We start from the raw sequence: 144,179 nt of genomic DNA on the forward strand, positions 1-144,179 counted from the left end.
AGTCCCCGAGGCAACCGAACATGTCGGTATGGCAATTCAATCAACAAGATGATCATGCGAACCGATTAATGCCAATTGGGACGATGACGTTGGCTTGCCGAAGTGACCGCGCAACGCAGTCTAAGTCGATCACCTACACACGTAAAATAGTGCGGTCCAAAACAAATAATGTAAATATATAAATAATCCTTGCGTAATTGCTTTTCACAAAAATAATTTATTTAAAGATATGTGGCCTGGCGCCAAAGTCAATGTCGATGCAGGACGTCGGCATGATGCGGTAAAGGCGTGGCAAAGCCGAATTCATAGGTTGGTCCGACCTCCGGATGCGACGTTTGCCGAACTATGTACGGAAAATGACTGAACCACCACGCGACCGCCGCTAATACGGCCATGATTTGATAGACCTGTGTACAGATGATGGAACAAACCAGAGTAATAATTCCTTGGAAAAGATAAACCCAAACAAACCAAAATTGATAGGATTAATAGCACCTGGTTTATTTGTTGTAGTAGTCCGAAGAAAGGTTACCCCCAAAATTGGGACTCGATCCGCACACCAATTGCCTGATGGGTGATGAAACGACGGCATTGCGATGTTGGCAAAGATTGTCTCGCCGAGGCAAAGCCCCCGGTCCATCTAACGTAATGAAGCTGGTCGGCTAGTGACGCCGAAGTCTCCGGAGTAGGTTGACGAAGAAATAGCGGAGCCCCCGGTCCAGTCGAGGTGTTGAAGTAGGTCGGCGTGATGGACATCGGCTTGAAGAAGAAACAGTGCGGCCATGCCGATGTAGGTCGTAGCTCGTGACATGGTCAATGCCGGCTTGATGAAGTGATCGTGCGGCGATGCCGGTGTGCCCGCTCCGTGTAGTCCGTGGGGCGGCGATGTTGGTGATGATTTATCCTTCGCAATGCCGAACTCTTGTTCGGCTCGTAGAGATGATGATCCGAAGAAGTTGAGCTCGGCTCAACAAAGCGACGACGTGCCTAGCGCAGGTCGGCAGCCGTAGAGCAACGTTGTCGGGCTGGTTTGACACCGGTGCAATGGTGAAGATCATATTGGAAAAGACTTTAAACTTAGAGGGATGTGTTTGGGAACAAAACACAATACCTCATACAAAACTTTCTTCAAAAAGGATGTCCGAAATCCCGTTCATAAAAAGATGAACTCGGGTCGGATTCGTTCTCACGCAGAAAACCGATCTGAAAAGTGATGCACTAATCGGAAGGTTTCCGGAGTTTGGACGGTCGGATCGAGCTGAAATTTTGAGGGGTGGTAGATATGGGAATTCCGCAGAAGATGAACAGTTGGATCTTCCGAAGGACCTCCGAGCTGGGCTCTGGTGATCACGCCCTAAACTCATCCAGATTCCCGTCCAGATTTGACAGGACTCCGGTATATCATAGATTGCCAAAGATTCCTCCATTGAAACTCGACGAAATTTTCCAGGGTTGTTTTAGAATCAATTCCGCACAATTCCACCGAAGCAATCGTTAAAATGACACTCAAGGAGGCGGTGGCGTCGGATACAAGTTTGCTGTCCAGAAAGACAACACGGTCGCCCGAGGGCAATGTTGACGTTGAGCCCCTGAGCTCCATGGATGATTTCTCCATGATCTTGATAGAGATCGGAGTTGATGTTGACGAAGGCCCTCATCCGAACATGACGATTGGAGGTAGAGCGCAGTCCTCGGTCAAGCCAAGGTAACCAGTCGAGCCGGCGACGAAGATGCCGACGTCGCAGTTGATCTGCAATCGAGCCATTGATTCTTTGCCGATCACACATCGAAACTCTCAATAAAAGCACCAATGTCGGTGTCAAAACCGGCAGATCTCGGGTAGGGGGTCCTGAACTTTGCGTCTAAGGTCGATAGTAACAAGAGACAAGGGACACGATGTTTACCCAGGTTCGGGCGCTCTCTATGGAGGTAATACCCTACGTCCTGCTTGATTGATATTGTTGAATACGAGTATTACAAGAGTTGATCTACCACGAGATCGTAATGACTAGACCCTAGAGGTCTAGCTTGTATGGCTATGATAATAATCTATCGACTAGCCTGGCCTTGGCTTATATAATGCACCAGAGGCCTAGGATAACAAGAGTTCTAGCCGAATACATTGGTGGAGAGGAGTCCTCGTCTTGATCACCAAGTCTTGTGGAATACTCCAGGCAAGGCCAAGAAGACCATCAAGAACAAATACCCACTTCCCAACATCAACGAGCTGTTCGAACAACTCAAAGGTGCCCAAGTATTCTCCAAGCTTGATCTCTGTATGGGTTATCATCAGATTTGAATCCGTGAGCAAGATATTCCCAAGACGGCTTTCAGGACAAGCTATGGTTCATATGAATACATTGTCATGTCTTTTGGCCTCGTCAACGCTCCTACGACTTTCTCTCGCATGATGAACTTCATCTTCAACGCCTACACCAATGACTTCATTTTGGTCTATCTCGACGACATTCTGGTTTTCTCCAAGAACAAGGAAGATCATGCCAAGCACTTGTGTTTGGTACTCGATAAGCTCAGGGAACATCAGTTCTACACCAAGTTCTCCAAGTGTGAATTTTGGCTCGATGAGGTTCTTTATCTTGGTCATATCATCTCTGCCAAGGGCATTGCCGTGAATCCTGAGAAGGTATCTGCAATTGTGAATTGGGAACCTCCTCAGAACGTGAAGCAACTCCGTAGCTTCCTCGGTCTCGCAAGCTATTGCCGAAGATTCATTGAAAACTTTTCTAAGATCGCGAAGCCTCTCTCTAATCTTCTCCAGAAGCACGTCAAGTACATTTGGTCTCCGGAGTGTGACATTGCTTTCAACACTTTGAAAGAGAAATTGATCACTGCTCCAGTTCTGACTCCGCCTGATGAATCCAAGCCGTACGAGGTCTTTTGTGATGCCTCTCTCCAAGGTCTTGGCACAGTATTGATGCAAGAGAAGAAAGTTGTTGCTTACACCTCTCGCCAGTTGAAGCCTAATGAGAAGAACTACCCCACTCATGATCTCGAGTTGGCGGCAGTTGTGCATGCTCTTTTGACTTGGAGACATCTTCTATTGGGAAGAAAAGTGGACATTTTCACTGATCACAAGAGTCTCAAGTACATCCTCACTCAGCCTAATCTCAACCTCAGGCAAACTTGATGGGTCGAAATGATTGAAGAGTATAATCCGAGTATCGAGTATTCTCCAGGCAAGGCCAATGTGATTGCTGACGCATTAAGCAGAAAGGCTTATTGCAACAATCTGATTCTTAAACCTTATCAACCCGAGCTTTGTGAAGCTTTCCGCAAACTTAATCTGCAAGTTGTTCCTCAAGGTTTCCTCGCCAACCTTCAAGTCTCTCCTACCTTGGAAGACCAGATTCGCCAAGTCCAGCTTCTTGATGCTATGGTGAAAAAGGTGAAGATTGGGATTGCCAAGAGTCAACCCAAGTACAAGTGCTACCGCCTTGATGACAAGGATACTCTCTTCTTCGAGGATCGTATTGTTGTACCCAAAGGTGACCTCCGTAAAGTGATCTTGAATGAGGCTCACAATTCTCTCCTCTCCATCCACCCTGGGAGCACGAAGATGTATCAGGACCTCAAGCAGACTTATTGGTGGACTCGAATGAAGCACGAGATCGCTCAATTCGTGAATGAATGTGATGTCTGCAGAAGAGTGAAGGCAGAACAACAAAGGCCAGCGGGTCTCCTCCAACCTCTTGCCATTCCAGAATGGAAGTTTGACCACATTGAAATGGACTTCATGACTGGGTTTCCGAAGTCCAAGCGTGGCAATGATGCTATATTCATTGTCATCGACAAACTCACCAAAGTGGCTCACTTTCTGCCTATCAAAGAGTCGATCACTGCAGCTCAATTGGCGGAACTCTATACCTCTCGAATTGTCTCTCTCCACGGTATTCCACAGGTGATCTCTTCAGACCGTGGCAGCATCTTTACATCCAAGTTTTGGGATTCTTTTCAGAAGGCCATGGGCACCAACATCCGCTTCAGCAGAGCTTTCCATCCTCAAACTAGCGGTCAAGTCGAGCGTGTCAACCAGATTCTTGAAGATATGCTCAGGGCTTGTGTGATCTCCTTCGGCATGAAGTGGGAGGATTGTCTTCCTTATGCTGAATTTTCCTACAACAACAGTTTTCAAGCAAGTTCGGGCAAGGCCCCATTTGAAATTCTGTATGGCAGGAAGTGCCGTACCCCTCTCAACTGGTCTGAAACCGGTGAACGTCAGCTTTTGGGTAATGACTTAATCACAGAGGTAGAGGAGATGTGTAAAGTCATTCGAGATAACCTCAAAGCAGCCCAATCCCGCCAGAAGAGCTACTATGATAGTAAGCACCGTGATTTGGCTTTCGAGATCGGAGATCATGTTTACCTCCGCGTCTCTCCTATGAAAGGTACTCGTCGCTTCGGTATCAGAGGGAAGCTTGCCCCTAGGTACGTGGGACCTTTCAAGATTGTCAGCAAGAGAGGCGACCTCGCCTATCAACTCGAGCTTCCTTCAAACTTTGCAAATGTTCATGACGTGTTCCATATCTCTCAGCTTCGAAAGTGCTTTAAGACTCCTGACCGCACAGTCAACTTCGAGGACATTATGCTCCAAGAAGATCTCTCTTATCGTGAGCACCCAGTTGCTATTCTTGAAGAGGCTGAACGCAAGACTCGCAATAAGTCAATCAAATTTATCAAAGTCAAGTGGTCACACCATTCCGACCGTGAAGCTACCTGGGAACGCGAGGATCACCTCTGTTCTGAGTACCCGGCGTTCTTTCAGTCCTAGATCTCGGAACGAGATCCTTTCGTAGTGGTGGAGTGTTGTAACACCCCGGATGTAAATTTCCCAATTTGTACTCCAACTCTTGCCGTTTCGGCGTTAAGTTATTTTATTTTCTCGGGCTCGGGTTCTTGTCTGCGTGTGTTGTTGTCGTTGTCATGCATCTCATATCATGTCATCATGTGCATTGCATTTGCATACGTGTTCGTCTCATGCATTCGAGCATTTTCCCCGTTGTCCGTTTTGCATTCCGGCGCTTCGTTCTCCTCCGATGGTCATTTCTACCTTTCTTTCGTGTGTGGGGTTTAAACATTTCCGGATTGGACCGAGACTTGCCAAGCGGCCTTGTTTTACTACCGGTAGACCGCCTGTCAAGTTTCGTATCATTTGGACTTCGTTTGATACTCCAACGGTTAACCGAGGGACCGAAAAGGCCTCGTGTGTGTTGCAGCCCAGCACCCCTCCAATTTGGTCCAAAACCCACCTAAACCTGATCCATCATCTAGAGCGCTCGATCACGATCGCGTGGCCGAAAACCGCACCTCATTTGGACTCTCCTAGCTCCCTCTATGCCTATATATAGTCTCCCCCGAAAATTCCGGATCAAATCCACCCTAACCTAGCCCCCTTCGTCTCTCCGCGCGTCGGACGTGTCCGGATGCGCCGGACATCGCCGCCGCCCCAACCGGGAGCTGCCATGTGGCACCCCCGGACCACATCGTCGCCCGCACCCGCCGAGGCCCGCGGGGCCCGTCCCCGGCCCTCCCGGCCCGACTCCCGGGCCGCGCAGCCGCCCGCGCTGCGCCGCCCCTCGCCTCGCCGTCCGGCGCCGCCGCGCCGCCATGGCGCCATCGCTCGTCGCCTCGCCGTGCGCCAGCGCCGCCGCACGAGCCCGAGCTCCGGCTCCGCCGCTCGGTCGCGCCCTCCTCCGCCGCCCCGCGGCTAGCTCCGGCCGGATCCGATGAGATCCGGCCCGAGGACCTCTACTCCGGCGCCCCACCTCTACTCCGGCGAACTCCGGCCAGATCCGCCGCCGCTTTGAAAACCGTGCGAAACCCCGATTTTTCAAGTTTCAAGTGCCTATGTTCATCGTGCCGTAACTTTGCATCCGTAACTCCGTTTTTGGCATATAACATATCAAAATGTTCATATCAGAGAGTACATCATTTCATTCCATTGCATCATTTTCATTTGAGTTCATCTTGATGCCTGAAATGCTATTAGAAGAGGGCTACTTGAGTTATTTGTCAGATCTGCTACTCCAATTAGATATTTGTCATTTTTGCCATGATTACTGTGTGCATGATATGCCCCTGAGCTCTACATATGTTTTGTTAAGGGTTTTGTCATCTTTCCAGAGGTGCAACCCATGTATTTTTGTGATGTGTGTGGTGACTAGCACAAGCTTGCAAAGTGGTGCACTTGGTAATTCTGATTTCAGGGACTTAGCATTTCCACTAAGTCCTTGAGCTGCTTATCTCATATGGCCATATGTTCATGTTGTTTCCAAGCAATCCGTGCCTCTTTTGAGGATGATCAGTAAGGATGTTTTGTTAATCTTGTAGTGCTCTATCCATCCATGTCTTTGTTTGCAATTATGGAGCACCCTAGCTTGAGTCAATCGAGCTCTACTTTTGCTACTTTGTGAATCTGGGCAGATTGTCAACTTGTTTGCAATTTTCCCGTTGATGTTGTAGTTGATCCGTGCATGCTATGCTATTGTTCTTGCCATGTCTAGCTTACATTTTGTGTATTCTTGACGGATGCATGCTTATCTTATCATGACTTGCTCCGTAGTGAGTGCATCGAGCTCGTAAACATGCCTACTTGAGTTATATTTCAGCATGTGCCAATTTTCACGACTTATCATGACTTGCTCCGTAGTGAGTGCATCGAGCTCGTAAACATGCCTACTTGAGTTATATTTCAGCATGTGCCAGTTTTCACTAAGTCTGAAAACTGATTATGTTTTTTCTATGTTCACATGCTTGCAATTGTATTTTCTGATCCTTTTTGGCTCAAGGTCACTAAGGGACTTTTGTTAAGCTCTTTGAGTAGCTCCAGGCCATGCTTTACTTTGCCATGTTCAGGTCCTGTAGCATGTAGTTTTGTTGCTCTGAGAGTGCTATCTGATCTGAAATTCCAGACAAGTGTTGATTTCACCAAGTCTGAGATCTGTTTGCCATATGCATTTTTGCCATGCTTGCTTGAACCTGTTAATGGATGAATTGGCCGTAGCTCAGTGCTGGACTTTTGTTTAGCATCATGAATTCATCCCTACCATGTATTTTGTTGTCTTGTTTGGGTGCTGTAGCATGTTCATCTCATTGCATTTAGATGGCTACTTGCTGTAAATCACAGACCGGTGCCATATTTGAATCGCTTGCCATTTCCAAACCATAACTCCGATTCCGGCGTTCTTTATATCGTTTTCAAGCGATTTCATCTCATCTTTCCAGTGGCACGCTTGGATTTCCAAGTTGAGGCCAGGTTCTTGCATTTCCTATCATATCTTGCATATGCATCCCGCATCGCATCCCGCATAGCATATCATCTTTGCATCATTTTGTTCGAGTTTGCACGTGGTTGATTGTGTCCTTGTTGCTTGTTTGTCTTGTTTGGGTAGAGCCGGGAGAGGAGTTCGCTAACGAGGAGCCCGTTGAGTTTTCTTTCGAGGATCCAGTGAACTCTGACAACTGTGCAGGCAAGATGATCATACCCTCGAAATCACTACTATCTTTGCTATGCTAGATTGCTCGCTCTTTTGCTATGCCAATGCTACGATGCCTACCACTTGCTTTCAAGCCTCCCAAATTGCCATGTCAAAACCTCTAACCCACCAGGTCCTAGCAAACCGTTGATTGGCTATGTTACCGCTTTGCTCAGCCCCTCTTATAGCGTTGCTAGTTGCAGGTGAAGATTGGAGGCCGTTCCTTGTTGGAACACTTATTTACTTGTTGGGATATCATTATATTGCCATGTTATCTTAATGCATCTACATACTTGGTAAAGGGTGGAAGGCTCGGCCTCTCGCCTAGTGTTTTGTTCCACTCTTGCCGCCCTAGATTCCGTCATATCGGTGTTATGTTCCCGGATTTTGCGTCCCTTACGCGGTTGGGTTATAATGGGAACCCCTTGATAGTTCGCCTTGATTAAAGCTTTTCCAGCAATGCCCAACCTTGGTTTTACCATTTGCTACCTAGACTCTTTTTCCCTTGGGTTTCCGGAGCCCGAGGGTCATCTTATTTAACCCCCCCGGGCCAGTGCTCCTCTGAGTGTTGGTCCAACCTAGAGCCCCTTGCAGCGCCACCTCGGGGAAACTCGAGGGTTGGTTTTAGTTGTACGGATTGCTTATCCGATTGTGCCCTGAGAAAGAGATATGTGCAGCTCCTATCGGGATTTGTCGGCACATTTAGGCGGTGTTGCTGGTCTTGTTTTAACCTGTCGAAGTGTCTTGAAGAACCGAGATACCGAGTCTGATCGGAACGTCTTGGGAGGAGGTCTATTCCTTCGTTGACCGTGAGAGCTTGTCATGGGCTAAGTTGGGACTCCCCTGCAGGGATTTGAACTTTCGAAAGCCGTGCCCGCGGTTATGGGTAGATGGGAGTTTGTTAATGTCCGGTTGTAGATAACTTGAACCTTAATTTAACTAAAATGAATCAACTGAGTGTGTTACCGTGATGGCCTCTTCTCGGCGGAGTCCGGGAGGTGGACACGGTGTTGGAGTATTGCTTGTGCAGGTTGTCCTCTAGTTTCTCGCGCGTGCTTTGCCTCCTCTTCTCGCTCTCTTTTGCGAACAGGATAGCCACCATATTTGCTAGTCGCTTGCTGCAGCTCCACATATTTACCTTGCCTTACCTATAAGCTTAAATAGTCTTGATCGCGAGGGTGCGCGATTGCTGAGTCCCTGTGGCTCACAGATTACTATTACACCAGCTGCAGGGCCCGACGATTCCACTCTAGGTGACGCGATTGAGCTCAAGTGGGAGTTCGATGAAGACTCTCAACGTTACGATGTTTCCTTTCCTGATGATCAGTAGTGGTGCCCAGTTGGGGGTGATCGGGACCGTGTCGCATGTTGGGTTATCTTTTATTTTGGCGCCGTAGTCGGGCCATGAGTGTTTGGATGATGTAATGTTATTTATGTACTTGATTGACGTGGCGAGTGTAAGCCAACTATGTTATCTCCCCTTTTATTATCTATATTACATGGGATGTTGTGAAGATTGCCTAACTTGCGACATATGCCTTCAATGCGATTATGCCTCTAAGTCGTGCCCCGACACGTGGGAGATATAGTCGCATCGAGGGTGTTACAGTGTGTCCATGTACCCTCGTAGACTGAATGCGGAAGCATTAGCACAACGCGGTTGATGTAGTCGTACGTCTTCACGATCCGACCTATCCAAGTACCGAACGCATGGCACCTTCGAGTTCTGCACACGTTCAACTCGATGACGTCCCGCGAGCTCCGATCCAGCAAAGCTTCACTGGAGAGTTTCATCAGCACGACAGCATGGTGACGGTGATGATGATGCTACCGACGCAGGGCTTCGCCTAAGCACCGCTACGATATGATCGAGGTGGATTATGGTGGAGGGGGGCACCACACACGGCTAAGAGATCAATGATCAATTGTTGTGTCTATGGGGTGCCCCTGCCCCGTATATAAAGGAGCAAGGGGGAGGAGGCGGCCGACCAGGGAGAGGCGCGCCAAGGGGGAGTCCTACTCCCACTAGGAATAAGACTCCTCCTTTTCCTAGTAGGAGTAGGAGAGGGGGAAGGAAAGGGAGAGGAGGAGAAGGAAAGAGGGGGTCGGCCCCCCTTACCCTAAACCAATTCAGTTTGGGCCTTGGGGGGGCGCCCCACACTCCCCTTGCTGCCCTCTATTTCCACTAAGGCCCATGTAGGCCCATTAAGCCCCCGAAGAGGGTTCCGCTAACCCCCGATACTCTGTTATATGTCCGAAACCTTCCAGAACCTTTCCGATGTCCGAACATAGTCGTCCAATATATCGATCTTTATGTCGACCATTTCGAGACTCCTCGTCATGTCCATGATCATATCCGGGACTCCGAACTACCTTCGGTACATCAAAACACAAAAACTCATAATACCGATCGTCACCGAACTTTAAGCGTGCGGACCCTACGGGTTCGAGAACTATGTAGACATTACCGAGACACATCTCCGGTCAATAACCAATAGCGGAACCTGGATGTTCATATTGGCTCCCACATATTCTGTGAAGATTTTTATCGGTCAAACCGCATAACAACATACGTTGTTCCCTTTGTCATCCGTATGTTACTTGCCCGAGATTCGATCGTCGGTATCTCAATACCTAGTTCAATCTCGTTACTGGTAAATCCCTTTACTCGTTCCGTAATACATCATCCCACAACTAAATCATTAGTTACAATGCTTGCAAGGCTTATAGTGATGTGCATTACCGAGTGGGCCCAGAGATACCTCTCCGACAATCGGAGTGACAAATCCTAATCTAGAAATACGCCAACTCAACAAGTACCTTCGGAGACACATGTAGAGCACCTTTATAATCACCCAGTTACGTTGTGACGTTTGGTAGCACACAAAGTGTTCCTCCGGTAAACGGGAGTTGCATAATCTCATATTCATAGGAACATGTATAAGTCATGAATAAAGCAATAGCAACATACTAAACGATCACGTGCTAAGCTAACAGAATGGGTCAAGTCAATCACATCATTCTCCTAATGATGTGATCTCGTTAATCAAATGACAACTCACGTCTATGGATAGGAAACATAACCATCTTTGATCAACGAGCTAGTCAAGTAGAGGCATACTAGTGACACTCTGTTTGTCTATGTATTCACACATGTATCATGTTTTCGGTTAATACAATTCTAGCATGAATAATAAACATTTATCATGATATAAGGAAATAAATAATAACTTTATTATTGCCTCTAGGGCATATTTCCTTCAATTAGGCCCTACCCCGACGACGCCCGACAGCGCGTTCGGGTCAGGCCCGGGGGCTTCTGTCGGTGCAACAAACCCTAGGTATGTTGCCCAGACTGTTGATAACCCACAAGTATAGGGGATCGCAACAGTTTTCGATAAGTAAGATTGTCGAACCCAACGAGGAGCTAAAGGCAGAACACATATTCCGACAAGTTCTATCGAGCACCGATACAACTCTACGCACGCTTGATGTTCGCTTTACCTAGAACAAGTTTGAAACTAGAAGTACTTTGTAGGTGTTTTTGGATAGGTTGGCAAGATAATAAAGAGCACGTAAATAAAAAGTAGGGGCTGTTTAGATAAAGAAACAATTAAGTAAATATAGCGAGTGTGGAAAAGTGGTGGTAGGAGTTGTGAAATTGCCCCTAAGCAATTGACTACTTTACTAGACCGATAGCAAGTATTATGTGGGAGAGGCCACTGCTAGCATGTCATCCCTGACTTGGAATTCCATGCACTTATGATTGGAACTATTAGCAAGCATCCGCAACTACTAATGTTCATTAAGGTAAAACCCAACCATAGCATTAAGATATATTGGTCCCCCTTCAATCCCGTATGCATCAATTTCTATGCTAGGTTGAAGCTTCTGTCACTCTTTCCCTCCAATACATAGTCCTATCAACATACAACTAACCCTAGGGTGTGATCCACGCGCGCACTCATATGATGGGCACCAAAGGACAACAACATAACCACAAGCAAATTAAATCAATCATAGCAATTCATCAACCACCGATAGGACAACGAAAATCTACTCAGACATCATAGGATGGCAACACATCATTGGATAATAATATGAAGCATAAAGCACCATGCTCAAGTAGAGGGTACAACGGGCTGCGGGAGAGTGGACCGCTGTAGATAGAGGGGGGAAGGTGATGGAAATGTTGGTGAAGATGGCGGAGGTGTTGGTGTAGATCGCGGTGATGATGATGATGGCCACGGCAGCGTTCCGGCGCCACCGGAAGAGAAGGGGAGAGGGGGCCCCTTCGTCTTCTTCTTCCTTGACCTCCTCCCTAGATGGGAGAAGGGTTTCCCCTCTGGTCCTTGGCCTCCATGGCATGGGAGGGGCGAGAGCCCCTCCGAGATTGGATATGTCTCTCTGTCTCTCTCTGTTTATGCGTTCTCCTATGCTGCCCTTTCACCGTTTCGTATATATATGGAGATCCGTAACTCCGATTGGACCGAAACCTTCACCGTGATTTTTTACCAAAAATTAGCTTTCTTGCGGCCGAAGAAGGGCATCAACCGCCTTACAGGTGGCCCACGAGGGTCAGGGGCGCGCCCAGGGGGGCAGGCGTGCCCCCTGCCTCGTGGCCACCTCGGGCACCGTGTCGCATGGATTTTTCTTCCAGAATTCTCCAAATATTCCAAAAATATTCTCCGTCCGTTTTTATCCCGTTTGGATTCCGTTTGATATGGATATTCTGTGAAACATAAAACATGCAACAAACAGGAACTTGCACTGGGCACTGGATCAGGAACTTGCACTGGGCACTGGATCAGGAACTTGCACTGGGCACTGGATCAGTATGTTAGTCCCAAAAATAATATAAAATATTGCCAAAAGTATATGAAAGTTGTAGAATATTGGCATGGAACAATAAAAAAATTATAGATACGACGTAGACGTATTAATTGTGCACAGGCACGGGAACAAGATTAGAGCACCAGCCCAAGTCATAGTTCAAGGGACTAAGAGATTCGAAGGACCGACATACAGATCAGAGGGACCAGGATCAAGCCAGAGAAGCAATATGCCATCAAGAGAGAGGCCTCCCTTGGCGGGCAGGCGAGCCTGGAAAAGGGCGAGGCCATGCACAGAAGGAGATAACCAAGGCGCCCCGGCAGGGCCTCCCGGGACTCGCGGAGACGAGACCACCTCACCCACCACGACCCACGTCGTCGATCAGTGCGGTGTCAAGCCGCATAGTGACTAAGTGACAGCCATTTGCCACATGGCAGCCTCTCTCTACAGGAAAAACCCACAGATGACACCCGTCCTATGACGTGTCAAACAAGCAGGCATGGAGCTGGCAAGATGGCCTAGCAAGCCTTGCCGGGCAACCAACGATGTGACGTTGAGCGGTGCATTTAATGCGCCCTGTTAGCCCACAGAGTTAGGTATGATAGCTCTGTTTGCTATCCTATCAGTGCATAATGACTACTTTGCCATTATGGTGACCCCTTGATCTATAAAAGGAGGCCCATGGCAACCATAGACAGGGTTATGAGGTCAGATAACTGACACCCCCATACGCGCATAGCCACCCCCGCCCCGAGGCAACCCTTGCTGGGCAAGTGTACAGCGCTCCACCACCACCTTTCCACCATCAATCCACCAAAGCAAGAGTAGGGTTTTACGCCTCACGGCGGCCTGAACCTAGGTAAAAACTGCCCATGTGATCTCTGCCGTGCTGCCCCACGCTCGTCTGCCCTTTGTGCAACGCGACGTCCCCCTGCCAAACCAGCAAGGGGCCTTCTGGTCCCATAGGTGGCCGTGGTTTCCCGCGACATTATGTCAACACCTCGGGTGTACAACTCTGCCAGTACGACCATGTTAATATTGTTGATGACATTCCAGTAACCACCGATGGACGAGAACTTTGCCTATTGGTCCGCCTCGTTCCTGCGAGCAGGAAAATGGTTCTCTCCGTCCCTCACCCTTGGTACCAACATTGTTGCCAACATAACTGATAGGCTATCCTCTGACCTGCCTTGCTATCATGACTGTGCAAGATGTCAGTGCTCTTCCTACTTTTAACCGACATGGTGGGCCCATAACCCATAGTTCGACAAGATCTAAACCCGACTATCCTATGCATCCATATTTCTAAGGTTATTCCACCCGCTTGGCTTCGTATGAGATTCATGAGCCACCTTCCTAGTGATCTATTCTAGTATCAGACGCAATGTTTTTCTTCGTTGCTCTGAACCCTTCCCACACTCTGTTTCAGGCATCAAATGATTGTCTATCCACTTGAAACTCCTTATTGTACCTGCTTACTTACTCTTGATGTTTTTCTTAAGTTTCAATTCAAGAGATACTTTCGGCCACATTCCCTGAGCTATCTACCAGATAATTAATCAACCTTGTAAGGTCTGTTCTTCCAAATCTACCCCTCATGCTTTCGTAAGTACGATGAAGATCCCAAAGAAAGGATGATGACTTCATCATGATGACCTAGAGCAGAGACATAAATACATAAACGGAAAGGATCAACTACTTCGGGAAGAGAAACCAAGACTGAGAAGATCCATTAGAATTTCGTAACCAGAACCTTCCCCCTTACTCCACCTCTTAAATCTCACGACGAGATTTCTTGTAGTGGAGGAGATTTGTAACACCCCTAGTGCCATACTACAGTGACCTCACACTAATGGTGCCATGTCATCAAGTTTGACTAAGCAAAATTGCCACTTGATAAAAATCAAATCCAAATTCCATTTGAAATACAAGTCAAATATTTACTTCATCTATCATGCAAGAAAAATAGTTCATAATATTGCAAATATTCACTGAGTAATTGTCATGGAGAAACCAACATTTTATAAAGTGATTAAATTACTTAACCTAATTAAAATAGTGCCCAAAACAACATTTAAATCCTTTTCTAATTTATGAAAAATCCAAACTAATTCAAGTCACTCCCGAACTTTTTGTGGCAGTGAGGCATATTGCATACTGATTTTCGGGACCAGGAACACATTTTACAAAAATGGTTTATTACTAAAAGAAAATACAAAACAGAAAAGAAAGTAAACAGAAAAATAGAAGAGAAAAGAATAGAAAAGGAAAAGGAAAAAAGAAAACCCATACCCTCCCCTGGCCCTTAGGCCATAGTACAGGCTGAGGTGGCCCAGCCCACCTCACCTCATCTCACTACAGAGGATACGGGAGGGCATGCCGGCCATCACTACTAGGGAAAACCTTATACACAGAACATAGCAGTAGCGCGGGATAAAAACGCACGCTGGTGCTAATTAGCAGCAACACGGTATTTAAAACCGCGCTACAGATACAGTTATAGCAGTAGCGCGCCGAGTACAAAAGCGCTACTACTAAAATTCCCACAGCTTAGACGATAGGCTACACATAGTAGTAGCGATCTATGTGGAACCGCGCTACCGCTACTTTTTTTGTAGCAGCGCGTTTACGAACAAAGGCGCTACTGCTAATGAAAATAAAATTAAATGGAAAGCAAATAAAAAAGAGAAGGAATAGCAGTAGCGCTTGTAAGGAAACGCGCTATAGCTACCGTAGCAGCAGCACACTTCCTGGAACGCGCTACTGCTACTTTTAACTTAACCGCACGGTTCGTTCTTTCCCCACGACCACTTCCCCCAAATCCCTACTCCTCTGCTGTCCCTGCCCTGCATCGCTGTCGGCCACCGCGCGCGACCCGTCGCTCTCCGCACACCTTCGACGCCGCCCCCGCCCCCGACCGCGACCTCGACGCCGCCCCCGTCCCCGACCTCGACACCCCCCTACATCGCCGCCCTCCGCCGTGCGCCCGCCGCCCCGACCCCGTCCCCAACATCGACGCCGCGTGCCCCTCTCCCTAACTCCGCCGGCGCCAGAGGTGAGCATGCCCTCCTCCTCCTCCCCTACCTCTGCCTATCTAGGGTACTTAGGGTTAAATTTCAGAGTTCATCTTATTAGTTAGGGTTCATCAAATTAGATGCTAATTATGGCAGTAGTTGTTAAGTAGAATTAGTTTTAGAGTTCATCGAATTAGTTAGGATTGAATTTTAGAGTTCATCAAATTAGTCAGGATTAAATTTTAGTAAGTGTTTACTAGAATTAGTAAGAAAATTAATATAACTAGTTGAACTAGTTTATTTTTAGTAAAAACTAGTTTATTTTTAGTAAGTAAATTAATAAACTAGTTGAACTACTTTAGTTGTAGTTGAAGTAGTTTAGTAAGTAAATTAATAAACTAGTTGAACTAGTTGAATTAATAGAACTAATGTATTTTTAGTAAGATAATTAATATAACTAGTTGAACTACTTTATTTTTAGAAAGAACTAGTTTTTTTCTATTTGTAGTAAGTTTATATTTAGTAAGAACTAGTTGAATTAATAAAACTAGTTGAACATGTCATATTTGGTAAAATAGGATATGTGGTTGCCCAAGTGGCCGTTCATGTTCAGTTTACACCTCCGAGTGGCCTATGTTTTGCCGGAGTGTTGATTAATTTCCGTTCCGGGAAATTTCAGGCGCTCGATATGTCCTTTTTTAGCAAAGGTCATGCTGGATTTTTCCGTGAATTCTAGCATGACTTGTGCTAGAATATGTAGGAAATATCGAGTGGCTTGGATTTTCTTGAAAAATAATGATCTAATTTAGGTTTTTAGTACATATATTTAATTGTACAAGTTTAATCTTTGAATTATGAATGTAGGAAATGTCGTACTCGGACAACGACAGTCTCCCGGGGGAGTGCAGCTGGTGCCACGACGATCGAGGTATGTGCGACATGTTCGTTGAGCTGGACGAAGATCGGTGCTTCAACATTAAGCTCGAGGAGACCTTCGATGTTGAAACGGTACGCAACAACGACAAGTGTTTTTTTGTAATTAAGCATGACTTCAACTATTTCAACGTCTAATTTTCATCTTTTACAGTTCGACTAGCTTATCCCATGCCATGCAAGACGCTATGTCTTGGAGAGGATGGCTTTTGAAGACCATGAAAATTTTCAAACAAAGAAAATACACCTAAGGACCCATCATGATATCGATTTTGAAGTAAATCTGTACAATTCTCAGAGCGCAACCCATTTTGGTTGCCAAAATTGGGAAGCACTTTGCAAAATGTATGGTTTTTATGAGGGTATGATTGTCACCATGGATCTTGGTGATCCTGACGTCGAGCAAGACAATATGGACATTTTGGTCCTTGTTGACACGCTTCCGATTCTACCGCAATGTAAGTTTCTCAAACATAGTTATTAACTAATTTATATTGTTTATTTCAAAATAGTTGACAGCTTATTTCCATTGACAACTTATTTTGAATCTTCAAAGAATGTGCAGAAGATGGTAGACAAAACCCACTACACTGATGGCTCCGAATTAACTTATAAGGAGAAAAGTCATCTGATTGCTTATTGTACTTATCTTGAGAATTACAATACCTAGTATCGAACTCATCCAAATTATGGTGAATACGTGCCACTAGTGCACGTGTTGAACCACGATAACTTCTATGGAGATACCCTGGTAAGATTTTTTACTATTACGACATCCGTGCATCTTTTGCATACTTCTAAAACTAGTACATCATTGCTAACTACGAAGTTATTACTATGTTTTTCAACAGAAAATCCCGATGGATTGTGTGCGTCATCTGATGTATCAGAATGGTCACCTTGCAGTTCTGAACATACAGCTAGGTTAATCTAAGGAGCTCACCTGTGCATATCAGATTTCTAAAACCGGTGAACACATGCTAATCAAAGAATGTAAAAAATGTTTGGACATTCGCAAGGAGGTTCTTGGAAGTAACACTAAGCGAAAGGCAAGAATTGGAGACAGGATAATCTCCATTCTCCATAATGGAGAGTCAGGGGCTATCTTCTTTTTTGCTATTTTACCTTAGAGAATATAGTAGGTCCTAAGAGAATGTAGTAGGTCCTATGAGGTACAATATGTTTATTATGTGATACAATGTGTTAGAGTTGATGATGAGGAGTACTTATGATTACGACTAGTGACCAATTTGCTATGTGATGTCTCATTGATGAAAACGATGATCTTGAGGAGGTGTTATATGACAATGATGTATTATGATGATAAGTTGTTAATGATATGATGATGATATTTATTATATCATTGGGTGAAAGAACCGCAGATTAGTTTCAAGTGGATGTCCATCCACTTGAAACTAGTCCACGGTTCTTTCACCCCGTGATGTAATAACTCATTATGATGTAAAAACAATTTCTAAATTCCTGTTGTATGAAAACTTGTGTAAAGGTGTACGAATACAACATGAAATAAAAAAGAAATAAAATACGAAATAATAGTAGCAGCGTGGGCAGGGAGAAGCGCTACTACTAATTACCAGTAGCGCTCCTCCGGGAAGTCGCTACTACTAAGTCGATTTAGTAGTAGCGTGGTTGGAGGCATGCTACTGCTATACGTTAGCTGTAGCGCCTTATCAGTAGCGCATCGTCCAACGCTACTGATAGGCCTAAAACCCGCGCTGCTGCTAGGCTTTTCTCTAGTAGTGCATGGCCGCGCCAGGCCGTGCGTGGCGCCATCCCCGCGCCCCCTGGCCGCCTACTAGTCGCCGTCTGTGACCCCTCTAATGCCTGGATGAACCATAGCGCCCCAGATCCCTTCTCCTCCCTTGATTTCTTCCTCCCCGCACAAGCCGAGCATGGCCATCGCTGTCGTGGTTTTGTCACGACAGATGTCCTAGTGTGAGGACTTAGTCGTGATGCTAACGCAACTGGGTGATTAGCTTGTCGGGGTTGAGAGGAATCAAGAGACACGAGTTACCCAGGTTCGTCCCCTCATGATCAAGGTAATAGCCCAATTCCTGCTTGTTTGCTTATTGCTTGGGGATCAATTACAAGGGAGCAGACCTAGCTATTCATCGATTGTACCCTATCCCTATCTTCCTCTAGGACTCGCCTTTATATAGAGGTCGAGACCCAGGGCTTACAAGAGTCCGGGTCGTACTACGATCCGTGACTTATCATGTTTCTAACTTGTCTCCTAAGTAAGGAAACTCCTGGCGACTTGGAGTTTGGGGCTACAAGCCGTTGTCTTCAGATGTCAGGCCATAAGTTGGCCCACTCTATGAGCCACCCAGTTGGTCTTGCACCTGGGCGCCTCAGCCCGTCTTGAGTCTTGCTCCTTAGCCGCCACCTGGATAACCCGACCCAATATGGCAGGTTATATCGCGGGGTTATATCCCCTACATTAGCCACCATATTGATATGAATGTTCATTCATATCAATCTCCTTCAACCTGGCGGCTTATCTTGTGACAGCCTGGTTTTTGCCCCCTCTTCTTTTTCTGATTTTTGATTTGCCTTTTTATTTGAATTTGGGTTTTTGGATCATTTCAGTCAGACTTAAACCCTTGGGCATACCCATGATTTTCACCCAAGTGGCTCACCTCTCCCCCAAGCCATCATTTCTTCTCTGGTTAATCCCAAAATAATCATAGGAATATTTTTATTAAATGAAAAATATTCATTTCCTCCTCTAAAACCCTAATCAGCAACATATGCTCCAAAGCAACCCCCATTTTCTTTGCCCACAAAAATATGAGAAAATTCCCAAATATTTTTTTAACCCTAGGACACCTTCCTGAGCAAAAAAATTGCATCATTTTTTGGAATATTATTGCTACAAAAAATCTTTTATGTTCTGGTCAAAAAAGTCAGTTTCTACAACAAGTACCATTTTCCTTGATCCAACGAGGCTGATTTTTCTTGAGCATCATTACCTTCGTAAGAAACTGCGAACCACCAAAAATCAGCCCTAAACTCTCTCTTGTGTGATCTTAGTAAACCCCACAAGTTACTGACCAGAAACTTACCATGAAGAAACCGACTCCCACAGCGCACCTGTGATCAACACGAACCCGTGGAGTGGCTTAGCTCATCAAGGACAAAACGCCAGACATGAATTTATGGCAAGTCGTGGCCCTATGCCAGAGTTCGCGCGGTGACCACGCGTGTGCACGATGCCAATGTGCTAGTCGATGCGCTCTGGATGCCGCCGCGTGCTCTGTTCATCACGTGCTCGCTTCCTCGATTGCCGCACCTTGCCAAAGCGCGCCACCATCGCCATATTGACCCACTTAACTCCGACATGGCACTCGCCAACGCCGGAGCTCGCCGCAGTGAGCACGGGCATGGCGCGGCCAAGCCAATCATGCGCCCGTGCCCCTGTGCTTGTCGCTGCCCGCCTACAGTCCCCGCGTGATCCCCGACGCCTTCTCCCCCTCTCACTGACGCCATTCGTCGCCGGGCGCCACTCTAGAGAGCTCCAACAAAGCTCTCGATCCCCGCCTCGGCCTCACCTATAAATAGATCCCCCAAGCTCGTTTCTCTCCACACACGCTCTCAACACACCTCCACAACTCCGTAGGATGCCAGAGCCTGGCCGGGCAGGCCTTTGGCCGCCGCCTGATGTAGCTATGTACCTAGGGTAGGGTCATAGGCCTGACCTAAACACCCTCCCTTAGGACATCACCCTAAAACCAGAAGCATTCAAGAGATAGCATCATCCACACGACCAGAAGCATTCCACTCGGAAGACCCGAAGACACTCGACCGCAAGAATTATCACTTGACAGATAGAAGATCTAAGGTCACTCTACACAGCAACGATCGTGCGTTTACTCCATAGACTTAATAATCATTTATGTCACTTTATTACTGGTGTTACCTGTAACGCCATCTCTTTATGTACCTTAAACCCCTTGTAACATGGGCTGGCTGGGGTCTGAGCGCGCTCTATATAAGCTACCCCCCTCCACTGGCACAAGGGTTCGCACCCCCTGTAACACACACACACCCACACACACACACACACATAATCCAGTCGACCACCTCTGGGCACCGAGAGGTAGGGCTGTTACTTCCACCGCGAAGGGCCTGAACTCGTAAAACTCGTGTGTACAACTTTGCCATAGCTAGGATCTTGCCTCCTCATACCTACCCCCATTCTACTGTCAGCCTTAGATCCAGGACAGTTGGCGCCCACCGTGGGGCCGGTGTCTTAGCGACCTTTTGGTGGAGTTGCGATTTTTTCCGATTCTCATCATCATGGTTTCCACCGGTGGACAGGCTGAGGGCCGCGAGATCCGTCTCGGCGCGCTCGTTTTCATGGCCGATGACTCCGCTTGGCTCCAGGAAGCTCCACTCGACGTCAAGGCACTCCCCGTCCGCGGGGCGACACACTTTCGCGCGTGCGTCCTTCTCCGGCAGCCGTCGACCCAGTATCGGTCGGCTCCTATGGTGTCCTCGCCCCCTGCTGTTCGTCGGCGCAAGCGTTCCGGTCGATCGCGGCTCCAGCGGTGGGTGAGACACGCGGTGGCCCGTCAGTCGGCCACCCCACAAGTCACGGCAATCGAGCCCGACGAAACTTTCTATGGCCTGTTTGACTGGCTCCGTCGAGACCGCATCCGAGTGCGACAATAGCGATCCCGCGGCAGAAATCTTGATGGTCAACGGACCACGCAGTCCTCTAGGCTTCCCCCGCGACGACGGTGGTGATGGCGGCGGCGATCCGTCGCGCATTCACGAGGAATACCGCCCCGAGCCCCTTTCTCCGCAGAAGAGGGAAGAGCTTCGGCGCTGCAATATGGATGCGCTTCACACTCCTAACGTTGGAGAAACCCCCGAGGCCCGGGCCTTGGAGGAGGCACGCCTGGCCAACTTGGCTGAGCGCACTCGACTGGAGAACCTTCAGCATGCTCTCGACGAGCGTGCTCGATAGCGGATCCCTCCAGTCGACGACAGCTTTTTTCGCCTCAAACTCAGGTATACCGCACTCTGATTCAAAATCTCACAGCTGCAGCCCGAATAGCAGAGTGAATTCAGCCTTCCCAGTCGGAAGCTGGCAGAGGTTTGATGCAGATCCGAGCCTTGCTCCGAGCAGCCAGAGAGCAGAACACGATAGTGTCTCAGTTGCGGAATAGGATTCATAGCAGGTCTGTGATGGCAGATATAGTTCAGTCAGCCCACAACCCAAGATCTCCTCCACAGCGTGAAGGACGTGGGCAGAGCCAAGATCATTACATAAACCACGAGCAATATGATCACTGACTCAGCCACGATGACCGTCGTCGAGTGCCCACGCCTCCTCCAAGGAGTGGGTCGTATGTGCCTTGGCAGCATGATGACAGACGCCCCCACAGCGGCGGGCGAAGAGTACCAGTCAACCCAAGGGAGCCGGGCTTTGATGCGAGATCTATTCTCGTTCAAGTTCTGGTTGACAGGAACAGAGCACACAGAGAAGGCCATGACCGAGATTACCCGATTGGCAGCAGAGTGCACGTTTCAGGTCCCGAGTGTTCCAGCAGAGCCATCAGGGCCGCAGTGATTCCTCCCAACTTCAGGTTGCCGACTGGAGTCAACAATTTTACTGGTGAGTCTAAGCCTGACACTTGGCTTGAACACTAACGAGTGGCTGTACAAATTGGTGGCAGCAATGATGAAGTGGCCATGAAGCACCTTCCTCTGATGTTGGAAGGCTCGGCCAGAGCATGGTTGACTCAGTTAGCACCCTACAGTATATTCAGTTGGGAAGAACTCGCCCGAGTGTTTGTTAGGACTTTTGAAGGTACATGCAAATGACCAACGGGGTTGACAGAATTGCAGCATTGTGTGCAAAAACCGAATGAAACCCTGAGAGACTATATCCAGAGATGGATCACGTTGCACCATACAGTGGAGAATGTGTCAGATCACCAAGCAGTTTGTGCCTTCAAAGAAGGCGTTAAGTATCGAGAGTTGAATCTAAAATTCGGTCGGACAGGGGATATGTCCCTGACTCGGATGATGGAGATTGCCACCAAATACGCTAACGGCAAAGAAGAAGACCGACTCTGGAGTGGCAAGCACAAAATAGTCGCCTAGGACACCGGTGGAGGTACTTCCAATCGGAAACATAAGCGTAAGGCCGAGCCAGCTGCTCCTGGTGAGGCTTTAGTTGTGGCTCAAGGAAAGTTCAAGGGGAAGCCCAAAGGGCCCTGGAACCCCAAGAAAGTGAAAGATCAAGTCGAAAATGATGTGTTGGATTTACCATGCCACATTCACACCAAGAAAGATGAAGACGGTAATCTGATTTACCCTAAACACACCACTCGACAGTGTCAACTCCTGATCCAGCAGTTCCGAGAGAAACAACCCAATGAGAAGGAAAAGGAGTTGGACAAGGATGAGGATAAGGAAGAAGATGACGATGGTTTTCCCAACGTCAATTTCACTCTGATGATTTTTGCCGATGTGGAGAGCAAAAGTCGACTGAAAGTTATCAATAGAGAAGTAAACATGGTTGCTCCGGCAACACCCAGATATTTGAATTGGTCTCAGACTGCCATCACATTCGACCAGTCTAATCACCCAACGCGTATAGCCACCCCTGGGAGGCAAGCGTTGGTGGTCGACCCAGTTGTTGAAGGCACTCGACTGACCAAAGTGCTAATGGATGGTGGTTGTGGCTTGAATATCCTTTATGCTGAAACCTTGAAGGGAATGGGCATTCCGATGTCCAAGCTTAGTGAAAGCAATATGAGTTTCCATGGCGTTATACCTGGCAAGAAGGCTAAATCACTCGGCCAGATCACCCTTGATGTGGTTTTCAGTGATTCCAAGAATTACCGCAAGGAAAAGTTGACATTTGAAGTAGTGGATTTCCAGAGTGCTTACCATGCTATTCTGGGTAGGCCTTCCTATGCATGTTTCATGGCTCGACCATGTTACGTGTACCTCAAATTGAAAATGCCTGGTCCCAGAGGAGTGATCACTATCACTGGCAGTCGGCAGAAGGCAGAAGAGTGCTCCCAGAAGGGCTCAAAAATCGTCGATGCACAAATGGCAGCAGTCAAAATGCAAGAGTACCGAAAAATGCATATCCGAGTGATTTGCTGCGCTCCAAGAAGCCTGCCACAGATTCTGCATTTCAGTCATCCGGTGAAACCAAGCCGATTCATATTCACCCGACCGATCCTAATGCTACTCCTACTCATATCTCAACATCACTCGACAGCAAATAGGAAGAAGCGCTCATCCAGTTCCTCCATGAGAACTAGGACATCCTTGCATGGAAACCTTCTGACATGCTGGGTATACCCAGGGGACTAACTGAGCATCATTTGCGAGTCGACCCGAAAGTAAAACCAGTCAAGGAACATCTTCAACGATCCGCCGTACAGAAGAGAAAATCAATTGGTGAGGAAGTGGCTCGGCTCCTGGCAGCTGAGTTCATCCTAGAGGTTTACCACTCCGAGTGGCTCGCCAATGTTGTCATGGTCCCTAAGAAGGACGACTCACTTCACATGTGCATTGACTTCAAGCATATCAATCGGGCCTGCCCAAAGATCATTTTCCTCTCCCCGCATCGACCAGATTGTTGACTCGACTGTGGGGTGTGAGCGTTTGTCTTTTCTAGACGCCTATTTTGGGTACCATCAGATCTGACTGTATGGACCCGATGAGATAAAAACAACTTTCATCACTCCATTCGGGTGTTTTTGTTATGTCACCATGCCATTCGGTCTCAAGAACGCTGGAGCCACATTCATGAGGATGATTCAGAAGTGTCTTCTCACTCAAATCAGTCAGAATGTGGAAGCATACATGGATGACATTGTGGTCAAGTCGCGTAAAGGTTCCGACCTGCTGGCTGACCTTGCTGAAACCTTTGCCAACCTGAGAAGGTATGATATCAAGCTTAACCCATCAAAGTGCACATTCGGAGTTCCTGGCGGAAAGTTACTCGGCTTCCTCGTTTATGAATGAGGGATCGACACGAACCTAGAGAAAGTTGGTGCCATACTCCGGATGAAGCGCCCTATGCGTGTGCATGATGTCCAGAAGCTTACTGGTTTTTTGGCCGCCCTGAGTCGATTCATTTCTCGCCTCGGTGAAAAGGCATTGCCTCTTTACCGACTGATGAAGAAATCTGACAAGTTCGAGTGGACTCCTGAAGCTGATGCAGCGTTTGCAGAACTCAAAGCCCTGCTTTCCACCCAGCCGGTGCTCGCTGCCCCAATCAGCAAAGAGCCTTTACTGGTTTATATTGCAGCCACTGGACAAGTTGTCAGTATAGTACTCACGGTCGAGCGGGAAGAAGAAGGAAAAGCCTATAAAGTTCAGTGCCCAGTATACTATGTTTCTGAAGTTCTGACTCCATCCAAGCAAATATATCCACATTATCAGAAGCTTGTTTATGGGATTTACATGACCACGAAGAAGGTTGCACACTATTTTTCTGATCACTCCATTACAGTCGGCAGCGACGCACCATTGTTAGAAATTCTGAACAATAGAGATGCAACTGGTCGAGTGGCAAAGTGGGTGATTGAACTCCTTCCCTTGGATATCAAGTTTGAGGCAAAGAAAGCTATCAAGTCCCAAGCAATAGCAGATTTCCTCGCCGAGTGGGTCGAACAACAACTGCCGACTCAGATTCACTCGGAGCATTGGACCATGTTCTTTGATGGATCCAAGATGTTGAATGGTTCTGGTGCTGGGGTGGTATTGGTATCCCCCCGAGGCGACAAACTCGGCTATGTTCTTTAGATTTATTTTGACTCCTCCAACAATGAAGCGGAATATGAAGCACTTCTGTATGGGTTGCGTATGGCCATTTCACTCGGCGTCCGTCGCCTCATGGTCTACGGCGACTCGGATTTAGTGGTTAATCACGTAATGAAGGAGTGGGACGTCAGAAGCCCGGCTATGACTGGCTACTGTAATGCAGTGAGAAAGTTAGAGAAGAAGTTTGAAGGGTTAGAGCTCCATCACATACCCCAGCTGAAAAATCAAGCAACTGATGATTTGCAGAGATAGGTTCCAAGAGGGAAGCCATTCCCAGCAATGTGTTTTTGGAACATATTCATACACCTTCAGTTCAGGAAGATTCTTTCACTGAAGAGCCCCCACAACCAAAGAGCACCACTGATTCGATTGAAGTCGAAGTCCCGGCCGTGGCCGACTTGATCATGGAGGTTTTGGTCATCACTCCTGACTGGACAGTGCCGTACATCGTGTACATTCTTATGAAGGAACTCCCAGAGGACAAAGAAGAGGCCTGACAAATCGTCCGTCGATCCAAAGCCTTTACTGTGATAAGAGGACAACTGTTCAGAGAAAGTGTAACCGGAGTCCGCCAGAAATGCATAACACCAGAAGAAGGTCGAGCGATCCTCAATGACATCCACTCGGGGACCTGTGGTCACCATGTGTCCTCTCGGACCATTGTGGCCAAAGCATTCCGAGTGGGATTTTATTGGCCACGAGCAAATGAGATGGCAAAATAAATAGTCGACATATGTGAAGGTTGGCGGTTTTACTCCAACATGTCTCACAAGCCTGCATCAGCCCTGAAGACCATTCCACTCGTCTGGCCCTTCATTGTTTGGGATTTAGACATGGTTGGACCTCTGAGAACGGGTAGGAGCGGCTTCACTCATGTGCTTGTGGCAGTCGACAAGTTCACCAAATGGATTGAAGCCAAGCCTATTAAAAATCTTGAAGCTGGTACTGCTGTCAGCTTCATCAGAGAGTTAACATTCAGATGTGGTGTTCCGCACAACATCATCACTGACAATGGGTCAAACTTCGATTCTGATGAGTTCAGAGCCTTATGCGCTTCCCAAGGCACTTGAGTCGACTATGCTTAAGTCGCCCATCCCACTACAAAAAAAATACACTTCCGTGATGATACGTGTTTGTCACAGTAGGTCACGTTTTCTGTCATGCATGTACATCCATGACAAATTCATGATAGAATCAAGATAGTCATACCTGTGCTGTCGTAGAAGTGTTCCATGACATTACCAAAATTGTCATCATGGAAGTGTCCACTTCCATGACGATAAATCGCGCGTCACAGAAGTGCTTTCGTCAAGGGTGACCGACACGTGGCATCCACCGTAACGGAACACCGTTAAGTTATCGGGTCCGGTTTTGGATCCGATAACCCGTTAATAGCCCGGACCAATGGGGATTTTCCATGTGTAAAATTCTGATTGGCTGACAGAAACACGTGTGAGCTCTGTGTTGGCACAGGTGTCACTCATCTAATGGGCGAGATGCGCCTATGATATGTCGACATGTGGACCGGCCCAAAAGTGGCCCATAAAGTTTAAATGGGCCGGCCCAACTAAAGGCCCACAAGATTTTGCGGTCCATAATGGGCCAGCCCAGCAAAAGGCCCATGAGATTTTGTGTATCATAATGGGCCGGCCTAGCTAAAGGCCCGCGAGATTTTGCGGGCCATAATGGGCCGGCCCAGCTAAAGGCCCGGGAAATTTTGCGGACCATAATGGGTCGGCCCAGCTAAAGGCCCAACATTCTCAGTTAAGGCCCGTACGACTAGTGTGAAATCGGTCCGTCAACGGCCTTTCCTAAACTTGTCATCATCGCGGCCCATGGTCACTTCTGGCCCGTTAACAGTCCGCTAAGTGTATGGGCCGAATTACGGCCCGGTGTATTTCTGGCCTGTTAAAGGTCCTGCTTTATTTGGGCCCATTTATAGGCCATTGAAACTTTCGGCCCATAAACAACCATGAAGGATTTGGGTCCTATTCGGCCATGTCTGACATTCGGCCTGTAAGAGGCCCACTATAGATTTGGGCCACTTTCGGCCTGTTGTGATTTTCGGCCTGTTAACGTCGGACGAAATCCATGGGCCATATGTGGCCCAACGTTACATCGGGCCCATTAACGGCCCATATAAAAATGACGATAATCTAGCCCGACCGAACTTCCGGCCTGTTAAAGGCCCGTGTATTAGGTCGGCGCATTTATGGCCCGTCCGAATTTTGGCCTGTGAAAGATCCGCATCGTAAATAGGCCCAATCTCACTTTCGGTCTTTTAAAGGCCCATGTTTTTATGGGCTCGAGATATTTACACTTGTAAACGGCCTATTGTTACTGAGGGCCCAAATTATGTTTAGGCCTGTTAAAGGCCCACTATGGGCACAGGCCTACCAGAAAAATACAAAATCTTATGTTGATTTAGGCCCAGATATTTTTAGTGGGCTACATGCAAATTTCGGCCCATAATCGTTTTTAGCCCAATTGGAATGGGCCCGACGAATGTTGGCATGTTGGGCTCCTACGAAGCTTTCAGCTGAATACATTACTAAGAGAAACCAACACTATACAAAAATAGCATCGTAATTATTGCAGCCTTTGGCAGCATCATAAATGTTGTATCACAACAAAAGGCATGTTGGCATAAAGTTTACAGTCCTTGCAGATAAAAGCACCATCAGATGTATAGAAGCACATATCATTTGACCTGAGTGCTAATGTTTCAGGCTGTAGAATCTGATGGAGCAGCACGATCTTCACCTTTTTCCCGCCATTGCTCTTGAACAACGAAGCGAATGTTTGATAGTCTGGTTTCAAAACCATTCATATCTTGACGACATTTGTCAACCACTATTCTTGTTTCCAAAATGACGTCCATTAGGGATTGGACTTGTGTCTGGAGCACAGATATATCACTCTATCTAGCAGGAAGATTTTGTTCATTAGGCGATTTGGACGAGGTTACCTTGACAACCAACCCAGAATTACGCAGGAAGGTGTTTTTTGCACTATTAGTGGAGAGATACTAACGCACTGCAGCAAGAGGTGACATTGTGCCTGTGGTAGCCTCGTCACCTTCAGGTGGTTGTGGTTATTCAATCATTTTTTCCATAGCTTCCTGAAAGTTTGAACTTGTAGATTAGTGTACCAGATACATTACTAATGAGACAAAAACAAACAAAGTAGGTTACATGTTTATACATAACTTATTTTGGTGAACTACTATAGTACATTAGCATGTATTGTAGTGCCAACTACATAATAAAATCACTTTCGAAACATATGTCCATGTAGCATGCCTACTGTATTGTCTATTTCCTCACATTCGTTGACATCTAAGGATAAAGAGACATGGTTTAAAGTAGGATGAACATAGTATGACACCATTCATATCATGGGCAAACAGATATAAAACAAACAGGCTATTTTATCATTGTGTGCGCACGTGAACATAACAACTAGAATACAGATCAAGACCAAAAGAATATCCTTCTTCTCTTTTAAACCATGTAAGGTGAAATGATACGTTAAGACAACTGTGTATAAAAGTGAACAAAGTAACTGACATTGGCTGCAAACCAAGTAGTTCAATGAACACATCACAGTACCAATCAGTTCAAAGGCAGGAGGAGTGAGGACTTACAACAGCGGCTTGAACTGGTGTGCTCATGCCCTTCATCTTGCTGGTGTGGCAATCCTTGAAGATTTGCACTGCATTCGGTTCAAGTTCTTTTTGGTCCGCACAGGCTTTCCTCTGTATTTGGAACAAGTCAATATAGATACGATAATATGGCACAGAAAAAAGAAGGAAGTAGCAGCTATTTACAAGAGCCTCGCAGTGTGCAATATAGCTACGAGATCCTGTTGTCTGTTGGAATTTCACTTTAGAATGGTTGGTCTTGTTCTTCAAACAGTTAGCCTAGAAGAAGATACACTTGTAAGGCACATACATAAATACAAGTTCAATATGTGGTCTGATCAAATACATATAGCCTACCTAATACTTTGGATCAGACCAGTGTTTAACGAGGGATGTCCAGTCTTCATCTGTAATATATTCCACTGGAGATGTTTGGGCGATTTCATTGTTAGCCTTGCCTTCAAAGTGAGATTTTCTAAGCTGGTACCGATACTGTCACAGAGCAGACTGAAAAACATGAGTTCATGCTTGTTTAGTTGCATCATCTTTCGGATCCAACTTGAACCTCATCTGTTGAAAAAAGAATGTGAGTCTTATTAGGAGGAAGCTAGAAAGTATGGGACAAAGCAAGACAATATTACTAATTGCGATGAATAACATTACTTACGGATAAATGGTCAAGGAAGGTGTTAAACTGGGTATTGTCTTTCTCATTCCTGTACTGCATCCACGTTGGGAGGATACATGCATGACACCTAACGGCAACGACTGCCTCTGATACTAACTTGGATGACTCTGTAGCATCACGTGGCCTTTTTAAACCTACCTCAAAATGGATCTCCATTCTTCCTCCTTTATATTTTGTTAATTTGTCAAGCATTATCCCTGATGTCTGTTTCCGCTTGCATCGTGGTGCTAGTTCAACAACGAATATGGAAAGTGTTAGTGTACATCAAACTGTGAGAGTACATATAAAGGAGCATGCAACTGCAACTTGACTCAGTCAGGTACCGTCTTGGTGTTGATGCTCATGAGGTTCATCTGATCTTGCCAAGTCCTGTTGTGTCAGCAGTGCTTCGGAAGTAGTGTTAGGTGTGAAGGCAGCTTGGGAACTGGCCAGTTCCGGAGCAAACGAACAAGTAACTCATTGAGATGCTGGTACAGTTGAAGCGGATGCCGTAGCTAGTGGAGCAGGTGATACTGTGTTTGTAGATTTAGCCGGTGGACTTGGACCTTCTACTGCACTATAAGTACCAGCAGAATCTAGACGACAGATCCTTTTCTGTTTCACCCGACGAGTAACACCACTCCCTACTATATTATTTTCCTTGCTCTTTTTTGACTTTGCCATGTCAAGCCGTACCCACAACACAAAAGAATAAAATCGCTTTTCAGAACTCATTGATGCATGATACAGACAAGCAATACTTTGATGTAAGACAACCGTATGAGGATGGAATATGTAAGAAAAACAGGACGGCATGACATATTCACAGCTACGATGTGTAAACTAAGCAGAAGGATTTTCAAGAAAATAGAAGTAATGCAAGCTAGACACCATATGAAAGATGCAACCAATATTACTCTGCCAAGTTAAAAGTGTCTTGTCATAAGTGGCAATTCGAAAAATTAGTAGCAGTACAATGTAGAAATCAATGCAAGATGCAACCACTATCAAACTGCCATGTTAAAAGTGTCCAATCATGAGTGACTGATGCGGGATACACAACATCAGTACTTTGATGTAAGAACATGGTATGATAGATAGATGAAGTGTATTCTAGACACAGAACGCCATGTCATATGCACATGTATAACGTATGAACTCAGCAGGTGCAATTTAATCAAAATAGAAGAAATACAGGCTAGACAACATATGCAACATGAAACCAATTATCACACTATCAACTTAGATCAAGCACCTGCGATGGTGGAGTACGGGAGATGAACTCATCATGTAGACTTGGGACTTCAACTTCATTAGCAGTAGTAGTGGCAAATCTAGAGAGTCTCTGTTTGCGTCGGTGCGGAGGACCACCAACATCCCCTAACTTACTCTTTTCCTTCCTATTTTTTGATATTGCCTTATGAAGTCAAAACCACAAGAAGATGAATAAAATTAGCTCTGCATAACTGGTTGATGCATGATACAGACGAACACTACTTTGATGTAAGGCAAGCGCAGGATATGAGGATGGAATATATACAAAAAAGGCAATGTTTCATATTCACACGTACGATAGGAGGATGGAATATGTATGAAAAAACAGTAAGCGGAAGGCATTTCAACAAAATTAGAAGAAATGAAAGCTAGGCACCATATGAACATGCAACCAATATCACTCTATCAGGTAAAAAGTGTCTCGTCATAAGTGCCATTTCAAGAAATTAGAAGCAGTACAAGCTAGAAGACAATGCAAGATGCAACCTACATCATAGTCCCAAGTTAAATGTGTATTATGGGTAAGTGATCGTTGCAGGTATAAGTTGTAAGCTACGCAGATGCAATTCAACATAATCAGAAGCAATACAAACTAGACATCATACGGAAAACACAACCACATATAACAGTTCCAAGTTAGAGCAAGCACCTGTGATGGTGGAGTAGGGGAGATGTGCTCATCATGTACACGTATGTTCTAGAAACAGGAACACGTGTCATATTTATAGGCATTATGTGTAAAGTAAGCAGATGCAATTCAACAAAGTTAGAAGCAATACAAGCTAGACATCATGCGCAAGATGCAACCACATATAATAGTGCCACGTTAGAGCAAGCACCTATGATGGTGGAGTAGGGGAGATGTGCTCATCATGTACACGTATGTTCTAGAAACAGGAACACGTGTCATATTCACAGGCATTATGTGTAAAGTAAGCAGATGCAATTCAACAAAGTTAGAAGCAATACAAGCTAGACATCATACGCAACATGCAACCACATATAATAGTGCCAAGTTAGAGCAAGCACTTGTGATGGTGGAGTAGGGGAGATGTGCTCATCATCTACACAGCTACGTTGACTATCTGGCCTTGCGTTGTCTTGCGAATCTTGTTGGGAGGATGGCGGAGTAGAATCTGTAGAGAACCTCCGTTTCAGTTTCTCGGAAGGACCACCATCATCCAATGCCTTGCCAATTTCCTTCATCTTTATTGATTTTGCATCGTGAGTTCAAACCAACAAGAAAAAGGAATATAATTCGCTCTTCAGAACTCATTCATGCATGATACTGACGAACACTACTCTGATGAAAGGCAAAGTCATGATATGAGGATGGAATATGTACCAAAAAATGGACGGCTTGACATATTCACACCTATGATGTGGTAACTAAGCAGAAGGCACTTCAACAAATTAGAAGCACTACAAACTAGACACCATATGAAAGGTGCAATCAATATCACTCTGCCAAGTTAAAACTGTCCCGTCATAGGTGGCGTTCATCAAACTAGAAGCAATACATGCTAGAAATCATATTCAAGACGCAAACCAATATCACACTACCAACTTAAAGATGTTCCATCATAAGTGACTGATGTAGGATACACAAGAAGAGTAGTTTCATGTAAGAACATGGTGTGATAGACATATATAGTATGTACCAAAAACAGGAAAGCGTGTCATATTCACACGTATCATGTGTAAGCTAAGCAGATGCGGTTTACACTAATTAGGAGCAATACAAGCTAGACACCATATGCAACATGCAACCAGATATCACACTGCCAAGTTAGAGCAAGCACCTTGCATGGTGGAGTAGGGGAGCAGAGACTTGGACCTTGTAATGCACTATTAGTACAAGGAGAATCGGTACAGATGCTCCGTTTACATTGCTATAGAGGACCACCATCATCGCCTTCCTTACTATTTTCCTTCCTCTTTCTTGATTTTGCCTTGTCAAGTCAAACCCACAAGAAAAAGGAATAAAATTTGCTCTTCAGAACTCATTGATGCATGATACTGATGAACACTACTCTGATGAAAGGCAAAGTCGTGATACGAGGATGGAATATGTATGAAAAAATTGACGGCTTGACATATTCACACCTATGATGTGGTAACTAAGCAGAAGGAACTTCAACAAATTAGAAGCACTGCAAACTAGACACCATATGAAAGGTGCAATCAATATCACTCTGCCAAGTTAAAACTGTCTCGTCATAGGTGGCGTTCATCAAACTAGAAGCAATACATGCTAGAAATCATATTCAAGATGCAAACCAATATTACACTGCCAACTTAAAGGTGTTCCATCATAAGTGACTGATGCAGGATACACAAGAAGTGTAGTTTCATGTAAGAACATGGTGTGATAGACAGATATAGTATGTACCAAAAACAGGAAAGGGTGTCATATTCACACGTATCATGTGTAAGCTAAGCAGATGCAGTTTACACTAATTAGGAGCAATACAAGCTAGATATGCAACATGCAACCAGATATCACACTGCCAAGTTAGAGCAAGCACCTTGGATGGTGGAGTAGGGGAGTGGAGACTTGGACATTGTAATGCACTATCAGTACAAGGAGAATCGGTATAGATGCTCTGTTTATGTTGCTGCAGAGGACCACCATCATCGCCTTCCTTACTCTTTTCCTTCATCTTTCTTGATTTTGCCTTGTCAAGTCAAACCCACAAGAAAAAGTAATAAAATTTGCTCTTCAGAACTCATTGATGCATGATACTGATGAGCATTACTTTCATGTAAGGCATCCGCATGATAGGAGGATGGAATATGTATGAAAAACAGGACGATGTGACATATTGACATGTATGATGAATAAAGTGTAAACTAAGCACAACGTGCTTGAACTTGTTAGAATCAATGCAAGCTAGAAACCATATGAAAGGTGAAACCAATATCACTCTGCCAAATTAAAAGGGTGCCCTAACAAATGTATTTGACCAAATTAGAAGCAATACATGGCAACAGGCTAGAAATAATATGCAATATGAAACAAATAAAGGTGACTCATCGTAAGTGATTGATGCAGGATACAGAAGAGAGGTAGTTTCATGTAAGAACAAGGTTAACACATAGATGTAGTGTGTACCAAAAATAGGAAGGCATGTCATATTCACAGGTATAATGTGTAAACTAAGTAGATGCAATTTACCCTAATGAGAAGCATTACAAGCTAGACACCGTATGCAACATGCAACCACATATCACACTGCGAAGTTAGAGCAAGCACCTGTGATGGTGGTGTGGGGGAATTGCGGTCATCAACTAGAGAGCTACGTTGACTATCTTCATTTAGCCTGGCTGTTTCTTGAGAATCATGTGGGGAGGATGACACTGCACTCTTTAAACGAGTATGGCGTCTCACAGTAACCCACCGGGGTGACTGTCTCATCATAAGTGATTGACAAGGGATACAATTTGATGTACGAACATGGTTAATAGACATATGTAGTACTCCCTCCGTTCGTATTACTTGTCACAAAAATGGATGTATCTACAACTAAAATACATCTAGATACATTCATTTCTTGGACGAGTAATTCCGAACGGAGGGAGTATGTATCAAAAACAGGAAGGCATGTCATTGTCAAAGGTATAATGTGTAAAGTAAGCAGATGCAATTTAACCAAATTGGAAGCAATACAAGATGGACACCATATGCAACATGCAACCACATTTGACAGCGCGAAGTTAAAGCAAGCACCTGGGATGGTTGTGTGTGGCAATTGAGATCATCAACTGCAGAGCTACGTTTACTGTCTCCAACTGCTGACACTGCATCCTTTAGAGCGCTGAAACGCTTAGCACTTATCTTCGAATTACACTGGAGAGAATTCTATCTTTTCTTTTCAGCATTCATAAACACTGCGTCAGAGTATGAAATACCCATGCATAAAAAAATAATAGTGTGAGTATGGGTGAAGTGTGTGCACAATTAGTACAGTGTAAAGGTAGCAGATAGCAGGTCGGTGAGAAATAAATGACGGGAGACATATGATAGCTCTGCAACATGCATGGCACACTAAATTACTATAGGATTCTATGAAAATAACATTCGACTGAAAACAAATAGGTCAGTCCATTTTTTTCTGCACCGTCCGATGTACAAAGAACGGGCAGATCGCCTTCATCTACCTCCAGCCAGTCGGTGTTGACGATCTTCCTCGAAACGGCAACGACCACCGGCCCAGTCCCTTGCCTGCGCCCTCCCATCGACCTCTCCGCACCGCCGTGCTTGGCACCGCCCCCCGGCAATCCATTCAAGCCCCGCCGACCTCCAGATCAGGCGCAAGCAGCTCCTGCGCCCCACACCCGTATGATAGACACCGATGCGTTGCTTCCCCGACGAACAGGCGGACTAGGTGCTCCGCGCGCCTAAGCGAGTGCTGCTTCTTTTAATTGCGGTTCGACTGACCCTGAATTGAAATCCTGGCGGGGTACTGACCTCTAGCAAAGGTGAAATAGTAAAGGAAGGATACCTTGTGCATTTAGTATCATGAAGAAGATGCAGTAAGAAGCGCTCAACTAGTTTCTTTCGTGGGATGAATATGGTGTGAGCAGAGACGTGAGGTTTGCACGAATAAGGGAAGACGAGTACCTCTTTCTGCCGGCAGTGCTGTGTCCTCCTTCTGTTTTTCCAATGACCTTCTTGTGGTTCGCTGGAAACGAGAAGTTGTGGAAGATGGTGCAGCCTTGGATGAATCCATGGCCAAGTTGTTGAGTGTGGTGCGGTGGCCGTCTGTCGGCGGCGGGGAAGCAGATCCGAGGCGGCGAATGACGGCGTAGCGGGAACAGCTCCGGTGCAATGGACGGTTGCGACAGTGGAGCGGCGGCAGTGAGGTGCAGGACGGCGTGGTCGGAGTAGTTCTGGTATGGCGCACGTCGACGTCGGCTTCGCCGTCGTGGAGGCAACTCTACATCGGCTTCAGCTGCTAAGTCCTTGAGGGCGTTGCGGTTGCGGTTGCGTTGGACGACGACGTCGGGGTACCGGCTCCAGCGTGATGGAGGAGGGCGGCGGTGGATGGGGAGCTATGGGGTGGAGGACGGAGGAGGCTGGGGTTTCGCGTCTGGTGGAGAGGGTGTTCTGGCGCCCACGGAGTATGAATGGGGAAACGGAGGGAGGCGGGGAACTAAGGGGGAACAATGTTTCGGTTTGGGACGCGCTTGTTTGATATTTGGGGAAAGTTACAAACTTTGCCCCATCTAAAATTTCGGACATATTGCGGGTTGGGGGTAGGACAGTAATCTCAGGTGTCCCAAATTTGGGCGGGATAGATTTCGGCCGGGCGCATGGGTGTTTAGGCGCCCACGGCGTATGAATGCTTCTCGGAGGCGATTGAGACTGGCGTCTTGGTGAAGTTACAAACCTACCCCGGTGGACATCGAGCCGATAGGCTACACGGGCCAGTGTTAGGACAGTAATTTCCTACCACCAAACATTAGCCTCGCGCGGTTTCGGGTGACCAGAGGCCTATTTGGCGCTTCGTTCAATATTTGGGAGCAGAAGCATTAACGTTTTCGGTTCTCTTGAATTGAACATCCAGGATTTGTCAAACTTCACAAATCTTTACTCTTGAAAATCCTAAAGCTACGATTATTTTGGAATGGAGGTGGTACATTTGAATATACATTGTACACGAGTATATATATTAAAAAATATGCAACTTACCTCAGTTCATGCATGGTTCCAGATATAATCTCCTTGGTTGCAAAAAAAAAAGTTAGACATGCATATGAATATATATAGCATGTTCAAACGCACAACAAAGATTGATGCCCCCTTTTACATCTGATTTACAAATGCCATTATATCGGGTTCAAATAGATGAATGCACTTCCTATGAATTCGAATCTTCGAAACCCCCTTTATGTTGAATTCGACATGTATTCTATTTCGTAGCTAGCAATTTGGAATGTATCCATGCAAGTGACAAATGTATAAAGTGCTTCACACTAACAACATGGAGTGCACTAATTAATGTTTATATATGAATTGCAAAAGCATCCATGGCATGTATTTCAAACCGCTCTCACTCTATGGATCAATAATATGAAATAAACACATGCACATGCTAGAATTCAATAGAGTATGGGTGTCTGATAGACCGATTTTCGTCCATACGCAATTTGCAAAATTCATGATCTCATCCAAAAATAATAATGCCATTTATATTTTAATTTAATGCGTAGAACCGCCTTTTACACATAGATGCACTATGCCTTGGCCCGTTCTCACAAATGCGCTATATATCTCTCTATCTACCACATAAGTGCACACACTTTATATGCATCGGCATTTCTCTTTCACACATGCTCACAATCTCTCTCGGGGTGTCGGGGAGTCTCACGCACATGCTTTCTCTGTATCTCTCTCTCTCTCTCTCTTTCTGACTACTATGTACCACTCTTTTCACTAATCTCAGTTGGAAAACACTATTTCTCTCACATGCATATATACACACGCACGGTCTCTACTAGCCCTCTATATGCACATATATGTGCCTACGTGTCTCCCGCACGCACATTATCTTTAGGCCTCTCTCGCACACATTGCCCCCCCCAGACACACCTCTCTCTTAGTAGTTGGCAGATATGATTCCATCATATCATTTGGTAGGATATCCCTGACTGTTAGGATGGATGGTAATACGAAGCAAAGTTTTACCCTAGTTCGGACCCTTGCAGTTGAGGAAAAAGCCTACTCCTGGTGCTGTATATTAGTGATAGGGGTGTGTACAAAGTACACGTGAATACCAGGCATTGTGCGTGTGTGTATACTATCGACGAACTAGCCCCCAAGCTTCTATAACACACTCGGGGCCTAGGGTTACAAATCATATATATTCGGCTTATCACCAGTGGGGATAGAGTCCTCCGTGACTCTGGTAGCTAGCTTCGTGTTGTACGCCGAGTCCTCCCCATGGGTCTTCCTATAACGCGTCTCGATCCAACCTGTGTGGCGCTGGATGGAACCAACCCATGAGTCCTCATGTTGACCCACCACAACTAGAAATGATGTGCCCACCACACCACACACGCAATCGGCCACTAAGAAAATAAGCATATACAATAGTACAATGTTATAAATGAAAGTTAATTGCATGGTGCACCTAAAAGTATTTGTTCTGCATTGTGAATGTTTATATATTCTCCTAGAATATTAGTCACGTGAAAGAGAAACGAAGGGCATATCTCTCCTTGTCTCCACCGGACATCCCCTCTTTCTACACCATTTTCACATACGCACACAAACTATCTCTCGACCCTCTAAAAGTATGCATGCCTACGACACATTCCCGCATGACGGTCACTGTATTTCAAGCTAAAGCACTATACGGTCACTGGAGTTCAGAATATGCTCATTACGGTCACCGTATACATTCTCGTGGTGATCATACGGTATCTAGCTCACGATACGTCTCCGTATTTTCTTGATGACACTGACGGACTTTGCATTTGATGCGTGCTCCGTATTTTGTTGACGACGCTTACGGTCATTGTATTTGAAGCAAAAGCACGATATGGTCACTGGACTTCAGAATAAGCTCATCACGGTCACCACATACATTTTGTCATGCTAACCAACATGTGGTTGGATGGTTAGGAGGACAGTGGTTTCTTGAGCCCACCAGGGTTAAAGTCCCGGTGCTCGCATTTATCCTGGGTTAATTTCAGTATTTTCCAGCGATGTTTGTTCAGTGGGAGGAGACGTTCCACTCGACTACGAGGCACCTATGGTGACTTCGTAAAATCTCAAGATCATATGCTAGCCCACTCTCTCGAAGGTGCTCATAGGGGTAGGGTCTGCGTGTGTGCGCTTATAGCGGTGAGTGCTTGCGCGTATATATGAGCCCTTGCGTCTGTACCGTGTTAAAAAAATACAGGTCATGATTATACGGTCACCGGCTCACCCGTACAATTCCGTATTTTGTTGATGACACAATCAATTGACCAGTCAAATGTTCCACATGGCGCAACTAGTGTTGCACCATCGATGTGTAACTGTGGGGCCCACCTGTCAGCCTGTATATAAAAGAAAGAAATGGTAGTTTGAGTCTGTGCTGTGTTAATAAAATACATTTTAGGGTGATCATACGGTCACTGGCTCACCATACAGCTCCGTAATTTGTTGATGACACGATCAATTGACCAGTCAAACGATCCACATTCAGCAACGCACATTACCATATGGCCCACCTGTTAGCACGTATATGAAGGACATAAATGGTAATAAATTAGTGGTTGGTGGGTACTCGAAGTCGTGAGACCTCTGGTTGGCAGTCGCCGATGGTGGGGGGCGTTGATTGGGCGGTGGGGTGGGGATCGCCGGAGAAAAATCTCGGCGCGGGGGGGGGCTAGAGGGATGGCCGGTGCGGTGGCGGACCGGCGATGTGGAGTGGTTTCGGGGTGGGCACTGTAGCATGGCGGCGCGGGCCGGCGGTTCGGCCGGTGGTGGCTGGCGGCTCAGGGGGGGTGGAGTTTGATGATAAACTGCAGGCCCTTGATTTCGTATCCAACGACTGGAAAATCTCATGACCAGAGATGAAAAAGTCAGTCGACTGACGTGTAGCCTCACCCCGCACGTACACATGCACGCACACAAGACACGCACGCATGCAGGCGTGCAACACTGACACATACACATAACGAACACACGCACGCATGCAGGCGTGCAACACTGACGCGTACACATGCACTCAGGAACACACACACGTACACACACATGCATGCAACACTGAAACGCACCCTTACACGCACGCAACACTCGCACGCCTGCATGCACACAGCATAAGACGCAAGACACACACTCAACCTATACGTGCATGCACCCTTTGTTAAGGACATGGATTGTTACGGGTATTAATCAATCTTATCTGTGATAAGCAGAACATTGATGTTTGTAGCGGTCTTTATGAATCACAACGTATCGAACGGGCTATCAACATAGTAGGATTATCTACATGAAAAGGATGACGTCACACTCAATGAAGAATCATCGGTTTATGACATGCCCGCTTCTGACCGCCCTGGCCCACCAAAGGTTCCTCTGCTGTGCGCTGCCTGTGTTGGGTCACTGACATGCAGGCCATGTACCCAAAGAGCCCACACGTCAGTGGAAGAATGGTGCGCTGTCCTACGTCAGAGTCGAGGGCGCCACTCGCTGCATGCCCGGCTGAACACACCTCCTTGCCGCATTCAAACGCCTCAATGAAACCCGCCCGTGTGGAAGCCGAGAAACCCACTCTGGACACACGTCCGTTCATGACCGGGCTGGCATTAAACGCAATGCCAGCCGAGCTCCTCCCGTCCGCCGTCTATTTAATCTCCTATTTAAACGAGGCCAAACGCCGGCCAAGAATCACACACCTCCGCTGCTCCCCTATCTCCTCCTTCACCATTTTGTCCACTCTTACAATGGCTTATGAAGAGTAGTTATTCCGCATCCAAGCCAGCTGGGTGGCCCGCCGAGCCCGCCGGATACGAGCTATGCAACTCACTGATCCACCTCCCTCCCCTCGCCCGACGGAGCCAGTTGCCGCCCCAAGCCGGCGCGTGGTTCAACAACTCGCCGCTCCAGGCCAACTCGACGAGGAGCGGTGCACGGGCGTCGTTGCTACCGTCCACGCCACCGCCTCGTACCGCGTCTCCCGTTTCTGTGGCCGAGACTCCCATGATGGTGGCCACGCCATGCAAGCAGCGACAGAAGCCGGGTGCGCAGAGGGCGATGAGTCGGTGGCGAGCGCCTCCGCGTCCACCGCCATCATCGAGGAGAAGTAGAACACGGGAAGCCGCCACCGCTTGGGTCCCGTGAAGGCCACCATGGAGGCGACGCCGGCGTACACAGCAGGTGTCTTGCCGGATCCTTTTCTTGCGAGGACCTTCGTCGACCCCGCATATACCTCCGGGGCTCCCGACAGTTCGGTGATCGTGCTGCCGGACATGAGGAACACAAATCGATCGGCGGGTGACCATTTAGGCCAGGTATTATATACCTGTGTTGTCTAGAAGTAGCACCGCGTAGTTCATTTGAATGTAATGAAATCCGTCATGTTTGTATGAAAATCCGGTATCTTATATGATTTCCGTCGTTGTTTATATGAAATATCACCGCGTTTGCGTGAATTTTGTCCGGTTGGTTGACTTGCTGTCATAATGTGTGCGGCTATGGTTGGATGGCGTAATTTGCGGGTCGCCGGTCGGTCTGCGAGTGGCTCGAGCGGCGTGGTGGGACAAAAAGCTCATGCGAGCTCGTCTCCAACGTGCACGCTGGAGGATGCATGAGAACCCGAGCCATTCCTTGTTCATCGGTGGCAAAGGCACCGGTGGACAAAAGGGTCACCAATATTTTGGCTACCCTGGGCAAGATCCAAACAACCCCTCCCAACAGATTCAAATCCCTCATTCGCTGTGGAATTTTGCCATGTGTTGTTTTCATGGACTAGCAAGATGCCTGTGCATTGCACGAAACATCAAGATGCATTTTTTTGCAAAACACCTGTTGTGATTGACCCATGCAGGAGTAATCCCATTTTGTAAAAACTAATGATTGCTCGAGAATTTTATCGGATAAATGGTATCTCGAGAATTTTATCGGACTCCATTTTTGTATACAAGGCCACAAACCCATATTACAGGTAGCAAGGCAAAAATTAATGTCTTCTAACTCAATGTTGCAAGCCACCTTGTTTCCTTGTTTGCCGTGTAAATTAATGTGTATTCTTCTCTTTCATGCACATCAAGCCAATGCTCACACTCCCGCATGCATGCAAGGGATAATTAATGTCCTCCTTTGCTAGTAGTACTACGAGGCAAACACCATTAATATTGCATTGATTAGTGTTAGTGGCCTTGTATATCTACAAATTGTAATTTTGATAGTGGCCTTGTATATAAAAATGGAGGGAGAAATACGAGAGATAAGGTGAGGAGGAGTGGGGCGTGGTGGTGACTAGTGGTCGGACTGGGCGGAGGCATGGGGATGGACGGCGCATTATGTCTAGGTTTGTATCTCTATAGTCCCTCTCACACACACCCACGTAGGCGGGGGCGTGCACGAAGAGAAGAGGTGCATGCACGGCACATGTACTCCCGTCTCTTTCTCAACCACACCCGCGTGGGTACACGGTGGAGCTCATTTCTATACGAAAAGGCAGCTCACATGGTAACTTGACACGTGTACTGGTTGTCCACTAGATGGAGGGAGGATCGTCTACCACGGGTGAACAAACAAATTGCGACTTACGCTTTATGTTAAAAAAGAGGCAAACCATGTGGGGCCTACCTTAGAGGCAAGGCTCTATACACTGGAGTACTTTTGATGTGTCCCGTCAACTCACAGAACGAGGAGAAGCTTGCTTAGTATGCCGTCTCGCCGCCCACGAGACGGAGACGGTAGTTCAGTACGTATCTTTTTAGATCAATATAGTCGAGATTCACCAAGGAGCAAAACCAAGTGGTAGGCTACACCTGTCATGTTGGCGTAGCGACTCAAGCAGGGTCAGTTCGCACACGAAATGGCGACACACTTAACATGACCCCTTTGGCCGACATGTGGCTCATCCACCGTCTTGTTCCATGTGCGATGCACCAAATTACAGTTTGGAGCAGCGGTTGGAATTGGAGGCACCCCGGTCGTAGCGCCGCAGTAGTAGAAAATGAGCGATGAGGGGTCAAATCACAAAGCCCCACCTTTCCCGCATTAAGCTGGACGGACGAAGCAACCATCATTTCACTCTAGGGCGCAAGAGCATAAAGAAAAGAGAAAACCAATGATGCGTGCAGCAGCTACCTAGGGCACCCTAGGGTAGGGGTCTCCACTACAGATCATTTTTTTGAAACCGCCTCCACTACAAATCGGCTTCTCCCTCGTCCTCTTGAAGAAAACCGATGATGCGTGCGGCGGTAGGGTTTGTAGGAGTACTACTAGGGCGTGCGGGGCCACGTCGTAGTAACCGGGAGAGGGATTGAGTTCGAGTCGACGCCTTAAATATGTGTGGGCCGCTTGGTTTTAGGGGAACGAGGTAGCATTTTGGGTTTGGGGACGAGTGGAGATATAGTACGTACAAAAAATTGTGGACGTAGATTCGACCGAAAGGCAATGATGCATGGGCCCTGCATTTTATATACCCGGGGTCGCGTGAAATTTGCTACTCTACTCAAAACTAGTAAGGTACACATGCATTGAAAGCATGAGATTTCAAAACCAAATTAGGAATAAATACACACTATAGCATGTAAAGCTTTGAGTCATATATTCATGATGTAGATGTTCGTTTAGTTCTTATAGTTCATCTCATTCAAAATCAATTAGTTTTATAAAAATGTTAAGATTCATGGGGTTGTGCATTGTAAAGCACAAAGTAAAAAAACAAATAATGGCAATTCATTTAGAAAAAAATCAATTATGATACGGAAGATTCTAGAACAAAGGAGAAGTGCTTGTGTTTTGAGGTTTGTGCATTATGCTTAAGTTCAACCATGGAGTCTTCTAAATTGTACATGTGGCAGATCTGGTGGAATGTTGATGATATCCAACGGCCAGTAGTGCTCGGATTTGCCATCTTTGCACCGTCGGATTAGCTTCATCCAGCGACCATCTTTCAAGTTATTTGCACACTATATAGTTCTTGTGCCATAGTTGCATGTCTTGGAAAAAAGCTACTAGTGGGTTGTACTAGCTAATTAGGAATAGAAGATGTATACATGGAAGTTGTAGGGAAAGATATGACATGGAGTATATCAATTCCTATGAGTAGGGATTGGAAAAGAGATGTCATTTGGTTGACATCATAGGAACTTTTCTATTGAATCTAGAGATGACATGTATCTCAATTCCTATGAGGAGGGATTAGAAAAGAGATGTAATTTGGTTCATATCATAGGAACTTTTCTATTGAATATACGCTAATGTTTATTTTCCTTTGAAATTATGGGAGTATAGGAATCCATTCATATGAACCAAGTGGCTTTAAAGCTATAGAAATGATATCATGTTTATTTCCTTTGAAATGTGGAGTATATGAATCTATTCCTATGAACCAATTGGCTCTAAAGGAAAAAATCCTATAAAAATCATATCATATAGAGTTCCTATGATATTCCTCCACACCAAAGGATGGTTGAAATTGCTGCAGGTGATATGATGGTCTTTCTTTGTAGACTCCTCCGCCATCTTTATAGTTACCTCTCGAAGATGAATGAAATGATATATACGGGGTATTCTACATGTGCAATTTGGTACACGAAAACTCGGTAAAAGTTTGTGAGGTTCGAATTTTCAATAAAGCTATATGCACCGCATTTTGGAACGGAGGGAGCATACGACAGTTACTAACACTCACGTGGAAGATTTGTGTGTAGGAGGAGTGGTTGTTCTGTTAAATGACATGGCAAAACTGACATTGTCGGATGCCAATCTAACGGTTCTTATGGCGTTCGTCAGGAAAACGCTTGTGGCGAACGTTTGTCGGATAATGATTTACGGACACATGCATTGCATCAATACGTGCCCCCCTCTCTCACGCACACGCACCCTCCCGAGTCCTCTCGCACCCACCATCTATCTGTAGGTAGACGTCACACACATATGTGCTCTTCACACCCTACCCTCAGAACTTCTAAAGAACAAAAGGTGTCGCGCACATTTTATTTTAGCTCACATGTCACACACTTATACTATTACTCTTGTCGTGAACGTTCTTTGGGCATAGTATATTGTACTCTCACGAAGAGAAGCGGTGCACGCACGCACTAGTTCTCTCACACCCACTTGCGGGTACACGTAGGAGCGCATTTTTTTGAAGCTGGTACAATAAAATCTCTCCACTATATATATAAGCAGGAGCCTTAGCGCTTGCTTTACTAGGGTTCGTCTCGTTCACTCTCTCATGCTCTCCAGATCTAAGCAAGACATAGGTGGACACACTCTGTCTCAACTCACTGCTGGTCACAAATCCGGCCGGACAACCTCGACCGGGGCAGGGGTGTTGGTGCATCGTTCACGCTGTCGTCGGCGGCGAGGGAGGAGACCAACGGCTGCTCGCGCGTCCCGATCGGCGGCCGTGCCATTCTCTCCGAGAGAGCGCCGGCTCCGGAGGGCCTCCGACCCCTTCTTCCTCCCTGCGGTATTGTGGCCAAGATGCGGCCTCCCGATGCCGTCTTTGCCACATGCCGATGACCCTCAGCTATATATTCCTTCGAAAACTGCCTTGCTCTACTGCCCCAGCTCCCCACTTGGCTTCGTGTGGATCTCTTTCTACTTCCGTCCGCTGTTCCAAAGCCACCTAGACTTTTACTATTATTAGAGGTAAAGCTAGTTCATACAGTCGACTCTAAGCGTTGGTTCAAACAGGAAAGAAAGTGGGAAAGTTGTAGCATGAATCTAGGACTTGGTTCTAAGAGGAAACGGGGGAAAGTAGTAGATTCTGGCTACCCAACCGGTCTCTTGCATTACAAGAAATATGTCAACTTGTGACCTTGACTATTGGTCACTAAAAGGTCATTGTTTTTAATTTGCGACCTTTTTGTGACCAAAAACAGAAGGTCAAAAGCTGACGGTCGTAAACTGAAATTAACAACCTTCTTCGTGAGAAGGTCGTAGACTTTTACGACCAAAATATGCCTACTGTTTTGTTTTGGTTACTAGTTGTCTGCCCAGGCCACATTGGATCCGACATGGCAATCTGACGTGGCACCATTACGACCAATTCAAAAGGTCATTACTTAGAATCAGCCCGGTCCATTTCGGTGCTTTAGATGGGCCGAGCCCATTAATTCAGCCTTTCTATTTTTTTCCTGTGAATTCTATTGGGCTACATGGGCCAAGCCCAATATTTCGGCCTTTTTATTTCTGGGCTTTAGCCTTTTACAGTCTATTGATTTCCTATTTTTGGAAAATATATTTTGGAGCTGGTCCCACTAGTCATGTTAATCTCATATATTGATCACACGCATCAGAAAGTTACAGACTCATATTATTTCATAAGTGGGTTGCACTGTCAGGTTCCCATCTCACACACTATCAAATCACATTCATAATCAAATATTCCAAACAAGAGAACATGTGAAATTCATCAAATAACACTAGATTAGTGTATTACAATTTCTGTAGACTATTACAACCTAGGGTATACCAGCTATTACAATATTATAGTCAAATAGAACAGACAACTCTTTGCTGAGTCGCACTTCACAACTTCGCGCTTTTCTTCACGTCTTCGCACTTCCAACTTTCTTAGGACTGGAGCTCCTGTAAAAGAGGAACCAAGTAAAGAAGTTACACGCAGCTATATTTGCTACAGATCAGCTATCAACTCGATATTTATGTACACCATACAAAATATTGTTTCCACTTAGTACAAGTTAATTTAATACTCAGCTCCTTTATTTGTGTCCATTTAGTGCAAGTTCATTATCCATGCATATAAACTTTTTCTCCCAGCCAGCACCATGAGTCTTCTCAGCTACCTACCCAACTACAAGTCAGGAGGCCACTACTGTTAAACCAACTCAAGTGAGTGAGCCAGCAAACTAGGTGGGATCTTTCCTTATCACTAAAATTAAAAATTTGAGCACACCAAAAATTGATTGTGTATCATAAGATGATCCTGAGAGTGCAGCACCATGTTACTATCTCTAAAGATGATTAGCCAGCAGCAAAAATTGTGTAACATATGTATAACCATTGCAAACAACCTTAGCAGAATAAGCAGAACAAAATTTCATGCAAAATTTTGATATAACCAGTAGATTATCCCCTAACAGAAGCTAATTAGGCTCCAATACACAAGGCACAGCAAGCACAGACTAAATAAGCCACGGCCATGAAACAGAGCATGGTATTACAACAGCTCAGAGATGTAGCTAGAGGTAGGAGATGGACTCACCAGAGAGGAGGTTGTAGTCGAAGCCGCACACAGGCGCCGCCACCATCACCCTCTAGAGGAGACGCTGTTGCTTCATCGACGGACTCATCTGGTACAAGGAGATCATCAAAATGCATCACACTCATGATCATCAAAATGCAACAACAGGAGCGAATACAAGTTTAACCCATCATGAACAGGGGCGCTAGGCAATCCAGTAGCAATGTCATATATAGGTAATAATAACAGGACCTTAGATAATTTGTTTTCGTTTGTCTCTGTTTTTCTTGTTCATTGTTTGTCTCTGTTTTTCTTGTGCAGCAATGAACGGAGCTAGAGCGAGGGATAGCACTAGAGCAGAGCGGACCTTGGTCGTCTTGTGTGGCAGCAGGAGTATTCAATAGCAGCGTGAAGGATTTGTAACACTATTCTTTCATGACAAAAGGACCGCATGAAGACTAGGCGCCACCTCAATAGATCTGGGCGCTGTCGGTGTTGCCCTTCTCGATGGCCTTCTTCACCTTGAGCTTCTGCCATTCAACATATAAACATATAAGTAAAGTATACTAATTCTAGAAGAGAAAACACAAAGCAATAAAGTATTCTATAAGTGCAGACACTAGCTAGGAACACCTCAATTGTATCAACATACACTACAGTCCAGAGGCATCTCAATGCATTACTGTCACAGTGGGGATGAAAGGTGCTTGTTAATTAAACAAGCACCTCAATTTTAGCACAACTAGGAGAAGGCGTCCAAGCACAAAACAGACGCAACCATTCCCTCCTTGCTGCAAGGCTCGGTTCAAAACAGTCTTCAGCCAAGGAATGGGAGAAGTAGTAGTACTCATCAATGTGAAAATCAGATATATATATTTTTTGGATTGATGATAAACTCTGGCACTAAACTGAAAATTAAACTTGAACTGAACATTGTATACGGTACGTTTGGTCGTGCTTCACTTCCTGATTTAATTAGCATCTGTTGTAGTATTATTAAAACTTTCCTAAATTATACAGTAAGCACACGTTAATCTAAGAAATACTGTACACATTTTGAGCGTTTATAAACACTAGCACTGATCTCAAAATGTACACTTAAACTGAACACCGTTAATGTTAGTTTCAGGCATTCGGTACCATTTCATCCCCAGCTCAGGCAAAACATCAAACATGCAGCATGCAAACCGATAAAAGCACATGTAGAGAAAACGCAGTTCAGCATGTTCTAAATATCTTCACCAAGCTCCGTTTTCGACAGTACTTACAGAGTTTACTGGTTGCGGAGTCATCTGTGAGTAGACCTCGTCGGTGTCCTTGTCAGCCTGTGCAAAACAAGCAGCATTCATCAGGATTAAATGGTTAATGCTTAAGGCCACTAACCCCCACACCCGAACCTGAAGATGAACCAAGTACACCTACATGCATGGTGATGTTGTGGACTTGACATAGCAGCTGCGACGGCAGGCTCGGGTAGTTTGGGATGCGGGTGTTGGGTGTCTTCTTGGTGGTCGCCGCGACCTGCAAGATAAAAAACCTCAGCAATCCATGTATGAGATTAAGTGATCTAAATCAGATGACATACAGGTTTGATGGGTTTTCTTCTGGATTGAGACAGATATCTATCAAGCACTTGACTGAAACAGCAAGAAATCGTCAGCCTCTACCTCTAGTCTGGTACCAAATCCCCACAAAATCATGCGGGCCAAATCGATTTAGTGATCCAAGATACATACAAGCATCTGAGAAACACTTGACCCAAGAGATTAAACTACCCGAATGCTTCATTCAAGATTTAATAGATCACTTATTTATGAACGGAGGGAGTGATATTCAGCTTCCGCAGTAAAAGGAGACCCGTAAACTCATTGCGCACAGTTGCAAAAACACATTATGCAACAGCAATACAACATCAGCGTGTGTGTGTGTGTGTGTGTGCCGCGGTTACCTACATATCCTACTAAGCGAAGCCGACAGTCAGGTTGTTGGTCTTGTACTTGTCGAACTAACAATCTATGGATTTTGCAGTCAGCAATTAGCAACAGCAAGTGGAACCCTGAAATCTGGTGCTCATTTGCTAGAAATACCGAAGTAATAATATTTTAAGGCACAACCAAAACTGTTAGTGTAACTACTAAATATGTGTCTGACCATGGGAAATAGGCTGTAATTGATAGGGCCAGGCTACTATCAGAACGAAGTTTACTAGAATTGAGAAAATTGAAGGACAATTTTTGGAGTTCTACCTCTACCGCCAAATGGAGTAAGTAAAACCAAAACATGGCAATCGTTCATGTCACGCTATGAGGTCAACTTTCTAGAGCATATTCTAATTGTTACAGACTTAAACCAGCATGCCATTTGCCCTACTATGTAGAATACACCCAGTCAAAAAATTGAGTCTACCATCCACTTAATTAGTAAATACATTGGCTCCTAGCTACAAATGAATGTGTCGTGGATTTTACCATGCCGGATGGATACAACTAAAAAAAGCATGAGAAAAGGGACAAAAAATTCAGTTACCTTGACAGAAACAAGGAACCTACTAGGTCCTTTGTAACATCTTGAATGGGCCTTTTGGGATCTGCACGCCAAAACAGACACATGCCATAAATTAAGCTTCAGCGGCTGCAATCCACTCTTGAATTGTTTCCATTTGTAACAACGGTCGACTCAAAGTAGTGGGGCGAGCAGATTGAGCAGAGAACTCAACTGGAAGGAGGAGGGAAGGGTACCTTTACACCAATGGGCGGGGCTGAGGAGAGGGTTGGGCATGAAGCCCTGCATGGAGTTGTACTTGAGGATGATTCCACCGGTGTTTGACCGCAGCACGGGCAGTGTGAGGATCTTCCCCTGGTCCTTGTCCGCGCGCACAGCCTTCCAGTCCGCCGCGAACTGCACGCATCATGGCAATCTCATAGTTGATATGACTGATAACCCCAGCCGGCATTGCACTGAACATCTCCCGTGCACCATGGCAACGGCCAAGAACGGCCACCGAGCAAAAGCGTGGGCTGGCAGTGACAGCGAGTAAACAGCTGAGGCGAGGCGAGGCGCACGGCCGTGCGGGCGTACCTGGGCCAGGCGCGCCTCCTCGAGAGGCGCGCCTCCTGGCTGACGGTGGCGCCTTCGGACGCGGCCGCCGAGAGGGGGAAGCGGCCGCGGCTGGGAAGAAGGGGCGGGAAGGAGGCGGCCGGCACGGGGGCGCAGGCGGACGGGGAGAGCGCCGCGAGGGAGGGCGGCGTCTTCAGGGACGCGGACAGCATTTCGTACGCCGACGGTGAGCGGTGGGTGGTGACCGGTGGTGGTGGTGGTGGTGAGGAACGAGTGGCCGTGGACGGAAGCGCCTCCTGGTTGCTGGCGGCCTGCAGGCGGTCGAAGATCCCCCTCCTCACGTCGGCGGCGGCCCGTGGCTCTCGGCGTCGGTGTCGGCCATCCGCCCGAGGCGGAGGCGGAGGCGAGGAGCCAGCGGAGGTGGCAGTGGAGGTGCGGCGCCGAGGGCGGGACGAGCGCGGCGAGTGAGGCATCAGGGACGGGGTGGGTCGACGGGCGGAGGAAGAGCGGCGTGGGGTTTGCGTCCTACGGGCGCGGGCAGCGGAGTGTGGTGGCGCGCGGGCGGAGGAGTGTGGTGGTGCGCGGGCGTGGGCAGCGGGATTTTGAATCGGGGGGCGGGAGGTAGGTGGCGGCTGCGAGTGCATCCGAATCGGGGGAGAGGGGGAGAGGAGTGGAGTTCGGGTTTGGGTTGGCCTGCTGAAAGGTGAGTGAGAGACGTTGGATTCGCCTGGTGTGAGCGATTCAGATCACATGAGTGGGGTGATCCATGAGAAGTGTTCAGATTGGTCTGAGAGTCTGTGATTTAAAATAACTTTCAAGTACTAAAGATAAAGCTATTTTGTGAAGCAGCTATCAAAAATATTTTGCAAAAAGGTGTCATAACAATTTTCACTCAAGTTAGACCACATTTTATGGATGAGCACCAATTTATATGCATTTCTGATATGTCTAGCTATTTTTAATCATTTTTCGAGTGTTCAAACTGAGTTTTTTTGTGAAGGAGCTACCAAATATTTGTTACAAAATTGGACCAAATCAATTTTCTAAAATATTAGGTCATATTTAATGCACAATTGGCCAAATGGTTGGGTGTCAAAAGTTTTGATCCACCTCTGATGAAAAAGACAAATTCCTGCCGATTTAGTAGGAAGCGGGTCAAATTTGAACTGCAGCTGCCTCGTAGTTTGCTCTTTATTTTTTCCAAAAATCATTTCTAGGTACACAAGTATCTATTTAATGAGAGAAATATCAAAAGTTTTCGAAGATTCAACCACTAGCTAGGAACGGTCATGCCCGCCGTTTTGACCGCAATTTGAAATGGGCATAAAAAATTCAAAAAAAACAAAAATTGGAAAACCTTTGCATTGTGTCATTATATGTGACCAAGTTTCCATGAAAAATAATAAACTTGTAATATAGAAATTATTTTAAAAAATGTTCTCAGAAACGAGCTATCATGCGTGAAGATTCATGGCTTTCAAGCCAAATGATCAATCTTATGGCCACATTCATGGCATAGTTTGTTCAAATGATCTCATATTGTGAACAAGGGTGCATCTTGGAATTCCAAACAATGTTGCCTAAGGGAGTTTTTATTTTCTTTGCACGAAAAATTCATTTTCTATTTTCCGAGTGTTCAAACTGAGCTTTTTGTGAAGGACCTACCATATATTTGTTGCAACATTGCACCAAATCAATTTTCTAAAATACTAGGACATATTTAATGCACAATTGACCAAATGGTTCGGTGTAAAATGTTTTGGTCCACCTCTCGTGAAAAAGACAAATTTCTGCCGATTCAGTTGGAAGCGGGTCAAATTTGAACTGCAGCTGCCTCGTAGTTTGCTCTTTATTTTTTCCAAAAATCATTTATATGTACATAAGTATCTATTTAATCAGAGAAACACCAAAAAATTCCAAGATTCAACCACTAGCTAGGAATGGTCAAGCCCGCCGTTTTGACCGCATTTTGAAATGGGCATAAAAAATTAAAAAAATTCAAAAAACTGGAAAACCTTCGCATTGGGTCATTATATGTGACCAAGTTTCCAGAAAAAATAATAAACTTGTAATATGGAAATTATTTTTAAAAAGTGTTCTCAGAAACGAGCTATCATACGTGAAGATTCATGGCTTTCAAGCCAAATGATCAACCTTATGGCCACATTCACGGCATAGTTTGTTCAAATGATCTCATATTGTGCACAAGGGTGCATCTTGGAATTCCAAACAATGTTGCCTAAGGGAGTTTTCATTTTCTTTGCACGGAAAATTTATTTTTCATTTTCCGAGTGTTCAAACTGAGTTTTTTTGTGAAGGACCTACCATATATTTGTTGCAAAATTGCACCAAATCAATTTTCTAAAATACTAGGACATATTTAATGCACAATTGACCAAATGGTTGGGTGTAAAAAGTTTTGATCCACCTCTCGTGAAAAAGATAAATTTCTGCCAATTCAGATGGAAGTGGGTCAGATTTGAACTGCAGCTACCTCGTAGTTAGCTCTTTATTTTTTCAAAAAATCATTTATAGATACATAAGTACCTATTTAATCAGAGAAACACCAAAAAATTCCAAGATTCAACCACTAGCTAGGAACGGTCATGCCCGCCGTTTTGACCGCATTTTGAAACGGACATAAAAAATTCAAAACAAATCAAAAAATTGGAAAACCTTCGCATTGCGTCATTATATGTGGCCAAGTTTCCAGGAAAAAATAATAAACTTCTAATACGAAATTATTTTTAAAAAATGTTCTCAGAAATGAGCTATCATGCATGAAGATTCATGGCATTCAACCAAAATGATCAATCTTATGGCCACATTTATGGCATAGTTTGTTCAAATTATCTCATATTGTGCACAAGGGTGCATCTTGGAATTCCAAACAATGTTTCCTAATGGACTTTTCATTTTATTTGCACAGAAAATTCATTTTTCATTTTTCGAGTGCGCGAAATGAGTTTTTTTGTGAAGGACCTACCATATACTTGTTGCAAAATTGGACCAAATCAATTTTCTAAAATACTAGGCCATATTTAATGCACAATTGACAAAATGGTTGGGTGTCTAAAGTTTTGAACCACCTCTGGTGAAAAAGACAAATTCCCGCCGATTCAGTAGGAAGCGGGTCAAATTTGAACTGCAGCTGCCTCATAGTTTGCTTTTTATTTTTTCCAAAAATCATTTCTAGTTACATAAGTACCTATTTAATTATAAATACATGGTTTGGTGGCGATACGTCGAGGTTTGGACGGTGGCCGAGGGCTCCAACTCTAGAGCGCGTAAACTCGCATGCCCGCCGCATGGTCACCGCGCGACCTTGGTGTTGCCATGTGTTCTGGGAGGCCTAGGCATGTCTAGTGGGTTGGTCACTCCCCAGGTAGGTGCTAGGAATAAAATCACAACATAAGATTCTCACGAGGAGACCGATCGATGCTCAAACATGAATAAGCAGCCAAGTGTTTGATTAGCGGTACGGGAAATGCGCATGGCTAACGGGCGTGAGTTTTGGCTGAGGATGATCAGTTACTAAGAAGACCGTCTTCACATATTTTCAGCTCAAAAGGAGGAGCCTAGGTGGTACTTGCTTTGCAAAGTACCACACTGGACATAAATACGAATGTTGAAGCTGGACTCAAAATAATGAATGGATTGAGCTGGCATTTGGTGGAGGATGATTATTTGGGCATAGGAAAGCACTGTAGAAAATGGATACCATTTGGACATGCCAAAGTGGTACTTCCTTCACAAAGTGTTTTTCTGAACATAATAGGAAAATGAATATTTTTGAATTATTTTTAAACTAGGCAAGGAAGGTTTTTTTACATATTTGACGAAGATATGACCCAAAGAATTTATGAGATTTTTCTGGGAATTTTGGGAATGACAGAAATATAGGTTGCTTCACAACCTAGGGCAAAAACTGCCACATGGACATGACACATAGGCAAAACTGATGAGGTGGCACCTAGTCATAGCAACCCACCACAATTTACAAGGTTATGACCATCTATATTGGTCATGATCAGCTAGAAATAAGGCAGCAGACCAATGCTATCTGCTTTATGACCATTTCGTCTAAGGAAATTATGACCTTTCTGACCAAAATGGTCGTTATGGTTTAGGGTTTGGAGCCCCCCGAACAGCTTTTGACCAATTGGTCTGAAATGGTCATAGATCTATGACCAATTCTTCTAGGGTCACTGAAAGAAGGTCACTAGTTGACATATTTCTTGTAGTGTTGGTTGAAAAGACGAAGAAAGCATGGTGGATGGCGAAGGGTGGGGGGAAGTGGACCTATCTCTTGGTTGAAAAAGGAAAGAAAGTGATGGGTGTTGGGGGACAACGCAAATGAGAATGAGTAGGTCTAGATTTCCTGTGCTCACATAGGAAAATGTCGCCGAGGAGATAAAAAATGGGACAAATGCAAACATTCTGCCTGAGTGTTTGCCGCTCTCGGCAACCACATCCGCCTCACCACTTAAATCTCACACCACTAACATTGCTTCATCCCAGTGGAACTGCACAAATTTGATTGCACATTTACTGACCATGTGCTACTCTCATGACAGTAATACTAATGCTATTGTTCTGCATGTTAATCTCATGGCAGTGTTGATGTGATGTGATTCTACTTACGTAAGGACACTTTCATACTATCAATCTAGTGCCAATTATAACACAATAGATGCTGCTGTTAATCATACGCCACTGCAAATATCTGTCACTGTTTAAATAACCGTATTTCGTATTTGCGCAAACAGGGATGTCTGTCTCCATATCGTTTCGGGATGTCTGTCTCCATATCGTTTCTATCCGCGCAATCAAAAGCACACACCTCAGTTTTAGTAGAACTGCGCAAAATGAGATGGCTATCCCTCGTTGCCGTCGTCTAACCACCTGTCTTCCAGGTATTCCTACACTGGTAGTTACTAGGTAGAATGACCAACGCAATATAAAAGAACTTGATTCGTATGTTTTACTTCCTAATTGCAGTGGAGGGACGAGCGAAAACAACTACATCCTAGTCCGGAATGCACTTTCTACCAGTTCATCCATGGACCGAGGACTAGCTGGCACGGCTGCACGGCAGTTCTTTTGGACAGGTGCGCGGACAAGAGGCATTGTGGTCTGCTTATTTCTGCAAATAGCGGTGCTTAAATTTAGTGGAATGCACAAGAATTTCAGCTGGTCAGTACACTACATGGTCCAGTTCAGCATTCCAGATGAGAACACAATTATAATTGGTTATTCTGGAATGAGAGAACCTAACCCTGGATGGTGGCAACAAGAAAAAACCAGAGTGAACTCCAGGAAATTTAAGCCTGCCAGGAGGCCCTTTGCTCAGAGAAGCCTTGCTTGTTTTTTCTTGATTTGTAAACCTTCTCACAACTTTGTCTTTTGTTGTGAACTAGTATATGTTTGTTATGTTCTATGAATCATTGATATGTATAAAATTGCTTAACTTATGCTTTTCAAGTTTCTTATGAAGCCGGGTTTAATGTGAGTGTTCCACATGAACGCTGGACTAGCGTGTGAACGTTTGGAATTTACATTGTGGCCTCAGTTAACTGCATGAACCACTGTAACAAGACACATGGTTGCTTATATGTCAGACATCAGATTGTTGATTGTTAGCTGGTCGATAGCATAGTGTTGAAGCGAGTTGAGCCAATGTGCCGTGTTTTGCACAACTGCTTACAAGTGGGGTAGCACCAACAATGTTTACAAGTACTTATGTATACGTCAGCGCACAGTTCTCAAATGAGTACTCTATTTCATCAAAACACACACTGCTCGTATGATAAAACTAGTGAGGACGCATCTATTTCGGCAACAATTACAATGATTCACGGGCACACAAAAGTAGCAGCAGTTCCCATAGACGGATTCAAACAGTGTACTAGCCCCAGAGGGCTCGATAATAGGTAAGGTTCGGATAATTAGACAGAATCCAAACTACTATTAAACACTAGCTAGGGCAAGTATTTCATGCCTCGATCTAATTTGGGTTGGACACAAGACGGACCTTTCCATGAACATCATCGAGGACGTCCGGCAGCAGCTCAATCCTGTGAACCTTCATGAACAAAACCTTCTGGCCTTGCCACTCATAAACTTGTTTGTGGAGGCATGCCACGTCATCTTCCAGCGTAAGCTTGAAAAGAAAAGTATGCCTCACAAACGAAGGAGTAGCTTTGAACTTATTGTGCTTCAGTACACCCTGGACAACACGCCTGACAATAGTGAGGCTGGAATACAACTCTTCATTGGTATAAGCGCAAATGGCTTCCAGGATCCAACAGCCTAAAAACTCTGTTTTCCCAGTGCGTATATTCAGGTCATCCGCCTCATAGCGAGTGACATGTACAACCACACAATCGTTGTCTGCATCAGGGCTCTAATTGAAACAGAAACAAATTCTGAATTACTTTCTAGTATAAGAAACACAAGTTATTTAAACCACTATGTATAGCATGGCATCGAAGCTAATAAAATTTTGCATTATTCATCACCACATACTTAGATGAAAAACCACAATCGAGATCGGCAAAGAAAAAAATCACCTTGGGCAGCTCAGTGGGGGGGGGGGGACACATCCTCGAAGGGGGAAAACTGCTCCTGCAGTGCCACGGGGGCTGTAACCTCAAACGGGGCGTTGACCATCTTAGCAGTGGTTGTGAGCGTATCTAGGGTCAGCTCGGCGGCTGCCTCCATCTTCTTGGAGCTCTCTGTCTCGTGGGGATTAGCCTCCCGCGTCTGCTCCAATATCGGCAGATCTTTGCCTAGTTCTCCTTGGTCCATCATGAAACTGACGAATACTAGGAGACCACTGAAAGGAAAACACAATCGCAATGACAATGAAACAAAAAAAAGAGTGAGGATCAGTTATTGCTTTGCAAAAGTTTTTTTTCTCTAAACGAAAATATACCAACATCACGGATCCACTTGCCTTCCCTTCGTTGGGAGAGAAGAACAGTGGCAGATGCGGGTGTTGCCTTTCTTGAAGACGGTGAGGGAGAAGGGGATTCAACGAAGAGTGAAATGATGGTTGCTTCGTCCGTCAAACTTAGACTACAGGGAGGTGGCGTTTTGTGATACGATGGCTTGTTATTGCCGTGCTACGACCGGGGTGACTCTCCGCCTGCATACTGCCTTCTAATTTGGTGGATGGCATTTGAGCCCGCGCGCTGCATGGCCCGCATGTCGGTGAACAAAAGTATAATTGCATTCAGTAGAGGGAGACGTTTCGATGACCTAGGAGGAGCCAGAAGTGGTATTGTATCCACTGTACTAGTAGTAATTGTTTTTCCGGGTAGCTGTAGAGTGTCTCCACTGTACTAGTAGTAATTGTTTCTCTAGGCCCAAGACAAAACAACCCATCCACCCTAGTAAATATTAAAACCAATTCAAAAGTCCATATATTTACTGAATGAGAGGCACTACCCACACCCAGCACACCGCCCCCCAAAAAAACCTGGGTGTTCTTCTTCCTCCTCACTCCCACCCACCTCACGTTACCTCGCTCCACTCGTACCGCAAAATTCCTCACCTCACTCCTACAGAAAACCCTAGCTCCCCTTCTTCCTCACTACTACAGAAAAACCCCAGCCCCCCTTCTTCTTCATTCGCACTACAACTAGGCTCGTCATTCGTTACTCTGCTCAAATCCGTGAGCGCGACGCGATGCCCTCAAGGAAAATGGAGTCGGCTAACCCCAGCGCCAAGAAGATGAGGCTCCCACCAGCGGTGACGCCTGTTGTAGATCCCGCACCCGGCAGCGAGGGGAGAAGCGGTGACCCCGCCCCCACCGGATCCTAGGAACCCGTAGAATCTCGGGTTGACCGCATCAATGATCTCCCGGACGCCGTCCTTGGGGAGATCATCTCGCTTCTTCCCACCAAGGATTGCTGCCGCACCCAAGTCCTCTCAATTCGGTGGCACCCTCTATGGCGCGCTGTGCCCCTTAATCTCGACTGTCATCAACTATCTCTCTTCAATGATTTTGAAATACCCAGAGCCATCATCTCCTCCCACCAGGGCTCTGTTCAAAGCATGTGCATCCCGTCATGCTACCTGAGCAAGCATACCATGCCCTACACGGTGGACGCCCGACTGAAATCCCCTAAATTCACAGAACTACAGCTGCTTGAGTTCTACTATTGCCCAGGAAATCACCTACCAGATACCGAACACCATGTACCTGTGCCCTCAGCACCGATGTCCATTGATGACCCACAAGTATAGGGGATCTATCATTGTCCTTTCGATAAGTAAGAGTGTCGAACCCAACGAGGAGCAGAAGGAAATGATAAACGGTTTTCAACAAGGTATTCTCTGCAAGTACTGAAATAAGTGGTAACAGATAGTTTTGTAATGAGATAATTTGTAACGAGTAACAAGTAACAAAAGTAAATAAAGGGAAGCAAGGTGGCCCAATCCTTTTTGTAGCAAACTACAAGCCTAGACAAACTCTTATATAAGGAAAAGCGCTCCCGAGGACACATGGGAATATCGCCAAGCTAGTTTTCATCACGTTCATATGATTCGCGTTCGGTACTTTGATAATTTGATATGTGGGTGGACCGGTGCTTGGGTGCTGTTCTTACTTGAACAAGCATCCCACTTATGATTAACCTCTATTGCAAGCATCCGCAACTACAACAAAAGTATTAAGGTAAACCTAACCATAGCATGAAACATATGGATCCAAATCATCCCCTTACGAAGCAACGCATAAACTAGGGTTTAAGCTTCTGTCACTCTAGCAACCCATCATCTACTTATTACTTCCCAATGCCTTCCTCTAGGCCCAAATAATGGTGAAGTGTTATGTAGTCGACGTTCACATAACACCACTAGAGGCTAGACAACATACATCTCATCAAAATATCGAACGAATACCAAATTCACATGACTACTAATAGCAAGACTTCTCCCTTGTCCTCAGGAACAAACGTAACTACTCACAAAGCATAAACATGTTCATAATCAGAGGGGTATTAATATGCATAAATGATCTGAACATATGATCTTCCACCAATTAAACCAACTAGCATCAACTACAAGGAGTAATTAACACTACTAGCAACCTACTAGCACCAATCCCGGACTTGAAGACAAGAATCGGATACAAGAGATGAACTAGGGTTTTGAGATGAGATGGTGCTGATGAAGATGTTGATGGAGATTGCCCTCTCCCGATGAGAGGAGCGTTGGTGATGATGATGGCGATGATTTCCCCCTCTGGGAGGGAAGTTTCCTCGGCAGAACAGCTCTGCCGGAGCTCTAGATTGGATCCGCCAAGGTTCCGCCTCGTGGCGGCAGAGTTTCGTCCCGAAAGGTTGCTTCTTATTTTTTTCTCGACGAAAGACTTCGTATAGGAGAAGATGGTCATCGGAGAGCCATCAGGGGGCCCACGAGGCAGGGGGGCGCGCCCTAGGGGGGCGCCCCCACCCTCGTGAGAAGGATGTGGGCCCCCTGGTCTTCATCTTTGGCGAGGATTTTTCATTATTTATTATAAGGTGTTCCGTGGAGTTTCAGGACTTTTGGAGTTGTGCAGAATAGGTCTCCAATATTTGCTCCTTTTCAGCCCAGAATTCTAGTTGCCGGCATTCTCCCTCCTTATGTAAACCTTGTAAAATAAGAGAGAATAGCCAATAGTATTGTGACATAATGTGAAATAACAGCCCATAATGCAATAAATATCGATATAAAAGCATGATGCAAAATGGACGTATCAACTCCCCCAAGCTTAGACCTCGCTTGTCCTCAAGCGAAAAGCCGTAATCGAAAAATATGTCCACATGTTTAGAGATGAAGGTGTCGATAAAAATAAAATACGGACGTGAGATCATCATGATCATTCTTATAACAACAACTTATATAATTTTTGTCATATGATCTCTAATGCTAGAGTAATAATTCAATCACAATATCAGGTATGAATCGTAAACTTCATTGAAAACTAACAAACTACAATCTCGGTCATTGAAGCAATTGCAATTTATCATAACATAGGAAAGAGTCAATGTATAAGAGCTTTTTAGCAAGTCCACATACTCAACTATCATATAATCTTTCACAATTGCTGACACTCACGCAATACTTATGGGTATGGAGTTTTAATCGGACATAGAGAAAGATAGGGGCTTATAGTCTTGCCTCCCAACGTTTTACCTCAAGGGTAATGTCAACAGTAATAGTTCATGAAAACTCACATCCAATTAGCCATATATACCAGGATATTTCCAACATACTGTGCTTGCCAAAGCACAAAGTGTAAAAAGGAAGGGTGAAAATCACCATAACTCTTGCATAAGGTAGAAGATAATGATAAAAGATAGGCCCTTCGCAGAGGGAAGCAGAGGTTGCCATGCGCTTTTATGGTTGGATGCACAAAATCTTAATGCCAAAGAACGTCACTTTATATTGCCCCTTGTGATATGAACCTTTATTATGCAGTCCGTCGCTTTTATCACTTCCACTTCACAAGATCGTATAAAGCTTATTTCTCCCACACCAATCAATCATACATATTTAGAGAGCAATTTTTATTGCTTTGCACCGATGACAACTTACTTGAAGGATCTTATTCAATCCATAGGTAGATATGGTGGACACTCATGGCAAAACTGGTTTAAGGGTATTTGGAAGCACAAGTAGTATCTCTACTTGGTGCAATTAATTTGGCTAGCATGAGGGGGAAAGGCAAGCTCAACATGTTGGAAGATCCAAGACAATATAATTTATCTCAGATGTAAGAAAACATCACCCATTACGTTGTCTTCCTTGTCCAATGTCAACTCTTTAGCATGTCATATTTTAATGAGTGCTCACAATCATAAAAGATGTCCAAGATAGTATATCTATATGTGAAGACCTCTCTTTCTTTATTACTTCCTATTAATTGCAACGATGACCAAAACTATGCTTGTCAACTCTCAACAACTTTTATTCATCATACTTTTTCTATGTGGGCTCATTACTCTCCATGAGATCCATATGATCTCTTTTGTTTCTTTTTATTTCTTTCTCTTTTCTTTTATTCACTTAGGATCATGGCAAAACAATCAAGCCCTTGACTCAACACTAATCTTTATTATATAGCTCACAGACTCGATTACATAGAAGGATAATAAAGAAAAAATCACAACTAGATCATGCCACAAACTTTATTCTACTAGATCAAAATACTACTAATAAGATCGAACTAAGGAAAACGGTAAAGATAAAAGTGATGGTGATACGATACCGGGGCACTCCCCCAAGCTTGGCAGTTGCCAAGTGGAGTGCCCATACCCAGATACTCAATTCTTCTTTGTTGGAGGAGACGGTGGAGGTGTTGTTGATGATGCGGGCTTGTCATCCATCTTCCAAGGCATAGGTTCTCCATCATAGAAAGATGATCGAGTCTCTGGAATCCTCGAATCTGCAGCCAAACTCATTCTTTTGAATCTATATTCATACTCATAGTTTTGGTTTTGCAGGTCATAGATTTGGGCTTGGAGGTGCTCGATCTTCTCATGTAGCTTGAAGATGGCCTCCTCGGTGTTCTTGGCATCTGGCTTGTAGTTGTTAGTGAACTCAGCGAGCATCATGTGGCTAGCGTTGATTCCACCCTCCACCATCCCCTGGCCACGCTTCTGATTCCCTTGGGTCCCTCAGCATCGCGGATGTGCAGCAACCCATCACGCATCTCAATGGTTTGAGGGTGTCGTAGCACCTCCGTGAGGTAAGGGTTGATGACCTTCTCGAAGAACTTGTCCTTCGAAGCACTTGGGGACGTCATGATAATCTAGATCTGTCAGAAAAACTGCCCGAAACAAAAACAGGAGATTTTTGCGTGATACGGGAGTCAAAACCCCCGGGAGATTATATAATGAATTTTTACCGACCAAAATACGTACCGTGCAAGAAAACGGAGTCCGGAAGGCACACGAGGTAGGGGGCGCGCCCTAGGGGGGGCGCCCTCCACCCTCGTGAGGCCCTCGTGTCCTTCGTGGACTGCTACTTAATTTTCTATTTTTCTAAATATTCCAAAACAGAGAAATATTGCCTTAAAAATTGTTTTGGAGTCGGTGTACTTACCGTACCACATACCTATTCCTTTTCGGAGCCTGAAACATTCTGGAAAGTGTCCGTTATGTATTCCTCCGGGGTTACGGTTTCAATAATATTGGTTTCAACATTTATGGGATTACCTGAGATATAATGTTTGATTCTTTGACCGTTTACCACCTTTGGATTTGTGCCTTCGAAGTTGTTGATTTTTATGGCACCGGAACAATAGACCTACTCGATAACATAGGGGCCTTCCCATTTAGAGAGAAGTTTCCCTGCAAAAAATCTTAAACGAGAGTTGTATAGCAATACATAATCACCTACATTAAACTCACACTTTTGTATCCTTTTGTCATGCCATCTTTTAACCTTTTCTTTAAACAACTTGGCATTTTAATAAGCTTGGGTTCTCCATTCATCAGGTGAGCTAATATCAAATAACCTCTTTTCACCGGCAAGTTTGAAATCATAGTTGAGCTCTTTAATAGCCCAATATGCCTTATGTTCTAGTTCGAGAGGTAAGTGACATGCTTTTCCATATACCATTTTATACGGAGACATACCCATAGGATTTTTATATGCAGTTCTATAGGCCCATAATGCATCATCAAGTTTCTTGGACCAATTCTTTCTAGACCTATTGACAGTCTTTTGCAAAATTAATTTGAGTGCTCTATTACTCAATTCTACTTGACCACTAGACTGTGGGTGATACGGAGATGCAATTCTATGATTGACGTCATATTTAGCAAGGATTTTACGGAAAGCACCATGGATAAAATGTGAACCACCATCAGTCATTAAATATCTAGGGACTCCAAACCTCGGAAAAATAACTTCTTTAAGCATTTTAATAGAAGTGTTATGCTCAGCACTACTAGTTGGAATAGCTTCTACCCACTTAGTAACTGTGACGCCCCGAGACCGATGTGCCAGGTGTCCTCCAGTTATTCGCCGTCGTTGCCATGTCATTTGCTTGCGTGTTGTATCTTGCCATGTCATCATGTGCATTGCATCAGCATGTTTTCGAAACTTGCATTCGTCTGGGTTCCCCCAGTTCCTTCCGTTATCCGTTCTGAGTCCAGACACATTCGCACGCGCCCGCGGCATGTCCGAAATATTATTTTATAAGTGGCCGGAAAATATTCTCGGAATGGGTTGAAAGTTGGCATGCGGTGTTGTTTTGTTGTCAGTAGACCGCCTGCCAAGTTTCATCGCATTCGGAGTCCGTTTGACGTCCCAACGGATAACTATAGCGGCAGTATAGCCGGTCTTTTCGTAGGACGTTTTTGGTCTCCGGAAACCGTGCCGGGCTGCATCTCTCCCCTCTTCTCTCAGACCAACCCGCTCTTCACAATCCGCCAGACCCAACCTAACCTCTCTCGTCAGCCCGCGGCCCTCCTCGCGCGCGCGTCCGAAAGTTGTCCCGAACCCGACCCGGACTGTCGCCACCATTGTGTCCGGATCATCCCCAAACATCTACAAAATATCTCCGTTTTGTTAATTGGACTCCCTAGCTATTTATTCACGACCATCCGTTTCCGATCAGAGGGACCGAGGTAGACCCTAACCTAATCTGTGTGGTATATATAGTCCACCCTTAGTCTTTTTGGACAAACCCTAAAATCTAGGGACTTTGTCCCGTTGAGCCGCCGCCGCCTACCGCATCTACCTCAGGATCCCCTTCTCCTCATTTTTCCTCCACCCACCAACCAGCTCCTCCCATCGATCCAAACCTGCAAGGCCACCGCCACCTCACCTCCCTTCTCCTCGCTGATGGTTCTGCCCGCACCGGAGCACGCGAGCAGCAGCAGCAACCGAGGCCCCTCCGCTCCTACATCCTCCTTCCCGTTCCTTTCCCCTCCTCTCTCTCAACTCTCTATGTCTCTGTACTAGGAACGTGAAGGAGCTCCGCCCACACCATGACCGCCGAAGGAGCTCGTCGCCGCCACCTGGTGCTGTTCATCAGGCCGCCCCGCGCCCCAACTACCGGGAACCGGCTCCCCATCGTCGAGACCTCCCGGATCTGTCCTGTTGCCGCCCAAGACCTCACTGGAGCCCGTGATTCGTCCTCGCCAAGTCCTCGCTTCCGCCTGGTCCTGCTCCTCTGCACGAGAACCAGTGCCCTGTTCCACTCGCGTGAGGCGTTGACCAGGACACCGCCGCCTTGGCCTCCAGCTCCGCCCAGACGCCGCTGCAAGTCCTACGCCGCCGAGTCCGCTGCTGCATCCCCTTCTTTCCCTGCGCTGCTGTTCGGAAGGAGTAGAGTGCAGCGCCCCTGCCGCGTTGACGAACTCCAGATCGAACGGCTGCCCTGTTCGTCTCGATTCAGCGAGACCGGGCCGGCCTCCTCATGCCTGCGTGAGTCGCTTCCTGCAGCGACGCCCAGCGCTCCCCTCTCCTCTCCGTTGTGGGCCGAAGCCCATGGGTGAGGCCACCCACAGCGCGCCCTCCTGTAGCCTCCCTAGTAACTAGGCCTTGGCCAATGGTGAGACCCCATCGCCTCTGCTCCGGTTGGCCCAGCCAGATCTGGCCCGTCTCTGCAATTTTAGCATTTTCCATAAAACTGCATATTTATAGATTTTCCCTTGTTGTTCATGCATATAATAAATCACAAACATGCATCAGATTAAAACAAACTTAATATGGAAGTTGCTTAGAATTTTGTCTAGTTTCATAAAATGCCACTTTCTTGTCATGTTAAAATGTCTAAATTGTTGTTTGCTTTAATTTGCCCCTATGCCATGTTAAAATGATTTATTTTATAACTAAATAACCGTAACTCGAATTTTAATAAACCTTATATGTAAATGGGGTGGAAAAATGCCTAGTTTAACATGATGGCTTTACTTTGCATGTTTAACAACTCTAAAATTGTGTTTAGGGCAGAACAGTACCATAACCAAAATATGCATATGGGGTTTTACCGGAATTGTTGTTCGTTGTTTCCGGCCTCATTTAAACTTGCCTAGTTAGGTAGTTTTCATTTGCTTCACCCTCTTGCCATGCTAACAACATTTAATCTTATTGGGTACATAAACAAGATCTAACTAAATAACTTGTCGTGGTGTTTCGTTAATATGCAACGGAGTTGCATGTTGAGCTCCACTTAATTTGTAGGATTGTTTGTGCACTTTTCCATGCCATGCTTCATTAAACCGGACATGCATCATACTTGATTGTGCATCATGCCATGATTATGTGATGGTTGTTTACCATGATTGTTTGCTTCTTTCCGGTGTTGCTTCTTCGGGTTGGTTCCGATTACGTCGTGTTGTGAGGATTCATTCGACTTCGTCCGTTTATCTTCTTCATGGACTCGTTCTTCTTCCTTGCGGGACCTAAGGCAAGATGACCACACCCTCGAAATCACTTATATCTTTGCTTGCTAGTTGCTCGCTCTTTTGCTATGCCTATGCTACGATACCTACCACTTGCTTATCATGCCTCCTATATTGTTGAACCAAGCCTCTAACCCACCTTGTCCTAGCAAACCATTGTTTGGCTATGTTACCGCTTTGCTCAGCCCCTCTTATAGCGTTGTTAGTTGCAGGTGAAGATTGAAGTTTGTTCCGTGTTGGAACATGGAAATGTTGTTCCTTGTTGGAACATGTTTACTTGTTGGGATATCATAATATATCTTATTTAATTAATGCATCTATATACTTGGTAAAGGGTGGAAGGCTCGGCCTTATGCCTGGTATTTTGTTCCACTCTTGCCGCCCTAGTTTCCGTCGTATCGGTGTTATGTTCCCGGATTTTGCGTTCCTTACGCGGTTGGGCTATAATGGGAACCCCTTGACAGTTCGCCTTGAATAAAACTCTTCCAGCAATGCCCATCATTGGTTTTACCATTCGCTACCTAGCCTTTTCTTTCCCTTGGGTTCTGCAGACTCAAGGGTCATCTTATTTAAACCCCCCAGGCCAGTGCTCCTCTGAGTGTTGGTCCAAAACAGAGCCACTTGCAGCGCCACCTCGGGGAAACTCGAGGTTTGGTTTTAGTTGTACGTAGTGTTCATCTGAGTGTGCCCTGAGAACGAGATATGTGCAGCTCCTATCGGGATTTGTCGGCACATTCGGGCGGTGTTGCTGGATTTGTTTTAACTTGTCGAAGTGTCTTGTAGAACCGGGATGCCGAGTCTGATCGGAATGTCTCGGGAGAAGGTATATCCTTCGTTGACCGTGAGAGCTTGTCATGGGCTAAGTTGGGACTCCCTTGCAGGGATTTGAACTTTCAAAAGACGTGCCTACGGTTATGGGCAGATGGGAATTTGTTAATGTCCGGTTGTAGAAAATCTAAAGTTGACCTTAATTAAAACACATCAACCGCATGTGTAACCGTGATGTTCTCTTTCCGGCGGAGTCCGGGAAGTGAACATGGTGTTGGAGTTATGCTTGGCGTAGGTTGCTATAGGATCACTTCTTGATCATAGTTCTTCGTTCGTGCTTTGCCTTCTCTTCTCGCTCTCTTTTGCGAACAGGTTAGCCACGATATTTGCTAGTCGCTTGCTGCAGCTCCACCTCATACCTTTACCTTACCCATAAGCTTAAATAGTCTTGATCGCGAGGGTGTGAGATTGCTGAGTCCCCATGGCTCACAGATACTTCCAAAACCAGTTTGCAGGTGCCGTTGAGTCCGTGCAGATGACGCAACCAAGCTCAGGAGGAGCTTGATGAAGTTCTTGTCCTTTGTGATGTTTCGTTCTTGTTGATCAGTAGTGGAACCTAGTTGGGGTCGATCGGGGACCTTGTCGCATTTGGGGTTCTTCTTTTATTTTGGTTCCGTAGTCGGACCTTGAGTGTATTTGGATGATGTAATGCTTTATTCATGTAATTGTGTGAAGTGGCGATTGTAAGCCAACTATGTATCTCTTTCCCTTATGTATTACATGGGTTGTGTGAAGATTACCTCACTTGCGACATTGCTTTCAATGCGGTTATGCCTCTAAGTCGTGCTTCGACACGTGGGAGATATAGCCGCATCGAGGGTGTTACAGTAACGTAATCAACATCAACTAAAATATGTGTATATCCATTAGAGGAAGGAAAAGGTCCCATATAATCAAAGCCCCAAACACCAAACGGTTCAATAACAAGTGAATAATTCATAGGCATTTCTTGACGTCTACTAATATTACCAATTCTTTGACATTCATCACAAGATAGGACAAACTTACGGGCATCCTTGAAGAGAGTAGGCCAATAAAAACCGGATTGCAATACCTTATGTGCAGTTCTATCTCCCGCGTGGTGTCCTCCATAAGTTTCGGAGTGGCACTTGCGTAGGATCTGTTCCTGTTCATGCTCAGGTACACAACGTCTAATAACACCATCTACTCCTTCTTTATAAAGATGTGGGTCATCCCAAAAGTAATGTCTCAAATCATAGAAGAACTTATTCTTTTGTTGGTATGTGAAGCTAGGTGGTATAAATTTAGCAACTATGTAATTAGCATAATCAGCATACCAAGGAGTACTACGAGAAGTACTTATGACATTTAATTGTTCATCAGGAAAACTATCATCAATAGGTAGTGGGTCATCAAGAACATTCTCTAACCTAGACAAGTTGTCTGCAACGGGGTTCTCAGCTCCTTTCTATCAACAATATGCAAATCAAATTCTTGTAGCAAGAGAACCCATCTAATAAGTCTAGGTTTAGCATCTTTCTTTTCCATAAGATATTTAATAGCAGCATGATCAGTGTGGATAGTTACTTTAGAATCAACAATATAAGGTCTGAACTTATCACAAGCAAATACAACTGTTAAAAGTTCTTTTTCAGTAGTAGCATAATTTCTTTGAGCATTGTCTAGAGTCTTACTAGCATAATGGATAACATTTAATTTCTTATCAACTCTTTGCCCTAGAACAGCACCTATAGCATAATCACTAGCATCACACATAATTTCAAAGGGTAAATTCCAATCAGGTGGTTGAACAATAGGTGCAGAGACTAATGCTTTCTTAAGTATTTCAAATGCTTCTACACAATCATCATCAAAGACAAATGGTATATCTTTTTGTAATAAATTAGTCAGAGGCCGAGAAATTTTTGAGAAGTCCTTAATGAACCTCCTATAAAATCCGGCGTGACCAAGGAAACTTCTTATACCTTTGATGTCCTTGGGACATGGCATCTTTTCAATAGCATCAACCTTGGCTTTATCAACTTCAATACCTCTTTCAGAAACTTTATGCCCCAAGACAATACCTTCATTAACCATAAAGTGGCACTTTTCCCAATTCAAGACAAGATTAGTTTCCTCACATCTGTGCAAAACTCGATCAAGATTGCTCAAGCAATCATCAAAAGAAGATCTATAAACGGAAAAGTCGTCCATGAAAACCTCACAAATCTTTTCACAAAAGTCAGAGAATATAGCCATCATGCATCTTTCAAAGGTAGCAGGTGCATTACATAAACCAAAAGGCATACGTCTATAAGCAAAAGTACCAAAAGGCCATGTAAAAGTAGTCTTTGATTGATCTTTAGCTGACACAGGTATTTGAGAGAAACCAGAATAACCATCTAGGAAGTAGTAATGTGTATGTTTGCATAATCTTTCTAGCATTTGATCGATAAAAGGTAAGGGGTAATGATCTTTCTTAGTAGCCTTATTTAATTTGCGGAAATCAATTACCATCCTATACCGGTAATAATTATTTGTGGAATCAATTCATCTTTATCATTAGGAACAACAGTAATGCCTCCCTTCTTAGGGACACAATGAACAGGACTTACCCACTGACTATCAGCAACGGGATAAATTATACCTGCCTCCAGAAGCTTTAGTATTTATTTTCTTACCACTTCTTTCATTTTAGGATCCAGGCGTCGTTGAGGATCATGAACTGGTTTGGCATCTGCTTCCAAATTTATTTTATGTTGACATAGAGTGGGACTAATGCCCTTAAGATCATCAAGAGTATATCCAATAGCAGCATGATGCTTCTTCAGAGTTTTCCATAATCTTTCTTCTTCATGCTCTGAAAGGTTAGCACTAATAATAATAGGATATATCTTCTTTTCATCAAGATAAGCATATTTAAGATTATCAGGCAATGGTTTAAGCTCAAACACGGGATCACACTTAGGTGGAGGAGGATCCCCTAGGATTTTAATAGGCAAATTGTGTTTTAGCATATGTTCTTGTTTAAAGAATACTTCATCTATTTCCCTTCTTTCATTCATAAACATATCATTCTCATGGTCTAGCAAATAATGTTCTAAAGGATCACTAGGAGGTACGGCAATAGAAGCAAGACCAATAATTTCATCTTTACTATGTAATTCTTCTTCACAGTGTTGTTTACTAAATTTAGAGAAATTAAACTCATGAGTCATATCATCCAAGCCAATAGTAACAACATTCTTTTCGCAGTCTATCCTAGCATTAACTGTATTCAAGAAGGGTCTACCAAATATAATGGGACAAAATCTATCTTGTGGAGAACTAAGAACAAGAAAATCAGCAGGATATTTAGTTTTCCCGCACAAGACTTCAACATCTCTAACAATACCCATTGCTGAAATAGTATCTCTATTAGCAAGTTTAATTGTGACATCAATATCTTCTAACTCAGCAGGTGCAATTTCATGCTTGATTTCTTTATACAAGTCATAAGGTATAACACTAGCACTAGCACCCATATCACATAAGACATGATAACAATGATCTCCTATTTTAACAGAAATAACAGGCATGCCTACCACATGTCTATGTTTATCTTTAGCACAAGGTTTAGCAATTCTAGCAGTTTCATCGCAGAACTGAATAACACGCCCATCAATATTATCAGACAAGATCTCTTTAACAATAGAAATATTAGGTTCAACTTTAACTTGCTCAGGAGGTGTATATGTTTTAATATTGCTTTTACGAACCATAGTTGAAGTTTTAGCATCATCCTTTATCCTAATAGGGAAAGGTGGTTTCTCAACATAACAAGTAGGAACAATAGGATCATTATAAGAGACAGTCTTTTCTTCAACTTTACTAGGTGCAGTTACTTTTACTTCTATGTGAGGATGATATTTAAACCACTTCTCCTTAGGGAGATCAACATAAGTAGCAAAAGATTCACAGAAAGAAGCTACTATCTCAGAATCAAGTCCATATTTAGTGCTAAACTTACGGAAAATATCGGTATCCATAAAAGATTTAACACAATCAAACTTAGGTGTCATACCTGACTCCTTACCATTGTCGAGGTCCCAATCTTCAGAGTTGCATTTAATTCTATCCAATAAATCCCATTTGAATTCAATGGTCTTCATCATAAAAGAGCTAGCACAAGAAGTATCAAGCATGGTGCGATTGTTATCAGAAAGCCGAGCATAATTTTTTTGAATAATTGTTTCTCTTGGAAGCTCATGATTGGGGCATGAATATAACATTGATTTAAGCCTCCCCCAAGATTGAGCGATGCTTTCTCCTTCGCGAGGCCAAAAATTATATATATAATTGCGATCACGATGAACAAGATGCATAGGATAAAACTTCTGATGAAATTCCAATTTCAATCGTTTGTAATTCCAAGACCTCATATCATCACATAGCCTATACCATGTCGATGCATCTCCCCTCAAAGATAAGGGGAAAACCTTCTTCTTAACAACATCTCCGGATACACCTGCAAGCTTAAATAATCCACAATTTCATCCACATATATTAGATGTTCATCAGGATGTTTCGTTCCATCTCCTAAAATAGGATTAGCTAGCAGTTTTTCTATTATACCCGAAGGAACTTCATAAGGAATTTCATTTTCAATAGGTTCAGTAGGTTGAGGAGCAACTCTTTGCTCTATCGGTCAGGGAGAAGATACCCCGAACAAGCCCCTCAGAGGATTACTTTCCATAGTAACAAGTGACAGTAAATTTCAGCACACTATATAAATTTTCCCCTACCAAATTCCACCTACAAAAGGCGCTTCACTCCCCGGCAACGGCGCCAGAAAAGAGTCTTGATGACCCACAAGTATAGGGGATCTATCGTAGTCCTTTTGATAAGTAAGAGTGTCGAACCCAACGAGGAGCAGAAGGAAATGATAAACGGTTTTCAGCAAGGTATTCTCTGCAAGTACTGAAATAAGTGGTAACAGATAGTTTTGTAATGAGATAATTTGTAAGGAGCAACAAGTAACAAAAGTAAATAAAATGCAGCAAGGTGGCCCAATCCTTTTTGTAGCAAAGGACAAGCCTGGACAAACTCTTATATAAGGAAAAACGCTCCCGAGGACACATGGGAATATCGTCAAGCTAGTTTTCATCACGTTCATATGATTCACGTTCGGTACTTTGATAATTTGATATGTGGGTGGACCGGTGCTTGGGTGCTGTTCTTACTTGAACAAGCATCCCACTTATGATTAACCTCTATTACAAGCATCCGCAACTACAACTAAAGTATTAAGGTAAACCTAACCATAGCATGAAACATATGGATCCAAATCAGCCCCTTATGAAGCAACGCATAAACTAGGGTTTAAGCTTCTATCACTATAGCAACCCATCATCTACTTATTACTTCCCAATGCCTTCCTCTAGGCCCAAATAATGGTGAAGTGTTATGTAGTCGACGTTCACATAACACCACTAGAGGCTAGACAACATACATCTCATCAAAATATCGAACGAATACCAAATTCACATGACTACTAATAGCAAGACTTCTCCCTTGTCCTCAGGAACAAACGTAACTACTCACAAAGCATAAACATGTTCATAATCAGAGGGGTATTAATATGCATAAAGGATCTGAACATATGATCTATATTGGTCATGATCAGCTAGAAATAAGGCAGCAGACCAATGCTATCTGCTTTATGACCATTTCGTCTAAGGAAATTACGACCTTTCTGACCAAAATGGTCGTTATGGTTTAGGGTTTGGAGCCCCCCGAACAGCTTTTGACCAATTGGTCTGAAATGGTCATAGATCTATGACCAATTCTTCTAGGGTCACTGAAAGAAGGTCACTAGTTGACATATTTCTTGTAGTGTTGGTTGAAAAGACGAAGAAAGCATGGTGGATGGCGAAGGGTGGGGGGAAGTGGACCTATCTCTTGGTTGAAAAAGGAAAGAAAGTGATGGGTGTTGGGGGACAACGCAAATGAGAATGAGTAGGTCTAGATTTCCTGTGCTCACATAGGAAAATGTCGCCGAGGAGATAAAAAATGGGACAAATGCAAACATTCTGCCTGAGTGTTTGCCGCTCTCGGCAACCACATCCGCCTCACCACTTAAATCTCACACCACTAACATTGCTTCATCCCAGTGGAACTGCACAAATTTGATTGCACATTTACTGACCATGTGCTACTCTCATGACAGTAATACTAATGCTATTGTTCTGCATGTTAATCTCATGGCAGTGTTGATGTGATGTGATTCTACTTACGTAAGGACACTTTCATACTATCAATCTAGTGCCAATTATAACACAATAGATGCTGCTGTTAATCATACGCCACTACAAATATCTGTCACTGTTTAAATAACCGTATTTCGTATTTGCGCAAACAGGGATGTCTGTCTCCATATCGTTTCGGGATGTCTGTCTCCATATCGTTTCTATCCGCGCAATCAAAAGCACACACCTTAGTTTTAGTAGAACTGTGCAAAATGAGATGGCTATCCCTCGTTGCCGTCGTCTAACCACCTGTCTTCCAGGTATTCCTACACTGGTAGTTACTAGGTAGAATGACCAACGCAATATAAAAGAACTTGATTCGTATGTTTTACTTCCTAATTGCAGTGGAGGGACGAGCGAAAACAACTACATCCTAGTCCGGAATGCACTTTCTACCAGTTCATCCATGGACCGAGGACTAGCTGGCACGGCTGCACGGCAGTTCTTTTGGACAGGTGCGCGGACAAGAGGCATTGTGGTCTGCTTATTTCTGCAAATAGCGGTGCTTAAATTTAGTGGAATGCACAAGAATTTCAGCTGGTCAGTACACTACATGGTCCAGTTCAGCATTCCAGATGAGAACACAATTATAATTGGTTATTCTGGAATGAGAGAACCTAACCCTGGATGGTGGCAACAAGAAAAAACCAGAGTGAACTCCAGGAAATTTAAGCCTGCCAGGAGGCCCTTTGCTCAGAGAAGCCTTGCTTGTTTTTTCTTGATTTGTAAACCTTCTCACAACTTTGTCTTTTGTTGTGAACTAGTATATGTTTGTTATGTTCTATGAATCATTGAGATGTATAAAATTGCTTAACTTATGCTTTTCAAGTTTCTTATGAAGCCGGGTTTAATGTGAGTGTTCCACATGAACGCTGGACTAGCGTGTGAACGTTTGGAATTTACATTGTGGCCTCAGTTAACTGCATGAACCACTGTAACAAGACACATGGTTGCTTATATGTCAGACATCAGATTGTTGATTGTTAGCTGGTCGATAGCATAGTGTTGAAGCGAGTTGAGCCAATGTGCCATGTTTTGCACAACTGCTTACAAGTGGGGTAGCACCAACAATGTTTACAAGTACTTATGTATACGTCAGCGCACAGTTCTCAAATGAGTACTCTATTTCATCAAAACACACACTGCTCGTATGATAAAACTAGTGAGGACGCATCTATTTCGGCAACAATTACAATGATTCACGGGCACACAAAAGTAGCAGCAGTTCCCATAGACGGATTCAAACAGTGTACTAGCCCCAGAGGGCTCGATAATAGGTAAGGTTCGGATAATTAGACAGAATCCAAACTACTATTAAACACTAGCTAGGGCAAGTATTTCATGCCTCGATCTAATTTGGGTTGGACACAAGACGGACCTTGCCATGAACATCATCGAGGACGTCCGGCAGCAGCTCAATCCTGTGAACCTTCATGAACAAAACCTTCTGGCCTTGCCACTCATAAACTTGTTTGTGGAGGCATGCCACGTCATCTTCCAGCGTAAGCTTGACAAGAAAAGTATGCCTCACAAACGAAGGAGTAGCTTTGAACTTATTGTGCTTCAGTACACCCTGGACAACACGCCTGACAATAGTGAGGCTGGAATACAACTCTTCATTGGTATAAGCGCAAATGGCTTCCAGGATCCAACAGCCTAAAAACTCTGTTTTCCCAGTGCGTATATTCAGGTCATCCGCCTCATAGCGAGTGACATGTACAACCACACAATCGTTGTCTGCATCAGGGCTCTAATTGAAACAGAAACAAATTCTGAATTACTTTCTAGTATAAGAAACACAAGTTATTTAAACCACTATGTATAGCATGGCATCGAAGCTAATAAAATTTTGCATTATTCATCACCACATACTTAGATGAAAAACCACAATCGAGATCGGCAAAGAAGAAAATCACCTTGGGCAGCTCAGTGGGGGGGGACACATCCTCGAAGGGGGAAAACTGCTCCTGCAGTGCCACGGGGGCTGTAACCTCAAACGGGGCATTGACCATCTTAGCAGTGGTTGTGAGCGTATCTAGGGTCAGCTCGGTGGCTGCCTCCATCTTCTTGGAGCTCTCTGTCTCGTGGGGATTAGCCTCCCGCGTCTGCTCCAATATCGGCAGATCTTTGCCTAGTTCTCCTTGGTCCATCATGAAACTGACGAATACTAGGAGACCACTGAAAGGAAAACACAATCGCAATGACAATGAAACAAAAAAGAGAGTGAGGATCGGTTACTGCTTTGCAAAAGTTTTTTTTCTCTAAACGAAAATATACCAACATCACTGATCCACTTGCCTTCCCTTCGTTGGGAGAGAAGAACAGTGGCAGATGCGGGTGTTGCCTTTCTTGAAGACGGTGAGGGAGAAGGGGATTCAACGAAGAGTGAAATGATGGTTGCTTCGTCCGTCAAACTTAGACTACAGGGAGGTGGCGTTTTGTGATACGATGGCTTGTTATTGCCGTGCTACGACCGGGGTGACTCTCCGCCTGCATACTGCCTTCTAATTTGGTGGATGGCATTTGAGCCCGCGCGCTGCATGGCCCGCATGTCGGTGAACAAAAGTATAATTGCATTCAGTAGAGGGAGACGTTTCGATGACCTAGGAGGAGCCAGAAGTGGTATTGTATCCACTGTACTAGTAGTAATTGTTTTTCCGAGTAGCTGTAGAGTGTCTCCACTGTACTAGTAGTAATTGTTTCTCTAGGCCCAAGACAAAACAACCCATCCACCCTAGTAAATATTAAAACCAATTCAAAAGTCCATATATTTACTGAATGAGAGGCACTACCCACACCCAGCACACCGCCCCCCAAAAAAACCTGGGTGTTCTTCTTCCTCCTCACTCCCACCCACCTCACGTTACCTCGCTCCACTCGTACCGCAAAATTCCTCACCTCACTCCTACAGAAAACCCTAGCTCCCCTTCTTCCTCACTACTACAGAAAAACCCCAGCGCCCCTTCTTCTTCATTCGCACTACAACTAGGCTTGTCATTCGTTACTCTGCTCAAATCCGTGAGCGCGACGCGACGCCCTCAAGGAAAATGGAGTCGGCTAACCCCAGCGCCAAGAAGATGAGGCTCCCACCAGCGGTGACGCTTGTTGTAGATCCCGCACCCGGCAGCGAGGGGAGAAGCGGTGACCCCGCCCCCACCGGATCCTAGGAACCCGTAGAATCTCGGGTTGACCGCACCAGTGATCTCCCGGACGCCGTCCTTGGGGAGATCATCTCGCTTCTTCCCACCAAGGATTGCTGCCGCACCCAAGTCCTCTCAATTCGGTGGTGCCCTCTATGGCGCGCTGTGCCCCTTAATCTCGACTGTCATCAACTATCTCTCTTCAATGATTTTGAAATACCCAGAGCCATCATCTCCTCCCACCAGGGCTCTGTTCAAAGCATGTGCATCCCGTCATGCTACCTGAGCAAGCATACCATGCCCTACACGGTGGACGCCCGACTGAAATCCCCTAAATTCACAGAACTACAGCTGCATGAGTTCTACTATTGCCCAGGAAATCACCTACCAGATACCGAACACCATGTACCTGTGCCCTCAGCACCGATGTCCATTGATGACCCACAAGTATAGGGGATCTATCGTTGTCCTTTCGATAAGTAAGAGTGTCCAACCCAACGAGGAGCAGAAGGAAATGATAAACGGTTTTCAACAAGGTATTCTCTGCAAGTACTGAAATAAGTGGTAACAGATAGTTTTGTAATGAGATAATTTGTAACGAGTAACAAGTAACAAAAGTAAATAAAGGGAAGCAAGGTGGCCCAATCCTTTTTGTAGCAAACTACAAGCCTAGACAAACTCTTATATAAGGAAAAGCGCTCCCGAGGACACATGGGAATATCGCCAAGCTAGTTTTCATCACGTTCATATGATTCGCGTTCGGTACTTTGATAATTTGATATGTGGGTGGACCGGTGCTTGGGTGCTGTTCTTACTTGAACAAGCATCCCACTTATGATTAACCTCTATTGCAAGCATCCGCAACTACAACAAAAGTATTAAGGTAAACCTAACCATAGCATGAAACATATGGATCCAAATCATCCCCTTACGAAGCAACGCATAAACTAGGGTTTAAGCTTCTGTCACTCTAGCAACCCATCATCTACTTATTACTTCCCAATGCCTTCCTCTAGGCCCAAATAATGGTGAAGTGTTATGTAGTCGACGTTCACATAACACCACTAGAGGCTAGACAACATACATCTCATCAAAATATCGAACGAATACCAAATTCACATGACTACTAATAGAAAGACTTCTCCCTTATCCTCAGGAACAAACGTAACTACTCACAAAGCATAAACATGTTCATAATCAGAGGGGTATTAATATGCATAAATGATCTGAACATATGATCTTCCACCAATTAAACCAACTAGCATCAACTACAAGGAGTAATTAACACTACTAGCAACCTACTAGCACCAATCCCGGACTTGAAGACAAGAATCGGATACAAGAGATGAACTAGGGTTTTGAGATGAGATGGTGCTGATGAAGATGTTGATGGAGATTGCCCTCTCCGATGAGAGGAGCGTTGGTGATGACGATGGCGATGATTTCCCCCTCCGGGAGGGATGTTTCCCCGGCAGAACAGCTTTGCTGGAGCTCTAGATTGGATCCGCCAAGGTTCCGCCTCGTGGCGGCGGAGTTTCGTCCCGAAAGGTTGCTTCTTATTTTTTTCTTGACGAAAGACTTCATATAGGAGAGCCATCAGGGGGCCCACGAGGTAGGGGGCGCACCCTAGGGGGGGCGCCCCCTACCCTCGTGAGAAGGGTGTGGGCCCCTGGTCTTCATCTTTGGCGAGGATTTTTCATTATTTATTATAAGGTGTTCCGTGGAGTTTCAGGACTTTTGGAGTTGTGCAGAATAGGTCTCTAATATTTGCTCCTTTCCCAGCCCAGAATTCCAGCTGCCGGCATTCTCCCTCCTTACATAAACCTTGTAAAATAAGAGAGAATAGCCATATGTATTGTGACATAATGTGAAATAACAGCCCATAATGCAATAAATATCGATATAAAAGCATGATGCAAAATGGACATATCATCCATCTCGCGGTTTTCCTCCTCTCTCCACACCACCACCTTTGCGCTGTGCGACCTACCAGACAATCTGGTACTAAACCTTCAACTCCCATTTCTAAAGAAACTTTCACTTGTGCGGGTTCGTATATCGGAGGCCTCATTGCACAACATCATCCACTCCAGTTGCCCTGCCCTGGAGTGCTTGGTGCTTGTTTTCATAGTTAGAATCGGTTGTCTCCAAATAAAGTCGCCTAACCTTGTAAGAATTGGAATTTGTTCTAACGGAAGGCATCTCATCATCGAAGATGCCCCTTCACTTCAAAGGTTGATCATTCTAGTTATTCACCGTTGCAAATAACCATCCTCTTTGTGCCTAAATTGGAGACCTTGGGTGTAATACGTGATCTCTGTGCTCATTTCAATATGGTGTTTGGCTCCACAGTTCTTCAGGTACTTTACATTATCGTCTACACTTGTAACCATAAGCTGCATTTTAAATTTCTGCGCATAAGTTATATGTCATCTTGGAGTACACATTTTGTACTAATATTATGTTCTATGATCAATGAAGAGTTTCTCCATGGATGGCCTATCAATGGTGCTGGATTCTATCAAGATCTTATATATCCAAATGAATAGTTTTGATCTGAACAAGATTATTGGCTTGCTGCAATGCTTTCCATGTCTGGAGAAGTTGTATATAAAGGTGATAATTTCATGCACATTGGAAGCCCGCATATAGTGTACTAGAATTAACCGTTCAGCTGTTGCTCTTTCGACACTCCTTTTTGTAGACCTCAACTGTTTTCAATCTTCATATCTATTTAGGCAATAGGACGGGGTAAGAAAGTTATAACCAATCGGTGGATTCGTAAGCATCGGGATTTTCTCACTTCTCATGAGATTCGATTGAAGACAATAACGTTAGAATGATATGTAGCCAACCGTGCAAACACTAGATTTGTCACATTCTTCCTGCTGAATGCGAGGTTACTATTGTTCATCAGGCTTAAGTTTATCAGCAGCATGGTTTTGACGGATGGGTATGTGGAAGAGCAAAAAAAGGAGTTTCAGGTGGGCAAAAGAGCTTCTGAACGTGCCGGGCTTCTATTTACAACATATTGTGGTCATAATCCAGTAAATTTTACGACCCAGGATGTTCATTCTATGGACCTGACCGATCTATTTGACTGTGACTGCCAAAAACAGTGCTGGAGTTAGATGTTGTTGCCCTTTTCAACCTGGGTTTTTTTTGTAAACCCGATGAATAATTAACCCTCGTGCTTTTGTATAGTTTGTAAGCTGGAGTTAGATGTTCTAGCCCTTTTCAACTTGGCTGTGACTGTCATATTTTCTTTGAAGCAAGGCAAATGGCTTGCCAGTCCTTCAATTTAGAGTGAAATATTGTAACAACTAAAAAATCCCAACCAAGGGAAATAACATCGCTCTCGCCGGCTGCTTGAGCTCACTGTGCATTATAGAAGCCAAGTGATTAGCCCCCACCAGCACCCACAAACTTATTTCCAACTAGCAAATCAAATGGGCTGTAAATTTTCATAGGAAGGGCTGCATGACCATGACAGATTTGGATTCTGATATTTGGGACCCGCGAGGAAATAGCCTATCCAAGGTGGTGTCGACTTACTAGCCAGTCAACAAACGATTCTGTCTACCAGCCGTTGGATTGACATCCAACATCAGTCGTGTATCTTCTATCTCTTGTCTTCTTCTTCCTCCAGCCACCCAAACCAAACCACCCCGTCGGCTCCGCCTGCTCCCGCCTCCCATGGCTGGCTGCGCCTCCGCCACCCTACCATACGTACCCTCCAACGTTGGCCAGTCCCTCCCTCTATTCCCCCACACGTCCTGTTATTCTCCGGTGACGTCAACCCCAACACGCACCCGCACCCGAACTAGTCAACCGTCGTACTCCCCTCCACCTGCGACTGGACTGGCGCATCTTCCACGGCTCCTGTTCATTCCAACCGAGGCCTCGCCGTCGTCCTTCGCCTTGTGGCCTTGGTTCGCTCGCCGTGTGCGGTGCGCTGCCCTCTTGCATTGTCAACGTCGTCAACAACCGATAGGAACAAGGAGATGACTGTACGTGGAGAGGATGACAGTAGGGACCCACCAGCGTCATGGCAGTTCGCAAACAAGTGCCTCTATATTACAAGCCCAAAAATATGGTTCCTCCTAATGGCTGAACATCTGGGGCTCACGCCATTGTCAACATAGTCGATAAATGAGAGAATTACACTACGAGCGGCTGACACCAGGGACCCAACAGGTCGTGCTATTTTTTTGAGGAACAAGCAGTCGTTATTTATACTAGTTTTAGCGACGGATCAGGGTAACAAACGGGGCTGTGCGGGGGCTGTGGCCCGTCTAGCTAGGGTTTTATTTATGTTTACCACATCATGAGCCAAGTTGTGTTTTTTTCTTGCTGAAAATGGCTAGCCCAGTTCTTTTTTTTAAAGAATTACCCAAATGAGGCCTACTTGCTTTATCAGCCCTGCTGGGCTGCAAATCTTTCAAGACAAGGAGAGTTTCATTCGGTTTGCCCAGAAATGGGATGTACATTTATGAAACACATCAAACCGGGAATTAGTTTCAATTTTTTTCATTACAAGATTTTAAATTCCATTGATTTTTATGCGTGGACAATTATTTGGATTTTATATTTATATAAATTATTTTTCAAAATAGTTTGAATGTGAATCGATATTTCGGGATTAAAAAACAGTTGACCGCACCGAAATATGCAAAAAATTCGTATACTTTTTAACCATGGCCACAATATGGGGTGTAATGCTAACAAAAAGAAGATGGGCTCAAAAAAAATTCTTAAGAATTAGCAAATGGGCTGCACATTATTAGAAATAATGCACACGAGAGCAGTGACTGTTGGATGTCCATCCAACGGCTGTCGTGCTTCTTCAATCTCTGCTTTTCCTGCTCCAGCCGCTCAAACAAGCACCGACGGGACCGCCTGCTCCCTCCTCCCGCGGCCGGCTATGCTGCCGCGCAGGCCTCACCGCCCCACCGTACTCCCATCGCTGGCCTAGCCATCCCTCTACTCACCCACACCTGTTGTTATTCTCCGGTGACGGTAGATGAACCAGTAAACCCTCGTACAGTCGTACTCCCCTCCGCATGGGAAACAACTGCCGAGTCTTCCCTGCCTCCGTGCCGTTCCCTTCCTAGGCCTCACCCTTGTCCACCGCCCTGGTGCTCTCGGTGAGGCCTGGTCAACGTGGTCAATGAACGACATCCATCGGAAGTGGACTGTACGTGGAAAGGCTGACAGCTGGGTCCATGGCCGCACGCAAGGAAATGCCTCCTTATTACGTGCAAAATAATGATTCCTCCACCTGACGGCTAGGACCCATGGGAAGGGCTTCTGTATTTCACAGAAAAAATGTCCCCCCGCTAACAGGTCGGACCCACCAACTATATCTTCGCACGCAAGGAAGTGCCTCCTTATGACGCACAAAAAAATGAATACCCCCTGCTAGCTGGGACCCACCATAGTGGGTGGCTGACTTGTGGGCCTACTAAGTTGACGGGGACAGAGGGCTTTGGCAACTTAGTCAATATGAACGATTCTAGCTCCAGTGACCGTACGATGTCCACCCAACGGCCATAGTGCTTCTTCAACCTCTGGTCTTCTTGCTCCAGCCGCCCAAAGCAGCGCCGGTCGTGCCGCCCGCTCCTGCCTCCCATGGCCGGCTGTGCTGCCGCGGAGGCCTCACCGCCCCCATACTACTCCCACCGCTGGTCAGGCCATCCCTCCACTCACCCACACCCCCTGTTATTCTGCGGCGACGGCAGCCTCACACCGCAGCCGAACCAGTGAACCCTCGTACTCCTCTCCACGTGGGCATCCACTGTCGCGTCTTCCCTGGCTCCGCCTCGTCCCCTTCCTAGGCCTCACCATCGTCCACTGCCTTGGTGCCCTCAACGCGGCGTGGTCAATGTGGTCAACGACCGACTTCCATCGGAAGAGTACTGTACGTGGAGAGGCTGACAGCTGGGTCCACGGCCACAACTCAGTTTTTTGTGATTTGCCAAGTAAGTCGCTTTGTTAGGCCTGCTGGGCTGCAAATCTTTCATGACGAGGAGAGCTTCATTCGGCTGGCCGAGAAAATGGCCTATCAGTAATGAGAAATGGGATGTACATTTTTAAAACACATCAAACCGACAATTAGTTTCAAATTTCTTTTTTTCATTTCGAGATTTTAAATTGCATTGATTTTTATGCATGGACAATTTGTTGGATTTTCTTTGATATACATTTATTTTTAAAATCAGTTTGAACGTGACTCGAAATTTCGGGATTAAAAATAGTTCAGACCGCACCGAAATATGCAAAATTTCGTATAATTTTTAACCGTGGCCACAATATGGGCTGTAATGCTAACAAAAAGAATATGTGCTCCAAAAAACCCTTAAGAATTATCAAATGGGCTGTAAATTATTAGAAATAATGGCAGATGGGATGTATGCTGTTTTCCACAGATTTGAGGCTTTCCTAAAAAAAGGTTGACGCACATGCAGTGACTGTTGGATTTCCATCCAACGGCCGTCGTGCTTCTTCAATCTCTGCTCTTCCTGCTCCGGCCGCTCAAACGAGCGCCGGCGGGACTGCCTGCTCCCTCCTCCCCGTGGCATGCTGTGCTGCTGCGCAGGCCTCACCGCCCCAGCCTACTCCCATCGCTGGCCTAGCCATCCCTCTACTCACCCACACCTACTGTTATTCTCCGACGACGGCAGACAAACCAGTAAACCCTCGTACAGTCGTACTCCCCTCCGCGTGGGAACAACTACTGAGTCTTCCCTGCCTCCATGTCATTCCCTTCCTAGGCCTCGCCGTCGTCCACCGCCCTGGTGCTCTCGACGCGGCCTGGTCAACGTGGTCAACGACCGACATGCATCTGAAGTGGATTGTACGTGGAGAGGCTGACAGCTGGGTCCATGGACGCATGCAAGGAAATGCCTCCTTATTACACGCAAAATAATGATTCCTCCACCTGACATCTGGGACCCACCGAAAGGGCCTCTGTATTTCGCGAAAAAACGTTACCACCGCTGACAGCTTGGACCCACCAGCTATATCTTCACACGCAAGGAAGTGCCTCCTTATTACACACAAAAAATGAATACTCCCCCTGCTAGCTGGGACCCAGTATAGTGGCAGGCTGACTTGTGAGCCTACTAAGTTGACGGGGACGGAGGGCTTTGTCAACTTAGTCAATATGCACGATTCTAGCTCCACTGACCATATGATGTCCATCCAATGGCCATAGTGCTTCTTCAACCTCTGGTCTTCTTGCTTTAGTCGCCCAAACCAGCGCCGGTCGTGCCTCGTGCTCCTGCCTCCCGTGGCCGGCTGCGATGCGGCGGAGGCCTCACCGCCCCTACTACTCCCACCGCTGGCCAGGCCATCCCTCTACTCACCCACACCCCCTGTTATTCTGCAGCGACGGCAACCTCACACCGCAGTGAACCAGTGAACCCTCATACTCCTCTACGCGTGGGCTGTAACACCCCGGATGTAACTTTCCCAATTTGTACTCCAACTCTTGCCGTTTCCGGCGTTAAGTTATTTTATTTTCTCGGGTTCGGGTCTTTGTCTCCGTGTGTTGTTGTCGTTGTCATGCATCTCATATCATGTCATCTTATGCATTGCATTTGCATACGTGTTCGTCTCATGCATTCGAGCATTTTCCCCGTTGTCCGTTTTGCATTCCGGCGCTTCGTTCTCCTCTGGTGGTCATTTCTACCTTTCTTTCGTGTGTGGGGACTAAACATTTCCGGATTGGACCGAGACTTGCCAAGCGGCCTTGGTTTACTACCGGTAGACCGCCTATCAAGTTTTGTGCCATTTGGACTTCGTTTGATACTCCAACGGTTAACCGAGGGACCGAAAAGGCCTCGTGTGTGTTGCAGCCCAACACCCCTCCAATTTGGCCCAAAACCCACCTAAGCCCTCTCCATCATCTAGATCGTTCGATCACGATCGCGTGGCCGAAAACTGCACCTCATTTGGACTCTCCTAGCTCCCTCTAGGCCTATAAATAGGCCCTCCTCGAAAATCTCGGATCCCCCCTCCCCGAAAACCCTAAAAATCCGTCTCTGCCGCCACCGGACGTGTCCGGACGGAGCCGGACAACGTCCGGATCCCACCGCCGCCAATTGCCGCCTGCCACGTCACCGCCGCCGCCGCCACTCCCACCGCGGCCCGCGGGAGCCCGGAGCCGGCCCTCCCGGCCCAGCCGCCCCGCGCGCCGCCTCGCCCTTCTTCCCCGCCACCGCGCCGCCCCGCCGCCCGGCCGCGCCGCCTCGCGGCCATTCCTCTCCGCCGCCGCGCCATCGCCGCCCTCGGGTCCCCACGCCTCCCCGGCCTCCTCTCCTCCCCGGTGAACAGAAACTCCGGCAAAGACCCCGGCCATCCTCGAAGTTCGCGCCCGGCCAGATCTGAGATCTGTTTTTTTTTCGGGTTGACTTTTCTCAGAAAACCCTAGCTCAAGTGCTCCTGTTCACGGCCTCGTAACTTTGCATCCGTAGCTCCGATTCATGCACATAGCATATCAAAATGTTCATCTCAGAGAGTACATCATTTCATTCCATTGCATCTTTTTCATTTGAGTTCATCTTGATGCCCGAAATGCTGTTAGAAGAGGGCTACTTGAGTTAATAGTCAGATCGGCTACTCCATTTAGGTTTTTGTCATTTTTTTCATGATTATTGTGTGCATGTTATGCCCCGATGCTATACATATGTTTTGTTAAGGGTTTTGTCATCTTTCCAGAGGTGCAACCCATGTATTTTTGTGATGTGTGTGGTGGCTAGTGCAAGCTTGCAAAGTGGTGCACTTGCTAATTCTGTTTTCAGGGACTTAGCATTTCCACTAAGTCCTTGAGCTGTTTATCTCATGTTGCCATATGTTCATGTTGTTTCCTAGTGATCCGTGCCTCTTTTGAGGATGATCAGTAAGGATGTTTTGTTAATATTGTAGTGATCTATCCATCCATGTATTTGTTTGCAATTATGGAGCACCCTAGCTTGAGTCAATCGAGCTCTACTTTTGCTACTTTGTGAATCTGGGCAGATTGTCAACTTGTTTGCAATTTTGCTGATGATGTTGTAGTTGATCCGTGCATGCTATACTATTGTTCTTGCCATGTCTAGCTTGCATTTTGTGTATTCTCAAGGGGTGTATGCTTAGCTTGTCATGACTTGAACCGTAGTGAGTGCATCGAGCTCGTAAACATGCCTACTTGAGTTATATTTCAGCATGTGCCAGTCTTCACTAAGTCTGAAAACTGATTATGTTTTTGCTATGTTCACATGCTTGCAATTGTATTTTCTGATCCCTTTTGGCTCAAGGTCACTAAGGGACTTTTGTTAAGCTCTTTGAGTAGCTCCATGCAATGCTTTACTTTGACATGTTCAGTTCCTGTAGCATGTAGTTTTGTTGCTTCGAAGTGGGCTACCTGATCTGAAATTTCAGACAAGTGTTAATTTCACTAAGTCTGAGATCTGTTTGCCATATGCATTTTTGCCATGCTTGTTTGAACCTGTTAATGGATGATTTGGCCGTAGATCAGTGCTAGACTTTTGTTAAGAATATTGAATGCATCCCTGCCATGTATTTTGTTGTCATGTTTGGGTGCTGTAGCATGTTCATCTCATTGCATTTAGATGGCTACTTGCTGTAAATCGCAGAACGTGGCCATATTTGAATCGCTTGCCATTTCCAAACCGTAACTCCGATTCCGGAGTTCTTTATATCGTTTTCAAGCGATTTCATCTCATCTTTCCATTGGAACACTTGGATTTCCAAGTTGAGGCCAGGTTCTTGCATTTCCTATCATATCATGCATATGCATCCCGCATCGCATCCCGCATAGCATATCATCATTGCATCATTTTGTTTGATCCTTGCACGTGGTTGATTGTATCCTTGTTGCTTGTTTGTCTTGTTTGGGTAGATCCGGGAGACGAGTTCGCTAACAAGGAGCCCGTTGAGTTTGCTTTCGAGGATCCAGTCAACTCTGACAACTGTGCAGGCAAGATGATCATACCCTCGAAATCACTACTATCTTTGCTATGCTAGTTTGCTCACTCTTTTGCTATGCCAATGCCACGATGCCTACCACTTGCTTGCAAGCCTCCCAAATTTCCATGTCAAACCTCTAACCCACCATGTCCTAGCAAACCGTTGATTGGCTATGTTACCGCTTTGCTCAGCCCCTCTTATAGCGTTGCTAGTTGCAGGTGAAGATTGAAGGCCGTTCCTTGTTGGAACATTTATGTACTTGTTGGGATATCATTATATTGCTATGTTATCTTAACGCATCTATATACTTGGTAAAGGGTGGAAGGCTCGGCCTCTCGCCTAGTGTTTTGTTCCACTCTTGCCGCCCTAGTTTCCGTCATATCGGTGTTATGTTCCCGGATTTTGCGTTCCTTACGCGGCTGGGTTATAATGGGAACCCCTTGATAGTTCGCCTTGATTAAAGCTTTTCCAGCAATGCCCAACCTTGGTTTTACCATTCTCCACCTAGCATCTTTTTCCCTTGGGTTTCCGGAGCCCGAGGGTCATCTTATTTTAAACCCCCCCGGGCCAGTGCTTATCTGAGTGTTGGTCCGAACCGGGCAGCCTGCGGGGCCACCTCGGGGAAACTCGAGGTTTGGTTTTACTTGTAGCTTGACCTATCTGAGTGTGCCCTGAGAACGAGATATGTGCAGCTCCTATCGGGATTTGTCGGCACATTCGGGCGGTGTTGCTGGTCTTGTTTTTAACCTGTCGAAGTGTCTTGAATAACCGAGATACCGAGTCTGATCGGAACGTATTGGGAGGAGGTCTATTCCTTCGTTGACCATGAGAGCTTGTCATGGGCTAAGTTGGGACTCCCCTGCAGGGTTTTGAACTTTCGAAAGCCGTGCCCGCGGTTATGGGCAGATGGGAATTTGTTAATGTCCGGTTGTAGATAACTTGAACCTTAACTTAATTAAAATGAATCAACTGAGTGTGTTACCGTGATGGCCTCTTCTCAGCGGAGTCCAGTAAATGGACACGGTGTTGGAGTAATGTTTGCGTAGGTTGCTCTCTAGTTTCTCGCTCGTGCTTTGCCCCCTCTTCTCGCTCTCTTTTGCGAATAAGTTAGCCACCATATATGCTAGTCGCTTGCTGCAGCTCCACATATATTTACCTTGGCTTTCCTATAAGCTTAAATAGTCTTGATCGCGAGGGTGTGAGATTGCTGAGTCCCTGTGGCTCACAGATTACTATTACACCAGATGCAGGGCCTGATGATTCTGCTCCAGGAGACGCGTATGAGCTCAAGTGGGAGTTTGACAAAGACTCTCAATGTTACTATGTTTCCTTTCCTGATGATCTGTAGTGGTGCCCAGTTGGGGGTGATCGGGACCGTGTCGCATGTTGGGTTATCTTTTATTTTGGCGCCGTAGACGGGCCATGAGTGTTTGGATGATGTAATGTTATTTATGTAATTGATTGACGTGGCGAGTGTAAGCCAACTATGTTATCTCCCCTTTATGATTTATATTACATGGGATGTTGTGAAGATTGCCTAACTTGCGGCATATGCCTTCAATGCGGTTATGCCTCTAAGTCGTGCCTCGACACGTGGGAGATATAGACGCATCGAGGGTGTTACATGGGCATCCACTGCCGTGTCTTCCCTGGCTCTGCGTCGTCCCCTTCCTAGGCCTCGCCGTCGTCCACCGCCCTGGTGCTCTCGGCGCGGCATGGTCAACATGGTCAAGGAACGGCTTCCTTCGGACGTGGACTGTACGTGGAGAGGCTGACAGCTGGGTCCACGGCCGCAGCAAGGAAGTGCCTCCTTATTACGTGCAAAATAATTATTCCTCCACCTGACAACGGGGGACCCACCGGACGGGCCACCGTATTTCATGAAAAAAATGTTTCCCCCTGACTGCTGGGACCCACCAGCTACATCTTCGCACGCAAGGAAGTGCGTCCGGGCAAAAAAATGATTCACCCCCTGACTGCTGGGACCCACCAGCTACATCTTCGCACGCAAGCAAGTGCCTGACAGTCGGGACCCACCTGGTCGAAGCATATGCATCGTTGTTATTCTGGTCACGAATGTGTACGTACATACTGGTCGATGCAGAGGCGCGCACGTGTCGTAGTAGAGGCGCGCACGTAGCATGTACACGTACGTACAGCGGCCAGTGTGCAAGAAAGAAAATACGACCACGTACGTACATACGGGCAGGGTCACGAACGCCTATTCGCGCATACGTACGGCCAGGGCTCGTGTACATGGCTGGGTCGGAACGGAGAACAGCATCGTCGTCGTGTTCATGGGGAGCCAACCGGCTGGGTTGGAATGGAATGCGGCGTCGTGTTCATCGGGAGGGATTGGACGGAACAACCGATGGAAACGAGGCCTAGCGTACCACAGAACGGAGGAAATGGCCTTGTGTTCGACCGGCCATGTTCGAAACGGGATCCTGTTCATCGGGAGGGGTCTGGCGTACCGCAAAACGGAGGAAACGAACCTCCTATGGTCGAAACGGGGGTCCTGTTGATCGGGAGGGGTGTGGCGTACCGCAAAACAGAGGAAACAGACTTGTGTTGGAGCGCTACGGTCGAAACGGGGGTCCTGTTCACTGGGAGGGTGTGGCCTACCGCAAAACGGGACTCCACGGGGTACTATTCATCTCCACCGTCGACCCCCTCCAGCCTCCACGAGCGACTGTTCATCCACGGGCTCCTGTTCATCCAGCCTCCACCGCGTGCTACTCCACTGGCTACTGTTCAACCAGCCCTCTCCACGGGCTCCTGTTCAACCACCCCTCCATGGGCTACTGTTCATCCTGCCCTCCACCGTCTACTGTTCATCCTGCCCTCCACGGGGTGGTCCTGTTCATCCAGCCCCAACCGGCTCGATCGATCGGGGTCCTATTCATCCAGAGGCAATACCATGGGGTCCTGTTCATCCACCCCCACCGGGAACTATTCATCCAAACCCCCCAGCAACACTCACTGTTCATCCAGAGGCAGCATCGACCGGGTTCAGTTAACAGCCATCGATCGATCGCTCGGGTTCAGTAACGCGTAGCCTGTAGTGTAATCGCTCGGGTTCAGTTAGAGCCCAATGCCTCGCTCAGGTTCAGTTAGAGCCCAACGCCTCGCACCCACGCGCATGCGTGTACGAGAGAAATGCGCATTGCTCGGCCCCGACCACCCACCATAACCGGGAACACCCTGATATTTTCCTTGCCCTCGCTTCTACCACAGTTTTTTCCGTCATGGACGGCCCAAAGAATGTCATGCAACTGCGTCTCCGGCCCGCCCAGGACGAAAAGCCCATTTTCTGTCATGATTTTTTGTCATAGAAGTAGGACCCCACCACATCTATGATGATACCGGGTTTTGTCACAATTATTGTCATAGAAGTGTCATAGGTATGACAATTTTTTTTCGTTCGGCCCAAAATGTCATGGATGTGTCTTTTTTTGTAGTGTCCCCAGTCGAATGGACAAGCTGAAAGAGCAAACGGATTGATTCTCAAAGGACTGAAACCCCGATTGATGCGTGATCTCAAGCATGCGGCAGGCGCCTGGGTCGATGAACTTCCATCAGTGCTTTGGGGATTGAGGACAACTCCTAATCAGTCGACTGGCCGAACTCCATTCTTCTTGGTCTATGGAGTTGAAGCTGTACTTCCGAGTGACCTGCTTCACATTGCACCCGAGTCGAGCTTTTCTCAGAAGATGAAGCAGAACAGGCTCAGCAAGATGCAATTGATCTCCTGGAATAGGAAAGAGAGATGGCCCTGATCCGGTCGACCATTTATCAGCAAGACCCGCGTCGATTCCACGCCAGAAATGTGAGGGGTCGAGCATTTCAAGAGGGAAACTTGGTTCTTCAAGTGGATCAGTAGAAACCACACAAGCTCGCTCCTGCTTGGGAAGGCCCCTTCATTGTCACCAGAGTGCTCCACAACGGAGCATACCACATTTACAATGTCGAGCACAAGAAAGACGAGCCACGCGCTTGGAATACGGAGCTGCTCCGCCCCTTGTACACTTAAGCTTTCAGATTGTTGAGATGTAATAAGAAATACCTTCCAGTTTGATTATTAAATACACAATTTTTTACAGTCTCATAAATGATTGTTGTTCCTTTTTTATTTTCTAAGCCCCCCAGTGGGTGGCTTAGCTGCGAACCCGTTTCGCCTAAGTTCGAAAAATCCTACCGAGTGGTGAGCAAGCCTCTCACTCGGGAGCTTAGCTGCGAATCCGTTTCGCCTAAGTTTAAAAAATCCTACCGAGTGGTGAGCAAACCTCTCACTCAGAGGCTTAGCTGCGAATCCATTTCGCCTAAGTTTAAAAAAATATATCCTACCGAGTGGTGAGCAAGCCTCTCACTGAGGGCTTAGTTGTAGTCCAGTACTCGCCTAAGTTTAAAAAATCCTACCGAGTGGTGAGCAAGCCTCTCACTTGGGGGCTTAGCTGCAGTCCAGTACTCGCCTAAGTTTAAAAAATCCTACCGAGTGGTGAGCAACCCTCTCACTCGGGGGCTTAGCTGCGTTCCAGTACTCGCCTAAGTTTAAAAAATCCTACCGAGTGGTGAGCAACCCTCTCACTCGGGGGCTTAACTGCAGTCTAGTACTCGCCTAAGTTCAAAAAATCCTACCGAGTGGTGAGGAACCCTCACACTCGGGGGCTTAGCTGTAGTACAGTACTCGCCTAAGTTTGAAAAATCCTAGTGAGTGGTGAGCAACCCTCACACTCGGGGGCTTAGCTGCAGTCCAGTACTCGCCTAAGTTTGAAAAATCCTACCGAGTGGTGAGCAAGCCTCTCACTCGGGGGCTTAGCTGCAGTCCAGTACTCACCTAAGTTTGAAAAATCCTACCGAGTGGTGAGCAACCCTCTCACTCGGGGACTTAGCTGCAGTCCAGTACTTGCCTAAGTTTGAAACACATCCCCATCCGCAAGGATGACAAGGTGCAGGTCGACTGTAACATTCTCTTCGGAGCTGCGCCACAAATACAATGTGTGCTCCATCCTTATCCGCAAGGACGACGAGGTGCAGGTCGACTGTAACCTTCTCTTCGGAGCTGCGCCACAAATACAACATGCGCTCCATCCTTATCTGTAAGGACGACGAGGTGCAGGTCGACTGTAACCTTCTCTTCGGAGTTGCGCCACAAGTATAACATGTGCTCCATCCTGATCCGCAAGGACGACAAGGTACAGGTCGACTGGGACCTCCTCCTCAGAGCTGCATCTCAAGTACAAAGACTATTCCGAGTGAAGAAAAAGTTCTACTCAAAGGAGAATACAAGCATACGCAGAGATAAACCAAGTTCAGATAAAATCTTAAGGTTCCAGAGCACAGATTAAATTACTCGGGCATCAGGCCCGAAGGAGTTTAACGGATACAAAATCACTCGGCATTCCGAGGCAAATTTAAGGCGAGGCATAAAGTTTGTTCACTCCGCAGGAGGAGGGCTTGCAGGCTCGACGAACTCGTCCAGATCAATCACGTCAGCAATCCGAGTGGCAGCAGCAATGAAGGTTTCCATGAATGATCGAAAGTCATGCCTCTTGGTATTGGCAACTTTGATCGCTGCCAGCTTCTCTTCTTGGGTTTCCTTGCAGTGGACACGAACCAGTGACAGAGCCACGTCAGCACCACATTGAGCAGAAGACTTTTTCCATTCTTGCACTCGGCCAGGGACCACATTGACTCGACTCATCAGAGACTCGAGATCATTTTGAGGCACCGCCCTTGGCCAGAGTGCTGTATCAATGCGCGACACAGCCACCTTCAGGCGAGCAAGGTAGCTCGTAACATTGGCAACACGGGATTCCAGTCGAAGCACGTTCATAGTAGCATCATCACCGATGGGAGAAAGGACAGCGTCCAGACCTGTCTCGACCCGCCCAGTCTCTTCTTCAAAGTTTTGACAGAATTCTACAAACCCAAAGAAATAATGAGTCGACGAATGCCTGACGAATCGACGACAGTTAAATAGTCGAACAAAGGGAAATACCTTCAAGCATAAGGAACAACTTTTTGGCGAGTGCCCCCAGATAAGCCTCTAGGTCATTTCTCTTACGAGAAATGCCTTCAATCTTCTCGTTCAGAGCAACTTTGTCCTTCTTCAAACAGGTCGCTTCTTTGTTGTCCTCGGTGAGAGATGCCTTTAGCTTGGCGTTGTCTTCCTCCAGTGCTTCGACTAAAGCCAGCTTCTTGTCAGCAAGTGCGGTCTTTTTATTAGCCTCCTTCTGTGCAGCTGCAAGGTCAAGATTCTTTGGCGCCAAGGCTTGCTTCATTTTCTCTGAAGAATGTGCACTCGGGTCAAGGAAAGGAACGAAGAGATAATTCGAGAGATGGTCAAGATAAACAGTCGACAGGTCGTTACCTTCCGTACCAGCTACTTCGTCTCAAGCCTTTTTCCAGTTTTGATTGGCGAGTTCCAAATCAAGGATGAGTTGCCTTTGCTTTTCCTCGAATTCACCGAACTTGGAGATAAGCTCACAGGATTTCTATAGTCGGCAAAAGATACATCAATGGACAAGATCAAAGATCATTCACTTCCGAGTGAATAGAACTCTAAGACTACTACAGAATCAAATATTCTACAGTAGTCTCGGGGACTACATCCAGTGGGTGCACTTATCGTGCCCCCACGGGTTTCTACTCGACATGGCCTGCCCAGATTGAGTATAAAAAAGGATGAGAGAAAGACATACTCATACCCCAACCGACTGTCAGCAGTCGACTGCAGTCTCAGGGACTACACCCAGTGGGTGCACTTAGCGTGCCCCCACTGGTTCGGATTCCACTCGACATGGCCCGCCCAGACCGAGTGGAAGAGTGAAACAATAAAGACATCAAACACCCAGTGGGTGCGCAGATGCAAAGTGCAGAATAATAGGAAGTTGCACGGAGAAAAGTTTTCAGGTAGCATATCCTAACAGAACAAGCAACAAGATAAGAGTTCAGTCGGAAGCCAACTTACCTGTACATTGGCTCGAAGGGCCGCACTAGCGTCATAAGCAGCCTGACTATTTTCATGCACCACCTTCACTTGCTCCATCATTATGCCAGCTTGGCAAATGGCTTCTGCGGCGGCGTCGGCCTGGCTTTCTGGAACATGATGAGTGGTAAAGAATGGGGTTGATGGTGCGGTCGCGGTAGCTTGAAGTTCCGAGACATGAGGCTGGATAGTTGAAGCAAACACTGGTGTAGTCGATGATGTAGGGCGTTCACTTGATACTAGAGCAGTGAAAGTAACAGAAGCTCGAGTCACATCTTTAGGTTGTTGGGTCACTAGTTCTGCCACCGGCACCGATTGGGACGTCTTGCCAGTTGATGCCTTCTTACTCCTCCTAGGCCTCAGCGGCACGTCCTCATCATCATCCGGAAGATCAATGACATGAGGAGGAGCTGCAAACAAGAGTTAGTTGTTGGAATTCAGTTGGTCAACAAAATGGATGAGAAAGGAAAGGCAAGTTTGCAAAAATCATACCCGGGGTAAGAAGTGACCGTGTCTTCTACGCCTTCGTCATCATCCCTGTAGGCAGAAGTCCCAGAAGTGGCAGCTCTGCAAGTTTCAAGATTCAATCGGACAAATGAGAAACAGAGTCGACAGCATAAATCCTTGATTAAAAAGTGGAGACAAGACACTTACGCAGAAGCGACGAGGACGTCAATCTTGACCTTGGGCAGGGCCTTCCGAGGCTTTGGTTCTGTAATCTTTTGCTGTTTCGGGGCCTTCTCAGTCAGCACAAGGGAAGAAGTCCGAGTGCGCTTGGAAGTTTGCCCAGTCGACCTAGCTACTTCTCCACAGACACTCGCCGGGTCGTGCTTATGTTTTGAAGCTTTTTAGTGCGAGGCGGTGACTCAACTTCCTCACCGCTGCTCGAGTCCTCGCTTTCCTCCTCCTCTTCCCCTTCGTCAGATTGCCAATCCATGCTTTCACCTCCACTCGCCCCCCTTCCGGGTCCTGCTCCTGTTCTCCGTTGGGCATCGAGTACATCTCAATGAGAGCCTGAAAGACAACAAGAAGAACAAATGTATGTCGATTGGCAAAAAGCAATTACAAATGTTCTTAATCTTAGTTAGGCGTCTCATAATGGCAAAGAACACAATTTGCAACTGGGTGCCTTCCCAAGTTTCTCAGCTCGTGCTCAACGACTATTAAGAACAAGGCCTTCTGCCGGCTCAGGAAGAGATTGGCTGGCGAGCTGCCCAAGGTGACGATGTTCCCCGACCCAGTGAAGGAGAAGTCGCCTTCTTTGTAGATCATCTTCTTAGAGGCTTCTCTCTGCCTGGATCAAAATTCTTCTAGGACTTTTTAGTTTTTTTGAATATTCATCCCCAAGATCTTGGACCAAACTCCATATCCAACCTCTGCTAGTTCCAAGTTTTCTATGAGGTGTATCTGCAAATGGAGTCCACTGTTCCCCTCTTCAAGGATTTTTTCTACATCAATCGTCAAACAGAGTTTGCTGATGGCCCAAGCCTGGAACTCGGCGGGGTCTCAATCCAGAGGTGGAGAGATGGTTCCTTTCCTCCAGCCACTCTACCAAGTCATCCTAAGGTATGGATTAAAACTTGGTTTTATTGCAAGAACACAACTCCAGCCAATGAGAACCCCTTACCGGGTTACATAGTTAGCCGTCTTCCAATGGACTTTGACCTCCCAAGCTGGGTTATTCCAGAAGAGCATGCTCAAACCACCGTTGCATATTCCAAACTCAGGGCCTTATTAGAAAATGGTTTAACGGAGGTTGACTTGACCCGGTGCTGGGTCACTTGGAGAATCATGCCCTTGAGTCGCCAGCCTAACTTAATGTGCAATTATTCAGGTGACTCAACAGATGCTCAACGGAATAGCTCTGATAACTTAGAGGCTAATGAAATCAACAAAGTTGTGAAGAAGCTACTTAGGGAGACCCAGGAGTGCTGCAACAAGACATGGATGCAACCGTTCTTCAAAATTAACCCACCTCCTCCGGTTAGTATACATATAACCATTTGTCTGGCTTATCAATCCTTGCTTATCCGGATATCTCACTTGTTAGCCTTGTTCAACTATGTAGACCAGCTCCCCATTCTAGAAGAGGAAGAAAACACAGGCAAGCAAGACTAAAACTACACCGACTCAAAGGAAGAATAAATCTGCTGCTGTGAATGAGCCGGTAGCATAGGGCGAGTCACCAGCAGTTGATAATCAGTCGGAGGTAGAACTTGACTCCCTTGGCCATATCTTTATTGAACTCGCTGATGCCTCTTACTCTCAGGGTGATGCTGTAACAAGCCGGGCCGATAACAATGAGGTAACTTCCATCTCTTCTGACTCAGAACCCTTGTCTCCAAAGAAAACAAGGCGGGTCATTCGGAAAGTAAAATTTTCTCATCCCGCCATTTACTTGGACCCAAACTTTCTTTTGAAGACAACACAACATGAGTCAAGGCACCAAACTCGGAGCGGCTCTGAAGAGATGCTGGCCGGCTTATCTCATGAACCATCTACCCACAGGTGATGTAACGAGGTGCCACACAGTCCAACTTATTCTCTTTGCCAAGCCGGCCTTACCAGGCAGCCTCTTAACCCTTCTGTTTCGAATTATCAGGAGTTGCCACCATCTTCAGGAGACTCGTCCTCCACTCAATTGTTGGCTTTGGTTATAAACCCTCGGTAAATAATTTTATCAGGTGTTTTTTGGCAGCTTAACATAATTACTAGTATGTGTCTTTGAGTATGCCATCTTGACGCTAAGGCCAAGGCTAAAGCTAAGAAGAGAAAGAATGGCGGGTCATCAACCAACCCTGAGATACCTGAATCAAAGGACCAGACATTGATAACCCCTGAGGTCCATACTGGAAATTGTGAAGATCATCATGATGATCAAGTTGAACTGTCCCAACAAGATGAACCGGTCGATACTGAGGAAATGGATGTTGAGGCTAATCCGGCGGATAACCTGTTGGTGTACAAAAGTAGGGGCCTTCTGTACCCCTTTACTTATGCACGGGCGGTTGTAGCCACACCTACGACCACGCTTGGCGGGGTAGAGGAAGCGAAGATACAAGACCAACCGAGCAGCACTAAAGCCAGAGGTGCGAAGAGCAAAGGGACAAGATGGGTTTCCCTCGGCAAGAGCCTTGTCAGGGATAACCTACGCTGCCCCGACAAGAGCCTTGCCGGGGCAACTTTCCTAACACCATCGAGACCTCCACCTTTGAGTCTGAGAATTATGACGCCATCGACAATGTCAAGATCAAGGCTCTGGAGCGCCTGCATGGTGGCATGCAGATCTTTGTGATGAACATAGGCCTGCAAGACTGGGTAAGAACCAGAAGACGAAGGCCCTCGGCAAGATCCTTGCTGGGGACGACCATAGAAACGCGGCAAGACCCTTGCCAGGACCCCGGCAAGACCCTTGCCGGGGATATCTGTGGGGCCACAGCCAGGCACATGCCTACCAAGGCTCCACTGCCCCATGGCCGTTCCGACGCAGCAGCCAGCCAGCCAAATAGGCACACACCTACGTGGCAGCATGCGGCTTCTAGGCCAACTAGACCGCACCAGCACAACAGCCAGCCAGCCAGCCAGTGTGGCGCTGCATGCCTCATCAGCTTGGACGCGCGTCGATGCAAGGCGAGGCGGCGACAGATGAGACGAGCTTCCTTGCCGTCCCCGATAAAGCAAGAGGACATGTCGGCAACACATTAAATGTGTTTTGTCCCACGATGTCAGGGATAGACTTGTACACTGTAGACACTTTCCACCTCCTGTGTGCCGCTGTGGCAGCCCCTTTGACATATAAAAGGAGGCCCGAGGCATACTGAGAAAGGATTCAGACTTTTTGGGCTAGGAGGCACCGCATCTAGTTCAAGAACTCAAGAACACAAAATATACACCAAAGCATGCATCGCTTGCGGCCCAAACCTGGATAAAAATTCCCCGCGTTGATCTTCTAAACCCGCTCTTTCCACAGGCCCGCGCCCCGTCAACCGTAGTAGGGATTCCCTATGATCCCATAGGTGTCGTTTTCCCCGACATCTTTGGCACGCCAGGTAGGGGGGGCAAACTATGAAAATCTGGTTTTGAAGTTAGCACATCGACTCCGTCATCACCATGGCCCCCAAGAAGAAGGGGATCACAGTGATCAGGTCGTCCGAAGCCAACCTGTCCGCACCAGCACGGGCGAGCGACGAAGTGGCCACGGACGGCGTCAGAGGCGCAGGCCGCGAGCATCCATGACACTCTGGTAATCGGAGCCAGGCGAGCGGTGTCGTTCAGGTCCAAGACGACGAGCCACACGCCGCTGGGCCCGAGGGCGGGGCAGTGCTGCCCATGGGCAGCGGGGCGACCTCCCGGACGCCCCAGCCGGTGTCCGCGACGCGACCTCCCCAGGCCGCGCGCGATGAACAACACCGTGACGCCGGCGCCCCCGGGCGCCGCCGCGGGAAGAGCCCTTTGCGTCACTTTCAGAATGCACCAGGCCGCCGTGCGCGCCCGGAAGTTGACGGAGGCGGCGTGCGACCACGAGACCATGATAGAGCTCCTTCTAACATGGTTAGCAGTCGGAGCGTGTCACGGTCCATGCAGCTTTCACCGACACCCATGCCAGCAGAAGCGTTGGAGCGCGTGCAACTACTCCTCAACTTTCCTCCTGCCGCGGAGAAGCTCGTCGAGTGGAGAGCCACCATCCGGAGCCTCATCAGGTTCGCCAACAAAGATGAGCCGCAGTTAGCGGGACCCTTGTGCCGGCGTACTGTAGAGCCGGTGCACGTCGGAGGTGGGAGGACCAGGGGTGCTGCGACCACAGTGCACTCTCCTCCCCCACGCCAGCAACATCAGCCGCCGACTCGTTGGGCCAACGCCTGTGACAATGTTTCCATGGCATCATCCAAGCCGCGAACCCGCTGCGACCAACATCGAGTTCTTTGAGAGCGAGCTCAGGAAGACGCTCGAACCACCATCGAGCGATGGCGGGAAGCACGCCAATAGCCAGATCGACGTGCGGGGCCTACTATGGACCACCCAGTGCCTGGGGGACTCCGGCGACCTGCCTTACGAGGTGGGTTGTCCAGCCTTTACCCGAGAGCTGCGACAGTTCCAGTGGCCCTCCCACCGCACGTTCAAGCCTGATGTTGGGGAAAAGTACAACGTCAAGACTCACCCGTCGGAGTTCCTCAGAATCTACACCATCGTGATGCAAGCCGCCGGGGATCGCGACGACAAGGTGCTCGCCAACCACTTTCCGTTAGCGCTTAAACCCAACGTCATGTCATGGTTGATGCACCTGCCAGTGGATTTTATCTCTTCTTGGTCGGATCTGTGCCATGAGTTTGTTGGCGCCTTTATCGGAGGCCACCAAGCTCCTGGCCAGGCAAGTGATCTGCATGTCATCCCCCAGAAGGACGGCGAGACCCTGCGCAAATACATACAAAGGTTCATCCGTGTACAGTACACCATCCCAGATGTTAACCCCGCCGCTGTCATCAGTGCATTCCATCAAAATGTACGCAACCACAAGATGCGTGAAGAGCTGGCGATGAACAAGGTTAAGGATGTAGCCGAACTTTATGTTCTGGCTGATAGATGTGCTCGGGCTGAGGAAGGAAGGAAGTACTCTGGCGAGGACGCTAGCGCAGAAACCGACTCCATGGATGAAGACGCCATCGCCCCGACGAAGAAGGGCTGGCGCCACAACAGGAAGCGCAAGGGAAAGAATGTGCTTGCCGTTGAGGGATCCGGTGACCCCGGCGCCGCCAAGAAGGCCAAGGCAGATGACCCCGGCAAGGAAGTTGCCGGGTGCGCCGCCTGTCGGGCCTTGGCGGCTGTCGACAAGTGAGGAGGCTCTGACAAGCAGTACTGCAAGATCCATCGCACCAAGAGCCATGACCTCCAGAACTGCCGATAGGTTGAGCTGCTTGCATAAAAGCAGAAAGCTGAATATGAAAGGCGGGACAAGGAGAAGGGTCAGGATGGTGCTGAGGGGTCTGGCATGAAGCTTGGTGGCTAAGGAGGTTGCCGCCACAAGGATAATCAACAAGAGAGGCCCGCTCGGGGCCATGATAAGGAGGAAGATGATGATCATGATGGGGACTACGAGTTCGACGAGCATGAGTTCCAGAAAGCTATGGAGGCCATGTGCATCGACGGTGACACCTCGCTGCACACCTTTCACCACCAACTGAAGCAGTGGGCGCGTGAGATTACCGCGGCAGAACCATCGACCGATGCCCAGAAGCCACTGAAGTGGTCCAGCACCCCTATCATTTTTGACATTGAGGACCACCCTGATCACACAACGGCGGTGGGGTGTTTACCGTTGTTGGTTTCACCAACAATATGCAACCTCAAGGTAAGAAAAGTGCTAGTTGATGGTGGGGCCGGACTGAACTTGATCTCGCCTGCCATGATCAAGAGGCTGAAAATCCCCGATGGAGACCTGAGGAGACGGGCATGTTTCAAGGGGTCAACCCCGGGAGGAGTCAGCCGAAAGGTAAAATCACATTGCCCATTACATTCAGGGGCGAGCTGAACTATAGGACGGAGAAGATCGTCTTTGATATCACCAAGATCCCCTTGCCCTACAACAGGATCCTTGGCCACCCAGCGCTGGCCAAGTTCATGGCAGCGTCACATTACGCCTACAACATGTTGAAGATGTCTGGGCCGCTGACCATCATCACCGTCCCCTCTGACAAGAAAGACGCACTCATCTACGCCGACCAACTCTACCGGGAGGCAGTTGCAGCAACTGCTGCCAAGGCACTTGCTCCTGCCGCTGAAACCCCGGGAGGGAAGAAAACTGGCAAGACCTCCCGCACCCACTCCGGCAAGCCCGCCTCTTCGGAGTGCAGCGCTCCCGTCGAGGACGCGCCAGAGAGCTCCACCGGCAAGAGCAAGAAATCTAAGGCAGCACCACCAGAGACCAAGAGGGTGCCCGTCAAGGGGGACGGCATGGGCGGGGCTTTTACCATAAGCTCCACCCTGGGCAGCAAATAGGAAAGCACGCTTGTCGCCTTCCTGCGGGCGAATGTCGACGTGTTTGCATGGCAAGCATCCGACATCCCCGGCGTTCCCAGGGAAGTGATTGAGCACCATCTTGCTGTATGTCCTCATGCGCGGCCCGTCAAGCAGAAGGTCAGGAAGCAAGCTTTGGAGCAACAAGAGTTCATCATTGAGTAGATCAGGAAGTTGGAGCTGGCAGGCCTAGTTAGAAGAGTACTCCACCCCACGTGGTTGGCCAATCCAGTGGTGGTGTGTAAGGCAAATGGGAAATGGAGGCTGTGTATTAACTACACGGATATCAATAAAGCCTGTCCAAAGGATCCTTTCCCTCTGCCACACATCGACCAGATTGTGGACTCCACTATCGGGTGTGACCTGCTGTCGTTCCTCGACACCTATTCAGGATACCACCAGATTTTCATGATGAAGGAAGACGAAGAAAAGACCATGTTCATCACCCCATGTGGTACGTACTATTTTGTATGAATGCCTTTCAGGTTGAAGAGCGCTGGTTCAACGTTTGCCTGAGCAGTCCAAATTGGTTTTGAGCCCCAGCTGCATAGGAACATGGAAGCTTATATGGATGATATAGTGGTCAAAACCAAGGACAGGGCCATGCTCATGCAAGATCTGGAAGAAACATTTGTAAATCTGCGCAAGATCAACCTCAAGCTCAACCCAAAGAAGTGCGTGTTTGGTGTCCCACTCAGCAAGCTTCTTGGGTTCTTTGTGTATCAACGCGGAATTGAAGCAAATCCAGACAAGATCAAAGCAATTGAGCAGATTGAGGTGCCAAGATGGGTCAAAGACGTCCGTAGGCTCACCGGCTGCGTTGCCGCCCTAAGTAGGTTCATCTCCAAGTCTGTTGAGAACGCCCTCCCCTTTTTCAAAGTTTTGAAAAAGGTGGGTCCAGTGAAATGGACTCCGTAGGCAGAGGCGGCGCTGCAGGACTTGAAGAGGTACCTCTCCTCCACGCCAATACTACTCGCGCCTAAACCACAAGAGCCATTGCTGCTATAATTAGGAGCAACAAATCAAGTGGTCAGTGCCGCGCTGGTGGCACAAAGGGAAATTGAGGAAGAAGCGGCATCAGCAGCAGAGCCATCGGATGATGGGCTGGGGCTCTCCCTGGCAGGGCCTGGCGCCGGAAGGCGGGACCCCTGGCAAGGCCCGGTCCCGGCAAGACAGAGTCTGCGCAGATGGGCGAAGTTGAACAGAAGAAGAAGGTGGTGCAGGACCCGGTTTATTTTGTCAGCTCCCTCTTGCAGGGGGCTAGATCAAGGTATTCTGGTATGCAGAAGCTGCTTTTCGGCCTCCTTATGGCCTCGAGAAAGCTGCGTCACTATTTCCAAGCACACGAGATCACCGTCGTCACCCGCCTCCCTTTGCAATGAATCTTGCACAACCCGGATGCAACTGGGAGGATTGTGAATGGGCTTTGGGACTATCGAGCTTTGGCCTGAAGTTTGAGAGTACCTCGACAATTAAGAGGCGAGCTTTGGTAGAGTTCATAGCAGAATGGACATCAACGCCCGATGAAGAGATTCAAAGACTACCATTCCTGGCAAGGAGACGAGCTGTGATTGTTTCATGTACTTCGATGGAGCGTTCTCGCTGCAAGGTGCTGGTGCCGGCGTATTACTCGTCGTACCCACCGGAGAGGGCCTCAAGTACGTAGTCCAAATGCACTTTCTCCGGGAAAAATCAACGAACAATACGTCAGAGTATGAGGGATTGCTTGCCGGTCTCAGGATCGCAGTAGACCTCGGAATCATGAAGCTGGTCATTAGAGGTGATTCACAGCTCGTCGTCAAGCAAGTCAACAAGGATTACCAGTGCCCGCTGATGAAGGCCTATGTGGATGAGGTGAGGAAGTTGGAGGAGCGTTTTGATGGTCTACAAGCAGAGCATGTTCCCCGAGCAGAAAATACCATTGCCGACGACCTGTCAAAGCGCGCTGCCCTGAAGTTGCTTGTGGAACCAAGTACCTTTGTGCTTCAATTAACCCAACCATCTGTTGAGCCATCAGCAGGACAGAACAAACGAAGGAAGGCGGGCCCCGACAAGTACTTTCCGGCTGAGCTCCCAGGGGCCGCCGGCAAGGACATTGCCGGGTGCCCAGACTCGCCAGGGAGCGGCAACCTCCGGCGGGGCCTCAAGCCCTAACCGTAGAGGCAGCTGCCCCTGCGGCCATAGACGAGCCTTTAGTCCTTGACTTCGAGCCCCATGCTCCGGCATGGGCGCAGCGCACCGTCCATTTCCTCCAAACAAGGGAACTCCCTGAGGAGCATGAAGAAGCAGAGAAAGTAGCCGTTGGTCCAGCATGTACCAGTTTTTGGATGATGCCCTATACAGAAGGAGGCCGAACAACGTGAAATTAAAGTGCATTCCTCGGGAGGACAGACTGGAGCTGTTGGCAGAGATACATGGAGGCATGTGTGGCTCCCACATAGGGTCGAGAGCCCTTGCTGGCAAAGCATTCCGGCAAGGTTTTTCTGGCGCACCGCTCTCCAGGATGTGACTGCACTAGTAACCATGTGTGAAGCGTGCCAGTTCCATTCAAAGAAGCTCCACCAGCCAGCCCAAGCCCTTCAAACAATCCCTCTTTCCTAGCCATTTTCGGTCTGGGGCGTCGACATACTGGGCCCCTTTCCCCGTGTTGTCGGGGGCTTTGAGTACTTGTACGTTGCGATCGAAAAGTTCACAAAGTGGCCGGAAGTGGAACCGGTGAGGAAGGTGACAACACAGTCAGTCGTCAAGTTCTTCAAGGGACTAGTCTACCATTTCGGTGTGCCAAACAGAGTCATTAGCGATAACGGCACACAGTTCACGAGCCGCACCTTCATGCAGTACGTTCAAGACCTTGGCGGCAAGGTCTGTTTTGCTTCCGTTGCTCATCCCAGAAGTAACGGCCAGGTTGAGAGGGCAAATGCAGAAGTGCTGTGAGGCCTCAAGACCAGAACTTTTGACAAGCTACGCAAGTGCGGAAGGCGCTGGATTGATGAGTTGCCAATGATTCTTTGGTCAATCAAGATGACACCAAATCAAGCCACTGGCCAGACGCCCTTTGCCCTGGTATACGGGGCAGAAGCAGTTCTCCCCACGGGACTCATATACGGGTCACCTCGAGTGCTCGCTTATGATGAGCTTGAGCAAGAGCAGTTGCGCCAAGATGATGCAATGCTCCATGAGGAAGATCGTCTTCAGCCTGCTGTGCGAGCCGCTCGCTACCAGCAAGCCTTGCGTCGCTACCATAGCCGCAAGGTTCACGCCCAAAGCCTTGAGGAAGGCGACCTTTCTCTTCGGCGAATTCAATCCGCCAAGAATTCAAACAAGTTGATGCCGAAGTGGGAAGGCCCTTAGCGAGTAATACGACTCACTAGGCCCGGCGCAGTCCGCTTGGAGATCGAAGATGGCATTCCTATGAGCAATTCCTGGAATATCGAACATCTTCGCAAGTTTTACCCCTAAGGCACGGTTGCCGGGAGCCCCGGCAACCCCCATTTTGTACTAGCCTTGCCGACAAGGCATGTAACCCTATGTACAAAGCCAGGCATGGACCCTGTGCGCAGTCAGGGAAAGGAATCCCTTAGCATGTATAGTTTCCTATTGATTTCCATGTTTATGTATATACATATATGCATGCTTTTCCAGGGTATTGTACTGCTTTTTGATTCCAAGAAATATCTGTGGACCGCCAAGGTTCCATGCTCTTGCCCTCTCTTCTTTCTAGCTACGACAAGGACGCACAATCCTTCCAAGGACCCGGCTCCGGCGAGAAGCTGAGAAGACCGCCCGGAAAACCAAACAGATAAAGTTTACATCTTTCCCATTCGTATTCGTAACCCGTGACTTGTGTGTTATAAAACCTCACCACTCTCCTTAAAAAAAACTCTGGTGCTCCCATTCCTGACACCGGACGCTGCTTCGGTTGGAGTGGCTGTAGTAGCCCTTGCTAAAGGGAGGTGGACGGGGGGCTGGACCCTTTGTTTGTAACCCGGTAGATGTGATTCTCCGGCAGGCGCAAAGGGTATTGGCAGGACAGCTTGCCGGGAGTACTCGCTTATTTACATTAAGGAGGCGTTTCGCCTCTGCATGAACGTACGCGTGCACGGGTTCCCGGCAAGGCTAGCCTTTTTCATTAACATGCTGATACAAGTACGAAGGTTACAGGACACAAGAATGGGCCCGAGAGATTACATTGTCTAGAAATTAAGATTTGGCAAGTGCCTATAATTTAAAAGAAAGATAAGTGCCCCATGATCTCCGTTCTTGCTCCTTTCCTCCCAGGTGCGGTAGGTGAAAGCAAAGAGGAGGCGACGGGGAACGCGCAGATGGAGAGCTTGACGAGGAAGACCCTCGGCAAGGCGCGTGGCCGAGGGAGGAGGGCTATGCGGTCAGACGGAGTCGGAATTGGAGTCCTCCCGCTTGATGCCCTCGTCGTCGCTGTTGCTGTCCTCCTCATCACTCTAGCCCGAGGAGGAGGTTTCGTTGTCGGTGGATCTCTCCGCGCAACACCTTAGGCAAGTTCCCAAGTGCCCAAAAACCTTGACAGAGAGCAGGCCGTTCTCCATCAATTTGAAGTGGAGGACGAGCCCCTCCGACAGGCTATGGGCACGGGCGAAGGTTTTCCACCCGCGACGGAGATACATCACATGAGGGGCGGGGAAGTCGACGTCGACCCGCATGGTGCCATTCCTGTAGCCCCTCATATGCAGCCTCAAGGCCTGTGGCGGGTCGACCTCCATCTCCCGAGCGAACGGAGTGGGAATGCGAAGGTGGCTGTGATACGTCTCTATCGTATCTATAATTTTTGATTGTTCCATGCCAATATTCTACAACTTCCGTATACTTTTAGCAACTTTTTATACTATTTTTCGGACTAACATATTGATCCAGTGCCCGGTGCCAGTTCCTGTTTGTTGCATGTTTTTTATTTCGCAGAAAATCCATATCAAACGGAGTCCAAACGGGATAAAAACGGACGGAGAATATTTTTGGAATATATGTGAAATATGGGAAGAAAATCAATGCGAGACTGTTCCCGAGGGAGCCACGAGGCAGGGGGGCGCGCCCCTGACCCTCGTGCCCCCCCGTAAGGCAGTTACTGCTCTTCCTTGGCTGCAAGAAAGCTAATTTTAGGAAAAAATCAGAGCAAAGGTTTCAATCCAATGGGAGTTACGGATCTCCGGATATTTAAGAAACGGTGAAAGGGCAGAATCCCAGAGCGCAGAAACAGAGAGAGACAGAGAGATAGATCCAATCTCGAAGGGGCTCTTGCCCCTCCCATGCCATGGAGGCCATGGACCATAGGGGAACCCTTCTCCCACCTAGGGAGAAGGTCAAGGAAGAACAAGAAGGAGGGGGGCTCTCTCCCCCTCGCTTCCGGTGGAGCCGGAACGCCGCCGGGGCCATCATCATCACTGCGATCTTCAGCAACACCTCCGCCATCTTCACCAACATATCTATCACATTCCCCCATCTATCTACAGCGATCCACTCTCCCGCAACCCGCTGTACCCTCTACTTGAACACGGTGCTTTATGCTTCATATTATTATCCAATGATGTGTTGCCATCCTATGATGTCTGAGTAGATTTTCGTTTTCCTATCGGTGGTTGATGAATTGCTATGATTGATTTAATTTGCTTGTGGTTATGTTGTTGTCCTTTGGTGCCCATCATATGAGAGCGTGCATGGATCACATCATAGGGTTAGTTGTATGTTTACAGGACTATGTATTGGAGGGCAATAGTGACAGAAACTTTAGCCTAGCATAGAAATTGATGCATACGTGATTGAAGGGGGACCATTATATCTTAATGCTATGGTTGGGTTTTACCATAATGAAAGTTGCGGATGCTTGCTAATAGTTCCAATCATAAGTGCATAGAATTCCAAGTTAGGGATGACATGCTAGCAGTGGCCTCTCCCACATAAAACTTGCTATCGGTCTAGTAACGTAGTCAATTGCTTAGGGACAATTTCGCAACTCCTACCACCACTTTTCCACACTCGCTATACTAACTTTATTGCTTCTTTACCTAAACAGCCCCTACTTTTTATTGACATGCACTTTATATTCTTGCAAACCTATCCAAAAACACCTACAAAGTACTTCTACTTTCATACTTGTTCTAGGTAAAGCGAACGTTAAGCATGCGTAGAGTTGTATCGGTGGTCGATAGAACTTGAGGGAATATTTGTTCTACCTTTAGCTCCTCGTTGGGTTCGACACTCTTACTTATGGAAAGAGGCTACAATTGATCCCCTATACTTGTGAGTTATCAAGACCTTTTTCTGGCACTGTTGCCGGGGAGCCATAGCGTGGGGTGAATATTCTCGTGTGTGCTTGTTTGCTTTATCACTAAGTATTTTTTATTTGCTGTTCTTAGTTGTTCTGTATCTTTAGTTATGGATATGGAACACGAAATACCAAAAAATTAGGTTTACTTGCTATTCATGGAGATGGGGAACCTCCTAAAACCCTCGATGCTGGTTATGTGAAAAATATTATGTATTACTTTGATAATCTTGAGAAAACCCCATTCAATTATGTAATGGGGGACACGTTCGATCAACGTGAATACTTTAGGGATTACCGCTTGACTCAAAAGGGAAACTATTATGGGATCAAATTCATATGTTACATTGGTATGCTCGGGAACTATGCTTGAGATTTGATAATACTTGTTGTTCTAGGATGAAGGCTCCACACCTTCCCTTTTCATGCAAATTTAATGATGATAAAACCTTGGCATCTTATGCTAATGGTATATATGATTACTATGATGTGGAACAAATAGAAGAATTTGTTTCTTTTTTGGGTGCTTATGAAATTGAATCTTTGTTTAAAGAGTGTGAAAATCTTGATGATGATGTTTACAGACCTGCAAATTTTGCTATACATAAATATTGCTATGAGAATTATGAATTCAATTCCAATATTGATGATTTTATTGATAGAGTCTCCGCTATCCAAGAAGAGACTAATATTTTGCAGGAGTCTATGGAAGAAGAAATTAATGACATTGTGAGCTCATTGGATGAAAAAGATGAGGAGGAGAGCGAAGAACAAAAGGAGGAAGAGTGGATTGATCACCCATACCCACCTTCTAATGAGAGTAACTCTTCAACTCATACATTCTTTAATTTCCCTTCGTGCTTACGGAAGGATGATTGCTATGATGACTGTTATGATCCTGTTGATTCTCTTGAAATATCCCTTTTGATGATGCTTGCTATGCTTGTGGCCAAGATGCCAATATGAATTATGCTTATGGAGATGAACTTGCTATAGTTCCTTATGTTAAACATGAGATTGTTTCTATTGCACCCACGCATGATAGTCCTATTATCTTCTTGAATTCTCCCAACTACACTATATCGGAGAAGTTTGCTCTTGTTAAGGATTATATTGACGGGTTGTGTTTTGCTATTACACATGATGATTTTGATAGATATAATATGCATGTGCTTGCTGCTCCTACTTGCAATTATTATGAGATAGGAACTACATCTCCTCCTCTTTATGTCTCCAACACGAAAAAATTGCAAGAAATTGTTTATACTATGCATTGGCCTTTACTTTGTGTGCATGAATTGTTCTTTTATGACATGCCGATGCATAGGAAGAGAGTTAGACTTCGTCATTACATGATATATGTTACTTTGTGCTCACTACTAAATTAAAAATCATTGTTAATTAAAATTGGCTTTGATATACCTTGGGATCCGGGTGGATCCATTACTTGAGCACCATATGCCTAGCTTAATGGCTTTAAAGAAAGCGCTGCTAGGGAGACAACCCGGAAGTTTTAGAGAGTCATTTATTTCTGTTGAGTGTTTTTATATAGTTTAAAAAAACAAAAAATAAAGAGGGGAACCCAAAACTTTTTTCAAAAAGGAAAGTGAAAGTGAGAAAGACGAGCATTGTTAAAGTTGGAGCTAGCCTTGAACTTTGTTCATGCTCACGGAAACTTTGTGAATCTTGATTACAGAAACTTTTCAAAAAAAAGTTATCCCCTTGTACAGTTCCATTGCATTCTAAAAATAATGTGCCAAGGTTTGCCTTTAGGATGTTTTAGTTGCTTGTTGGTTTGTGCAGGACATAAACTTTGGCTGTAGTGCGTGATTTTACATTTTTTGCTCGAACGTCAAACGGTTCTGAAACTTCTTAAACTGTCTTTCTATACAAATCTTTTATTTTTTTCTAATTTTGGTAGAATTTTTAGAGTATCAGAATTATGGTGAATGTTCAGATTATTACAGACTGTTCTGTTTTAGACAGATTCTATTTTTGATGCATAGTTTACTTGTTTTGATGAAACTATCGATTTATATCAGTGGATTAAGCCACGGAAAAGTTATATTACAGTAGCTACAATGAAAAAACAAAATATGAATTGGTTTACAACAGTACTTAGAGTATTGATTTGCTTTATTATACTAACGGATCTTACCGAGCTTTCTGTTGAGTTTTGTGTGATTGAAGTTTTCAAGTTTTGGGGGAGATCTCGATGGATGAAGGAATAAGGAGTGGCAAGAGCCTAAGCTTGGGGATGTCCGAGGCACCCCAAGGAAATATTCAAGGACTCCCAAGCAACCAAGCTTGGGGATGCCCCGGAAGGCATCCCCTCTTTCTTCTAACGATCATCGGTAATTTCACTTGGAGCTATATTTTTATTCGTCACATGATATGCGTAAATCTTGGAGCGTCTTTTGCATTTAGTTTCCACTTTTCTTTTATGCACCTTGCTGGTATGAAATAGTCCTTGGTTGATTTATAGAATGCTCATTGCACTTCACTTATATCTGTTGAGTATGGCTTTATAGAATGCTTCATGTGCTTCACTTATATCATTTGAAGTTTGGATTGCCTGTTTCTCTTCACATAGAAAACCGCCATTTGTAGAATTGCTCTTTTGCTTCGCTTATATTTGTTAGAGCGCAGGCATATCTTTTGTAGAAAGAATTAAACTCTCTTGCTTCACTTATATCTATTTAGAGAGATGACATGAATTGGTCATTCATATGGTTAGTCATAAAATCCTACATAAAAATTGTAGATCACTGAATATGATGTGTTTGATTCCTTGCAATAGTTTTGCGATATAAAGATGGTGATATGAGAGTCATGCTAGTGGGTAGTTGTGGATTGTAGAAATACTTGTGTTGAAGTTTGTGATTCCCATAGCATGCACGTATGGTGAACCGTTATGTGATGAAGTCGGAGCATGATTTATTTATTGATTGTCTTCCTTATGAGTTGCAGTCGGGGACGAGCGATGGTCTTTTCCTACCAATCTATCCCCCTAGGAGCATGCGCGTAGTACTTTGTTTCAATGACTAATAGATTTTTGCAATAAGTATGTGAGTTCCTTATGACTAATGTTGAGTTCATGGATTATACGCACACTCACCCTTCCATCTTTGCTAGCCTCTTCGGTACCGTGCACTTCCCTTTCTCACCTTGAGAGTTGGTGCAAACTTCGCCGGTGCATCCAAACCCCGTGATACGATACGCTCTATCACACATAAGCCTCCTTATATCTTCCTCAAAATAGCCACCATACCTACCTATCATGGCATTTCCATAGACATTCTGAGATATATTGCCATGCAACTTCCATCATCATCATATACATGACTTGAGCATCATTGTCATATATATTGCTTTGCATGATCGTAAGATAGCTAGCATGATGTTTCATGGCTTGTCCATTTTTTGATGTCATTGCTACGCTAGATCATTACACATCCTGGTACACCGCCGGAGGCATTCATATAGAGTCATATCTTTGTTCTAGTATTGAGTTGTAATATTGAGTTGTAAGTAAATAAAAGTGTGCTGATCAGCATTATTAAAGCATTGTCCCACGTGAGGAAAGGATGATGGAAGCTATGATTCCCTCACAAGTTGGGATGAGTCTCTGGACTTTACAAAAATAAAAATAAAAGAGGCCAAAGAAGCCCACAAAAAAAGAGGCCAAAGAAGCCCACCAAAAAAACAAAAAAAAGGAACAAATGAGAGAAAAGAGAGAAGGGGCAATGTTACTATCCTTTTACCACACTCGTGCTTCACAGTAGCACCATGTTCTTCATATAGAGAGTCTCTTGAGTTATAACTTTCATATACTAGCGAGAATTTTCATTATAGAACTTGGCTTGTATATTCCGACGATGGGCTTCCTCAAATGCCCGAGGTCTTCATGAGCAAGCAAGTTGGATGCACACCCACTTAGTTTCCGATTTGAGCTTTCATACACTTATAGCTCGTAGTGCATCTGTTGCATGGCAATCCCTACTCCTCACATTGACATCAATTGATGAGCATCTCCATAGCCCGTTGATTTGCCGCGTTGATGTGAGACTTTCTCCCATTTTGTCTTCTCCACACAACCTCCACCATCTATTCCACCTATAGTGCTATATCCATGGCTCACGCTCATGTATTGCATGAAAGTTGAAAAGGTTTGAGAACATCAAAAGTATGAAACAATTGCTTGGCTTGTCATCGGGGCTGTGCATGACTTGAATATTTTGTGTGGTGAAGATGGAGCATAGCCAGACTATATGATTTTGTAGGGATAACTCTCTTTGGCCACGTTATTTTGAAAAGACATGATTGCTTTATTAGTATGCTTGAAGTATTATAATATTAATGTCAAATGATAGACTATTGCTTTGAATCACTCATGTCTTAATATTCATGCCATGATTAGATTACATGATCAAGATTATGCTAGGTAGCATTCCACATCAATTTTTTTATCATTTACCTACTCGAGAACGATCAGGAATTAAGCTTGGGGATGCTGATACGTCTCCGTCGTATCTATAATTTTTGATTGTTCCATGCCAATATTCTACAACTTTCATATACTTTTGGCAACTTTTTATACTATTTTTGGGACTAACATATTGATCCAGTGCCTAGTGCCAGTTCCTGTTAGTTGCATGTCTTTTGTTTCGCAGAAAATCGATATCAAACGGAGTCCAAACGGGATAAAAATGGCCAAAGAATATTTTTGGAATATATGTGAAATATGTGAAGAAATTCAACGCGAGGCGGTACCCGAGGGAGCCACGAGGCAGGGGGCGCGCCCCTAACCCCCGTGGGCCCCCCTGTAAGGCGGTTACTGCTCTTCTTTGGCCGCAAGAAAGCTAATTTTCGGGAAAAATCGGAGCGAAGGTTTCAATCCAATCGAAGTTATGGATCTCCGGATATATAAGAAATGGTGAAAGGGCAGAATCCCAGAGCGCAGAAACAGAGAGAGACAAAGAGACATATCCAATCTCGGAGGGGCTCTCGCCCCTCCCATGCCATGGAGGCCATGGAACAGAGGGGAAACCCCTCTCCCACCTAGGGAGAAGGTCAAGGAAGAAGAAGAAGGAGGGGGCTCTCTCCCCCTCGCTTCCAGTGGAGCTGGAACACCGCCGGGCCATCATCATCACCGCGATCTTCACCAACACCTCCACCATCTTCACCAACATCTCCATCACCTTCCCCCATCTATCTACAGCGGTCCACTCTCCCGCAACCCAATGTACCCTCTACTTGAACATGGTGCTTTATGCTTCATATTATTATCCAATGATGTGTTGCCATCCTATGATGTCTGAGTAGATTTTCGTTGTCCTATCGGTGGTTGATGAATTGCTATGATTGATTTAATTTTCTTGTGGTTATGTTGATGTCCTTTTGTGCCCATCATATGAGCGCGTGCGTGGACCACACCATAGGATTAGTTGTATGTTGATAGGACTTTGTATTGGAGGGCAAGGGTGACAGAAACTTCAGCCTAGCATAGAAATTGATGCATACGGGATTGAAGGGGGACCATTCTATCTTAATGCTATGGTTGGGTTTTACCTTAATGAACGTTAGTAGTTGTGGATGCTTGCTAATAGTTCCAATCATAAGTGCATAGAATTCCAAGTCAAGGATGACATGCTAGCAGTGGACTCTCCCATATAAAACTTGTTATCGGTCTAGTAACGTAGTCAATTTCTTAGGGACAATTTCCAAACTCCTACCACCACTTCTCCACACTCGATATACTAACTTTATTGCTTATTTACCTAATCAGCCCCTACTTTTTATTTACGTGCACTTTATATTCTTGCAAACCTATCCAAAAACACCTACAAAGTACTTCTAGTTTCATGCTTGTTCTAGGTAAAGTGAACGTTAAGCGTGTGTAGAGTTGTATTGGTGGTCGATAGAACTTGAGGGAATATTTGTTCTACCTTTAGCTCCTCGTTGGGTTCGACACTCTTACTTATGGAAAGAGGCTACAATTGATCCCCTATACTTGTGAGTTATCAAGACCTTTTTCTGGCACTGTTGCTGGGGAGCCATAGCGTGGGGTGAATATTCTCGTGTGTGCTTGTTTGCTTTATCACTAAGTATTTTTTATTTGCTGTTCTTAGTTGTTCTGTATATTTAGTTATGGATATGGAACACGAAATACCAAAAAATTAGGTTTACTTGCTATTCATGGAGATGGGGAACCTCCTAAAACCCTCGATGCTGGTTATGTGAAAAATATTATGTATTACTTTGATAATCTTGAGAAAACCCCATTCAATTATGTAATGGGGGACACGTTCGATCAACGTGAATACTTTAGGGATTACCGCTTGACTCAAAAGGGAAACTATTATGGGATCAAATTCATATGTTACATTGGTATGCTCGGGAACTATGCTTGAGATTTGATTATACTTGTTGTTCTAGGATGAAGGCTCTACACCTTCCCTTTTCATGCAAATTTAATGATGATAAAACCTTGGCATCTTATGCTAATGGTATATATGATTACTATGATGTGGAACAAATAGAAGAATTTGTTTCTTTTTTGGGTGCTTATGAAATTGAATCTTTGTTTAAAGAGTGTGAAAATCTTGATGATGATGTTTACAGACCTGCAAATTTTGCTATACATAAATATTGCTATGAGAATTATGAATTCAATTCCAATATTGATGATTTTATTGATAGAGTCTCCGCTATCCAAGAAGAGACTAATATTTTGCAGGAGTCTATGGAAGAAGAAATTAATGACATTGTGAGCTCATTGGATGAAAAAGATGAGGAGGAGAGCAAAGAACAAAAGGAGGAAGAGTGGATTGATCACCCATACCCACCTTCTAATGAGAGTAACTCTTCAACTCATACATTCTTTAATTTCCCTTCGTGCTTACGGAAGGATGATTTCTATGATGACTGTTATGATCCCGTTGATTCTCTTGAAATATCCCTTTTGATGATGCTTGCTATGCTTGTGGCCAAGATGCCAATATGAATTATGCTTATGGAGATGAACTTGCTATAGTTCCTTATGTTAAACATGAGATTGTTTCTATTGCACCCACGCATGATAGTCCTATTATCTTCTTGAATTCTCCCAACTACACTATATCGAAGAAGTTTGCTCTTGTTAAGGATTATATTGACGGGTTGCGTTTTGCTATTAAACATGATGATTTTGATAGATATAATATGCATGTGCTTGCTGCTCCTACTTGCAATTATTATGAGATAGGAACTACATCTCCTCCTCTTTATGTCTCCAACATGAAAAAATTGCAAGAAATTGTTTATACTATGCATTGGCCTTTACTTTGTGTGCATGAATTGTTCTTTTATGACATGCCGATGCATAGGAAGAGAGTTAGACTTCGTCATTACATGATATATGTTACTTTGTGCTCACTACTAAATTAAAAATCATTGTTAATTAAAATTGGCTTTGATATACCTTGGGATCCGGGTGGATCCATTACTTGAGCACTATATGCCTAGCTTAATGGCTTCAAAGAAAGCGCGGCCAGGGAGACAACCCGGAAGTTTTAGAGAGTCATTTATTTTGGTTGAGTGCTTTTATATAGTTTAAAAACAAAAACAAAAAATAAAGAGGGGAACCCAAAACTTTTTTCAAAAAGGAAAGTGAAAGTGAGGAAGACGAGCATTGTTAAAGTGGGAGCTAGCCTTGAACTTTGCTCATGCTCACGGAAACTTTATGAATCTTGATTACAGAAATTTTTAAACAAAAATAATTATCCCCTTGTACAATTCTATTGCATTATAAAAATAATGTGCCAAGGTTTTCCTTTAGGATGTTTTAGATGCGTGTTGGTTTGTACGGTGTAGGACAGAAACTTTGGCTGTAGTGCGTGATTTTACATTTTTTGCTGGAACGTCAAACGGTTCTGAAACTTCTTGCACTGTCTTTATATACAAATTTTTTATTTTTCCTAATTTTGGTAGAATTGTTGGAGTAACAGAAGTATGGTGAATGTTCAGATTATTACAGACTGTTCTGTTTTAGATAGATTCTATTTTTGATGCATAGTTTACTTGTTTTGATGAAACTATCAATTTATATCAGTGTATTAAGCCATGGAAAAGTTATATTACAGTAGCTACATTGAAAAGAATGAATTGGTCTACAAAAGTACTTAGAGTAGTGATTTGCTTTATTATACTAACAGATCTTACCAAGCTTTCTGTTGAGTTTTGTGTGATTGAAGTTTTCAAGTTTTGGGAGAGATCACGATGGATGGAGGAATAAGGAGTGGAAAGAGCCTAAGCTTGGGGATGCCCAAGGCACCCCAAGGAAATATTCAAGGACTCCCAAGCGACCAAGCTTGGGGATGCCCCGGAAGGCATCCCCTCTTTCTTCTAACGAGCATCGGTAATTTCACTTGGAGCTATATTTTTATTCGTCACATGATATGTGTAAATCTTGGAGCGTATTTTGCATTTAGTTTCCACTTTTCTTTTATGCACCATGCTGGTATGAAATAGTCCTTGTTTGATTTATAGAATGCTCATTGCACTTCACATATATCTTTTGAGTATGGCTTTATAGAATGCTTCATGTGCTTCACTTATATCATTTGAAGTTTGGATTGCCTGTTTCTCTTCACATAGAAAACTGCCATTTGTAGAATTGCTCTTTTGGTTCGCTTATATTCATTAGAGCGCGGGCATATCTTTTGTACAAAGAATTAAACTCTCTTGCTTCACTTATATCTATTTAGAGAGATGACAGGAATTGGTCATTCACATGGTTAGTCATAAAATCCTACATAAAATTGTAGATCACTGAATATGATGTGTTTGATTCCTTGCAATAGTTTTGCGATATAAAGTTGGTGATATGAGAGTCATGCTAGTGGGTAGTTGTGGATTGTAGAAATACTTGTGTTGAAGTTTGTGATTCCCGTAGCATGCATGTATGGTGAACCGTTATGTGATGAAGTCGGAGCATGATTTATTTATTGATTAGCTTCCTTATGAGTGGCGGTCGGGGATGAGCGATGGTCTTTTCCTACCAATCTATCCCCCCTAGGAGCATGTGCGTTGTGATGGCCTGGCTTATAGGGATGATAGACTACTCATATTAATAAGGAATTCCCTCTTTTCCGGGAGCCCATTCGGACAGAACTCCAAAGTTAAGCGTGCTCAGCTTGGAGTAGTGTTAGGATGGGTGACCGACCAGGAAGTTGCTCCCGGGTGCGCATGAGTGAGGACAAAGTGCACAGAAAAGACTAGTATTGATCTGTGGGGCCAGTCTAGATCCCGCCAGGAGTAACGACCACCGGCGGGTGTGTCCGGGGCGTTACAAGTTGGTAATCAGAGCCTTCCTCGACCTTAGGAGCCCCTTGCTTGATCGAATCACTGGCGTTGTTGAGTCTAGAAAAAAATGTTTTGAGTCATTTAGGAATTATATATCAGAGAATTAGGAATTATTTTACTCCTCGGCCTCTTCGTCGCTCTGGTGAGGCATCCTAACGTAGAGTTTTGACTCTTCTCTTCTCAAATTTCACAAAAAACATTTAGGATCACGCGGGTATCTTGGAATCATTCCGATGGTTTTGTGACGAGAACATTGTTCTTGGTGCCTCCTGACATTTAGGGGTTGTGGCAGTGTCCCGGGGAGTTGAGCTCCGAGGTGTTGTCATCACAATTTTATCGTTGAGATTCTGGAATACCTGAGTTTCGCCGACATCGAAAATCTCTTTTATGCAGTTGTTGGTGAGATAACCTCGACGCCAACCAGTACTGGGGCGGGAGTTCGGGAGTATTGCCATAACTTGTATAACGGATGCTTTTCGAAGGTTGAGGCAAATGATTTCCGAAGGTTTCTTGGTCATGTGTTGAAGGATGGATATAGCTGGATGTAGGATTTGTTAGTTTTGAGTGAGTTTATTATGCTTCCACTGTATCCCCAACAACTGATTGCATAACCGGAAAGTTTCGGGAGTTTATAAGTGGGAATTCAAGTAGCCCTTAGGATATCTTTCCTACAGATGCATGATATGAGATTGTGGTTCGACGTCTAGTGGTCCGCCTATCCACGGTTGGTTTTACAGTGGTCTCGTTGTGTCTTAAAGAGTCCTTGGCTATGCTGACTCGGGGACACTTCGTATGTCATGTGCACTGCCTTGTACATGATGGTGCTGTACGATCGAGCCCGTGTAGGCCCCACCACGAAAACTTCGGACGAAATCTCGGTCATATGTTTGTTCTGGCTTATTTTGCAAGCCAATACTTTGTTTTGTTTTCAGTTGTGGTATTCGAGTTGCTTCGAAGTCAAGTGTTGATTCCATACCTTTCCTAAACAGTGTTCTCATATGTTTTTGAATACCAATCCTTCATGATAATCGAGATTGTCATGTCAATCCTTTTCAACCGGTGTGTTTCTCTTCAAGTGGATCCGATCATTTCAACATCAGCAAGATCAATTATCATTTCTTCTCAACGGTGTTTGTTTCATCCATCCCAAGGTGTCTTTGTTGTCCCTCCCTCCCACCCTTGTTTCTTCAAGGACTCGGATTTCTTAATTCGTTGTCCATTTTATTCATGTGAATTTTTCTCCATTCTTTTCCGTCAATATTCTTACCCGGTGGTTCTCATGAAGATGTTCTACTAGTTCGTCACTTTTCATTTTTTTCTTCTCCGGTGGATTCAATTCAAGCTTTTGGTGTTGATTATACCCTTTCCTCATTTCAATGCTTTTTCATGCCGATGTAATTCTTTATCTTTCACCTCTCACTATTCAATTGTTCTGGAGTGCTGAAGATATCTCAGAAGGCTCGTCTTGTCATTCAAGATCCATTCAAGCTATTTCGAGGTTGTTATCTCATTCAAGTCATTTAATTCAACCGACACAATCTCTCTTTTAAATTGTTCAACAGTGTTTCTTTTGAGTGGTCCCTAACCCACAGGTCTTTTTCCAGGATCTTACCTGACTCTTATAATTTTTCCCGGAGTTACTCCCAAAATTCATTTCCAAGTTTGACGTAAGAATGAGTTATCATCAGTCAATTGTCTTTCTCCATGATCTTTCAAATTCTTTTCATCGTTGGCTCAACCTTTCCAATTTTCATTCCGGAGTGCCAAAAATTCTCAGTGGTGGTTCTCGTCATCTTTCTCAACATTTGAAGACCGAAGAAGATTTTTCTCTCAATCTTGCTCCATTCTCTTCAAGATTCGTGATGCTAGCTTGATGCCATCCTCTCATAATTGTTTTCGATTGTGAGAATTCTTTGCTCTCATCCGGAGCTATTCAAGAGTCTTTTCATTTTGATTCTCCGAAGCCCATCATTTCAGAAGACTCATTCATTCTCAGATTTCAGCTATCATTCTCCAATCTTACCGGTGTATTGTGCAAATATCCTCTAATCAATTCGGGATCTCTTCGTTCTCATGGATCTAAATTCACTCAAGCATCTTCGTTCATTTGCAAATTCTTCCCGGTGTTTCTTCATGTTTTCTTCGCTCATTTCAATTCTTACGATGGTACGTTCAAGATTTCTTTTCCTTCTTCATCTTATCAATTCATTCCTTCTTTCCAGTCCTGACTGGTGATTCGTTGAAGACCTTCTCAAGTTTGTGCTATATCTATCTTAATCCTTTCTACGAGAATAAGTAGTATGCCAAATCCGCTGCTTGTCATCAATTTAAATTGGTGAAGGATGAGCATAACATAATTCTTATTCTTGATTCACCCAAATGATTAATTCTTTATTCCGGAGGCTCATCAAATTCCTGATTTCAATCGTTTTCATCTTCTCTTTTTCCTAGAGTTCCAACCTTTTTCAATTATTTCACCATGGAGATTCATTTAAATCATTACAAGGTTTCACCTTGTGTTTTCAACTTCTCTTTCTTTTCGTTATTCTTTTGTACCGGAGTTCTTCATGGAGATTCTACATGTTGGTCCATCAAGGATTTAAATTCCTTCTTGAAGTGTTCATCAACATTCTTTTCTTAGGAGCTCAAGTTTTCTTCATCTTGCAATCCCGAGTGCAATTCTTTCACGCATATCTTTGGAGGTGGTATTATGTCATTCTTGATAATTTGAGTTCATGTTTCATGATTCACAGGTTGTTAAGAATGAGGTATTTTAAATCCATCAATCTCGTCATTGGAGTTATCTTGGGTTATATTTCACCTAAAACCTTCCCTAAGGATTGCTGCTATTTATGGTGCTTATAAATGATCCAAGTTCTTCATTTATCCTCTCGGTGAAATAAGTTTCTCGTCTCCTTGTTGATATCAATCCAATCTATCGTTTCCGTTAGTGGCAGAATTTCACCTCATAGTTTTGAGATGTTTTCCATAAGATCACAACAAGTTTACTCTTTTCGTTGTTGGTTTTCCAACAACTCTATTCGACCCTTCTCCTAAAGATGTTTTCCAGCTCATTCGAGATAGAAGATATTGTTTTCTCCTTCCGTTCATTCCATTCCATTCTCTCTTTCTTCTGGAGGCATTGTGATGTTGCTGTCTTCATCCCATCAACTCATTTTGCCAAGATCATGTTCTTTTCGTGCTTATCCATTTAACCGGAGTGTTGTGCCCTCTGCTCAAGTTCTTTTCATCTTATCAAGCTTCATATCACTTTTCAACCGGAGTTCTGCCCGATATTATTCTTCTTTGATCTTTGGTTAACTCATTTCAACCAGAGTGGTTTCAATTCCTTCTTGTCCTTTGCGCTCGCCATTCTTAGCTTTGCAATCTCAAGGTTTCCGTAATGTTCCTTGTTCCTTTTTTCCAACGGAGTTTTTTCAACTGTGTTCTTCTCCGTTGCTTTCTTTCTTTCAATTTTCTCAACCTTGCAAGGTTCTTTGGTTTCACTCATTTTTCAAAGAAGCAACTTAGTTTTACCTCTTCTCTTTCTCTTCCGTTTTCCTTCCGGTGCCATCCTAGATCTCGGGACGAGATCCTCTCGTAGTGGTGGAGTGTTGTAACGCCCCGAGACCGTTGCGCCAGGTGTCTTCCAGTTATTCACCGTCGTTGCCATGTCATTCGCTTGCGTGTTGCATCTTCTCATGTCATCATGTGCATTGCATCATCATGTTTTCCAAACTTGCATCCCTCCCGGTCTCCTCGTTCTCTCCGTTGTCCGTTCTGAGCCTAGACACACCCGCACGCGCCCGTGGCACGTCCGAAATATTATTTTATAAGTGGCCGAAAATGTTCTCGGAATGGGATGAAAGTTGGCGTGTCATGTTGTTTTGTTGTCAGTAGACCGCCGGCCAAGTTTCATCGTGTTCGGAGTTCGTTTGATAGCCCAACCGTTAAACTATAGCGGCATTATAGCCATTCTAACGTTGGACGTTTTCGGTCTCCGAAGACAGTCGCCGGGCCTCTCTCTCTTCTCTTCTCTCAGCCTGAAGCTTTCTACACGGTCTGCTATCAACCGCCAGGCCCCGAGACCCCTCCTTGCACGGTGCATCGATCCCCTCACGTGCGCGTCCGAAAGCGGTCCCGAACCCGACCTGGGCAGTTGTCACCGTTGGATTCGGATCATCCCCAAACATCTACAAAACGTCATCATTTTCTTATTTGGACTTCCTAGCTATTTTATTCGCGATCGCCCGATTGCGATCGGAGGGACGATATACCCCTAAGTTAAACCCACCTACTATATATAGCTAGTCTAACCCTAGACCAAATCCCAAATTTCTAGGGATCCATCCCACCGCCGCCACTCTCTTCCTCGGATTCCACACCGAACCAGCAGCATCCCCTCCCGATCCAAAATTCCTCCCACTCTCATTTTCCCCAACAAGCCAATCACCACAGCTCTGCCTGACCAACCCCTCGCCCCCGTATGCCGTCCTCCTTCGTGCCCGGTCTGGACACCCGCAGCTCCCGTGCGCTCCCCTGCCCGAGTCGCTAGGCCAGACTCCCTCGCCCTCTTCTCTTGCTCTCCCTTTATTCCTCCTTTTCTCTCTCTCACTTCCCGATCTCTCTCTGTTTTGAGCAGAGCACTCCGCCGCCAAGGACGCCAAGTCTCGCCCCGCGGTCGGCATGCCTTGAGCCACCTGATGTCTTCCTCCTCGTCGACGCTGCTCCGGCGAGCAGTACCAGGACGCTGCCACCCGCGCTCCCTCTGCCCCGCGCCACGCTCCGTCGTTTCCCGCAGCAGACCCTCGTCCGCATCTCCGGGACCGCTCCAAGCCCTCCACCGTTGTCCTCTGCTCAGGAACTAGCTCCATCCGCCGCCGCGCCCTACATTGCCCGAAGCCGCCCCGCGTCTCGCCCGTCTCCTTGCAGCGCCCGTCGCCGTTGTTGTCCCGTGCACTGCGCCCCTGCTTCATCTGCATCGAGCAGCAGGTCATGTGCTGCGCTCGCTCGCGTGTATCTGCTGCAAGTGGCCCGCTGCGTCCCCTGCTTCTAGCGAGCCATGCCACTCGTTCCGCCCCCCCTCGCTGACCCGATCTAGGGCTAGCGTGGACGAGCACCAGGCCCAGCTCCGCCCGAGCAAGCCGGCCTGCCTCCGCTCGCTAGCGGGCCGCGTCCCCGATCGGCTGGTGAAGGCCCAAGGTGAGGACGCCCAGTCCAGTTCCCCTCGGTGTTGTGGGCTAGACCCAATAGTTTCGGCCCATGTGTTTTTTTACTGTCCGGCGAATTTCCTAAAATTACCAGTGCATGCATATTACAGGAATGCCATTTTACTTGCTTTGCTCACAACTAAATAACCATGCATCGGTTTAAAATGTTGTAAACATGAAATATGCTTAGTTTTTCATCTAGTTTCATAATGTGTCGTTTTCATCCATGTTTAAAATGCTTAAAATGTTGTTTGTTTAAATTTGCTCAAATAACTTGTTAAAATGCTTTAATTCATAACTAATTAACCGTAGCTCGGTTTTAAACAAACTTTATATGTAAATGGGGTAGAAAAATGCCTAGTTTAACATGGTGTACTTGTTTTGCGTGTTTAATAACTCTAAAATTGTGTTTAGGACAGAACAGTACCAAACCTAATATATGCATATGGGGATTTACCGAAATTGTTGTTCGTTGCTTCCGGTCTCATTTAAACTTGACTAGATAGGTAGTTTTACTTTGCTTCACCCTCTTGCCATGTTTAACAACATTTAATATTGTTGGGTACATAAACGAGATCGAACTAAATAACTTGAATGTGGTGTTTCGTCAATATGCAACGGAGTTGCATATTGAGCTCCACTTAATTTGTAGGATTGCTTGTGCACTTTGCCATGCCATGCCTCATTAAACCGGACATGCATCCGAGGAAGAGAGTGGCGACGGTGGGATGGATCCCTAGAAATTTGGGATTTGGTCTAGAGTTAGACTAGCTATATATAGTAGGTGGGTTTAACTTAGGGGTATATCATCCCTCCGATCGCAATCGGGCGATTGCGAATAAAATAGCTAGGAAGTCTAAATAAGAAAACGGTGACGTTTTGTAGATGTTTGGGGATGATCCGAATCCAACGGTGACAACTGCCCAGGTCGGGTTCGGGACCGCTTTCGGACGCGCACGTGAGGGGATCGATGCACCGTGCAAGGAGGGGTCTCGGGGCCTGGCGGTTGATAGCGGACTGTGCAGGAAGCTTCAGGCTGAGAGAAGAGAAGAGAGAGAGGCCTGGCGACTGTCTACGGAGACCGAAAACGTCCGACGTTAGACCGGCTATAATGCCACTATAGTTTAACGGTTGGGCTATCAAACAAACTCCAAACGCGATGAAACTTGGCGGGCGGTCTACTGACAACAAAACAACACGACACGCCAACTTTCATCCCATTCCGAGAACATTTTCCGGCCACTTATAAAATAATATTTCGGACGTGCCGCGGGCGCGTGTGGGTGTGTCTGGGCTCAGAACGGACAACGGAGAGAACGCGGATACCCGGACGGATGTAAGTTTGGAAAACATGATGATGCAATGCACATGATGACATGACAAGATGCAACACGCAAGCGAATGACATGGCAACGACGGCGAATAACTGGAAGACACCTGACGCAACAGTCTCGGGGCGTTACATGTGTAGTCCTTTGTTTCGATGACTAATAGATTTTTGCAATAAGTATGTGAGTTCCTTATGACTAATGTTGAGTCCATGGATTATATGCACTCTCACCCTTCCATCTTTGCTAGCCTCTTCGGTACTGTGCATTGCCCTTTCTCACCTCGAGAGTTGGTGCAAACTTCGCCGATGCATCCAAAACCCGTGATACGATACGCTCTATCACACATAAGCCTCCTTATAAATTCCTCAAAACAGCCACCATACCTACCTATCATGGCATTTCCATAGCCATTCCGAGATATATTGCCATGCAACTTCCATCATCATCATATACATGAGTTGAGCATCATTGTCGGAATCGGAGTCCTCCCGGTTGATGCCCTCGTCGTCGTTGTTGCTGTCCTCATCACTCTCGCCCAAGGAGGAGGTTTCGTTGTCGGTAGAGCTCTCCGCGCAACACCTTAGGCGAGTTCCCAAGTGCCCGAAAACCTTGACGGAGAGCAGGCCGTTCTCCATCAATTTGAAGTGGAGGATGAGCCCCTCCGACAGGCTATGGGCACGGGCGAAGGTTTTCCACTCGTGGCGGAGATACATGACATGAGGGGCGGGGAAGTCGATGTCGACCCGCATGCTGTCATTCCCGTAGCCCCTCATATGCAGCCTCAAGGCCCGTGGCGGGTCGACCTCCATCTCCCGAGCGAACGGAGTGGGAACGCGAAGGTGGCTGCGCACTGGCTTATATAGCCTGATGAAGAACTCGCGGGGCTGGTCTCCAACGTGGCCCTCCATTGGGGGAGGAGCCGCTGGCGGAGGTGCTACCGGTGCGCCACCCCGTCCTCCTCTCCCCCGAGTGCCACGTCGGCCTTGGCCATGCCCCCTCCCTCTTCCTCTCAAAGTGGGCCCTGCCACCATGAGCTCCTGGGGAGGGGGGCGAGCTGTCGAGCAGAGGCCCTCGTCACTGCCATTGAAGCGCCGGCACGACCTCTCGCCATGGCAAAGGGAAGGAAGGAGTCAGGCTGAAAGGAGATGAATGTTGAAGGATGCTATCTTTCTCCCCTTCTTATAGGGGGGCGGGGCTGGGGCTTGGCCCTCCAATCTAAGGGCAGCCGCCCCACTCGACCAATCCGGCCGCTAGAGGCACGGGGAATCTGGACCGACCCGCTGCTCCAATCAGCGACGACCGGGCTTCCTGCCTCGGCGTTAAGGCCCGTGCCATCCATGTCCATAACCTACCCTCCCTGAGGTATGAAAGACACATGGCGAGCAAGCTAGAATCGAGGAGACAAGTGAAGCGACTGTTTTCCACCCCGTGGTCGTGGGGTGCGGGCGCCTTAAAGGTCGCGACCCGAGTCCACTTAGTAAATGAGTCGCGCCCCAGTGGCTTCCTCCTTTTTATGGGGAAGATGCGGGCCGCCTCTTTACTATTCACCATGATGTGACGCCAACATGCTGCAACCGCACCACACATGACCCCCACGTCATGCAATCAACGCGGGTCATGGGGAAGTGCAACTGGCGGAGGTAGCGCAGTTAAAACCCTGCCACGCGTGCCCACGCACCGTTCTGGGCCTGGCCCAACAACGCTCTACGCTTATGTGTGGCCCAGGCCCGGTGGCTCATGTCGGTGTACAAAAGTAGGGGCCTTATGTACCCCTTTACTTGTGCACGGGCAGTTGTAGCCACACCTCTGACCATGCTTGGCGGGGAAGAGGAAGCAAAGATACAAGACTACCCGAGCAGCGCTGAAGCCAGAGGCGCGAAGAGCAAAGGGACAAGATGGTTTCCCTCGGCAAGAGCCTTGCCGGGGACGACCTACGCTGCCCTGGCAAGAGCCTTGCCGGGGCAACTTGCCTAACACCATCGAGACCACCACCTTTGAGCCTGAGAATTATGACGCCATCGACAACGTCAAGACCAAGGCTCGGGAGCGCCTGCATGGTGGCATGCAGATCTTTGTGATGAACAGAGGCCTGCAAGACTGGGTAATAACCAGAAGACAAAGACCCCCGTCAAGATCCTTGCCGGGGACGACCACGGAAACCCGGCAAGACCCTTGCCGGGGATATCAGCAGGGCCACAGCCAGGCCCACGCCTACCAAGGCTCCGCCGCCCCATGGCCGTTCCGACGCAGCAGCCAGCCTGCCAACTAGGCACACACCTACGTGGCAGCTTGCAGCTTCTAGGACAACTAGGCAAGCACCTGCGTGGTGGCATGCAGATCTTCATGAAGACTTTGTCACCGCACCAGCACAGCAGCCAGCCAGCCAGCGTGGCGCTGCATGCCTCGTCAGCTTGGATGCGCGTCGAAGCGAGGCGAGGCGGCGGCAGACGAGACGAGCTTCCTTTCCGTCCCCGATAAAGCAAGAGGAGCCTCGGCAGCACATTAAATGCGTTTTATCCCATGATGTCAGGGATAGACTTGTACACTGTAGATACTTTCCACCTCCTGTGTGCCGCTGTGGCAGCCCCTTTGACATATAAAAGGAGGCCCGAGGCATACTGAGAAAGGATCCAGACTTTTTGGGCTAGGAGGCACCGCAGCTAGTTCAAGAACTCAAGAACACCAAATATACACCAATGCAAGACTGGGGTATTACGCATCGCTTGTGGCCCGAACGTGGATAAAATTCCCCCGCGTTGATCTTCTAAACCCGCTCTTTCCACAGCCCAGCGCCCCGTCAACTGCGGTAGGGATTCCCTGTGATCCCATAGGTGTCGTTTTCCCCGACAAACGTTAGTTCGCCAAGCCCTGCTCCTACCTCAAGCCCTGCCAAGGCAGCTGAAGATGTCCCCCCTCTTGAGATGAACAATCAGGAGATTTCTATCACTGGGTGGGTTATAAGACTCAAGAAACTTCCAATGTGCTGACCAAGCTCACAGTCAAGGACGAGACACCCTTGTTTGAGAAGGGCAAGTCAAAACTTGAGCTGCCAAACTATGAAGATTTCATCACACATGAATTGCATGCCGAATATCTAAGCCGCGTTTCTACAGGCCGGGACATGGAAACCAACCTGGTCAGTATGATGAAGAAAAAATATGAGGTATGCTCAATATTCTCCCATGATGTGTGTATCCTTATGTAGCCCCCAAGTCTTAATCATAGGAAATCTTTACTACGTTTAAGACTTAGACATAAATCCGTAGAGCTTAAAATGTAGCCCTCAAGGAGTGGGTTATCATGCCAATGATAAGCCGGTTCTTCAAAAAGATCCTTAGGAAAAGAAATGCCATGTAGCCCCAAGGGCTGGCTCATCTTCATGAGATGAGTCGGGTCTTCTAATTTTACGATATTTTAAAGAAATAACCTATAGCCCCCAAAGGTCGGCTCATCTTTATGAGATGAGGCAGGTCTTCTTGTAATCTTTAAGGGATAAAAATGGCATGCATTAGCCCCCAAGTGCTAAGCATATTGCTTGCAATTTGCTTGGGACTTCTCAACTTAAATTGAATTGGCCATAGCCCCCAAGTGCCATGTTGTATATTGTTGCCAACTCGATTCAACACTTTGTAAATGAATGATGTATATTGTTGCCAACTCAGTTCAACACTTTGTAAATGAATGATCTCCTTATTTTACAGGAAACTTTGAGTATGGCCGAGTCAAATTTGACTGGCTTGAAAAATGAACTTGAATTGGACCAAGCTCTACGAGCCAAGGCAGAATTAAGCCTGCAATCTTCTTTGGAAGAGTTGGAGAAAATCAAGGTGGACTTTGATACAGAAAAGAGATATTTTGAAACTGAGAAAGCCGCCTTGATCCAACATGCATAAAACGCCAAAAGCCAATTGGCACCGGTTATCGAGGAACTGGCCAGTTTAAAGTGTCATATTTCTCAAATGACCCAGGCCATATTTGGTAAGTGACTCCTCCAGTTCTTGCCAAAAACTTTGCCTAACAAGCCATAGATAAATTATAACTCACCTGGTGGCTCACACATTGCAACTTTTGTGTAGGTGATAGAACTCGCAGCCTCCAAGATAACTTGACAAAGCTGAAGGTTGTATACTCTTTAGTAGAGCAACTATACGCTAGAAGCATCTTTATCATCATGGATGTGAGTGGTGACAGAGAGCCGGTGCAATTCATAAAAGATGTACTGAGGCGCCTCTCAACCATCCCAAAGCAAGTTGAGGAACTGAAAAGGTCAGCCGCCTGAGCTGGAGCAGTGTCCTTGTTAAGCCGGGCCATAGCCTATGCCCCTGAGCTGGATCCTTCAGAGATGGTTGGCGGGTTTCCACGGTACAAAGATGATGAGACTGAGTTTTCACCCTAATATTATGCATGTTGCGTGAAGAAGACTTGAGTTCTGGCGAGTCAACTTGTCCAAAATATGGATCTGAAGAGATATCAGACGGCTTATGATGCCGACAATACACGAATTCATCCGCCATCATTTGAACCTGTTGACTTAACTCCACAATGGCGTAAGCATCTCTTTGCACCTAACGTTGTCCTGTCTCCTATCTTGGATGATGAAGCCGTCTTCCAAGCCTTAACAGATGTCAACTGGAATCTGGAACACCTTCAGATCCAAGACGCAGAAGAGGCGGTGCAGGATGACCCAGAGTCTTCAACTGCTAGGGGCCATTAGGAAGTTAATCTGGAGGGGACCAACACGGATGGCACAGAATCTGGCCTACATGAGTAGTTTATACTTTTCAAAAAACTTGATTGAATATTTTGAGCTCAGCTGGAGCCTTGTAATAGGTCTAGCAAAACACTTGGTTGCTCTGTCTGCCTTCGTGCACGTTTAACTTTTGATCAAACATGTGTCTATCTGCTGGTTGGAAATTTTGGCTCAATTCATGCTATTGGACCCGCCTTGGGTGTCTTGTGTTTTAATATCGTGAAACCATTGCTTGTACTTATGTATGGTAAGTAGCCTGTAACCACTTATAAGTGCAAAGACTTCAGATTTCTGCAAAAAATTCCACCAAGTTATAACTGGTGTGAAATAACCCGACGATTTATCGACCGATGACGTATAGTCATGATAATCGGTTGCTGAAAATGCAATTTTGAATTGATAATTTGGTGACTCATGGTCAATAAAAAATCAATACTCATCACAAGAAATTCGGAGTTCTTTTGACCCAGAGACATATAGTCCTTGCTATAACGTGATTAAGAGCAAAATATTCCTGCAAAAAACAGAACCGATATTGATATATAAACATTGAACGAATTTGTAAGTCGGCTTTCGAGGCTCGACAAAAAGACTGGCTTTCGAGGATCAAGTCTTGCTTCAATGAAGCTGGCATGATAGCCTTGGTTTATCCTCTCTTTCCGTAAGGCGGATCTCACATGACTTAAGCCGCCGTTTTAACCTTGACAAGTTCAGGGTCATAAAGATTGACTGTCAAGAGTATGGTGGGTCATCTTTTTGGAGTAGCACCAAGCATACAGACATGTTTAACCAATAATGTGGCGTTCTTGCCGGGTCAAGAGGGTGAGAAAGCTAAACTTAGTGAGTTGGAAGCCCCCAAGTGACCTATGATCAACAAATAAAAGACTCGTGCACAATATATGAGATGAAACGACAGAGGCCCTGAGTTTCGGTGATGCTGACTTTATTATATTTGATCATAAAAGATATATATATATATATATATACATGATATGTGTGTACAATGATTGGAGATAGTGTCTCAAGTATAGTAAGTCCGAAGATGAGCAATGTTCCACGGCTTGTTGGTTTCCTCCTCAGAGGTACGTGACTTATTGTGTTCATGTATGTCGATGAGATAATATGACCCATTGTTGAGATTTTTGCTAACCACAAAGGGCCCTTACCAAGGAGGTGAAAGCTTATGCATGCATGTCTGCTCTTGAATCGAACAGAGCACTAAGTGGCCCTCCTGGAAAGTGCAACTTCGAACCATGCGGCTATGATAGCGATGCAGGTCTTGCTGGTAAATCATTGATCGAACCACCGCAAGGCCACGTTCTTCTTCTAAGGCATCCAAGGCATTCTGGCGAGCCGTCTCATTATCTATGTTGACGTAAGCCGCCACCCTAGGCGAGTCATGCTGGATCTCACTTGGGAGAACCGCCTCTGCACCATAAACCATGAAGAATGGCATGTACCCTGTTGATCTGTTGGGGTAGTCCATTTTGACACCCCATGACCGGTGCTCCAGATGCCTTCCATGGATTCCGAGATTCGTCATGTGATTTGTTTGGTTCGTTGCTTTCATCTTTGCATCATGCGCATTGCATCATGTCATCTTGCACCCCTTTTTAAAATTCAACTAAATAAATCGTATGGATCTTTGATCCATTTAAATCGAGGGAATTCACATGGTGAAATTCTCTTTAAAACATACCAAAGTCTCCTACTATTATTAGGGAGCTATTATAAATATTCCAATAATTTGGAATTTACCACAACACACTTGCATGTTAAATCCCTTGGCCTTTTCTTCTTCAAGTTTTGAGGCTCTAACCTTGCCAATAATTCTTTTACCACCTATCGAGGCTCTTACTAAATGTTCAAAATTTTTTGGACACTTCAGAATCCTACTCCTTGTTCAAACCATTTGAATTAAATTCAAACGTAAACCTTGCAATCTTGCCCACTCCATTTTTCTTGGAGCGAGCACATTTTTGTGAGTCCAAGAAATTATCCCCGTGCCCAAACTCTTTCTCTAACCTTTTCTTTTCTCTCTACTCTTTTTCTATTTTTTCTGTAAATGGGGAAAAGAGAGAAGCCTAACTGGCCACTTGGGCCTCCCACCAAGCCGGCCCAACCATCCCCGCAGCCCACCTAAACCTTGTTAACCCTAGCCCGATCCCCCGATCCAATCTCTCCCTTTCGTTCCCTCCCGCAGTGCCGCACTCAATCCCCATCTCCCTCGCAGCCTCTCTCTCCCGATCCAATCGTCCCTCTCCCTCCCGAGCACCTCTCCTTCTCCTTCCCGTTCGCCTGCCTCCCCGTCGGGCCTTGCTCCACCACGCCACCGTGCCTCCTGCCACTCCACCTCCGACCTCCTGTCGTGGCCTCCTCCTTGCATGCGTTGCTACCTTCCCTCGCGCTGCTGCTCCTCTGCTTCGCCCTCTGCTACCCGCAGCGCGCATGACCGAGCTGCCCCTGCCTTGTTCGACCACCAGAACCGCCCCAAGTCGTTGCCTCTTTGCACATGCGCTGTGTTCCCGTGGACGCATGCAACCCTGGAATCAATCCCAAGCGTCAAGTACCATGACACTACGAAAACCCGGAACGCCAAGACCGGACCCGTCAAGTACCCTTCGGATTCGTCAAGACCCTCATGTATGACTACACCCGGTGATGCGTCAAGTACCTCTACCGATGACTCGAACATCTATGATCTGTGTACCACTACCGCCGCCCGAACATCTACGGAGAGTGTATGAATACGACTGTGTACAACTACCGTTGCCGAAGGCCGTCGAGTGAACGACTACCCATGCCGTGTATTTTACCAAGTTTGATGATGACCTCCGAAGAACTCGGATTCGCCAAGTTCCACTACCATCTCCTCCGGAAACCTCGGATGCGTCAAGTACCTCTCTAAAACGAACATGTACCACTACTCCCACGACTTCCGTGAACGCCTACTTCCCTCTACGAACTCGAACCGCCTCGAAAATGCACGCTTCAAAGGTATTATCACCGAGACGACCTTCCGAGAATGAATGCATGTTGTATGTGATGTTCATGACCAAATTGTACGTTGCACGTTCCTCCTTGTTTGCCATGCCGTCAACCTGTGGGAACCCGGTAACTGGGAACACCCCACCATCTTTTGCATGTTTCGTATATCCACACTTTCTTTGCACCGACATCTCGACGAGTTGCCGGATCGTCGGAAGGTTGCCGTGACACCATTTCCATTGTCATTGTCGTGGCACCATTTCTGTTGTCGTTGCCGTGGCACCCCTTTTGGTTCCGCCACATTGACAAATGCTTCATAACATGCTCATGTCAACATTTTCTTAATTTGCATAAAACTTGCATATGTCATCCGCATCATGATAACAATAGTTAAAATGTTTAAAATTGTTGTTTGCATTAAATTCAAGATGTGCATATGGTTTTTTTCTCGAAATTGTTGTTTGTTATTTCCGGCCTCATTTAAATTGCCTAAAATCTGTAGTTTACTTATGCTTCATCTCTTTCCATGTTAATGAACATTTAAAATTGTTGAGTACCTAAATGAGATCGAACTAAATAACTTGAATGTGGTGTTTCGTCAATATGCAACTCGTTGCATATTGATCTCCACTTAACTTGTAGTGTTGATTGTTGCACTTTGCCATGCAATGAATTGTTAAAATGGGCATGCATCATACTTGATTGTGCATCATGCCATGTTTATGTGATGGTTGTTTACCATGATGTTTACTTCTTTCCGGTTGCGCTTCTTCTCGATAGTTCCGGTTACATTGCGACTTTGAGGATCCGTTCGACTACGTTGGTTCGTCTACTTCATGGATTCGATCTTCTTCCTAGCGGGATTTCAGGCAAGGTGACCGTTACTCTAAATAACACTACTATCTTTGTTTTGCTAGCTGTCTCGATGCTATCGCTATGTCACGCTACCTACCACTTGTTTATCAAGCCTCCCAACATGCCATGAAACAACCTCTAACCTTTTCCCACCATCCCAGCAAACCGTTGTTTGGCTATGTTACCGCTTTTCTCAGTCCCTCTTATAGTGTTGCTAGTTGCAGGTGCAGTTGCAGTTCGTTCCATGTTGGGACATGGATAACATGGGATATCACAATATCTCTTATTTAATTAATGAATCTATATACTTGGTAAAGGGTGGAAGGCTCGGCCTTTTACCTAGTGTTTTGTTCCACTCTTGCCGCCCTAGTTTCTGTCATACCAGTGTTATGTTCCTTGATTTTGCGTCCCTAACATGATGAGGGTTTATGGGCCCCTCTTGACAGTTTGCTTCGAATAAAACTCTTCCAGCAAGGCCCAACATTGGTTTTACTATTTGATCAACATAATAACTTAACAAGATAATAAACTTGAAGCATAGGGAGTTAGCGCTACCCGAGGTTCGTTATTCAACCTAATACAGGGGGAGCCAGTGCTGATGGTGTTGGTCCCAAACGGGCAGACTGCAGGGCCGCCTCGGGGAAACCTAAGGTATTTGGTATATACCTGTTAGCTGACCCATCCAGACGTGGCCTGAGACGAGATACGCGCGACTACTATCAGGGTGCTGGCACGTCGGGAGATCTCGCCGGATTAGTTTTACCACTATCAAAATGTCTTGTGCACCGGGATTCCGAGTTTGATCGGAGGGCCCCAAGATGGAGGATTGTCTCCGCGGATCGTGAGCTTGTCATGGGCTAAGTTGGGACACCCCTGCAGGGTTTAAACTTTCGAGAGCCGTGCCCGTGGTTATGTGGCAGATGGGAATTTGTTAATATCCCGTTGTAGAGGACTTGAAGTAAACTCAGTTAAAATACACCAACCGCATGTGTAACCGTGACTGTATCTTTTCGGGGAAGTTCAAGAGGAGAACACGATTGGGTTGTGTTTTGACATAAGTAGTTCAGGATCACTTATTGATCATTACTAGTTTGCGACCGTTTGTGTAGTTTCTCATCTTACTCTTGTATATGTAAGTTAGCCACCATACAATTCTTAGTCGCTTGCTGCAACCTCGCCACTTGCCTTTTCCTACCCATTAAGCTTTGCTAGTCTTGATACCCATGGTAATGGGATTGCTGAGTCCTCGTGGCTCACAGTTTACTACAACAATAGTTGCAGGTACAGGTAATGCGGTGACCCGACATGAGAGCGATGCTTGATTGCTTTTGGAGTTCTTCTTTGATCAAGGGATAGGTTCTGGGTCGGGGAGCCTGGGATTAGCAGGGTGGATGCCATTCTTCTTTTTCATTTGATTTCATCCGTCGCCGGATCCTGCTCTTTCTGTATGATGATTGCTATGTATTGATGTATTGATGTATTCATGTTGTAGCTTGTGGAGAGTGTAAGCCTTTATCTTGTATTCTCATCTACTCGGTACGGGGGGCTAGTCTAGGGACATGGATGCGGGAGCCGGCCATCCAACGCTACCCTCATACATTTTAAGCCGGTTTCAACAAACCGGACGATATTCATCAAACACGACGGAATTCATCAAAGTTCGGATAGAAAATAGCACAAATCATCATAGCATGCAAATAAGTCTAGTACAACAATAGTTCAAATTCAACGAGATTTACCGGATGTTCAAAAAGTTTTCATGAACGGATCATATCGTCCCACACATATTGCCCCTTTAACGTCACCGACCAGTGTATGTACTTAAATGGTTGCCCCTCTATTCTGTGGTACATTATGGCAGTACATATGGGCTACATAATGTGTAGAGCAACATTGAGTGAATGAATGATTCAATCAATGGGTTGAGCAAGAAGAAGGAAAACTTACAACCTCCTCCGATGTCATGCAATGGCCAACTTGCCTCCAGCCGAGAAACCGCATTACATAACTTGGTGATGGTGGTCTGGATGGCCTACCATCGATACGATAACGACTTCACATTGCGTTCTTGGATGATGTGCATGTCGTAGGGTGCAATGTGCTTTCGGGTGTGAAACAAATCATCCACTTGTTGTCAGAAGAGCCCTCTTCCACTCCTACCTATGAAATGCCACTCCTACCTATGAAATCCATGGATACAGCCAACCACGCATCGCACAACAACTCATGCTCCATGCTCGAGTACCCCAACATCTTTGGTACTCTAAAAAATAACATGGCATTCAAAAATAAGCTCAATGGCGTTTGACCGAGCACCTGCCGGGCGTGGTGTCCACCATGGACGTCGTCGATGGGGGACGGAGTGTACCTGGCTATGGACGGGTCCTGTTGGGGATATTCCCACTGACTATGAGTCGGCCCTGAATATGACCCGGCTCAAGGCCGAAGGCACTATGGGTCATACAGTTCTACGATTCAAGGAGGCGCAATCAGGAGAAGGGCTGAAGGCCTATGGGGTGACCCGGCCAGGGGCCGGCTTGTAATGAAGTAGGTGGGTCGGCTTACACTACAAAAAAATACACTTCCGTGATGATACGTGTTTGTCACAGTAGGTCATGTTTTCTGTCATGCATGCACATTCATGACAAATTTATGACAGAATCAAGATAGTCATACCTATGCTGTCGTAGAAGTGTTCCATGACATTACCAAAATTATCATCACGGAAGTGTCCACTTCCATGACGATAAATCGCGCGTCAGAGAAGTGCTTTTGTCAAGGGTGAGCAACACGTGGCATCCACCGTAACGGAACGCCGTTAAGCTATCGGGTCCGGTTTTGGATCCGATAACCCATTAACAGCTCTGACCAATGGGGATCTTCCACGTGTAAAATCATCATTGGCTGGAGGGAACACATGTCGGCTCGCCGTTGGGACAGATGTCATCCACTCATTGGACTCAAAGCACCTATGATACGTCGACACGTGGCACGGCCCAACAGAGGCCCATTCGTGTGAAAAGGCCAGCCCGTTTGACTTGGTCAAAAGGTGGCGGGCCGGCCCACGACAAGCCTGTTAATGGCCTATTCGCATATAGCCCATTTACAGCCCGCTAACCCAGGGCCCGTTTACGACCTATCCGAATTAGGCCCAGTAGCGTCATCTGGGCCGTCCAATATAATTCCAGCCTGTTTTAACTTCCGGCCCATGTATGGACCATGACGTCTTTCGGCCCATATGAGGCCCTTAGTAACCCTCGGCCCATTAATGGCTCGTGGTAAAACTGGCCCGTAATGAACAATGTATGACTTTATACCCATTAACAGACCATTATACCGTTGGGCCGTTTCTAGCCCATGTTATCTTTCGGCCTTCTCAGGGCCCATTTATTCTTGGGCTCATTTCTAGCATTCGTTTACTTACGGCCCGTTACAGGCCTTTTCTGCTTGTGGGCCAAATTCAGCTCATGGATACAGTCGGCCCATTTGTGGCCCGTTAATCTGTTGGGCCATTTTCATAGCATCATCAAATACGGCCGATTAACGACCCGTTATGGTCAGCCCATAAAACGTACGATTTCCACTCTAGCCCATTTACGGCCCGTACAAGGCCCATAGATGAGACAGCCCGTAGAAGGCCCATTGACCCGACAGCCCACAGAAGGCCCATTGATCCGACGGCCCATAGAAGGCCCATGGATCCACTGGCCCACGGAAGGCCCATGGATCCGACAGCCGATAGAAGGCCCACGGATCCAACAGCCCATAGAAGGCCCACGAATCTGACGGCCACAGAAGGCCAGGGATTGTCTGTCCCGTAGATGGCCCATGGAACGTACGGCCCGTGGAGGGCCATGGTCACTACAATGTTTGGGCGAGTTGGCCCCCGTTTGAACGATATAGCATATTCAAAGAATTATCCTACTCTATACTATCACCTCTAAAAAACATACACTATACAATAAAGAGATTAAGGAATAGAAACGTAGAATTATCCTACACTATACAATAAAGAAATTACAGCCGATTATACCCACTGGGCATTATAGTTCGGCACCAGTGATAATAAAGCATACACAAACAACAAATTACATACATTGGGCAAATACAACTCATGCATCATGGACGCGCATCAACATAACTTACCATTTGAACTATAATCTCTTCAGATAATAGGATTGGCCGGATTTAGATAGCACAAATTTCAGTCTGCAAAATCTCCAATTCCTTCACTGTTACCTCAGTGTCTTGTTTCATTTTTTTTGACTCCTGCATCTAATACCTGCATGTCCAGTCTCAAATTGTTGATTGTACGTTCAGAATCATGTACACGTTGTCTTGCCACCTCTAGTTGATGCTCGAGAACATCAGCACATTCCAATTCCAATCCATAATCATTCGGTAACGGCAATGCCGCACTGCTCGCAGATCTTTGTGTTGATGTCACTTCATCCTGAAATGTTTCTGTAAGTACACATGACTAGGGCAGAAATATAGTTACAATAGTGAAGCGAGCAAGACAGACTATTTTGTACATGGCAAAACAGGACTAACAATAATGTTACACATCATGAAGCATAAGCAGGTGATATTTTAAAAATTATAAAAATGGTAGTCTGTGCAGCCTGCATACAGAAATCTCTCTTAGCTCACTAGAGGAGCATGATGTTGGGGCCAAATCCAAAACACAGACACGTTACAAATTTAGATAGCACGTTGCGTAGAACTAAGCAAGCAATTGACCATTCTGTAGCTCAATTAAAGTCTTAGGGAGCATAATGAACAACAGAGGATTTCATACAAACATACTACAGCAAGCAAAACTATGCAATCATTAGCCTAGTATAAACTAGATTGTGAGCCTCATTCAATAATAGTTGGTTAATAGACTTCAATGCTTCAGGCACACTTCGGTAGAGTAATTAAATGGTAAGGCCTTTAATTATGCCAACTAATAGTTATACGAGTACCCAACATCAGGCATCATTCTTTGGGAATCTCATTAACAGAGGACAAATAAAGCAATTGAAAAGAGCAAATTAACTATGCCTGAAACAAACAAGGTATTGAATTGTTGAGTTGGATACAGTGACTTACCTTAACAGGTTCAAGAGGCTCAGCACAACTCCTACTTCTCCTGTAAGGCTCCTTCCTACCATCTTGTACTTGGAAATCCTCAATCTTATCTTCATTGCACCCCCTCTGCAAGGTGACACAAACTAGTTACTCGTCTCCTTGGAAGATAAATATGCATAATTTCCAGTCTGTGAACACAAAAGGATGAGATTATAACAAAACAACACCACATAATGAAACATGATGCATCTCTTGCACTTGCACACAATGAAATGAGCATTTACTATGTCTGCACTATGTAAAAACTAGGCATACCTTCGAACTGGATCTCCAGGTACTCTTGGAGAGCCTACTTTAGTGTACAGCCAAACTTTATGTCACCTATGAGTTAGAAAAGGCCCCACTACAGCAGCCCTTAGTGTTTAAATCATTGACAAGCTCTGTTAGAGTGTTAGGTCAAGAACAACAAGTAATCAAAGCAAACAGTCCTAGTATGGCTGGCTGATGCAGACAAGCAATTGAACAGATGTGTGAACAAATCTTACATATCAAGAAAAGAAGCAAAGAAGGAGGCTTAAAGACCATCACTTGACTGACTAGATCTAAGGGGCATTTAAACATCATTTGCGACGTATGAACTAACATAAACATTGAATATTCCAGATTCTACAATGGAATGCACATGTATTAGGTTATGCCATGTATGATGATGCCTAAATGTACACTATAGCAGGCAGCAGTGATTCATCATTGCACGCACAATTGAATTGTAGGTTAAGGGCCAGTTCTATTCCACCTTTTCAGGGCTTATGGTTAAAATAAGCCATAAAAGATGTAAAGAAGTCATTTTGAGTTATGGGCTTGGGCTTAACTAATTTCGCTTTGGAGGGGGGTGTTTCGGGTAGAACCTCACTAAAAATTGAAGGGAAGGGGAATAGTGAAATGACTATGTTGTCTGCCTATATTACACTCAAAATGCAACTGGTGACGCCCGCGTCACACCTCACCCTCAAGCAAAAGCAAACACGCAAGCGTTCATTGCCCTGCCCGCTTGCATCTCCTCTTCCCTTTCCCTCTACCCCGATCCCCTGCCTGCAGCACTAGGGTTCCTCCAGCAAGCCATCGCCACTGGTCCCATCTGGCCTGGTCCTTGACGATGCTCTGTCCAGCTAGGCTACATGGCCGGCGGGTAGGGGAAAATCTCCCTGGATGCTCCTCCCTCTGGTGCCGCCCCTCATTCTCATGGTCTCCAGTAGCTGCTCCACTGTGGTTCGTCCAACACACTACTCCGGCAGGCGCTGCACAACTATGGCTGATGCCACACTGCGGCAGAAGGCACCTTATTCCCCCTCCCAGGTCGTGGCCTTGAGGTGCTGTTGAAGGATGAGCTCATCCAACAAGGTGAGGATCTCCTCTGATTTTTTGCCAAATTTTCATTCTGATCCACTATACGATTAATTGCTATGAGCTGCTTCTTCTGCTGCTATATGATGCATTGCTATGAGCTGCTCCTACTGCTGCTATATGATGAATTGCTATGAGTTGCTGCTGCTATATGATGAATTGCTATGAGCTCCTGCTGCTATATGATGAATTGCTATGAGCTGCTGCTACTATATGATGAGTTGCTATAAGTTACTCCTGCTGCTGCTGTATGATGAATTGCTATGAGCTGCTCCTACTGATGCTATATGATGAATTGCTATGAGCTGCTCCTGCTGCTGCTATATGATGAATTGCTATGAGCTGCTCCTGCTGCTGCTATATGATGAATTGCTATGAGCTGCTCCTGCTGCTGCTATATGATGAGTTGCTATGAGCTACTGCTGGTATATGATGAATTGCACACTCCTGTTGCTTCTGTATGATGAGTTGCTATGAGCTGCTGCTGGTGCTATATGATGCTTTCAGGTGGTGCTGCTATATGATAATAACCAGCCACTTGGACCATCGAATTTCAGTAAATAATTGTTCTTCATTTAAATGTGGGTCATGCATTTTTCGTTTAAATTAGGCAATGGGATCTCTATGGAAAAATTGACCAAAGTAGATTGTGCCAAGTAGATGGTATCTTTGTATTTGCATTTTGAGCAAATAGTGATGGTCTGTTTTCCTATCATATTAATTACTGCATTGGGTTCAATTTGTGATGTTTGCAAGTCAAATTAATTTTCATATGGGCAGCAAAATGAAAAAAATATAATGCAATCTAGACTTTTCACTTATCATACCAAAGATAAGCTGAAAATGCAATGAAAAGAACTGGTTGGCTTATTACATGGAGCTTATATTCACATGTGCTTATTTTCTTAGGATAACTCGTAATAACTGTCCCTAAGAAACTTGGCCAATATAACTGACATACAAATAACATGTCATGATGATTGCAATGGAGGAGTGACGTACCATAGCACACTGTATAGGCTCACCGCTGGCTCTCCTTTTTTTGCGATGTTCCATGAAATTGCCACATACATCTTGTACTTTTTCATTGTGTACCAATCTGCAAGTTGGCACGGCTAATTTCAGACATCTCTACATGATAATACATTGCATATCCCTTGCGGATATTTAAACCACCAATTAATGATTGTGTGCGTAGCATAAACTAGCCATGACTCTGTGTGCTGGACTAGCAGGTACTCTAAGGGAGCCTAATGTAGTGTATTGGAATTCCTACATGCCACCTATGATTTTGTGTAATGTACCGCCTCTGTTCGTAAATATATGTCCATGTAGAGATTCTAGTATGGAACACATATAGATGTATATAGATGCATTTTTGAGTGTAGATTCACTCATTTTGCTTCGTATGTAGCCTATAGTGGAATCTCTAGAAAGACTTATATTTAGGAACGGAGGTACGATGTAGTATCATGTATGACATCTACATATCTAATTTAGCAGCCAGTAGTAGAAATCATTGTCTACACAAAGGCATTACTGGTCGAAAATCCTAGCAAAGCACGCTGGCAGGCACAGAACAATACAAGAGAGAGAGAGAGACTCTTACAAGATCATAGCAATGCCTCGGTCCAGGATCTTGGTTTGCCAAGCTGTTAGATCCAGAAGAAACATCATCCTTGTAGTTTTTGCCAGCTGCATAACAGGTAACAGCAACCTGTTAGTATATTTGAAGTACATCGGGCAGGTGATGCTGGACGGGTTTAAAGGTGACAAGTACCTAGGCCGTGGCGGGTGCTTGGCATCATGCCAGACGGTGGGAATCAGGTTAGAAACATCAAGGGTGATGACACTGCGCTGGCTGTCGGGGTCCGGTAAGGAGATCTAGAACCATCGAGTAGGGTGTTTGTGGAGCGGCTCCGGTAGGGTGGACTACGGTGTGGGCGAAGCGGATCTGTGGCCATGGACGAGGGCGTAGGTGAAGCTGCTTCGGTTGTTGGGTTAAGAATGGTGTCGACGATGTGGATCTGCGGCCATGGACGGGGCGTCAGAACCTGCTCCGGTAGGTTGGATGAGGGTGCGAGGAAGCGGATCTAAGGCCATGGACTTGTGAGTTGGAAAAGCGGCCCAGTAGGGTTGAAAATGGTATAGGCGAAGCTACTCTGGTGGGGTTGACGATGTTGTCGGCAAAGCGGCTCCGGTAGGGTTGAGGAAGGTGTCGGCGAAGAGGATCAGAGGCCGTCGACGGGGGCGTCGGTGGGGCGGCTCCGGGGGGTGTGGACGAAGCATCTCCGGTGGGGAGTACGAATGAGCCGCTACAGATGCACTGCGGTTGACGAGAGTACCGGCAAAGCAGATCCGGTGCCGTGGGCAAGGCCGGCACTGAATGGGCTGTGGTACAGTGGTGGATGAGCAGTCTACTTGTTTCTAGGGGAGGTGGGAGGGGTAGATGCGGCCACAGAAGCAGATACGTCGAGGTGGACGCCGCTGGCAGTGAATGGGCTCTGGCACGCCGGTGGATGAGCAGTCTAGGGTTTCGAGAGGGGAGGGGAGAAAGGCCGATGAAGTACGGACGGCGTGATGTGAGATGCTCTGGGCTGTGGAGTTAGTCGTTTTTGCGGGAGGGGGAGAGGAAATGGGGGTGCCGTGTAGTGGGGGGAACCGAAAGTTACCAAAGCAGCCCCGACCTATTATGTAGATGAGGGCGGTATCGTAACTGTTGGTCTTCATGCACCAAGAACAAAAGGGGAATTTCGCATGATAAAGACTAAGGTGGCGGAAATTTTAGAAGGAGGTGGGGGATTTTGCCGCCCACGGGATCATTCGTATCTAGTTTCAACTAATTTTGGACCCTGCTAGCGAGAAGGTCATGCGAGACTGTGTACACGGGGCACGCGTCAGCTGTTAATAACTGGTGTGTCCACCCTAGAAAAAATACAATAACTCGGGATGATGCGCCAATAACTTGGACGTTGACACGGGCGCGGCCAATCGTACAGGTGTAGTGGCGCGTTCACAAAAAGGGATCAAACGCTCAGCCTATGTATTTCTCGTGTAAATAGATAATTTAGTGCAATTGGTTATTTACTTTAAACGTAATGCATTGACGTGTTAGTGTAGAGGCGCACAAAAAGAAATGGATATTGTAGTCCGCTACTTGAAAGTGTTACCTCATATATTACATAGCCTCCATTTCATAAATTGCATACCCATTGAATTCATATATGAATATTACATATATTACTTCATAATAGAACCTTAAATCATCCAAGACTAATGATTTTGAATACAAGAGTAACAATGGTGCATGTACATGATAGCTACATTGGTTGTTTGAAGAAACATGACTGTAACTTTGGCATGCACAGCTGAAAAGGTTTATTTAAATAGAAAAAATGTGATATGTGAGTGTCCAATCTTTATAGCGTTGAATCGATATTGTACCTTTGGCCACGATACGAAGTAGATATTGATTTATGTTCAAGCGATGCACATCCACGATCGCTAGATAGTGATACGTGAATGAATTGTGCAATCTCTCTCACACGCATACATATCTCATTTCCCTGTGGTCATCGGAATCACACACGTGCACTTTGTGTATTTCTCTCCCTCCTTCAAGGTTAGAATTCGTCTTTCTACCCCATCCTACAAGTCTCTCACACAGAAACACACACGCTCTCTCTATCGAACACGCCCACCCCTTTAATTCCTCCCACCCACAACCACTAATGTCTCAAAGTATAATAATGTCTCTCACACATATGCCTAAGGTTAACTCGAGTTCCGGAACCATATGAATACATACAATGGGATTCCAACAGAGCACCTTTTGTTTTGAGATTTCTCTCTCTCTCTCTCTCTCTCCCACACATTGTTTCTCGCTTCATTTTTTCCGGCACTTGCATGCACACAATTTTTTTATCTTCATGATGCTTTAAGTATGCCTCGCACAAATGCTATCTACCTATCCCTGGATATAGCTAGATATGTGTCACACAAACTCCTTCTCCCTACTAGCAAGATGCCCATGCGTTGCACCAAACATCAAGATGCATTTGTATGAGTAGTTTATCTTGTGGGAGAAAAGGATGAACAAGGGAATGCCTTATTTGCAAATGTGGAGAGGGGTGTGGGTATCTTTTTGCAAAATTGCCACAGTTTCCTTCCTATCCGTCGGGTATAAATCGGATGGCCTATATTGCAGGATGGCAGGAACACCATCATCACCAACTCTGTTTTTCATAAGAGTAGGGATATGAAAGTGTCACTGTCCCCCCCCCCCCGCCCGACACACACCCCACACCCACACAACCACACACACACACTTCCCAACACCGAAGGAGTAGGGTGACACCTCGATCTTGATACTAATCTATCGACTGGCTTCTCTCTCAAACACACACACACACGCATACACTACCCGACACCGAAGGAGTAGGGCGGCACCTCGATCTTGATAGTAATCTATCTACTCCTCTTTCAAACACACACACATACACACACACACTCGCTAGTTGTGCCTCTGTGCCTACCGCGCACACTCTCGATACGTCTTTCTCTCCCTCCCCCCACCCCAACAATGACAGCAGAAGGGTGACAACTCAATCTGATCATAATCTGTCAATTGGTTTCTCTCTCGAACATTGTGTCTCTGTGCCTCGCTCAGTAGCCCCCTCGGTATGTAGACTTCTTGCGCGCGCATAGCTGTAGTGACGATGACGCTGAACCCAATGTGCCTCGTTTTTACTGGCCTCATGTGATAGTTTTCACCCTGTTTTCTGTTAATTAACAAGGCAACCTTTTCTTTGTTACTACTAGTGAATCCGAAATCATTCGGGGCAGCCATAAAATATATCACTTCAACCCAATTATCGCAGTAACTATTTTAAAAGAAACTAGCTAGATGCCCGTGTGTTGCACAGAACATCAAGATGCATTTGTATGAGTAATTTATCTTGTGAGAGAAAAGTATGAACGAGGGAAGGCCGTATTTGCGAACGTGGAGAGGGGTGTGGGTATATTTTTGCAAAATTGCCATAGTTTTCTTCCTATCCGTTAGATATAAATCCTACGGCCTATATTGCAGGATGGCACGCACACCATCACCACCAACTCTGTTTTCTACTCCCTCCGTTCCTAAATATTTATCTTTTTAGAGATTTCAACAAGTGACTACATATGGAGCAAAATGAGTGAATCTACACTCTAAAATATATCTACATACACATCCGTATGTGGTAGTCCATTTGAAATCTGAAAAAGACAAATATTTAGGAACGGATGGAGTATAAGAGTAGACATGGAGATATATCAGCAGCATGGTTTACAACAAAACTGTGCTAGACTGATTAGCGCCGGATGCTCGCAACGCGATGACATGAGTTCAAATTCTATCTTTAACTTTAGATTTTTATATTATATATTACTTATTTAACATATACTTCTTTCGATACTGTACTCACAGTGGAACCCACAGAGTACTTAGAATACAAGATTAAGGATGGACTTGTTTCTTTTTAACTTTTTGTACGAAGTTGTAGCCACCCTGCAAGTCACGTGTACACTGTACATGCAATTAACTTTTTATAGAGGGACAATCATACACACAATTAACTCAAATGGATTGGATGTCACTCTATTATTTCCAGCATAAGAGCAACTCCAACGGCATCCGGCAAATTTCCTCCCATTTCCTTCCACGGAGGACGACATCAAATGCCAGCGGCATACATTTTCACAACTCTAACCAACAAGATGAAATTCATGCAAACACGGACTGAATACATATAAGCTTGAAGGATTTCGTATAAAAGGCCGGATCTTCATATAACAGGATGGATTTCATTACATTTACATGAACTAAGCGGTGCCAATCCGGCTATCTTGGTATAATTAATACTCCCTCCGTCCGGAAATACTTGTCCTAGAAATGGATGTATCTAGACTTATTTTAGTTATATATACATACAATTTATCCATTCTTAGAACAAAAATTCCCGCCAGCTGGAGAGGGAGTACATAATATAAATGGCCGCCCGCAGATCCTTTGTGTTCCTCATGTCCGGCAGACACTTTGCGGGGTCGACGAAGGTCCTCGAAAGAGACGACGAAGCAAAGAAACCACCCGAATGCGCAGTCGTCGCCTCGGCGGTGGCCTTCATGGGACCCAAGTGGCGACGGCCTCCCGTGTTCTACTTCTCCTCGATGATGGCAGCGGACACGGAGAAGCTGGCCACCGACTCGTCGCTGTCCACACACCCGGCTTCTGTCTCTGCCTGCATGGCGCTGCCGCAGGCACGGGAGGCGCGCCCACAGACACGGGAGGCGTGGTACGACGCGACAGTGATGATGCCCGTACCGGTGTGCTCGCCGCCGTGCCGACGTGGAGCAACTCGCCGCTCCTCATCGAGCTGAACTGGAGCGGCGAGTTGCTGAACCACGCGCCTACTTGGGGAGGCAACTGGCCCCGTCGAGCCAAGCGAGGTTGGTGAAGCACCGAGCGGCCTCGCCCATATCTGGAGGGCTCGGCGGGCCACCCAACCGGGTAATATGCCGGAGAATGGCTCCTCGAAAGCCATCGGAAGAGTGGAGAAAATGGTGAAGGCGGAGATGGGGGAGCGGCGGAGGGGTGCGATTCTTGCCCACTGTCTATCTGGCCTCGTGTAAATAGAGGGTGGACGGTACGAGCTTGGCCGGCGTCTGGCCTCGTTTAAACTGAGGGCGGACGGGAGGAGCTCGGCCAGTGTTGCATTTAATTCCGGCCTGCTCATGAATGGACGTGTGGCCGGAGTAGGTTTCTTGGTTTGCATGCGGGTTTAATGGAGGGGTTTGATGGAGGCGAGGAGGTGTGTTCAGCCGGGCGTGCATCGGGCGGCGCGGTACTATTCGATTTGACAGCAGGCGGTGCAGTTCCCGATACGGCTTTAACGCAGACAAGCGAGGGAGTAGCGGTTCCCGAAATGTTGAACGGCCAATGCATCCTCCTTCAATTAATGCATGAGGGAAGTAATGGGAGGAGGACCGGGAAAAGAGGCTGCACGATGTAAATGCAATGCAGTTTGCCCTCATATAAAGGCGCCCCTCCATTCCAATGCATCTCCACATCGTACGCACCTAAGCATTTGCCTAAGCACCTACACTAAGCGCAAAAGAGCTCACTCCAGACCCATGGCGGCGATGCGCGCGAGCGGCAAGCGGCTGTGCCAAATGGTCCACGACGTCGTCCTGCGGCATGGCACCGAGGATCGTCTCCAGACGGTATTGGAGACCGGCTGGTGGATGGCCGCCGTCAACGCCAACTACGACTCTCAGTTGGACCAGATGATCGTTGCCACCACCATCAAGTTCACCGTCCTCAAGAAGCTCGCGGACGACATCGCCGTACTCCTCCAGCCCGCGTGCCCGGGCTCCTCATTGTCTGCCACCCTAATCGGCCTCCATGGCCGGAACCTCTTTCAAGCACTGGTGGCCCTGTGACTGCCCGCCGACGCCATGAAGAATGTCCACCTGGAGGTCGCACTCGCCGCGAGGCGCCTCGCCCTGCAAGAATTCGTCGACCTACACATCCACGTGTACGAGCAAATCGTGTACATAGGTATCTACAAGTCCAGTGAGGACTCTACGACGTTGGCCTTCCTCAACCGACTGGAAGCCTTGGATGCCTTTGCTGAGAAGCACCTCGACCTCGCCACAAAATCCGC

The 144,179-nt window shown here is 46.0% G+C and overlaps 1 protein-coding gene across 1 annotated transcript; it reads right to left on the reverse strand.

Moving 5' to 3' along the window:
* Window positions 1-45,714: 45,714 nt before the first annotated feature.
* Window positions 45,715-91,507, reverse strand: LOC125518834 (uncharacterized). The gene is made up of 10 exons (XM_087532656.1): window positions 91,225-91,507; window positions 90,955-91,145; window positions 49,647-50,150; window positions 49,307-49,466; window positions 49,095-49,155; window positions 47,991-48,089; window positions 47,837-47,893; window positions 46,936-47,098; window positions 46,590-46,677; window positions 45,715-45,952 (listed from the first exon to the last, which is right to left on the reverse strand). Exons 1-7 carry the CDS (start codon window positions 91,505-91,507, stop codon window positions 47,857-47,859), a joined length of 1,335 nt encoding a protein of 444 aa, XP_087388782.1. The 3' UTR covers window positions 45,715-45,952; window positions 46,590-46,677; window positions 46,936-47,098; window positions 47,837-47,856.
* Window positions 91,508-144,179: the final 52,672 nt, after the last annotated feature.

This window comes from Triticum urartu, chromosome 7A (genome assembly GCF_056163025.1).
Source record: "Triticum urartu cultivar PI428250 chromosome 7A, HENAU_Tu73, whole genome shotgun sequence".
Classification (NCBI taxonomy): domain Eukaryota; kingdom Viridiplantae; phylum Streptophyta; class Magnoliopsida; order Poales; family Poaceae; genus Triticum; species Triticum urartu.

Coding starts and splice junctions, on each gene's coding strand:
- LOC125518834 (XM_087532656.1), bottom strand. CDS start 91,507: ATGAAGCAAGCCTTGGCGCCAAAGAATCTTGACCTTGCAGCTGCACAG. Junction 91,146..91,224: donor GTTGTTCCTTATGCTTGAAG/GTATTTCCCTTT, acceptor TTGGGTTTGTAG/AATTCTGTCAAAACTTTGAA. Junction 49,156..49,306: donor CCCCGCCCATTGGTGTAAAG/GTACCCTTCCCT, acceptor TTTGGCGTGCAG/ATCCCAAAAGGCCCATTCAA.